Raw genomic sequence first — 121,896 nt, 5'->3', positions numbered from 1 at the left:
AAATTAGTCAGGTGTGGTGGTGCATGCCTGTAGTCCTAACTACTCAGGAGGCTGAGGTAAGAGGATGGCTTGAGCCCGGGAGGCAGAGGTTACAGTGAGCTGAGATCACACCACTGCACTCCAGCCTGGGGCACACAGCAAGACTCTGTCTCAAAAAAAAAACAAACAAACAAAAAAAAAACCTGGAGTCTGATGTGGTTGAAAAGGCCATACTCTTTCCTTCACTCTTTCCTTTTCCATCCTGCAGAGTGAAAAGAGTTCAAGCGAGGCATGATCCTGCCTGCTAAACATAGAGACAGTGGCTCCAGCTGCACAGATGCTGGGCTGCAGCCCAGGACAGCATGCCTGTGCCTCCCCATCCTAAGTCACTTTTTTTTTTTTTTTTAAATGGCGTCTCGCTCTCTGTCCAGGCTGGAGTGCAATGGCACGATCTCGGCTCACTGCAACCTCCGACTCCTGGGTTCAAGCGATTCTCCTGCCTCAGCCTCCCGAGAAGCTGGGATTACAGGCACATGCCACCATACCCAGCTAATTTTTTGTACTTTTAGTAGAGACGGGTTTTCACCATGTTGGCCAGGATGGTCTCGATCTCCTGACCTCGTGATCCACCCACCTCAACCTCCCAAAGTGCTGGGATTACAGGCGTGAGCGCCCGGCCCCCTAAATTACCATTTTTAATCTCCCTGAGGCAGAAGCTGAGATGGAAGCCTGGCCATTAAATGAAGGGCAGGGATGGATAAAGCCCAGCTAGCAAAAAGATAGTTCCAGATTAAAAGACTATGCTAAGCATGCTATCTGGCTTTGGTTACAGCCCAGATGAAGATGACGCTATTCTTGGTACCCTTAAGTAGAGCTTGTTTCTTTAACTTCAGCCTCATACTGTGGTGTTTGACACATCCTGTTCTTCATTCTTTTAGGTGGGTCTAGTTCTGGTAAAGATATAATTCTGTATGACTCAATCTTTGGCTTGTGCTCCACTTTGTTTTTCTCTTTTTTGGTTGACCCAGGTCACAACATATCCATAAATATAAAAGGGAAAATGGAAGAACCAAAGAGAGCTCTCTTCAAAGCAGGCCCAAGTTGGTCTTATTTTTTTCACCACGCATTTGTGATATCTAAGGGTGCAGGCAGATGGTTTCTGCTGATGCTTCTTTTTCTCATACTCTTCATTTCTTCAGTATCCAGAGCAATTGATTTTAAAATTATTCTGAAGTGCATCAGGATTCTGGGGGTGGGAAGATAACCCGGGCAGGTGACATCTTCCGATCTTTATTGAGTCATGTATTCAGGTCTCAGGCAATTACTGTTTCAAAAATGATTCCACCTTTTTTTAGAAAAAAATAATGTTGGCTGGGCATGGTGGCTCACAGCTATAACCCCAGCACTTTGGGAAACTCAGGCAAGAGGATCACCTGAGCCCAGGAGTTGGAGACCAGCTTGGGCAACATAGTGAGACCGCTCCACTAAAAAAAAAAAAAAAAAAAAAAAAAACCGTCACATGTGGTAGTGTGCGCCTGTAGTCCCAGCTACTCAGGAGACTGAGGCAGGAGCATCACTTGAGCCTGGGAGGTGAAACCGTGATCACACCAGTGCACTCCAGCCTGGGTGACATAGTGAGATGGAGGAAGAAAGAAAGGAAGGAAGGAAGGAAGGAAGGAAGGAAGGAAGGAAGGAAGGAAGGAAGGGAGGGAGGGAGGGAGGGAGGGAGGGAGGGAGGGAGGGAGGGAGGAGGAAAGAGGGAGGAAGGAGGGAGGAAGGAGGGAGGGAGGGAGGGGGGAGGGAAGGAGGGAGGGAGATGGGGGAAGGAAAAAGGAAGAGAGGAAAGAAGGAAGGAGGAAAAGAAAGAAAGAAGAAAAAGAAGAAAAAAAGAAGGAAAGAGGAAAAGAGTGTTTTAAAAAAAGAAAACCATAATGTTTGGAAACCATTTTCCTAGGCAGTGACAGGAGGGGTTTATTCATAGCTAGTTGTGTGATTGTGCTTTAGAAAAAAAAAGATGTAACAGAGAGCACTGGGCAGAGGAAGAGGATGATAGCCGCACTCCTGGAACAGAGCCATTTCCCAGCGTCGGGAGTGTGGACTCACACCAGAGGGAGAAAACGGATAGGAACCTGGATCCACTCAGCATCTTCTGGGGTGGCAGCGAAATCCTACGCTGGCTTTCAAGGTAAGGCTTAGGGAGCGCGAATGTTCCTAAAATTGAGTTATTTGAGGGATTAAAAAAATTAACAGCTGCCCTCAACACTGCGACTCAGAGGAAAAAGAGAAACTCACGCAAAGAGAGAGGGTCACCGCTTCCAGATCTACATCTGACGGTTTGATGTCCTCACAGAAGGTGGAGCCAGAAGGCCCTCAGGGGTCACGTGGTCCAATCTCCTCCTTTGCAGATTTAATGCAAGGTTAAAACTGAGGTTGGCTTCATTGTCCACACAGAGGTGACCTAAATTGGTGATATGCAGTAGCGTCCAGCCTAGCCCAAGTGGAGCCCTTTCAAAATGGATTTTCTACTCTAAAAAAAGAATTATTTTGAGGACCTTCAGAAATAATACATCAGGAGCAGGATCTAACTGGGGAATCTTTTCCCATGCTTTTTGCCCTACATATGGATTTCCTGGCACCATCTATCCAAAGCATTCCACACCGAAGATATGTGGGGGCGTGATGGCTGAAAAATATCTATGCATGAATTACATGTTGCTATTTTTAATCTGAATCTGCCTTAACTATTTCCCCTTCCCTTCTTTATTGGAGAATGTGGGCAAATTCTGTTAAGCAATAATTTCCTGTTGATTAAGAGTTAGGTTTAGTCCATTGTTCTCTCGCCTGTGTTTCCATTGACTCCTGTTGCTCATATTCAGGTCTTTAAAGGCTGCTGTCAGAGAGGATGAAGTCTCTAACGATACTGTGTGCTGTTTTAGTCTATTCAATGTCATGCATGCCCTATTTAGCAGTTATGTCTCAAGTACTACGTAATAAGCACTGATCTAGTCTGGATGTTTGTCCCACTCAGTTCTCATGTTGCAATGTCATCCCAGTGTTGGAGGTGGGGCCTGGTGGGAGGTGTTTGGGTCATGGCGGCAGATTCCTTGTGGCTTGGTGCCATCCTCGCAATACTGAGTTCTTTCACGTGAAATCGGCTTGTTTGAAAGTGCATGGACCAGGCACAGCGGCTCACGCCTATAATCCCAACACTTTGGGAGACCAAGGCAGGTGGATCACTTGAGCTCAGGAGTTTGAGACCAGCCTGGGCAACATAGCAAGACCTCATCTCTACTAAAAATTTGAAAAAATCGGCCGGACGCGGTGGCTCATGCTTGTAATCCCAGCACTTTGGGAGGCTAAGGCGGGAGGATCACGAGGTCAGGAGTTTGAGACCAGCCTGGCCATCACAGTGAAACCTCATCTCCACTAAAAATACAAAAATCATCTGGGCGTGGAGGTGGGCGCCTGTAATCCCAGCTACTTGGGAGGCTGAGGCAGGAAAATTGCTTGAACCTGGGAGGCGGAGGTTGCAGTGAGTTGAGATCGCACCGCTGCACTCCAGCCTGGGCAACAGAGCTAGACTCCGTCTCAAAAAAAAAAAAAGTAAAAATAATTAGCTGGGCATAGTGGCATGTGCCCATAGTCCCAGTTACTGAGGAGGCTGAGGCAGGAGGATTGCTTCAACCTGGAAGATCGAGACTGCAGTGAGCCCATGATTGCACCACTGCACTCCAGCCCAGGCGACAGAGCAAGACTCTGTCTCAGTCAATCAATAAGTGTGGCACATGCCCGTCTTGCTTCCACTCTCACTATGTGACGTGACTGCTCCCACGTCACCTTCCACTGAGAATAAAAGCTCCCTGAGGCTTCCCCAGAAGCCAAGCGGATGCCAGTGCCGTGCCTATACAGCCTGCAGAACCATGAGCCAATTAAGCCTCTTTTCTGTGTGAATCACCCAGTCTTAGGTATGTCCTTATAGCAACACAAGAACAGCCAACACAAGCACAAAATAAAGTCCTGGAGATAGAGAGATAAGTACAACAGGGTTCTGTCCTCACAGCTCACTCGTGCAAGAAGTCCCAGCAATAAATGTGGTGGATAATTTTCCAGTTTGGTTTGGGATTATCTCACCTTGTTCGAACCACAAAAGGTGAAACAATTTCAGATTGTAAGTTGTTATGGTCATGCCGATGGTCAGGATGCAGACAGAAAAGTTCAAGCCATTCCAAGGACTGTGCTGGTCAGCGTAAGATATACAGAGATGCACTGAGGCCTGGCATGGATAAATAAAGATTGTATGCCTATGGAAAAATGTATGGGGCCATAAGAGACAAGCCATCTTTCCCCACGTGCTGTAACAGCCCTAGGGAAAAAAGCCCAGTGGGATCCTGTACTGGTCCATTTTCACACTGCTGATAAAGACATCCCCAGGACTGGGTAATTTATACAGAAAAAGAGGTTTAACGGACTCACAGTTCCACGTGGCCGGGGAGGCCTCACAATCATGGCGGAAGGCAAAAGCCACATCTTACATGGCGGCACATAAGAGAGAATCAGAATCAAGCGAAAGGGGAAACCCCTTATAAAATCATCAGCTCTGGCCCAGCACGGTGGCTCATGCCTGTAATCCCAGCATTTTCAGATGCCGAGGCGGGTGGATCACCTGAGGTCAGGAGTTCGAAACCAGCCTGGGCAACATGGCGAAACCCCATCTCTACTAAAAATACAAAAAATTAGCAGGGCATGCTGGCAGGCACCTGTAATCCCAGCTATTGAGCGACTGAGGCAGGAGAATTGCTTAAACCTGGGAGGCAGAGGTTGCAGTGAGCCGAGATCATGCTACTGCAGTCCAGCCTGCATGACAGAGCGAGACTCTGTCTCAAAAAAAAATTCATCACATTTCTTGAGACTATGAGAATAGTATGGAGGAAACTGCCCCCATGATTTAATTATCTCCCACCTGAGGAATTATGGGAGCTACAATTCAAGATGAAATTTGGGTGGGGACACAGCCATGCCATTTCAGATCCTCTGAAGGACTTGGGTAGGGAAAGGAGGTCTATGAGAGAGCTGAGCGCCAACTCAGCTGCTGCAGCTGACACCTTATTCAGATACCTTGAAATTGACCTTGACCCTTCTGGGCCTTTTCATAAGAACAAAAGAGCTACTGAGAGTGCAGCCACCAGGCCAGCCAAGTCGTGGCTTGAGAAAGTTATCCGCATTATTGCATCCTTCTCCCTCCAAATCTTTCCTACGGAGAAATGCCTGGCCTTTGAGAATCTTCTACGGGGGGACCAGGGGTATGAAGTTAGTATTGACAAACGTTCTAATCTGCAGTTTTTCTCTTTTCTTTTTGTTCATGTACTCCATCAATAGATGTTTTCTTTTCTTTTTTTTTTTTTTTTTTTTTGTTAAGCCTGGGATTAAAGAGTGCTTCATTTGAGTCAGCCACTCGGCTGTATGAGGGAGAACTGAAACTGAGTAGAAATTATTCATGTGAGCCCCCAGGAGCCACCCAAATGTGTGGCAACTCAGGAATGCCATAATGGAGGTGTACAGAAAGTGCTCCGTGACAGCTCACCCTGCCCTGGTTATTTAAAAAGAAAGTGAGGTGTGATTTGAGCTATCAGTACAACAGGTAATTGAGAAAGTGTTGATGAAATAAACCTTCTCTCCTCATCTCTAATTACCCACAGCCCAAAGGAATTATTCTTTTCACAGTCAGACACAAAGAGCACTCTCTTCCTTGTAAAAGAGAGAGGGGCTGGGCACAGTGGCTCACACCTGTAATCCCAGCACTATGAGAGACCAAGGCAAGAGAATCACTTGAGCCCAGAAGTTCAAGACCAGCTTGGGCAACATAGTGAGACCCCCATCTCTACAAAAAAAAAAAAAAAAAAAAAAAAAAATTTAATTAACTGAACATGGTGGCGTGCCTCTGTGGTCTGAGTTACTGGGATGCTGAGGTGGGAGGATGGCTTGAGCCCAGGAGGTTGAGGCTGCAGTGAGCCATGATTGTGCCACTGTATTCTAGCCTGGGCAACAGAGTGAGAGGCTATCTCAAAAAAGAAAAAAGAGAGAGATTGAGGATTTGAAAATAAGGCTTAGGAATATAGAGCTCACAAATGCTGGGGATGAGACTCAGATCTCTCTCTGGTAATCAGTAGAGGGAAAAGCATTCCATGGGTGTATAGATGTGATTGATGGAGCAGAACCAAAACTTATGTAAATTTCCTACTTACTGTAATGACTACAGGTAGAGATCTAATTTAGACCTAGACATTTTTAATTCTTGGAAGAATCATTTAAGTTGCAAAAATGTAAGGTATTTAGCATCTACTGTCCTAAGAGAAAGGTCTACTATGACCTATTATCTTTGGTTTGGCAAAATTGTCTTCCCAGGGAATGGTGTAATCTACTTAAGGTTCCGGCCCATTGAAAGAATAGAGACCTACATCCCAGTCTTTCTCTGCAGCATTTAAAGTTAGGGAAACAGGCTGGGTGCAGTGGCTCATGCATGTAATCCCAGCACACTAGGAGGCTTAGGCAGAAGGATGGCTTCAGTCCAGGAGTTTGAGACCAGCCTGGGGAAAATGGTATACCTTTTTTTTTTTATTTAGCTGGGCATGGTGGCATGCACCTGTAGTCCTAGCTACTCAGGAGGCTGAAGCAGGAGGATCACTTAAGCTCAGGAGTTCAAGGCTGCAGTGAACTTTGATGGCACCACTGCACTTCAGCCTGAGTAACAGAGCAAGACCTTGTCTCAAAATAAATAAATAAAAATGAAGTGAGTGAAACCTATGGATGGGGCCTGTTAGCTATAAGAAAAAAAAAAAAAAAACCCCACAAAACAAAACAACCACATAGCAATAAAGGGCTACAAATCCATAAAGCAAAGTGACCATAGCATTGAGAGAAATGAGACCGGCGAGGAGGCCACTGCTGTGAGTCAGAAGGGGAGACGTAGGCAGGAGTCGTCCTGTCCGTGAAGTAGCAGAACGTCATCCTGGGGCAGGAGCTGTCTGCCTATGAGAATCCTAAGTGCAGCCACTGCCAGTCAACAACAGTAGTGAAGAACACAAGTCCCCATAGCAGCTGCAATGCTAGGTCCCTGCCCCGGGGGCAGAGAGGCCTGTTCTGAAGTAACCAACTCCTGGGAGATACTGAAATATTTTCCAGCCCCCTCATCCAAACCACCCGTTAAGCATGGTAGGCTGGGAGCAGGAAATTCCAGGCCAAAGACTCCTGGCTGCAGTGGGCACCGTGGGACTGAGAGAGAGGAGAAGGTTAAACCGCACCAACTTTTTTTTTTTTCTTTTTTTGAGACAGAGTTTCGCTTTTGTTGCCCTGGCTGGAGTGCAATGGCACGATCTCGGCTCACTGCAACCTCCACCTCCCAGTTTCGAGAGATTCTTCTGCCTCAGCCTCCCAAGTAACTGGGATTACAGGCATGCGCCATTATGCCTGGCTAATTTTTGTATTTTTAGTAGAGATGGGGTTTCTCCATGTTGGTCAGGCTGGTCTTGAACTCCTGTCCTCAGGTGATCCACCCGCCTCGGCCTCCCAAAATGCTGGGATTATAGGCGTGAGCCACCCCGCCCAGGCAGAACTACTCCAGCTTTTTTTTTTTTTTTTTTTTTTTTTTTTTTGAGACGGAGTCTCGCTCTGTCGCCCAGACTGGAGTGCAGTGGCGCGATCTCGGCTCACTGCAAGCTCCGCCTCCCGGGTTCACGCCATTCTCCTGCCTCAACCTCCGGAGTAGCTGGGACTACAGGCGCCCGCCACCACGCCCGGCTAATTTCTTTTTGTATTTTTAGTAGAGACGGGGTTTCACCGTGTTAGCCAGGATGGTCTCGATCTCCTGACCTCGTGATCCGCCCGCCTCGGCCTCCCAAAGTGCTGGGATTACAGGCTTGAGCCACCGCGCCCGGCCTACTCCAGCTTTTTATGTCATGTTAGGGTGGGCACCGATCATGGAGGCACTATCGGGTGGGGGGGACATTAATTTGTAAAGCTGAGTTAAAAGTCTTCTGGGACTCTAGAGACCTGGGGTGTGGAGGTGGCAGACTCTCTGTAACAGAGTCCAGAATGCCAGGACTGGGAAGGCGCAGATGCGGACTCAGGACCATCCCTTCTTGTGTAAACATAAGGCCTGGAGTGCCACAAGCAAGGAGAGGCATTGTTCACAACATTCTTGTTTTGTTTTGTTTTGAGACGGAGTTTTACTCTGTCACCCAGGCTGGAGTGGTGCAATGGCGTGATCTTGGCTTACTGCAACCTCCGCCTCCTGGGTTCAAGCGATTATCCTGCCTCACCCTCCCAAGCATCTGGGATTACAGGCCCCTGACACCACGCCCAGCTAATTTTTGTATTTTTCATAGAGACGGGGTTTCACCATGTTGGCCAGGCTGGTATTGAACTTGTGACCTCAGGTGATCCATCCTCCTCGGCCTCCCAAAATGTTGGGATTACGGGTGTGAGCCACTACACCCAGTCCACAACTCTTTTTTAAATTTGTTTTTTATTGGCCAGGTGAGGTGGTTCACACCTGTAATCCCAGCACTTTGGGAGGCCATCGCAGGCGGATCACCTGAGGTCAGGAGTTTTAAACTAGCCTGGCCAACGTGGTGAAACCTGTCTCTACCAAAAATATAAAAAAACTTAGCTGGGCATGGTGGCACGTGCCTGTAATCCCAGCTACTCAGGAGGCTGAGGCAGGAGAAGCCTTGAACCCAGGAGGTGAGGATTGCAGTGAGCCAAGATTGTGCCATTGCACTCCAACCTGGGCGACAGAGCAAGACTCCATCTCAAAAATAAAAAAAAATAAAAAAAATAAAATATATATATATATATATATATATATATATATATATGTGTGTGTGTTTGTTTTTTGAGAGACAAGGTCTTGCTCTGCCGCCCAGGCTGGAGTGCAAAGGCATGATTACAACTGACTGCAGCCTCAAACTCCTGGGCTCAAGCCATCTTCCTGCCTCAGCCTCCCAAGCAGCTGGTATGATATGTGCACGCCGCCACAGCTGGCTAATTTTTAAAAATATTTTTGGAAAGACGGGTTCTCACTATGTTGCCCAAGCTGGTCTCAAACTCCTGATCTCAAGTGATCCTCTTGCCTCAGCCTCCCAAAGCACTGGGATTACAGGTGTGGGCCACTGCACCCGGCCCTACGCTTCTCAAGTCTTGATTCTAATCTGGAAACAGAAAGATGACCTTCACAGACTGATGCCACCGGGCAAGAGGTAGGTAGTCCGCTGCCTCCTGGACACGTTCTTCCTGCCCAGGATTCTGCTGATAATGCTGAATCTTCACGTGCCCATCCAAAGGCTCATTGGTGACCTGGGGCAACCTGTGACCAGGCACAAACACTGACGGAGCCGTTCGCCTGGAAGAAGTCAGACTTGAGCCTGAGACCAACTGCATCCGCCTGGCGGTGTCCAGGAGTCGCTAGTACAGGAGTTCAGAACCACATACTCCCTAAAGACCTAGTTAAGCTTCTCAGCCCTAGTCTGTCTGAAACCAAGGCTGAGAATCTAGAACAGCAAGGGAAAATTCTAGGCTAGAAGGTCAGGAGAAAGGAACCATCGTCAGGTTGTGAAATACAGGATCAAAGCCAAACGCAAGAAGTCACACAAGAATAAACTGAAAAGCAAGCAGTGCAGAGCCAGGAATGAAATGGCCCTGACTTAATGGTCCAAATTCAAGGTTGTGAGTCAGAGCTAGAGCCCGCTTAGGAAGCGTGAATGCCCGGGCAGAATGTAAAACAACACGACAGGCTGACCTGCTGGTGGTAATTCCAAGCCAGCGTTTTTTATCTACACTCATCAGCTCAGTATTCTCTCCTTTACTCATCCAAAAATTAAGAAAGTTTTGGCCAGGCATGGTGGCTCATGCCTGTAATTCCAGCACTTTGGGAGGCTGAGGCAGGTGGCTCACTGGAGGTGAGGAGTTCAAGGCCAGCCTGGCCAACATGGTAAAATCCTGTCTCTACTAAAAATACAAAAATTAGCCAGGCTTGGTGGCAGGCACCTGTAATCCCAGCTACTCAGGAGGCTGAGGCAGGGGAATTGATTGAACCCGGGAGGCGGAGGTTTCAGTGAGCCAAGATCATACCACTGTACTCCAGCCTGGGCGACAGAGCAAGACTCTGTCAAACAAACAAACAAACAAACAAAACAAAAATTGCAGAAATTGGAAAGGGAACTAGAATTTTAGCTTGTTTGAAACCCTGAACATCTAGCTTCCTATGAAACCCAAGCATGCTCAATCTCTTTCTCTTCCATTAGCCAAAAGGACTTGTAAGTATCATGCTCTTTCTCTTTGAAGAACTGGAGAAATCAGAGGCTCTGAACCTCGTGGAAGAACTCACAGGCAAACCAGGCAAAAGCCGGAGTTTCAACTGCAGTCAGCCTGGCCTTCACTTTCTCTTACACTGCCTTTGCCCTCCAGAGAGGTTTGGTTCCTGAGAAATCTCCGAAAGGTAAAGCCATACACACATCATTTATTTTAACATTACCTAAATGGAGAGAAAGAAAGAGGAAGTGCGGAAGGCTAGCCGGGCCACCCTATGCTGATTTGAATGAGGGGTAAGCGTGGAAGCAAGAAAGCATCTGATGGAAAATGGGGGTGCAAAGCATTTGATCCAAAATCGCCTGCTAAACTCAAGTCTGAGGGTAGTTTTAGTTTGACTCTTAGAGTCCTAGTAGCTGCTGTCCTATCCCCTAAATATGTCAAAAGTTGGGGTGATGGCTGAGCCCAGAGGCTCCCCCACCCAGTACTTCGGGAGGGGTTGAAGTGAGCCCAGGAGTGGGAGGATTGCTTGAGCCCAGGAGTTCAAGACAAGCCTGGGCAACATAGTGAGACCCCGTCTCCACAAAAACTAAAAAAAAATTAGCCAGATGTGGTGGTGTGCACCTGTGGTCCCAGCTACTTAGGAGGCTGAGGTGGGAGTATTGCTTCAGCCCGGGAGGCTGAGGCTGCAGTGAGCTGTGATCGCGTCCCTGTACTCCAGCCTGGGCAACATAGTGAGACATTGCCTCAAAATGAATTAAAAACAATACAAATTAAAATTTAAAAAACCAAAGTTGGGGTGATGATATGCACTCCAACATTGAAAGAATAAATAAAAGAATGAAGGTACCAACCAATTAACAAAATTTGGAAAGTTGTGTAACATCATCAAAAGGATTATCTTAAGGTACAAGCTAAAAAGTGGCCTCCTGTCATATCATTTCAGGAAGTCAGAGACTACACGCACACTGAGAATGGCTGTCTCAAACGCCCATGCTCCCTGAGCTACTGGCTTACTGAAATTTCCATTACAAACTCTAAGTGTCTCAGGGGTAGTTTTCCAACACCACCATCTTCATGGGCAGACCCATGGCCGGGATGCTGGAGGGGCGGATATGGTGACACATTGTAGACAGTGGAGGACGGGAGGATAGTGGCCTTTAAGTTTTGCATTTCTTAACATTTAAAGAGCAGTTCATTTCTGCACGCTCTATGAATATTTTCTCAAGTGCGGGAGTGGTTTCCCATAGTTTTGCTAAGGAGTTGCACATAGTCAAACACGCTATCTTTCATTTTACTTGTTTTCGAAAAATTCAGTAGTCTAAGAGTTTTCTCCTGAAATATATGTGAAAATCCTGGAGTCGCGCTTCATCTTTAAAAGACAAACTTTAAACTTCCCCATTTGCTTGCTCCAAACAATAAATAATTCTGGAAAAACTAAGTGCAAGTTGAAACATGAAGCATAATTGTAGATGTTAAACAATCCAATATACTCATTGAGAAAATAGGAAAAGATATACTTAGTTGTGTAAAGAACTCACAATTTCATCATGAATATTGGATGCAATTTTAATTTTAAAATGGCAGTATTTCTGCACAACCACATCCATAATCCATATGGTTAAAAAAACAAAAATCTTTTCTAAGCAGTTCATTAATTATCATAGCCATAAAACAATTCTTTTTACTGAGGAAGGAATACATTTTTTGTTAATGCTTTTTCTTTCTTTTTTAGAGACAAAGTCTCACTCTATCACCCAGGCTGGAGTATAGTGGTTTGATCATAGCTCACTGCAGCCTCTAACTCCTGGGCTCAAGTAATCCTCCTGCCTCAGCCTTCCCAGTAGCTGAGACTACAGGCAAGTGCCACCAAGCCCAGCTAATTTTTTTTTTTTTTTTTGAGAGCGAGAGTCTCGCTCTGTTGCCCAGGCTGGAATGCAGTGGCATGATCTTGGCTCACTGCAACCTCAACCTCCCAAGTTCAAGCAACTCTCCTGCCTCAAACTCCTGAGTAGCTAAAATTACAGGCGTGAGCCACCATGCCAGGCTAATATTTTGCATTTTTAGTAGAGATGGGGTTTCATCATGTTGGCCAGTCTGGTTTGGAACTCTTGACCTCAAGTGATCCACTTGCCTGGGATTCCCAAAGTGTTGGGGTTACAGGTGTGAGCCAAAGCGCCAGGCCCTGACTAATTTTTTTAAATTTTATTTTTGTAGAGACAAGGTCTTACTATGCTGCCCAGGCTGGTCTCAAACCCTGGGCTCAAGTGACCCTCCCACCTCAGCCTCCCAAAGCACTGGAATGACAGGCATGAGCCACCATGCCCAGCCTCTATTAACTTTTAAATAGTTGGTTAAAAGATCAGAACTTTTGTTTGATTGATGTTATATGTTATAGGTTGGCAAGGTTATTTTCAATGCCATCTTTTGGTTCAGACCTTCCAAAGTTCTTCCAAAGCCCCAATTTTTCTTGAACTTTCATCCCATCCTAGACCACCATGCTGAAACTCAGACCTCAATCGTAGATCCCAGGTTTTCTGGCTGGAGTTGCCCTTCCTGCCTCTCCTTGCTACTCCCGAAACCCCAAAGCAAACCAGTCTCTTAGGGCCAGCTCACTTCCCATCCTTTCTGGTCCCCCCTTCCTCACCTCCTCACTAGCCCACTCCGCATGGTGTATATAATTTGTATCCACTGTACGTCCTGCCACCAGAACAAGGTTATCCTCCCAGTGGGCAAACCATGGTGTATTCTTTCTTTAATTTCCCATAGGTGCCCAGCTATGATGTCCAGCACTTCATTTGGTGATTTGAAGACCTGGGTTAAAATATCAGCTCTGCCATTTTATTCAAGATTCCCCTGAATTCACATTTATTGGACACTATGATATGTCGAAACTGTGCTCTGATGAGGGAATGAAAAGCTGAATCAGGTGTGGCTACTGCTTTCAAGGTGCTGCAGACTTTGTTGTGTTCCCCCAAGTTCATATGTTGAAGCTATAACCTCCAGTGTGGCTGCATTGGCAGACAGGGCCTCTAAAGGGGTAGTGGACGTTACATGTGTCATCAGGGTGGGGCCCTGAACTGATAGGATTAGTGTTCCTATAAGAAGAGATACCAGAAAGAAAACAAAAAGAAAAAGAAAAGACAGGCCAGGTGCAGTGGCTCTCATCTATAATCCCAGCACTTTGAGAAACTGAGGCAGGAGGATTGCTCAAACCCAGGAGTTTGGGACCAGCCTGGGCAATATAGTAAGATCCCATCTCTACAAAAACTTTTTAAGAAAGAAAGAAAACAGCCGGATGCGGTGGCTCATGCCTGTAATCCCAGCACTTTGGGAGGCTGAGGCAGGCAGATCACGAGGTCAGGAGATTAAGACCATTCTGGCTAAAATGGTGAAACCCCGTCCCTACTAAAAATACAAAAACAAAATTAGCTGGGTGTGGTGGTGCATGCCTGTAATCCCAGCACTTTGGGAGGCTGAGGCAGGCAGATCACGAGGTCAGGAGATTAAGACCATTCTGGCTAAAATGGTGAAACCCCGTCCCTACTAAAAATACAAAAACAAAATTAGCTGGGTGTGGTGGTGCATGCCTGTAGTCCCAGCTACTCAGGAGGCTGAGGTGAGAGAATGGTGTGAACTCGGGAGGCGGAACTTGCAGTGAGCTGAGATGGCGCCACTGCACTCCAGCCTGGGTGACAGAGTGAGACTCTGTCAAAAAAAAAAAAAAAAAGAAAGAAAGAAAGAGAGAGAGAAAGAAAGAAAACAAAAGACACCAAAGCTAATTATTTCTCTCCAAGAACACATACAAAGGAAAGGTCTTGCGAGGTCATAGCGAGAAGGTGGCAGTCTGCAAGTCAGGAAGGGAGCCCTCACCAGAAACTGAATCCCTGCCTCCAGAATGTGAGACACAAATGTCTATTGTTGATGCTTCCTATCTGTGGTACCTCCTCATGGCAGTCCAAGCTGACTAAGACACATGAAGATCAGAGCTTAGAAGTAGGAACAGGCGAGTTGGGCGGGGCAGGCTGTTTTGTTTGCAGGACGTGTCTCACATCGGGTTGTTAAGTCTTCCTTTGCAGCTGTTGTGACCATGAAGCAAGCAGGCCCTCAGGAGTCTGGCCTCACTGCCAGGACTCACAGTGGGAGTCGAGGGACAGGATGGCTGCTCTGTGTCCAGAACATGGGTAACAATTAGTGAACAGGTCGATGGGAGACTGGGGTGACAAGCGACCGGGAAGTCTGAAACTGCTGAAGCCTGTGTGGGTCTACTGGAGGGATCTGACAGGGAGACGACGTGGTCCCAGCCGTGGAGAAGCCAGCCTGGGCTGCTCTGTGGTCCCTGAGACCCTGGCCTGAGGGTTCACCAGCCCCACCATCAATCAGATCTCAGGGTGTTTCTAGGATTCAAGGCCCTCAGGGAGCCCCTGAAAGCAAGGCTCGCTTTCCTAAGCGCTTCAAAGCTCAAGGAGCAAACAGCAGACCTGACCCATCCAGCAATGCTCTCAGCATGGACCCGCTTAGCCTGCTCCCTCCTCAGCCAGTTTGCCCCAGAAACTAAAAATAAAATTGACAACAGAGGAGCATTAAACAGCAAAATCTAGCTGAGGGAGGAGCTGAGGCTTTGAACAACGACAACTGGCACACACCGTGGCCACCTCTGGTTGTCCCGTCCTCCCTGGGCATTGGGAATTTATGGATGGATATTCACTGGAGCGTCTGCTCTGCCAAGAGATAACTCAGCTTTCCTCTAAGCCTCTGTGGTTTTATATTTTTTTGTTTGTTTACTATTTATTCCTCCTCTGCTACATGATAACCATCTCCCTGTATCTCCAGTTCAAATTCCCCAAAGCGAGAATCTAATTTGGTCTTCAGACCCTCTTTGAAGGGCTGCTTTCATACAGGGCTGTTGGATGGTCCTGCCAGCCTGTGAGCTGTCTGCCCTGTCTCCCTGATAGTGACCTGTGGGCAGGGCCCTTTTCCTGCAAGGGGTTGGTGAGAACCCAGGCACACTGAGGCAAGCCTGCCCTGCCTGTATTGGGCGGAATGTACTCAGCTGCTTGCAACAGAATAGCCACATACAACGCGTCTCTATTGCTGCGAGCTCATTTTCCATAGCAAGAAGCCTGCAGGTGGCTGATCCTAGAACTCAGTGGCTCTGCGACCCCACAGAGGACATTTTTCCATCTGCCAAGTGGCTGGACAGTAGTTGCAGCAGTTCAATGAATACATCAAATCCAAAGATTTCCTTGACGCTCCCCTATCCCCACCCTCAGGAGATGTATTGATGTCTCTTTGACAAAAGAGAGCCATAGTCCCACCTCTAGCTGCAAGAGAAGCTGGTGGAGTGAGAAGCTGGTATACACAATGTTGACAGGGGGAAGTGGATTCTAATGACAAGGGAGATGATGAAACATTGTGTAGGCAAATGTCTGCCCTACGAAGTAAACATTTAACTATAGCATGGTACTGCAAGCCCTATAATAACTTGCTAAGACACTGATATGGTTTGGCTATGTCCCCATCCAAATCTCACCTTGAAGTGTAATAATCCCCACATGTCAAGGGTGGAGCCAGGTGGAGATAATTGAATCATGGGGGGCGGTTTCCCCATACTGTTCTCGTGGTAATGAATAAGTCTCACGAGATCTAATGCTTTTATAAAGGGGAGTTCCCCTGTACACGCTCTCTTGCCTGCCGTCACATGAGACGTGACTTTGCTCCTCATTTGCCTTCGGCTATGATCATGAGGCCTTCCCCAGCCATGTGGATGTGAGTCCATTAAACCTTTTTCCTTTATAAATTACACAGTCTCGGGTATGTCTTTATTAGCAGCGTGAGAGCAGGCTGATACAGACACTCCTTGGGATAAGTCACATAACCTCTTCGGGGCTCAGATTCCTAAAATGAAAAATGAAAATGATAGTACTTACATCACAGAGGTGTTGTACAGATTAATATGAAATAAAGTGTAAGAAAGTCTCTATTTCAATACTACTAGATAATGAACACACCTTGGCTCCTTCCTCCCCATCACCTACAGGGTAAATGCACAGTAAATACTTGCTAACCAAATAAACATTGCTTATCTGGAACATTATCCTCTTGAATTTTGTTGGCTATTTGTAAAAAGAAAGAAAATCAAGTCTACATGCAAAGTAAAAGTAAACATGAAAAATTCAAAGGCTGGCAGGCTAGGAATTAATTTAAAATGCAATCATGCTTCATTGTATTTCAAAGAAAGCTAAGTAACTACATTGAAGCCTCCAACATATTTTCCCCCGATCAACTGATTACCCATTGTTTCCCTCCCTTGGGTAGAAACCTTGGAATAATTTGCCATTTCTTCCTGCAACTGGCTCAGCTACACTCTTGATTTTCGGCTTGGTTTTGATTTGGTTTTTTTTCCTCCACTGGAAAGTCCCCAGGATAATCTGGATTTATTTCTCATCTGAAATAAAACACATTAACTGGCAGTATCCCTTTCATACTTCCTTCCTTACGAATGGTTCAAAACAGTCATTAAAATCCATCGCTCTCACCTGCATCTTTGACAACACAATCAGCGGATGCTTCTGCGGTAGAGTCAATGTAGTCACATTTGATTTCGAGACTCTTTATCAAATTAGCCCTGATTATATCACCTCCCCGTTCCATTTAGGGATCCTTTCCCTGCCAATTATGCAAAAAGACATTTGGTTTCCTTCTTTCTCCTACAACTTGTCATCAGAGGCGCCTGCGACTCTATCCAAGATCCAAGAATTCTTCCTTTAATTCAGAATTCATCTCAGAGCCCACTTCCTCCAGAAAACTCGCACCAGCCGCGGTGTGAAGTCCTATCTGTCCCACAAAACAAGACCATCTGAATTCTTGGCCTTCAACAGTCTGAAAAACCAAGAGATAGCAATAAACCTTTTTCTCTGGAATGTAAACTCTTCCAGGCTTGGTGTGATGCCTGAGTGTAGTAATTTTACACATCCACCACAGTGGGTACTAAAAATTCACTCCAGTCATAAATCTTCAATCTGCTACCCAGTGCCAAGCCCACACCCACCTTCAGTTCTGGAGTTTCCAATGGCTTATGGGGCCTCCCCATACTCTAGGGCTTCTGGTTCCTCCAGAGTCAAGATGGTTGGGCAAGAGGGATTCATGGAAATGGTATAGCTGTTTTTTCCTCTCTCTCTTTTTTCCTTTGAGAAAAGGCCTCTTTCATCTGGGCTGGAGTGTGCTGATGCACGGCTCACGGCAGCCTTAACCTCCTGGGCTCTAGCAATTCTCCTGCCTCAGCCTCCTGAGTAGTTGGAACTATCGCTGCATGCCACCATGCCCAACTAATATTTTAATGTAGAGCCAGAGTTTCACTGTGTTGCCCAGACTGGTCTTGAACTCCTGGGTGCAAACGATCCACCTACCTCAGCCTCCCAAAGTGCTGGGATTACAGGCATGAGCCTCCATACCCAGCCACTTCTTTAAAATTTAGAGACAGAGCTTTGCTGTGTCACTCCCCATCCCCCAGGCTGGAGTGCAGTGGCATGATCATGGTTTACTGCAGCCTTCAACTCCTGGCCTCAAGAGATCCTCCTGCCTTAGTCTGCCAAGTACGTGGAACCACAGGCATATGCCACCGTGCCCACTAATTTTTTTTTTTTTTAATTTTTTGTAGAGACAATGTCTCGCTATGTCGCCCTGGCTGTTTGAACTCCTGGCCTCCCAAAGTTCTAGGATTATAGGCATGAGCCACTGCACCTGACCAGTATAACTTGTTTTACTGAGTCAGTGCAGATGTAATCTTCTCTGTTATCCATGCCTTGCCGTATGGCAGGCATCCAAATATTGGTTCTCTCATGGAGCTTTTGCACAAGTCTTTGGATGGCCCGAAAGTTACGTGGCTGAATGTTGTGCTCTGATTTCTAATCTTTTCTGCAAGTCCCTACACCTGGTCATGGACTCTATACTTCTTCTTACTGGACTTCCTCCTGACTTCTTGAGCAGGATACCAGCAAGACAACTCAAACCCAGCCACCTTTCCTGGTCTCTGCTTGCCCCTTGAGACACTCACACAACTCTGATTGCTCCAGCAAGCCTTTCATTCCAAAATTACCCAGGCGAGAAGCAAGGACCAGTCTCTATTTGCTTGTCTCTTCCCAGGCTTCTGAAGTAATAGATCTGGCTTTCTCAAGAACTCTTTCACTGAGTTCTGCAACATGAGAGCCCGTGTGGACCCATGAGTTTCTACATCTTAGCAAGTGTCTAGATCAGGACTAAGATGTCAGTCCTTTCCCTTCTCACCAGCATCTTCAGTCTCTAAGGTTCTCTTGAAGCTCCACACATGTGGCTTCAGGGAAAGGAAAGGGTAGCTCTAACCTTGAACTTGAGTGATTTTCTAATGCCTGGACTTCTATTATTGTAAGATGGGGAGAATGAGGGGGGTTATTGGTCAATGAATTGGTCCTGCCAGCTCATAGGTGGTCCTTCAAATATGGGGATTTAGCACCTCTTGTTCTCAGCTTTAGGGCTGTAGCCTCATTTTAGAGACAACATGAAATGTCCCATTGACATTCAGTGAAACAATGTTGTAATGCGTGTCCTTGCACGTCTATCTTTGTGAGCCTTTGAGAGTATGGCCAAAGGGTGAATTACTCATAGACGTTGCTAAATTGTTTTCCAGAAAGGTTGTACCAGTTCGCTCTTCCAAAACACTGCAGGAGCACATCCATTTCCCGACATTCTCCCCAAGCCCAGCTAGATATTCCTCAACCTGAAACATGGGACAGAGCTCTGGTTGGAAAGGCCAACTCACTCGGTCAAAAGGCCAGATGAATGCACCATTCTAGACATTTAAAAGCTTTTCTGGAGACAGGGTGGAGGAAGGAAGGGGGATGGAAGAGAAAAGAGAAGGAAAGGCAAAGGGAAGAGAATAATTATTTTCAGGATCTATTGCCAGCTATTGTGCTTTATCTCAATTGCCTTATGGGGGCCAGGCCCAGTGGCTCACACCTGTAATCCCAGCACTTTGGTAGGCTGAAGTAGGCGGATCACTTGAGGTCAGGAGTTTGAGAACGGCCTGGCCAATATGGTGAAACTCCATCTCTATTAAAAATACAAAAGTTAACTGGACATGGTGGCAGGCTCCTGTAGTCCCAGCTGCTGGGGAGGCTGAGGCAGAAGAATCACTTGAACCTGGAAGGCAGAGGCTGTAGTGATCCAAGATCACGCCACTGCCCTCTAGCGTGGGGGACAGAGCGAGACTCCATCTCAAAGAAAAAAAGAAAAAATTGCTTTGAATTGCCTCGAGGCCAGGATGAGACAGAGGCAGGAGGTGAAGGTTTGTGCAATTGGGCTCCTAGAAGTCAGCTTGTGCTGTGCTGCTGACTATGGTGAAACAGCCTCTTAATCTTACCTCCAGCGATGCTACTTAGCTGCAGAGGTATTGCTGACACAGCAGCAAGCAGCAGAATGTTTTCTCTCTCGTCCACCTGGAGAAAGGCCCGCTCTTTCTTTCCTTCCCTCCTCCCTCCCTCCCTCCCTCCCTCCCTCCTTTCTTTCTTCCTTTCCTTTCCTTTCCTTTTTCCTTTCCTTTTTCCTTTCCTTTTTCTTTTCCTTTTTCCTTTCCTTTTTCCTTTCCTTTTTCCTTTCCTTTCCTTTCCTTTCTTGTCTCTGTCACCCAGGCTGGAGTGCAGTGGCATGACAGTGGCTCACTGCAACGTCTGCCTTCTGGGTTCGAGAGATTGTCCTGCCTCAGCCTCCCAAGTAGCTGGGATTGCAGGCACCTGCCACCACACCTGGCTAATTTTTGTATTTTTAGTAGAGACGGGGTTTCACCATGTTGGCCAGGCTGGTCTCGAACTTCTGACCTCAGGTGATCTGCCCGCCTTGGCCTCCCAAAGTGCTGGGATTACAGGCGTGAGCCACCGTGCCCAGCTGAAAGGCCCTCTTTGAACAGAATAGGTATCTCGAATTAGTCAACATGGGATGTCTGACATCCTCCAAGCCGCCGGGGCACCACCCTGACTCCATAATTGCTCATTCACAGTGTTGTATGTCCTCATCCACTGACCAGGTTCCAGTTCTCCAGAAGCCCTTCCTCTCCAAACCAGCAGCAGCAGTATCTGTGAGGGAAATCTGTGTCTATGATTTTTCTTTCTCTTTCTTTTCCCCCTTGTAAAACTCAAGTAAAACTCAAGTCCCTTAAAGGGACTGTTACAACTCAATGTATTTGGACTTCTCTAGATAGTCAGACTAAACATTATGAAATTCACTGTGTATTCAAGATTAAGAGCCATTAGACTTGGGGAACACTTTTTTTTTTTTGTCACTGCCTTTGTTAGCAAACACTGGAACGAGAGTTGACAAGGTCAGGGAAGGCCACTCCCGTAGATAACAACTCCCCAGATAACAAACGTAGGGGCTGCAGATAGGACATGGGGCTGGTGGAGACAGCAAGGTGCTGGCAGTCAGGATCCCGGGGTCTGGATCTGACTCCCCAAAGATGTGTGTGTTTTTATCTTTGGAAAGGGGCATAACTCCCCACAAGCTTAACAGCATAATTATATGCAATTTAATTACTAAAGTAATAAGAAAGTATTTATTGTATTGTTACAGAATATATATAATATACAATAATGTAATATATAATTTATAATATAATTTTTTTGGGGGGATGGAGTTTTGCTCTTGTCACCCAGGCTGGAGTGCAATGGCATGATCTTAGCTCAGTGTAACCTCTGTCTCCCAGTTTCAAGCAATTCTCCTGCCTCAGCCTCCCAAGTAGCTGGGATTATGGACATGTACCACCATGCCCAGTTACTTTTTATATTCGTAGTAGAGATGGGATTTTACCATGTTGGCCAGGCTAGTCTTAAACTCCTAAGCTCAGGTGATCTACCTGCCTCAGCCTCCCAAAGGGCTGGGATTACAAGTGGGAGCCACTGCGCCTAGCCATAATATAATAATTATATATACTGTACAAAATAATAATCTTATTGGCAAGGAGTTCTTAATAACATCAGAAAGAACACTTTCTTTCCTTTTTTTTTTTTTAAGACAGAATCTTGCTGTGTCACCCAGTCTGGAGCAATTCTTCTGCCTTAGCCTCCGAGTAGCTGGGATTATAGGCGTGCACCACCACACCTGGCTAATTTTTGTATTTTTGGTAGAGATGGGGTTTTACCATCTTGGCCAGGCTGGTCTTGAACTCCTCATCTCGTGATCCACCTGCCTCAGCCTCCTAAAGTGCTGGGATTACAGGTATGAACCACTGCGCCTGGCCTCAAAAAGAACATTTTCTTAGGACACTTTAGACAGTACTGAGCAAGGCTGAATACAGTGGCACATGCCTATAACCCCAGCACTTTGGGAAGCCAAGACTGGAGGATTGCTTGAGGCCAGGAGTCTGTGACCAGCCTGGGCAACATAGCGAGACCCCATGCCTGCAAAGAATTTTTTTTGTTTAATTAGCTGCTTACCTCTGGTACCAAGCAAAATAAGAGAAGCCTGTAGGCTTTAGGGATACACAGACCTGGGCTTGTATTTTGTTTAAGGTATTTGTTTAGTGAGTTTGGATAAATTATTTAACTTCTCTCGGGCTGTTTTTGCCTTGAAAAATGAGAAGAGTAAAGTAATCTTTTCAGACCGTTGTAGGGATTAAAAATCAACAGGTTTAAGGTTTCTGTTATGCAAGATGAATAAGTGCTAAAGATCTGCTGTACAAGATTGTGCTTATAGTCAATAATACTGTAATGTGTATGCACTTTAAAATCTAGTAAGAAGCCAGGTGTGGTGGCTCACGCCTGTAATCCCAACACTCTGGGAGACCAAGATGGGAGGATTGCTTGAGCCCAGGAGTTTCAAACCAGCCTGGGCAACATAGTGAGACCCCCGTTTACAAAAAATTAAAAATAAAAAAATTAGCCAGGCATGCTGGTGTGTGCCTGTAGTCCCAGCTACTGGGGAGGTTGAGGTGGGAGCATCACTTGAGCCTGGGAGGTCAAGGCTCCAGTGGGCCATAATCACGCCACTATGCTCCAGACTGGGCAGCAAGTGAGACACTGTCTTAAAAAATAAATTAATTAAAATAATAAATAAGGCCAGGCACAGTGGCTCACATGTGTAATCCCAATATTTTGGGAGGCTGAGGTGAGCAGATCATTTGAGGTTAGGAATTCGAGACCAACCTGGTCAACATGGCAAAACCCCATCTCCACTAAAAATACAAAAATTAGCTGGGCTTAGTGGTGTGTGCCTGTGATTCAGCTACTTGGGAGGCTGAGGCAGCAGAATCGCTTGAAGCTGGGAGGCAGAGGTTGCAATGAGTCGAGATCCCGCCACTGCACTGCAGCCTGAGCTACAGAGTGAGATTCTGTCTCAATAATAATAATAATAATAACAATAACAATAATTAAATAATATATATTAAGAGGGTAAAATTTTTAAATAATATGTGTAAAACAGATGTCTAATATACCAGGGGACTTTATTAAACAGTAGTTATTATTGTTAAAAATGGAAAAACTGGATGTAAAAATCACTTTTTGTTTGTTCGTTTCACTTATCTTTCAATGAGAGCATGCCAAGTTTAGCAAATAATTCCGATTTTGCAAGGATTTTTTGCTGTGACCTGAGACCAGAGAATTGCCGCTTGTTCCAGATTTTGCAAGTGGCCGGTTTGGCTGTAGATCAGATGGAACTACCCTTCCCAAAATACAGTTTCCCTTCTCCTGGCTTCTAGGGAGAGCTTCCTCCTGGAACTTGGCCCTTTAGGACGCTGAACCCGGTGAAGTGTGGATTTGCAGCTCAGCACTCCTGAACATTTGTTAACCTGAATTGGTCAAGTTCAGATAAAGGAGTAGTTTATTTTTTCCTTAGTGAGTTTAGGGTTTGCGTGGTTGATTTTTTTACATTTTTTGGATTTTTCCCTTAGTATTTTATGAGGAAAATTTTCTTTATTTCCTTTAATTTTTAATTTCTGTGAGCACATAGTAGGTACATATATTTATGGGTTACATGAGATATTTTGATGCAGACACACAACGTGTAATAATCACGTCAGCCTAAAAGGGGCGTCCATCTCCTCAAGCATTTATCCTTTATGTTACAATCAAATTATACTTTTTTTTTTTTTTTTTTTGAGACGGAGTCTCGCTCTGTCACCCAGGCTGGAGTGCAGTGGCCGGATCTCAGCTCACTGCAAGCTCCGCCTCCCGGGTTCACGCCATTCTCCTGCCTCAGCCTCCCGAGTAGCTGGGACTACAGGCGCCTGCCACCTCGCCCGGCTAAGTTTTTTTTTTGTATTTTTAGTAGAGACGGGGTTTCACTGTGTTAGCCAGGATGGTCTCGATCTCCTGACCTCGTGATCCGCCCGTCTCGGCCTCCTAAAGTGCTGGGATTACAGGCTTGAGCCACCGCGCCCGGCCAAATTATACTCTTTTAGGTTTTTTTAAATGTACAATTATTGACTATAGTCACCCTGTTGTGCTACTAAATACTAGATCTTATTAATTCCTTCTGACTATATTTTATATCCATTAACCATCCCTTCCTTCCCCCAACTCCCCCCACCCTTCCCGGTCTCTGGTAACCATCCTTCTACTCTCTCTCTCCATGAGTTTAATTGTTTTGATTTTTAGATCCCACAAATAGGTGAGAACACGCGAAGTTTGTCTTTCTGTGCCTGGCATGTTTCACTTAACATAATGACCTCTAGTTCCATCCATGTTATTGCAAATGACTGGATCTCATTCTTTTTTACGGCTGAATAGTACTCCATCGTGTATATACACCACATTTTCTTTATCCATTCGTCGGTAAATGGGCACTGAGGTTGCTTTGAAATCTTGGCTATTGTGTTGCAATAAACATGGGAGTGCAGCTCTCTCTTTGATATACTGATTTCCTTTCATATACTCAGCAGTGGGATTGCTGGATCGTATAGTGGGTCTATTTTCAGTTTTTTGAGGGACTTCCAAACTGTTCTCCATAGTGGCTATACTAATTCACATTTCCACCAACAGTGTACAAGCGTTCCCTTTTTTCCACATCCTCACCAGCATTTGTTATTGCCTGACTTTTGGATAAAAGCCTTTTTTTTAGTGGGGGAGGGGGGATGTAGTCTCGCTCTGTCACCCAGGCTGGAGTGTAGTGGTGCAATCTCGGCTCACTGCAACCTGCACCTCCTGGGTTCAAGTGATTCCCCTGCCACAGCCTCCCTAGTAGCTGGGACTACAGGCATGCACCACCACACCCAGCAAATTTTTTATTTTTATTTTTTGTAGAGGTGAGGTCTCACCACATTGCCCAAGCTGGTCTCAAATGCCTGGGCTCAAGCAATCCTCCTGCCTCAGCCTCCCAATGTGCTGGGATGACAGGTGTGAGCCACTGCACCTGGCTTTTTTTTTGCTTTTTAGTCAGGTTTTCTTCTCTCTTTAACTGTCACATATTTTGTTTTTGAAGGAGTGTGAACAACCGTGTGCTCCCATATAATTCCTGGAAGAAATCTCTGTTTTTAGAAGAAACAACTAAAACTGTATCTCTCCTTCCTATCACTGTACTTTGAGTTTTCATGAAAATCTGTGGTAAGGAGAAATTGTGTCTGAATACTTCTGCAACTAGACTAATAAAAGGTCCTGAGCCATGTGCAGTGGCTCACACCTATAATTCTAGCACTTTGGGAGGCCAAGGTGGGAGGACTGCTCGAACCCAGGAGTTGGAGACCAGCCTGAGCAACATAGAGAGACCCTGTCTCTATAAAGTATTAATAATTTTTAAAATTAGCTGGATGTGGTAGTGCGTGCCTGTAGTTCCAGCTGCTCTGGAGGCTGAGGCAGAAGGATCGCTTGAGCACAGGAGGCAGAGACTGCATTGAGCCATGATCACGCCACTGCATGCCAGCCTGGGTGACAGAGCGAGACCTGTCTCAAAAAAAAAAAAAAAAAAAAAAGGAACTGTCCTGGAGGACATTATGTTAAGTGAAATAAAGCAGGCACAGGAGGATAAATTCTTCATGTTCTTACTCGTGTGGAAGCTAAAAAAAATTGATCTCATGAAGGTCAAAGTAGAGCAGTGGTTACTAGTGGCTAGGAAGGAAAGTGGGGAGGGTGACTAGAGGGGTTGGTTAATGGATACAAAATTACAGCTGGATAGGAGGAATAAATTCTAGTGTTCTATAGCACTATAGGGGCATAATAGTTAACAATTTATTGTGTATTTTGAAATACCTAGAAGAGAGAGTTTTGAATGTTTCCAACGCAAAGAAAGGATAAATGTTTGCGGTGATTTTTTTGGCTAATTACTCTGATTTGATCATTACACATTGTATGTATGTATCGAAATATCACACCACAGCCCATAAATTCTATGGGCTATGTTATTAGGTGCTCATTAAAAACAACTTTAGGTTGAGGTGGAAAGATCTCTTGAGCCCAGGAGTTTGAGGCTGCAGTAAGCTGGGATTCTGCCACTAAACTCTAGCCTGGGCAACAGGCTAGAGACCCTGTCTCAAAAAAATATGTTTTTAATTTAAAAAAAACAGCTAAGGCTGGGTGCCGTGGCTCATGCCTGTAATCCCAGCCCTTTGGGAGGCTGAGGTGGGCAGATCACTTGAGGTCAGGAGTTTGAGACCAGCCTGGCCAACATGGTAAAGCCCTGCCTCTACCAAAAGTTACAAAAATTAGCCAGGTGTGGTGGCACATGCCTGTAGTCCCACTTACTCAGGAGGGTAAAGTGGGAGAACTGCTTGAACCTGGGACCAGAGATTGCAGTGAGCTGAGACTGAGTCACTGCACTCCAGCCTGGGTGACAGAGTGAGACCCCATCTCAAATAATACAAATTAAATTAAAAAACAGCTTTAAAAAGATATTGGGCTGGCAAGCAGGGAAAAAAAGGGGTGTCATAGATTCATTCATTCATTCTATAGCTCTTATGAGGGGTCCTCTTTGTTTCAGGCACTGTTTGGGTGATGGAGATTCAGAGAGAAGCACATGACGTATGATTCTTCAGGAGCTGCTGGGCTAGTGCTGGGATGATGGCAAACATATAAAACCTCGGCAGGGGAGACAACGTGGGAGCTGTGTCTTTAGTGATGGCAGGGAGTAAGGAAAGGGCATTCAAGGGCCTGGTGCCTCCAGAGACAAGGAAGGGAGACCAGGGCATATGGAGGGCCTGGAGAGGCTTAGGTCAGAGCTAAGACCAGAGGTACGGTGAGGCTATGGTGTGGAAGGCCTTGAACACCAACCTAGGGGGATTTGACTTGATGTAGAAGGCAACTGGGAGTCACGTCGTTTCTAAGTCAGGGAATGAACATGCTCCGATTGCTATGGAAGAATTTTCCAAGCAGCGCTATTGAAAAGAGCGGTAGGCCGGGCGCGGTGGCTCAAGCCTGTAATCCCAGCACTTTGGGAGGCCAAGGCGGGTGGATCACGAGGTCAGGAGATCGAGACCATCCTGGCTAACATGGTGAAACCCCGTCTCTACTAAAAATACAAAAAACTAGCCGGGCGTGGTGGCAGGCGCCTGTAGTCCCAGTTACTCGGAGGCTGAGGCAGGAGAATGGCGTGAACCTGGGAGGCGGAGCTTGCAGTGAGCCGAGATCGCGCCACTGCACTCCAGCCTGGGTGACACAGCGCGAGACTCCGTCTCAAAAAAAAAAAAAAAAAAAAAGAAAAGAGCGGTAGAGCTTGGATGCAGGGAGACACAGCATCTGGAGGCTGCTGCAGCCCTTGGCATGTATACAGCTGGCACTCACCTCTGCCCTCCTTTGTTTCCTCCTACCTTTCCTGATTTTCCTCTATCTCCTTCCTCTTCTTTACCTACTGCCCTCACTTTCTTCACCAGTTACTTTCTCCTCCATCCTTTCTTCCAGAAAGGGACAGAAGCTCTAATCGTGGACAGACTAGAACAGATCCTTTTGCCTCCTTTAGTATTTCTACTTCGAGTAAAAATGTCCAGTGAGAGTGTACTTCCGGAATATATTATCCTTATCAATCAAAGAACTAATGAACTTTGGCAATAAACTATCTGGTGATGTACTTGTGGGGAAAGCCTGAACACATTTAAGGAGTTTGGCGAGCAGTGCAGTTTCAAGGTGACCCTATTTATAGAATGGAGGCACCTTGCAGCTCCTAAATGAACACATACTTCCAATCTGCTGTGGCATCATTCCGGTTCCTCTAGAATTTTCCTTGGCATCACCCGCAAGCCCCAACTTGTCCTATGGGGACAAGACAGACTCACCAACTGTGAAATTCTGAAAGGCAGCTGATCTGCAATACTCACTGTGGCACCAACCTGCTGGTTTGAACAAGTATGAAAACCTTTTAGCAGAATACCAAGCAACAGGAAGTGAAAATTACCCTCACAGTGACCACGAGAAAAGCTTCTCCAATGCACAGTTGCAAAAGGTGCAGGGTAGTTATAGGGTTCCTCAAAAATTAAAAAGAAATGCAGTCACTTAAAAAATAAAATAAAATCCAGCCAAACACGACTCTAAAGCAAACTAGCTAGCAAGAATAGCCAGTGTATCCCAAAAGCAAGGGGCTTTGCTTTTGTGAACCCGGAATAGAAAGTACAAACTAATGGTTTGGCCTGAGTCTTTTTCAGACATACCCAGGTATACAGATAGTGATCGTGATAGTAATAAAATGAGGGTCTTTAAGGATTTCTTTCCTTTTTTTTTTTTTGAGACAGTCTTTCTCTGTCACCCAGGCTGGAGTGCAGTAGTGCGATCTCGGCTCACTGTAAGCTCCGCCTCTTGGGTTCACGCCATTCTCCTGCCTCAGCCTCCCGAGCAGCTGGGACTACAGGTGGCCACCACCACTCCCGGCTAATTTTTTGTATCTTTGGTAGAGACAGGTTTTCACCATGTTAGCCAGGATGGTCTCAATCTCCTGACCTTGTGATCCACCTGCCTCAGCCTCCCAAAGTGCTGGGATTACAGGCATGAGCCACTGTGCCCGGCCTAAGGATTTCTTTTGGTCTTTGTTTTTCTGTATGTTGATTAGTTATTACTGCATAATAAAACACTCTAGGCTGGGCACAGTGGCTCACACCTATAATCCCAGCACTTTGGGAGGCCGAGGAGGGTGGATCACTTGAGGTCAGGAGTTCAAGACCAGGCTGGCCAATACAGCGAAACCCCGTCTCTACTAAAAATACAAAAATTAGCCAGCGTGGTGGTGGGCACCTGTAATCCCAGCTACTCGGGGGGCTGAGGCAGGAGAATCTCTTGAACCTGGGAAGCAGAGGTTGCAGTGAGCCAAGATTGTGCCATGGCACTCCAGCCTGGGCAACAAGAGTGAAACTCTGTCTCAAACAAAAACAAAACAAACAAACAAAAAACGTGGTTAGAATAGTACATTTTATGTTGTATGTATTTTACCAAAATTAAAAAAGAAGTCAAAATAGTTTAAATAAAACAAGAACAATTATATGACTATAGTCTTACATCTGTAGTAGGAATGGGCCAAGCAGAATACAAAATTCCCAAAGGCCTTTTAAAATACACTGGTGAGATACTACTTAGCCCAGGGCCTGGTGGCTAGGCTGGTTCTCTCCTTTCCAATTAGAGGTCTCTGCCGCTAACATGCTCCACCAGATCATCGGTCAGGCTAAGAAGCATCCAAGCTTGATCCCCCTCTTAGTATTTATTGGAGCTGGAGGTACTGGAGCAGGACTGTATCTCTTGCGTCTGGCATTGTTCAACCCGGATGTTAGTTGGGACAGAAAGAATCACCCAGATCCCTGGAACAAACTGGGTCCCGATGATCAATACAAGTTCTACTCAATGAATGTGGATCACAGCAAACTGAAGAACGAAGGTCCAGACTTCTAAATGAAATGTTTCACTACAAAGCTGCTTTAGACCGAAGGTCTTCCAGAATTCATCCGCACAATTTTCCACTTCACTAGGAAATATTTCTCCTCTAAATGAATGAAATCATGTTGATGTAACCTATTGGAGATTACACTGATTAATAAATAACTGAAACTTGAAAAAATAATACACTGGAAGTCATTCTACAGTGATCCCATCCACCAAATAAACTTCAGATATAAGACGCTGGAAGATGCCACTTGGTTCCAGTTCTCCAAACTCTGGAATTAAGCCAGGGAAAGAAGTAAAAATGTTTAGAAACATAGTGTTTCTATACAGGACGGTAGGATTTAGGAAGGCCCAGGGTCATCTGTAAACTTTTCCCTCCTTCCAAAGATTAATGCTGTAAAACATTTGTATTAAATAATACTTCAATCCAGTACTGTACCGACGTCTGGACCAACTTCTTTCTGTTCTGGGGAACAGATGTTCCCTGTTTATCATTGTCTTCTAGTGTTTCACTGGTTTTTGTTGCCCTCATTTTATTTCTCCAGGATTATTTGTTTTCTTATTCTTTTTTAGAGCAGTTCTTAGTCAAAACTTCTTGAAAATTCAAATAAATATGTTTGCTGAGTTTCCTTTGCCTTAAGTTTTAAAAACTCTTTTAGAGAACCCGTCTGGCAGGTTACAGTGGCTGATCTGATTGATAAGCTTGCTCCTGGCCAGTTTCCTGTTGGTTACCCGACCCAGCTACGGGTTCTCCAACAACCCATGTTCATAGAGGTGAGCTGCAGGAACCTCACTCATGTGTATTTGCTTTTATCCTAAAGTTTCACAGAGGTGACATATGACATTTTGCCTCACAAAGAGTTGCAGTTGTTAAAGGCAATATTGTATTTCCTTTTGTGTTTTGGCCCCATTTGCCCTTCTTACAGAATTTTAGTTGTGTCAATGCCAAACAGCTGATGGACTTTGAAATCGCTCTGCAATTTTCATCTTTTGATACTTCTAGCTCATTGCGTTTTAAAAACTTAGTCTCCCTTGGGGAAAAAAGCCATAGAATGCTCCTAGTATCTTCTGCAAATAAAGGACCCACACCAAAAAATTCAGGCTCTTTAAAGTCTCATATTCCTCACTGAGCGGGTTCTGACGACTCTCTTTGCAAAACCACCGCACAGACTTCTGGTGGCCTGGCAGCACCTTTGAACAAGATCATCTCAGCAAAGCAAAGGACAGGGCTGCTCTGTACAGAATGCAATAGCAAATAAGAAAGGCTGAACTTCACCGGCCTTCTATTTGGCAATACTACAGAGTGCCTCCTTTCCCTGTTCTGAGAGAGACAGAGGACGATTTCAGCACAGAAGGCCGTGCACGTTCGCTTGGAAATCTAGGTCACAACCTTGACTTTGGGAAAACCAGGGTGGCCTACCTGAAACTGTCCAATCCCCCGGCATCGTGGACACGTCCCCATGTCCCTCAAGATGTCTGTTCTGGTCTGAGCCGTCCGTAGTGTCCAGGAAAAGCACGGGTAGCTCAAGAATTTCTCTGTCAAGAGTTTTAGTGCTGCAAGCCTGGTTGGGACAGGGCGGTGGGAGGGTTTGAAATACTGTTTTGACTTTGAATTTGATTTTATAATGTATTAGATGGATAGATGCGAAATGGATTGTTAACATGTATGTGGAGGGGCGGGAAGAGCTTCTGGAAAGCCTCAGCCCTGAGTGCCTACTCCTGAGTGGGAAAATCCCCTGCACGGGTTGGGAGCGCTCCCTAAGTCGTCCGGAAGTAAAATCGCATGGCCTGTGTTCCAAAAATGCCGCCACTCAGGATGTCAAGTCTGCAGGTTTTCAGCCTTGAGAGCCCAGCCCCAGGTAGAGGCACCGCGCAGGCCTGGATATACAGGACTCGCCCTGCGCAGGGCTGGCCACGGTGGGCAGGGTTGGAGCTAGCGGGGCGGGGCGGGGTAGGGCGGGGCCAGCTGGGAGGGGCGGGGCGGGGTTAGAGGGCGGGATTGAGGCCGGCCGGGCGGGGAGAGGCGGGGCTGGAGGGGAGGGGTCTCAGAGGTGGGCGGGGTTAGAGAGCTGGATTGGAGCCGGCAGGACAGGGAGAGGCGGGGTTGAGGGGAGGGACGAAGAGGTGGGCGGGGTTCAAGAGCGGGATTGAAGCCCGTGGGGCAGGGCGGGGCCGGCGGGGCGGGGCGCAGCGCCAGGGCTACGACTCCAAGCAGTACGGCGGGCGGCACTAGAGGGAGCTGCGGCCGCGCCCGCCCCGCCGCGCGGGCCCGGCCCCGAGCGCCGCCTCCCCAGCCAGCGCCGCCGCGATGGCGGAGGACAGCGAGTCTGCGGCCAGCCAGCAGAGCCTGGAACTGGACGACCAGGACACGTGCGGGATAGACGGAGACAATGAGGAGGAGATGGAGCACGCCAAAGGGTAGGGGCGGCGCGCGGGCGCACCGGGAGCTACAGGGCGGGGACCGCGCGCGCCAGGGTCTCTCGCTCGGGGGCTGGCTCCCAGGAATGGGGGCTCTTCGGCCGCTCCGCCCCGCGATGGCTTCTCCGCGGCGCGGAGCCCGTGGTGAGGTCCGGGGCTCGCGGGAGAGGACAGTGCGCGGGGAGGCGAGGCCCGGGGTGGGCGGGGAGGCTGGGGCCCGGGCGGGGACCGGCGACGCTACTGTCACCTGCCGTGCGCCCCCGGCCGGCCTCGCCCATCCCCGCCGGCGGCCTGGCCCAGGAGGCGCGTGTTGCCCTCGCCCGCGGGTGGCTCCGGTGGGCTCCGAGGGAGAGGCGCGACGCCCTGCCCTTTGTGGCGGCCGTAGCCTGGGGTAGGAGGTCGCCCCTTCTGCCCCCTGCCATCCTTGTTAAGTCCCTTCAGACCCCCTCTCCACGGCCGCCACCCAAAAAGACGTGGGTGGAGCGGCATGGAGGTGCCCCTGGTGGTGTCGGGGCTGCGGGCGGCGAACTGCGCAAAGTTCTGGCGCGGAGGGGGTCCCGGGCCCGGCCCCTGCTGGGGATACTGGGCTTTGCACCGCCTCGCGTGTCCCTACAGCTTTTCAGAGCAGGGCCGATCCCCTGAGCCGGGCTCTCGCTGACCTGGCCGCATCCCGTTTGCAAAGCTAGTATTTGATCTCCAAAACTCGATGCACCAAGCATTTTCACACTTGATCGGGTTTCTTAATCCTTTGCCTTTGCCCCCGAACCCTACAGACTTGATTTGCTCTTCTGTTGGAGAAAAGGATTGCTTCAGGTGAAGGCCGGTGTTGATGCTCTCTTTTTAGAGGCAGTGGGTCATTTTACATAAAAACTGGTGTCCTTTTAAAGTGCTGTTTGCATTACCCTTTTACCCTATTGGATTCAAACTATGCGCTGGCACAGAGCGGTTCTTGCTACACCCTTAGAAGTGAGATTTTTCGAACCATGGTGAGTGATGGAGAAGTGGGTCAGCTTAAAAAACATGATAGGGAGGCCTGAGTCACAGATGGTTTACTCAGTTCGTAGAGAGATTCTTGAAATGATTGATCATTGAAAGTGTAAATCATTTGCATTCTACTTGTTTACTTTAAGATTTATTAAAGAAAGGGACTTTTTACTGACCTCTAATTCATTATAAAATATTAACAAGAAATCAAGGAAAAGAAAAGCTGACTATGTGCATCTCCCATTTGCAGGTTGTTTTTATTTTTGCCGTGAATACTTCAGTGGCGGCTGCAAGTATCGAATGTTCGAGTCTAGAATATTTTTTTTTTTTAAAGAGAGGAAAGGAAATTGCGCAGAAATCTGAACCTGAACTCTGTTTATGCAGGGATAGAAACGTACTTGTAATAGATAGCTAAATACAAATATGTTTTTGAAACGGTAGTTCTAGTGCCAGAAATGGGCCCAGGTGCAGATGCAAAGCTGACGGATTAACTTAAGTACCTGTATTGTCTTTCTGGAGAGACCCTGGATTTTTATCTTCTCTGCTGTAATTCCTGTTTATTGTTCCTCCTTTGATTGATATTCTGGGTTGGGGGCTTGATTAGGACTTCTTTGCCTACACTGTTGAGAATGTCCCTGGTACAAAGAATTCCTCATCTGTGTGCCCATTGATCTGAGCCTGTCCCCTGACACCTTTCAAGCAGCTAAAGTTCCCAGAGTAGCACCCAGAGGCATCTCTGCTGCCTTCAGAAGTTTTCAGTTTTGTATATCAGCACATTCATTATATGTTAGAAAGTTTATCAAAATTTAGAGATGCCGCGTGTACTGAAATGTTTAAACCAAGAGCAGATACCATGTTAATAGCTTCTAGTGGGAAAAGATTAACATAATAGATGTATTGTACTCTATTTAAATGTAAGGAGATTAGGAAAACTCCAAATGACTGCTCTCCTTGGATTGCCTGTTTGGATTTGAATTTAGACAATGTGTGCCAAATTTGGGGGAGTAAATGTGTTTTATTTGGCTCATGTACTGACGATATCGCAGTAGAAACCTAGGTTTTCTTTAAGTAGCTCAAGTTTGTAAATGTTAAAATTTCAAAGACTCTTTTTCTATCCTTGGCCTCTTCATTCCCATCAGTTTAAATAAATAACAAATAATGAGCCTTTGGATGAATCAGTAAGAACATGTTTCACCTTTTAAAGGCAGTTTGTCAATTTGAGGCCACCAGGCAGCGGCCAGTGCAGAGCGGTAATTTACTGAATAGTACCCTTGTGGCCTGAAAGAATTCATTTACCCCACCACTCAGTATAATGTATTTACTAGTCGTTTTAGACATACTAAATTGAAACTAGAGCCTCAAATAAAAGGAAAATACCCAATTAGAGTCTTGTTGTGCTCCAGAATGTAAGTATGTAAATATATAAAACTGCATATGCTTTTATTTTATTTTCATGGAATTTTCTTCATGGACTAAAAAGGGTATTTCGTTTTATAAATAATGCTAAGAGTCCATGAATGAAATATCAGATGTTTTATGCTTAATTAAAAGCAATGGTGTAACTGTTATAAAATACTTGTCTCACTGTCTTTATATCTTGTTTTTCATGGAAAATGTACTCTTTTTTTTTTTTTTTTGACGGAGTCTTGCTCTGTCACCCAGACTGGAGTGGTGCAATCTCGGCTCACTACAACCTCCGCCTCCTAGATTCAAGCAATTCTCCTGTCTCAGCCTCCTGAGTAGCTGGGATTACAGGCGCGTGCCACCACGCCCAGCTAATTTTTGTATTTTTAGTAGAGATGCGGTTTCACTATGTTGGTCAGGCTGGTCTGGAACTCCTGACCTCAGGTGATCTGCCTGCCTCGGCCTCCCGAAGTGCTGGGATTACAGGTGTGAGCCAGTGTAAAGAGTTAAATGTACTCTTTAACTTTTTGGTCCACCCAAGCATGAAAGTGGCAAACCACAATAACAATTTCATGAATTACAAAGAACATGGGGGAAGGAGGGATTGTCACTTTTAATGAGACCATATTCAGACAAGTATAATTTTATTATTTTCAAACACTATGCGGCAATTAGAATCAGGCTAATAGAGAATTGCCTAAAGAGATCTTTATAAACTTGCTTTAACACATGATTTGCAATTAGAATTAGGGGGTGGGTCTTTATACAGAGTTTGAAGGAGCCTGGAAAGACTTTCTACATAGATAAAAATTAACCTCAGTCCAGCTATATGAATTATTATAAATAGTCCTGATTACTGAAAATTTCTGTTCTGCTATGGGTGGCAGTGGTACGAAAGAGGTGACGTGGAGGATTTTTTTTTTTTTTTTTTTTTTGAGATGGAGTTTTGCTCTTGTCCCCCAGGCTGGAGTGCAATGGTGCAATCTTGGTGCACTGCAATCTCCGCCTCCTGGGTTCAAGCAATTCTCCTGCCTCAGCCTCCCGAGTAGCTGGGATTAGAGGCATGCATCACCATACCCAGCTAATTTTGTGTTTTTAGTAGAGACGGGGTTTTACCATGTTGGTCAGGCTGTTCTCAAACTCCTGACCTCAGGTGATCCCCCAGCCTTGGCCTCCCAAAGTGCTGAGATTACAGGCGTGCGCTACCACACCCGGCTAATTTTGTATTTTTAGTAGAGATGGGTTTTTACCATGTTGGTCAGGCTGGTCTTGAACTCCTGACCTCAGGTGATGCCCCTGCCTTGGCCTCCCAAAGTGCTGGGATTACAGGCCATGGCACCCGGCCTGGAGGATGAATTTCCTGGGAGCTTTCACGGTTGGATCTGAGGTTAAGATGCTCAAGGATCTTTAATACTTCCCTCATTTTGCTGTGTTCTTGCCTTCTGTTACTTTCTTCTGAAGGGCTTTGGGGACATTGAGGACAGGGCAAATTGTTGAAGAATCGTTTGGAACCCACTGTCTTCTTCTCGCTGTCCTTTTGGTGTCGGGCTTCTCTATTTTTGAAATACATTTGGTATTAATCATGATCTCTTACTGAGCTAATGTTTTTGTCCATTGTTGGAGATGGAGTCAAATAAAATTCGTGTTGAACTTTGGTAACAAAACCAAATCTCTCCCCTTGCTTTACCAACATTGACTTACGGAGTGCATATACGTCCTGGAAAAATAGATGTTTCTCATAGCTTTCCATTAAGAGAGCTTTTCCCTCCATATTCACTGGAAGCAGCTACTAAGAAGATTTATATAGGAACCAAAATAAACATAGATTATAAGTATGTCTTTGTTGGCAGATACATGACTAAATTAGTCCCTGGGGTAGACATGAAATAGTTTTAGTATTTAAGGGTTAATATGTTTTTAAGAGTTCTTTTTCTTAGAAAGATTGAAGACCTGGTATTGGACAAAGATGAAAACTTTGGAATTCTTTTAACAAAGAACATAACCTATCTTCTACCATCCCCAATTTAGGGGGGTTAAAAAAAAAAGGAAGTTCTTCTTTGGGTACTATGTTGTTGTATCCAACTTTATCTGTCTATTGTTGAAATTGAGTTGGGAACTTCCCCTTTGTCAGCTGTGTGCTATCAGCGGGAAAACGCAGAAACATATTATGACTTGCAATAGGTTTTTCTTATGGAAAATTTAGGGATAACTCAAAGCTGCCCTTTCTGAAATTTGATCTGTTGTCAACTGTATAAATCTAAATGGAAAAATGGATTAACAACGGTCTTCGCCTGAGGGACTTCCTCAAATCAAGAACTGCGGTTTGAAATGGTCAAGTATCTGCTAAGACTTGCATCTGAATGGGTGATGTCACCCTTTGGCCCAGAACAAACTTTTTCCAGGGTTGTCTAAATATAGGACACATACTTTGCCATCTTTGTTTATTAGCACAAATGTACGCTATACATCTATACTAGTTAAAATCACTTTATTTTAACAGAACCAAGTACTACTCCAAGTTCAAGAAATTGATTGTTGTTTCATTTGAAAACATGTTAATGACTTTTTAAAAATATGCTTATTCAAAAATCAAACGATAGGGCCAGGTATGGTGGCTCATGCCTGTCATCCCAGTTCTTTGGGAAGCAAAGGCGGAGGATCGCTTGAGGCCAAGAGTTCCAGATCAACCTGGGCAACATAGCAAGACCCTATCTCTACAAACTAAAAAATGAGCTAGACATGGTGGTGCATGTGTATAGTTCCAGCTACATGAGAGGCTGAGATGGGAGAATTGCTTCAGCCCAGAGAGCTGTGATCGCACTACTGTATTCCAGCCTGGGCAACAGGATGAGACTCTGTCTAAAAATATACATATATATATATCTTACACGTATATATTTATATATATCACATATATAGATATCAAATATATAAATATATAAATATCAAATATATAGAGGTATGTAAATATCAAATAGAGATATATAATATCAAATGCATAGAAATATATAAATCAAATATATATATAAATCAAATATATATATCAAACAATAAGGTATATAACGTAGAGTGAAAGTCCCTGGTCACCTTATTTCCCAGAGATGTCACCACTGACAGTTTAATTAACTCAGTTTTTAATATGTGTGTGTGTTTAGCATGACTGGGATCTTACCATACCTGGTGCATTTGTTACCGTGTATCTTTTACTGTTACTGTTGTCTGCTGGCACTTTCTGGGGTGATAGTAATCCAGTTGGGCAGTCATCAACACATGGAGGACTTGCATGTGACAAGTGTGACTGAGGAGCTGAGTGTTTTTATTTTACTTGAATTAATTTAAATTTAAATAGCTCCATGTGACTAGTGGCTATCATATTGGACAGCTCAGATCATATTCAGTCTTTGAATTTTGTTTGTAAGCTTTCTTGGTACTCAAAAATTTCTGTATTTTATTTCCTGTCTTTGGCAGACTATGTCTAGTTTTCATTCTTTTTTTCTTCTGTAGATTATCTGATGCTTTTTTTTTTTGAGACAAGGTCTCACTCTGTCGCCTGGGCTGGAGTGCAGTGGCACAATCTCAGCTCACTACAGCCTTGACCTTCTGGACTCAAGTGATCCTCCCACCTTAGCCTCTCAAGTAGCTAGGACTACAGGCACATGCCACCACACCTGGCTAATTTTTGTATTTTTGTAGAGACAGGGTCTCACTATGTTGTCTAGGCTGGTCTTGAACTCCTGAGCTCAAGCAATTCACCCACCTCGGTCTCCCAAAGTGCTGGGACTACAGGTGTGAGCCACCGTGACTGGTGATCTGTACATTTTGAGCAAGCATGTTTTCATCCATATTTTTTTTATCCATATCAAAGAATTAACCACTATTTAAAATATTCTACGGTCTCACAAGAAAAAACGGGTAGGATATTTTGACTTCTTTTCATTTCCTGTGTTTTACTGAAATAACCTGGAATTGTAATTATTTTATTTTTGCCCTTGTGTCACTAGAGACTTTTTTCTTAACTATTACATGATGTTTCACATCCCTGTTAACAAAAACGTTTTAGACTTTCCTGACAGCTCTACTGTTTTTATGGGTTTCATTGTTCCTTATAAAACACATCCTCCCGGCCAGGCGTGGTGGCTCATGCCTGTAATCCCAGCACTTTGGGAGGCCGAGGTGGGCAGATCACCTGAGGTCAGGAGTTCGAGACCAGCCTGGACAACATGGTGAAACGCCATCAATACTAAAAATACAGAAAAAAAGTTAGCCAGGTGTGGTGGCGGGCGCATGTAATCCCAGCTACTCAGGAGGCTGAGGCAGGCAGGAGAATGGCTTGAACCCGGGAGGTGGAGGTTGCAGTGAGTCGAGAGCGCACCATTGCACTCCAGCCTGGGCGACAGAGCAAGACTCTGTCTCAAAAAAATAAAAGTAAAAAATAAAACACATCCTCTCTTTTTTTTCTTTAAGAGCATTCTCATATGATTTTTTTTCTTAGAGTGTGTGGATGATATATTTTGAGTTCTTGCATGTCTCAAAATGCCATTCTTTTCCCCTCCCACATAATGCATAGCCTGGGTGTGCATGTGACTCTATGATAACAATCATTTTCCTTGAAACTCCATAAACGTTGGTTTAATATCTTCCACCATTTACTGGTACAGATGTTGTTTTCTTGTTTTGTTTTTGATTTTTGAGGCAGAGTCTTGCTCTGTCACCCAGGCCAGGCTGGTCTCGAACTCCTGACCTCGACCTCAGGTGATCCAACCGCCTCGGTTCCCCAAAGTGCTGGGACTACAGGTGTGAGCCACTGTGCCTGACCAGATGCTGTTTTCTCTTCTTCTCTTTCTTTTCTAGGTAACCTTATTCTTTTTGTCTGTTTTAACTTGTTTTCAGTCTAGAAGCTTCTGCCTTTTTTTCCCCTGTTCTATGACCAAAGGGTTTCCATGTCCTTTGACATGCTGGGATCGCCTTTCCTTTTTTTTTTTTTTTTTTTAATTTTATTTTTATTTTTTTTGAGATGGAGTCTTACTCTGTTGCCCAGGCCGGAGTGCAGTGTCATGATCTTGGCTCACTGCAACCTCCACCTCCCGCGTTCAAGCAATTCTCCTGCCTCAGCCTCCCGAGTAGCCAGGATTACAGGCATGCACTACCACGCCCAGCTAATTTTTGTATTTTTAGTAGAGATGGGGTTTCACCATGTTGGCCGGGCTGGTCTTGAACTCCTGACCTCAGGTGATCTCCCCACCCCAGCCTCCCAAAGTGCTGGGATTACAGGCGTGAGCCACCGTGCCTGGCACCTTTCCTTTAGTACCTAAACAAAATGGCCCGAGCTGATACATGTTCATGGAGGTTTCTTGGGGTCTTAAGTTTTCATGGTCCTCAAGCACACCCACACTGCAGCCAGTTTACCCCATCACTGGGCTCCTTGTGTCTGTGTGTCCTTAGTGTGCTCTTTTTGTTCAACGTTTGACCTTGGGTGGAACATGGTTATCTTCAGTTCTGTGTCTCTCACCACCCTCCTCGCAGGAATCACTAAAATCCAGCTATTGTGTACAGCATTTGCTGAAGCATTTTTGGCTCATGGGGAGGGAGGGAGGTCTGATTATAGAGTAGCGCAGGAAACAACTTTGAATTCAGTGTCAGACATCGTTGTTCACCAACAGGAATGTTACTGCCCACGCATTTCTGTGGGCCATGGCTTCCTCTGCTTCTGAGAGTGTCTCCTGATCTTTCTTCTCCTCTTCTCTAAATTCAAGGTCAGCCCAAATGTCCTTTCTTTCATGAAGCCTTCCGCAGTCACTATGACCGAAGGCGTTGACCCCTGCCAGAGGCCCTCGACCTCTTAGTGAGTGTATCTATCCCATGACATCTTTCCCAGTTGCTATCACTTTATCTCCCCAGCCCTCCACTCGGGCAGACCCTCGTTCTCCTGAGCCAAGCTGTGGCTCCAAGAGGTGAGTGCCTTGTCCGCAATCACAAATGGGGAACGTGGGTCTTTGCGTCTGTTGCTTAGTGTGTGTGTAGCATCTACCAGCCAGCTGGAGTAAAAGATTTTATTTCGCTGGGTGCAGTGGCTCACGCCTGTAATTCCCGCACTTTGGGAGGCCAGGGCGGGTGAATCACCTGAGTTCAGAAGTTCTAGAGCAGCCTGGGCTACATGGTGGAACCCCGTCTCTACTGAAAATACAAAAATTAGTCCGGCGTGATGGCGGGCACCTGTAATCCCAGCTACTCGGGAGGCTGAGGCAGAACTGCTTGAACCTGGGAGATGGAGATCACTTTATAAGCACACACTGCAGTGAGCCGAGATTGTACCACTGTACTTCAGTGAGCCTGGGCGACAGAGTGAGACTCTGTCTCAAGAAAACAAACACACAAACAAGCAAGTTTTATTTAAATATACAATAGGTTATCTGAAAATAAAGTATGACTGGACTTTATTAGAATTAGACATTAGAAAGTCAAGTACCCAAGGTCCGTCTGCCCTTCTAACCTCTCTCCCTCTCTGTCTTCCTCTCTGTCAACTAGACTGCCCCAAGCATCTGTTCCTTAGTTCAGATTCTCCAGAAAGGATCTCACTGGTTTCTGGCCAAGAAAGGGATTATCCAGGCATGATCCAGGCCGCTGTGGTGGAGAATGGAAAGGGAGGAGTAGGAGGGTATTGTGTGGTACAACATGGTCACTGAGGGCCACACCTTTGGTGAGACCTGTGGGCAAAGGGAGTTTTCAGGGAAGAACATAGTGAGCAATGCTGGCATCTTGCTGGGACTGAATTGTATGTCCTTCCCAATCCATATGCTGAAGCCTAAATCCCCAACGTGATGGTGTCTGGAGGTGGCACCTTTGGGTGGTAAATAGCTCACAAGGGTGGAGCCCCCATGAATGGGATCAGTGTGTGCTTATAAAGTGATCAAGAGTCCAGCACATTGTTGCTCTGCCAAGAATGAGGCCCTCACCAAAAAGCTGACCCTGCTGGCACCCTTATCTTGGTAGACTTCGAGCCTCCAAAACTGCAAGAAATAAATGTCTGTTCTTTAAGTAATCAGTCTACCGTAGTCTGTAATAGCAGCCTGAACTTAGACACACCTCAAAACATGTCTACAGAACCCAGCATGTGTCTGCCTGTCTACTCACAGGTAGACTGTGCGCACGGAGGCAGCACTTTCAGTCTCCAGTCCTTGGGATATCTGGTACCTTGCCCGTGTTTGTAACTTGCTAAAGATTTGCAGAATGGATTCCAATAGCTCTTAATTCCCATTGACAAATGTATTTCAAATTGTCTTTATTTTATATGCATTAATAATAGGTGAAGGCTTTTCTTTTTCTACTTCTCATTGAGAGGACTTTGGCTGTAGAGTTTTTAGTTTTGTTTGGCTCTATAGGACCCCACATTTTTAAATGGTAACTAATTTTTTGAGCTCTTGGTGTATGCTTATGTATTTTTCTTTTTCTTTTTTCTTTTTTTTTTTTTTTGAGATAGAGTATCAGTCTGTTACCCAGGCTGGAGTGCAGTGGCGTGATCTTGGCTCTCTGCAACCTCTGCCTCCTGGGTTCAGGGGATTCTCCTGCCTCAGCCTCCCAAGTAGCTGGGATTACAGGTGCCTGCCACCATGCCCGGCTAACTTCTGTGTTTTTAGTCGAGATGGGTTTTCGCCATGTTGGCCAGGCTGATCTTGAACTCCTGACCTCAAGTGATCTGCCCTCCTTCAGCCTTCCAAAGTGCTGGGTCTACAAGCGTGAGCCACCATGCCCAGCCTTATATATTTTCCCTGGTTGACTCATTACAATAACAAATGAAGAGACTGAGGCTTATCAGTTTTCATAAGTTATCCAGGCCATAACTCAAATTCAAACTTAGCTTTTTAGTCTATCTGACTGTAAATCTGTTGCTTTTCACTAAACTACAGTCTCATGGACTCTCGGTAAGAGTAATTTGATAATGTCTCAAGGTCTTTTTCTTTACAAGTCATAGATTGATTACCAACCTGAACACCTTTGGAGCCAAAATTCACCAGCGTAATGGGTCAGTGAATTAATTTTTTAAAAATCATACATTTCTTTGCTTAAAGACTATTACAAATCAATAATTAGGAACTCTATTCTCTCTAGTCCCTTAAAGGACTCCTTTTATTTTATAGCATCAGTGTAATTCGTAACAAGTTTTTTTCTTTTTTTGCTTCTTTCATGGCTTAATCATCTCTTTTCTGACTGCCTTACCGGTAGCGTCGTACATATCAGCACCCCTTTCTCTGGAGCCTCTGCCCCCAGCATCACCATCATTCCGAGTTCCATGAAGCCAGGTTCCTGTGAGAAGTGACATGGCCCATGGAATCTCCTGGGTGAAAGTGCTGCCGGGAGGTACCCACTTCAGCCCACCTGTACCCCAGTGCTGCAGCCTATGCCCAATCTGCCCTTGATGGTGGCTTTTTGTGGGTGCTTTGAGTAAGGTAGTGGCCTGTCATGCTTTCCCAGCCTTAGGAGAAAATCTGGTTGGACTCAAGGGCTGAATTGGGATGTCACCTTTACAGTTTCTGTTTTGTTTAGTGCGCTTCTGTTCTGGCTTAAACTCACATGCCCCGGGGAAATCGGGACTTCTTTATTCCCGTGGCTGTGTTTCCTCGGTGTTCCAGCTCATGCAGTGCCTTCCCAGAGAAGGATGGGGATTCAGTTAATATAAGAAATTCCCACAGGTTTTTCCTTTACTGTTTCTTTTTTTGGGAGGGCAGGGGGATACGATACTTGCTCTTCACTACTTTGGGGGTACTTATTAACATTTTAAGAAAACTAAAAAAAGAACCAGCGAAAGCAGAGTGCTTGTTTCAGTTTCCAAATGAAGTTTTTAAAAAGTTCTTTACGCGAAACCACATTTTAAATGTAGAACATTAGAATGAATCACTAAGCAAAAACGCCATGCCTTGGTGTATTCGTATATACATTTTCCTGTTTATAAATATTTACAGAAATGCAAATATAGCAGTATATTAGTCCTGTATTAATCAGTTCTCATGCTGCTATAAGGATGTGCGTTAGACTGGGTAATTTTTAAAGGAAAGAGGTTTAATCGACTCACAGTTCTGCATGGCTGGAGAGGCCTCAGGAAACTTACACTCATGGCAGAAGGGGAAGCAAATGCATCCTTCTTCACAGGGTGGCAGGAGAGAGAATGAGAGTGAGGCGGGTGAAAGCCCTTTATAAAAGAGAACTCACTCACTGTCACGAGTACAGCATGAGGGTAACCCCCCCCATGAGTCAGTTACTTCCCGCCGGGTCCTTCCCATAACACGTGGGGATTATGGGAACTACAATTCAATGTCGAGACCAGCTTGGTTGGGGAGACCCTAACCCAGCGGCGCTAGAGGAATTAAAGACACACACACAGAAATATAGAGGTGTGAAGTGGGGAATCAGGGGTCTCACAGCCTTCAGAGCTGAGAGCCCCAAACAGAGATTTACCCACATATTTATTAACAGCAAACCAGTTACTGGCATTGTTTCTATAGATATTAAATTAATTAAAAGTATCCCCTAAGGGAAACGAAGGGATGGACTGAGATAATTGCAGCAGAAACATACCCTTAAGACACAGATCGCTCATGCTTTTTGTTTGTGGCTTAAGAATGCCTTTAAGCGGTTTTCCACCCTGGGCAGGGCAGGTGTTCTTTGCCCTCATTCCCGTAAACCCACAACCTTCCAGCTTGGGTTAGGGCCGTTAAGAACATGTTATAGTGCTGTAGAGATTTTGTTTATGGCCAGTTTTGGGGCCAGTTTATGGCCAGATTTTGGGGCCTTGCTCCCAACAATTCAGTGTGAGATTTGGGTGGGGATACACCCAAACCACATCACCCCCTTATCTGTGATTTTGCTTTCTGCATTTGCAGTTACCCTTCGTCCGTTTGAAAATATTTAATGGAAAATTCCAGAAGCAATGCCTGAGTTTTCAATTTCATGTCCTTCCGAGTAGCGTGATGAAATCTGGGACCATCACACCCTGTCCCACCCTGGATGAGACTCCTCCCTGTGCCAGCGTCCCCACCTGCAGCTCACTTAGTAGCCGTCTCTGTGATGAGATTCACTGTCTTGGAATCACAGTGCTTGTTGTCAAGTCACCCTTACTTTACTTCCTCATGGCCCTGAAGCATAAGAGGAGTGGCACTGGCAATTTGGATACACCATAGAGAAGCCATAAAGTGCTTTCTTAAGGGAAAAGGTGAACGTTCTCAATAAGAAAAGAAGATCATATACTGTGGTTGTAAGAAGGAATCCTTGGGGCCAGGTGCAGTGGCTCATGCCTATAATCCCACCGATTTGGGAGGCCAAGGTGGGAGAATCACTTGAACCTGGGAGTTCGAGATCAGCCTGGGTAATATAGCAAGATCCTGCCTCTACAGAAAAAAAAAAAAAAAAAAAAATTAGCCAGGCATAGTGGCATATACCTGTATTCCTAGCTACTCAGGAGGCTGAGGTGGGAAGATCACTTGAGCCCAGAAGTTCAAGGCTGCAGTGAGCTGTGATTGCATCACTGCACTTCAGCCTGGGTGACAGAGTGAGACCCAGTCTCTTAAAAAAAAAAAAAAAAAAAAAAAAGGCTTTGCAGATGCCACTGCCGCCCAGAGCCCTGTACTATCAGCCATGGTCAACCCCACCATGTTCTTCAACATGGTCGTCAACAGCGAGCCCTTGGGGCGTGTCTCCTTCAAGCTGTTTGCAGACAAGGTTCCAAAGACAGAAAACTGTCGTGCTCTGAGCACTGGAGAGAAAGGATTTGGTTATAAGGGTTCCTGCTTTCACAGAATTAATCTAGGGCTTATGTGTCAGGGTGGTGACTTAACACGCCATAATGGCAGTGGTGGCAAGTTCGTCTACAGGGATAAATTTGATGACGAGAACTTCATCCTGAAGCATACAGGTCCTGGCATCTTGTCCATGGCAAATGCTCGACCCAACACAAACGGTTCCCAGTTTTTCATCTGCGCTGCCAAGACCGAGCGGTTGGATGGCAAGCATGTGGTCTCTGGCAAGGTGAAAGAAGGCATGAAGATTGTGGAGGCCATGGAGCGCTTTGGGTCCAGGAATGGCAAGAGCAGCAAGAAGATCGCCACTGCGGACTGTGGACAACTCGAATAAGTTTGACGTGTGTTTTACCTTCACCACCAGACCATTCCTTCTGTAGCTCCGGAGAGCACCCTCCACCCCATTTGCTCGCAGTATCCTAGAATCTTTGTGCTCTCACTGCAGTTCCCTTTGGATCCCATGTTTTCCTTGTTCCCTTCCATGCCTAGCTGGATTGCAGAGTTAAGTTTATGACAATGAAATAAAAACTGAATAACAAAAAATAATAATAATCTACCCATAAAATTGTGAAAAAGGAAAAATACCTTTGTGCCTAGGCTATGCAGGATAGGAGTGGGGACTAGCCATGGTTTTAGGCATCGCTTGGGAGACTTGGAACACCTTCTTGAGGATAAGGGGTGCCTACTGTATAGTTTGTATTGATCTGTTGTCATTTGAAAGGTTATTTGGGCTGGGCGCGGTGGCTCAAGCCTGTAATCCCAGCACTTTGGGAGGCCGAGACGGGTGGATCACAAGGTCAGGAGATCCAGACCATCCTGGCTAACACAGTGAAACCCCGTCTCTACTAAAAAATACAAAAAACTAGCCAGGCGAGGTGGCGGGCGCCTGTAGTCCCAGCTACTTGGGAGGCTGAGGCAGGAGAATGGCGTAAACCCAGGAGGCGGAGCTTGCAGTGAGCTGAGATCTGGCCACTGCACTCCAGCCTGGGCGACAGAGCGAGACTCCGTCTCAAAAAAAAAAAAACAAAAACAAAAACCAAAAAACAAAGAAAGGTCATTTGAATGTCTTTCCGGGTCACCGCACAGCCTGCACCTGAGTCAGGTCAATTGGCTGGCCATCCCGTCACGTGATTCTATACAGGGTACCATTATTTATTCAGTTCCCTATTGCTGGAGCTTCATGGCCAAGGCTGCCAGTGGGCCCCTTCTTCCACAGTGACACTGTTTGCTCTGGGCACCTGGAGGGCCCCACTCATCCCTCCTGCTGACTGGGATGTGCGTACCAGTGGTAGGAAGTTATTCCAGAGCACCTGCACCAAGCCAGCATCCTGGGGCAGTGGAGACAGGATGGAGGGACTTAGCCCTGCTGTAATCTTAGGGCACAACTTCCCCACTGAGGGATGCAGAGACCTTTTAATGAAAGTTAAAATGTGCTTGTGTTGTGAGCGGCTATTATTTTGGGACTAGAGCCCACACAGCTCAGCCTGTATACTAACTAATAAAACATCTGCGTGTAGGCCGGGTGTGGTGGCTCACGCCTGTAACCCCAGCACTTTGGGAGGCTGAGGGGGGTGGATCACGAGAGCAAGAGATCGAGACCATCCTGGCTCACATGGTGAAACCCCGTCTCTACTAAAAATACAAAAAACAATTAGGCGGGCCTGGTGGTGGGTGCCTGTAGTCCCAGCTACTCGGGAGGGTGAGGCAGGAGAATGGCGTGAACCCGGGAGGCGGAGCTTGCAGTGAGCCAAGATCACCCACTGCACTCCAGCCTGGGCGACAGAGCGAGATTCTTGTCTCAAAAAAAAAAACAAATAAAACAAAACATCTGTGTGTAACTTTGGCCTTAGAGACGTTTTCGTGTTTTCATTATGTAATGTTTTGAGTAAGTAGTATGATCTATTCAAAGGTCAGCTATGTGGTAGAGAATTCAAAAGGCATCAAGGAGAGGCAGCGAAGTTAAGTCTCATTCTCCCTGCAGTGAACTTCTCCCCGATAGGCAGCTCCTGTTGCAGGCTCTTGGCGCGTCCTTCCAGTGCTGGCAAGGATGGGGGCATGTGCACACATGTGCCTCCGCAGGCCTTCAACACAAATGGCAGCATGCCTCTTAATTTTTCACTTAACAGCCTATCTCGGAGGTCATTATATATCAAAATACATAGATAACCTCCTTTTAGTTTTATTGTATGTTTTTAGAGTTTGCGGGGGTGGATGTCTCACTGTGTTACCCAGGCCGGTCTTGAACTCCTGACTTCAAGTGATCCTCTGGAGTTGCTGGGATTATAGGCGTGAGCCACCATGTTCAGCTCCAACCTCCTTTTTAAAAAGGCTGTATATGGATCCTTTCCACTCAGAGACTCCTCTCTCCATATAGAGAGAGAGCTGTTTCTCTTTCTCTTCTATTAAACCTCCATTCCAAAAAAAGGGTGGGGGGCTACTGTATATTGTAGCATTGAATGGATAGACCATTACCTCTTTAATCTGTCCCCTGTTAGTAGACAGTAAGGTAGTTTTCAGTCTTTTGTGCTAGAACATAGGGCTGAAGTTAATATCCTTGAACATGTATCACCTCTCCAGACTGTTTCCTAAAAAATATTTAAAAATCTTTCTCAGTTAAGTTTTAGGAAGGCAGTGTGGTGTGTTGAGATGAGTATTAAACCAGGAACCAAAAAGCTTCCTTCACTAACCCTCACTTGGACTTCGGAAGTCAGTTAACCCCTCTGGGGATGAGTGTCTTCATTGGTAAATGAAACAGACTGCTTAAAGGGAGCCATTTGTCTTTAAAACTCATGATTTGACAAGTACATACTTTGTCCTGGGCCTGACCCCATCCTCAGGGATAACAGAAGGCTGGGGAAGGTTCTGAGAGGGAATAGCTCTGAAAAAACCACAGACTTTATGCATTAGGGACCCATCAGACCCCAGGGTTCTTCTTGAGTTGACTTTTTGCTGTCACTTCCTAAGGATAAGGGGGAAAGATACATTTTGGCAAAGGAGAGACCCCAGTCCTGCTTGTCCCAGGTTTAAGCCATCCCTTCTAGACACTGCCACTTGCTTCTTGTCTTGTAGACAACTTCTCAGAGCTCTGTGGTCTTTCTCTGTTTTTTAAAAATTTCTGTTTCTTTCCTCTACCATCCCAGAGCGGACCATGACCTCTGGCTCCGTTTTGGATCTGGGAGGTGCATTTCCTTTTGTGTTTGAGGACTCCAGGTTCACCTTTGTGATTCCTGGTGAAAAGCGCCATTTGTACAGCCTCACCAACTTGTCTTTGACCTTTGACTTTGCTCATAGAAACTGTTTTCTCTGTCTCTCATCTCTGGCCTTTGCCCTTGAACACATATCACACGCTCATATACCAGCCTCGGACCAAGCTATCTCACTTCTGTGTGTATTACAACCTTTTTTTTTTTTTTTTGAGACAGAGTTTACTCTATCGCTCAGGCTGGAGTGCAGTGGCACAATCTCAGCTCACTGCAACTTCTGTCTCCCAGGTTCAAGCAGTTCTCCTGCCTCAGCCTCCCGAGTAGCTGGGATTACAGGTGCGTGCCACCACACCCAGCTAATTTTTTATGTTTTTGGTAGAGACGGGGTTTCACCATGTTGGCCAGGCTGTTCTCTAACTCCTGACCTTAGGTGATCCTCCCGCCGCGGCCTCCCAAAGTGTTGGGATTACAGGCGTGAGCCACCACATCCGGCCAACTTTTTTTTTTCTTTTTAAAACCATCTACAACTTGATGCTTGTGAGCCACCAGCTCCCTTGAGGCTCATAAGCCACGGATCTATCCCTGTTTGTCTGTCAAATGGCTGAACAATTTGAATTTCATCTTCAATTGTATATAATGATCTTAAAGATATGTAAATAACAAAATTTTAAAGCACTTAAAATATTTCTTCCTGTATTCTGATCTTGCACTGTCTACAAAGACAGGTCTTACTTCACAAACTAAACTTCATGCTAGATGCATTTCTGGCCAATGAGTGTTGTATGAAAGTTTATTATAGTTTAACATTGTCTCTTATCAGAATTGGGCTTTTATGTGATGTAGACACCAAAATTGTTTGATAATAATGAAATAATTATGAAAGGAGGAGGCTGACTGGGCACTGTGGCTCACACCTATAATCCTAGCACTTCGGGGGGCCAAGCTGGGCAGGTCACCTGAGGTCAGGAGTTCAACACCAGCCTGACCAACATGGAGAAACCCCATCTCTACTAAAAATACAAAATTAGCCAGTATGATGGTGCATGCCTGTAATCCCAGCTACTCGGGAGGCCGAGGCAGGAGATTTACTTGAACCCAGTAGGCAGAGATTGCAGTGAGCCAAGATGGCGCCATTGCACTCCAGAATGGGCAGCAAGAGTGAAACTCTGTCTCAAAAAACAAAACAAAACAAACAAACAAAAACAGAAAGGAGGAAGCTAATGAGATAGAATATACATTCCCACATTTCCAATACAAATACGGTACAGGTTTAGAAGAATCAAAAACTTGAAACAGCCCAATGTGTAAGAAGAGGGATGAGTTAGTAAACTAGACCAGAAGCTAGCAAAGAGGGACTAGTTAACAAACTGGACTAGAAGCTAGCAAAGGGGATCATCAAGATTCCTCTTTTCCAGCCACGCTTGTATTGATTCCAGGGCTTATTTTTCAGCCATCGTCTAGAGCTAGGCATCCTCTGCTGCTAACACCCGTGTAAAGATTTAAATTATTGGCTACTCTCACAGTCACCTTTATCCAAAGCTGTAGCCTCAATAGCTGCAGCCACCTGCCTGCTTGATGGATCTTTGTTGATGATCTCTGTCCCTCACTGGCCATACACTTCTGGGACAGCTCTGAGCTCTTGAGCCTTCTAGGGCTTGTCCATGACTTACTGCTTTGCACAGAGGCAATGTTGCTTTGGACATACTCCTTACACCAATCGCAAGAGGAGAAGGGACGCACTAAGTATGGGTTGAAGCTACCAAACCCGTGATGGAGCTGAAATCCTACTTTAGATGAGGCCGTAGTGCAGCCAGATGATGACAGCCGGAAGGTTGGCTTCCTGCTCTGGACTCTGCATTACACTTGGGAAAAAAAGAGTGAAGAAACTCATACTGGAATTACACAAATGAGCCACTGACAAAAACAAACTCATTTGTGTGACTTCTTCAAATCCTGAACTGCAGGTGAAAGCCATTATTGAATTTGATGGTCACATGATCAACTTAGGTAAGAGGGGTGCCCCAATCCAGGATGAGAACCAACTTTGGCCAGTACAGCCTGATAACCTGAGTCAACCTTAGCCAACTTCCCCAACTGTGGCTGTGAATTCTCTTCCAGCAGCAGGTAGTGTGATGTACCTTGGGTTACCTTTGTTTTTTATCCACTGTACCAAAACCTCATATTTTTTTCCTAGTAGTGTTATTCCTTCTGGTGAAGTGTTTTGGTATTCCAACCAGAACACCAGGGCATGTGCACACACGTAGCACAAAGATCTATTACAATTCCGTAAAACAGGTGAATAAAAAATGTCCAGAGATCACAATTAGACAGTTTACAAAAGAAGACCTAAAAATTGCCAGTAATCTGAAAAGATGGTCAACCCAAGGACGTACGTAAATGAGAGACAACGTAGGGTAGTAATTATGTGGATTTTGGAGCCAGACTGTCTGGATTCAAGTCCTGGTTGTGCCATTATTAGCCATGTGACCTTCAGTAAATTACTTAACTTCTCTCTACTTCAGTTTCCTCATCTATGAAATGGGAATAATAGTAGCATTTACCTCCCAGTGTGACAATTTACGAAGTTGGTATCTGTAGGGTGCTTGGTACCATGCCTGACACATAGTAAGTGTTGCAGCATGTTACCTGCTGTGGTGATGATTATGATGGTGATGGTGATGATGGTGGTGATGATGATGATGGTGGTAATGGTGGCGATAATGATGATGGTGATGGTGATGGTAGTGATGGCGGCGGTGGTGGTGGTGGTGATGGTGATGATTATGATGGTGATAGTGATGATGGTGGTGGTGATGATGGTGATGGTAGTGATGGCGGCGGTGGTGGTGGTAGTGATGATGGTGATGGTGACCATAATGGAAGTAGTGATGGTGGTGATGATGGTGGCAGTGATGGTGATGATGGTGGCGGTGATGGTGGTGATGGTGGTGGTGGTGGTGGTGGTGGTGGTGATGGTGATGATGATGGGTGTAGTGATGGTGGTGGTGATGTGATGGTGATGATGATGGGGGTAGTGATGGTGGCGATGATGATGTGATGGTGTTGATGGTGGCAGTAATGGTGATGGTGATGGTAGTGGCGATGGTGCTGATGGTGACAGTGATGATAATGGTGATGGTAGAAATTATAAGATGGTGGTGATGATGGTGATGGTGATGATGATGGGGGTAGTGATGGTGGTGGTGATGATGTGATGGTGTTGATGGTGGCAGTAATGGTGATGGCAATGGTAGTGGCGATGGTGCTGATGGTGATCGTGATGATAATGGTGATGGCAGAAATGGTAAGATGGTGGTGATGATGGTGATGGCAGTGGTGGTGGTGATAGTGATGGTGCTGATGATGGTGGTGATGGTGATGTGATGATGATGATAGTGATGGTGATGATGGTGGCAGTGATGGTGGTGATGGCAATGGTAGTGGCAATGGTGGTGATGATGGTGATGATGATAATGGTGATGATGGTAGTAATGATATGATGATGGTGATGATTGGGGTAATGGCAGTGGTGGTGGTGGCAGTGGTGGTGATGATGGTGATGGTGACGATGGTGGTAATGATGATGTGATGGTGATGATGGTGGTGATGGCAATGGTAGTGGCGATGGTGGTGATGATGACAATGGCAATGATGGCAGTAATGATATGGTGATGATGGTGGTAATGGCAGTGGTGGTGGTGGTGGTGTTGATAGTGATGGTGATGATGGTGGTGATGATGATGTGATTGTAGTGATGGTGATGATGGTGGCAGTGATGGTGATGATGGCAATGGTAGTGGCAATGGTGGTGGTGATAATGGTGTTAGTTATGATGTTAGTAATAATATGGTGATGGTGATGATGGTGGTAATGGCAGTGGTGGCGGTGGTGGTGGTGGTGATGATAGTGGTGGTGATGTTGGTGGTGATGATGATGTGATTGTAGTGATGGTGGCAGTGATGGTGATGATGGCAATGGTAGTGGTGATGGTGGTGATGATAATGGTGATGATGTTAGTAATGATATGGTGATGGTGATGATGGTGGTGGTGGTGGTGGCAGCGGTGTTGGTGGCAGCGGCAATGCCAGACTGCTCTACAAAGTGGTTGTTTCAGTTTACATTTTACCAACAGCATGTGAGTGTTCCCTTTCCTCACATTCTTCTGATATTCTTAGACTCTAAAATGTTTGCCAAATCAATGGGTGAAATTGAGCATGTTTTCGTAAGCTTATTGGTTGTTAAGGCTGCCTCTTTTGTGGAGTGCTTATTCATATTGTCAGCCCATTCTTCTGTCAGTCTTTTGTCTTTTTCTTAATGATTTTTGTATTGATTGGTCATTCATCTAGCAAATAGTTATTGAGGAGCTTTTATATGTCAGACACTGTTTTCGGTGCTAGGAATACAATGGAAAACACTGTTTTCTGGATCTTACATTCTAGTTAGAGAGAAACACTACAGTTCCAGCTAGCAATAAATTATATTTAAAAATTAAAGCAGTACAATCATAATAATAGCTGGCTTCTACCAAATGATTTCTGTGTGCCAGTTACTATACTAAATTCTTAGATGTATGAATTCGTTTTATCCTCACATTTTTTCTAATACTATTTATTTCAGACAGGGTCTCATTCTGTTGCCCAGTCTGACTGTAGTGGCACGATCACGGCTCACTGCAGCCTCAAACTCCTGGGCTCAAGTGATCCTCCCACCTCAGCTTTCCAAGTAGCTGGGACCAGAGGCACATACCACCATGCCCAGCTAATTTTTTATTTTTTGTAAAGACTAGGTCTTGCTGTGTTGCTCAGGCTGGTCTTGAACTCCTGGACTCAAGCAGTCCTACTGCCTTGTCCTCCGAAATGCTGGGATTACAGACATTAGCCACCACACCTGGCCTAATACTGGTTTTTGAAAACATCATTCTTTTACAGCTACAGAAACTGGAGCACAGAGAGGTTAAGTAATAAACTGAAAGTCACACAGCTGGGAACTTGTGGAGTCAGGATTCAAACCCAAGTAGCCAAACTCTACCTAATGCCTGCAATCCTGGCCAGAATATAATGTTGTCTTCCTGTACCATCCTAGAGATAAAATGTGAAGGAGAAAAGACCTTTGTATATATTCTGGCTGGTAATACTTTCTCATTTGTGTTATAAATGTCTAACCTTATTCTGTAACATAAATTTTTTTTAATAATCACTTTACCATGAAATGTTTAACTTTGGTGTAGTCAAAAGTTATTATCTCTTATGGTTTGTACTTTTGAGTCCTTGTTTGAGTAATTATTTCCTTCACTGACATTATGAAGTTGTCGCTTAATTCTTTCACTTTTTCATTTGACAGATGTTTACTTGAGCCTCTACTATATGCCAGACACTGTTCTAGGCACTAGAAAGATGTGGAGTAAATGGACATCACTGCCTTCAGTTTTAAGGTTTTGTTTTCCAAGTTTGGGTCTTTCACTCATTTGGAATTTGTGGTTGTTTTTCTTCATGTTGTGGGATGTAGCAAACTAATTTTATATTTCTGCATGTAGGAATTCGGCTTTTCTCATGCTGTGTATTGAAAAGTTTTTTTCACTACTGGTTTATGATGTGATCTTCATTATATATCAAGTTTCATTACTATCATGGGTTGTTACTGATAGTCTGTTGCATTTCATGGACCTGTTTATCTAGTCTTCAGTTCTGTTGTATTTTAATAATGTTTTCCTTATAAAGGTATTGTGATTATTATACACTACTTCAAAAATGCATGAAAATGCAAAGGAGAATATTACAATCAGCTCTATTCCTCCCATTTTCCATGCAGGAACTTGGAAATTAAGGGGGGAAATATTTGTAAAATAATTAGTCTCAAACCACTAATGTTTCTTCTGTTTCACAGTGGACAGGAGCTAAGTTACCCCTCTGGAATTCACATACCAAAAATTGAACTCCTTTGATGTCACTCTCTCTATATGTATTTATTTTATTTTATTTTATTTTATTTTATTTATTTTATTTTATTTTTATTTATTTATTTTTTTTAGAGAGAGGGAGAGTATCTTTCCTGAGCCTCCTGGGCTCAGGTGATCCTCCCACCTCAGCCTCCCGGGTAGCTGGGAATACAGACACATGTCACTACACCTGGCTAATTTTAATTTTTGTTTAGGGATGGGGGTCTTTCTATGTTGACCAGGCTGGTCTTAAACTCCTGGGATCAAGCAATCCTCCCTCTTTGGCCTCCCAAAGTGCTGGGATTACAGGCGTGAGCCACTGCGCCCAGCCTGATGTCACTCTTAAGATTGATGTATTAGTTGTATGAGGCTGGGCTGCTGTAATCAAGAGACCCTAACGTGGGATTGAACAACGCAGTGGAAGTTCCCTTCTCATTCACGGACCAGCATTGGGCATGTGTTCTGATGATGGTGAGGGAGTTCTCCTTCATTCTGTCATCCAGGGTTGAGGCTGCGCTATCGTGTGGCTCTGCCGTCCTCAGGGGTCTCACCTATGTCTGCATCCAAACAGCACAAAGGACAGGAAGGGCATGGGGAAGCCACCCACAAGGGTTTCTGGACAGCAGGAAGTGACACACATCAACTCCCACTGGCTGGAACTCAGTCAGTGGCCACACCTGGCTGCGAGGCAGCTGGGAAGAGCTGTCCAGCTGTGAGTCCAGAGAGAGAAATGATGAGTTTTGTCGATATCATTGTGGACCACCTATAAAGCGTTTACATGGCTCTATTACATTGGCTCTCCCATTAAGTCTTGTCTGTAGTTTCCATGAATACTTCTTTGAAGAGATTTGCTGGATGTGCTCATTGAATATTTGCCATTTCCATGGCTGAGAAGGAATGTATTGGTTTCTACTTGAGGTCTGAACGTACCACTGATTCTCCCAGATGCAGGCTGAAGTGTCTGGGCTTTCAGAGGTGGCAAAACTGAGAGCCTTTTCTTTGTGACCTTTCATGTGCAACCCTGGGGAAGAGGGAGGTGGGACTTGTGCTCCTCAAGACCGAGGAATCTTTCTTAAAGGGCCACATGACATGCAGGCTGAACTTCCATGACTCGGTAATCAGCCTTGAGTACTGGGAGTCCGAATCGGTCTTTCTTCATTGGATTTCCAGGAGAGTCTTCTTTTGGGCATGGATTTTCCTTCAGTGTCTGGAAGCCTGCTTAGCACCTCTCCCACCCAGGCATGGGGATGTCTGTTTCCATCATGTTTCTCCCTCCAGAGTCCCTGGAGTCCTGTGGTATGCAAACCCCTGGCTAAGCAGCCACAGCCGACTCCTGATCTGCTCTGGCCATAACATCATCTTGTCACCCCTAAGGACAGGAGTGTCACCTGTCAACACTTCTAACTGTTGCATTTGATATAATTCACAAACCATACCATTCACTCGTTTAAAGCATACCATTCAGGCTGGACTCAGTGGCTCACGCCTGTAATCCCAGCACTTTGGGAGGCTGAGGCGGGTGGATCACTTTAGGTCATGAGTTTGAGACCAACCTGGCCAACATAGGAAAACCCTGTCTCTACTAAAAATACAAAACTTAGCTGGACGTGGTGTCACGTGCCTGTAATCCCAGATACTTGGGAGGCTGAGGCAGGAGAATCACTTGAACTCAGAAGGCAGAGGTTGCAGTGAGTCAAGATGGCACTACTGCACTCCAGCCTGGGTGACAAAGTAAGACTCTGTCTCAAAAACTAAAAAATTTAAAAAAAAAGTATACCATTCAACAGCTTTTAGTTTATTCACAGAGTTGTGCACCCATCACTACAATCAATTTTAGAACATTTGCACCAACCGCAAAATAAACCCACATCCCGTAATCATGCCCAAGCCCTCCATCTTCCCAGCCCCTGAGCACCACTAATCTAGCTCTGTTTCTGTGGATTTCCCTGTCAGGACATTTTGTAGACATGGAATTATACAATACATAGTCCTTGGCAACTGGTGTCTTTCACTTAGCTTAGTGTTTTCGAGATGCATCCATTCATGTTGTGGTGTTTATCGGTGCTTTGTTTTTTTATTGCTGAATAATCCATTTCCATCCTATAGATGGACCACATTTCCTGTCTCCATTCATAGAGAATAGACATTTGGGTTGTTTCCAGTTTTGGGCTGTTATGAATGATGTTGCTATGAGTATTTGTGAACAAGTTCCTGTGTGGACATAAGTTTCCATTTCTCTCAGTTATGTACTGATGGGTGTAGTGGCTAGGGTGTGCAGGGAATCTGTGTTTAGTGTTTTGAGGAACTGTCAGTTGTTTTTCAAAGCAGCTGCTCCATTTTACATTCCCATCAACAGTGTATGAGGGTTCCAGCGTCTCTCTATCCTTGCCACCACTGGCTTTTTTTTTTTTTTTTTGAAATGGAATCTCGCTCTGTCGCCCAGGCTGGAGTGCAGTGGCGTGATCTCCGCTCACCGCAACCTCCGCCTCCCAGGTTCATGCCATTCTCCTGCCTCAGCCTCCCAAGTAGCTGGGACTACAGGTGCCCGCCACCACGCCCAGTTAATTTTTTGTATTTTTAGTAGAGACACGGTTTCACTGTGTCAGGATGGTCTCCATCTCCTGACCTCGTGATCCGCCTGCCTCGGCCTCCCAAAGTCCTGGGATTCCAGGCGTGAGCCCCCGCGCCAGGCCTGGCTCTTTCTTTTTGATTATAATTATCCTCATGGGTATCAGGCGGTGCACTGGCCAGCCCTGATTCTCAAATTCTCCTTTCCTTCATGGCCTCAGGAAATGGAAAAGTAGCTCTTCCTCACTGAAGGGCTGGGAAGCTCACCTCTCATCATTGTATAAATGCTATCAGATATGTCTGGGAGTTTGGAGGCTGGGATGACTAACTTAGTACGCATTTCTGTAGCTCCCTGTCAATTTAAAGTTCAGCTGAAAGAGAGAAAAAGAAAAACTCTTGCTGAACTAGAGTAAACAAAAATGATGACACTCTCTCCATTATGCCAAAATAAGAATATAAATTTTAGCAACACTGTTTGGAAGAAAAAAAAGTTTTGGCGTGTAGCATCAATTAGCTGCCAAAATGGAGTTTTGGAAACCTCATCGAACAAGCTTTATAAGCTATAGAATAGGTGATATAAACTTACTTAAGGAATTTTTGGTGAAATGGTCTGGTGTTTTAATTTTTTAAATGTCTCCAATTCCTCTCAAGTTTCCGTGAGTTTATCTATTTTAGAGACTGTTGTTGTCGTCATCGTTGTTGTTGTTGTTGTTGTTTTTGAGATAGGGTTTACTCTGTTGCCCAGGCTGGAGTGCAGTTGCATGATCATGGCTCGCTGCAGCCTTCCAGGCTCAAGTGATCCTCCCACCTCAGCCTCCCAAGTAGCTGGGACCACAGGTGCACACCACTATGCCCCACTAATGTTTTACTTTTTATAGGGACAGGGTCTCACTGTGTTGCTCAGGCTGGTCTCAAGGCATCCTTCTAGGCTCAAGCAATCTTCCCGCCTCGGCCCCCCAAAGTGCTGGGATTATAGGCGTGAGCCACCATGCCTGGCTGAGAAAATTATTAACTGACACCCAGGACAAATATATTTTCATCCAGTTGGATAGGCATCTACTTCAAAGCATCCTTACCAGTCACTGCCTTTTATTCTGTATCTCTCTGTAACCAAGCTTCTTGGAAATGTGGAGATATTTTAAAGTTGAAGTACTGTATAGAAAAGCTGTGAGGTCCCAGGCTCTTAGTGGTTTCTGGAAAGCCATAACCAGCAGCAGTTAGAATAAATGGTAGAGGTGGGAGAGGGATAATCCCCTGGGTTGTGAAGTCATGGGCATGTCCACCATGATTTCGTCCCTCCCACCCAGCCTCTGGCCCCAAGATAATGCTGAACACATAGTAAATGTTCAATAAATACTTGATAGTAAGTTGCAGTAGGCTTTAGCATTGAGGTTGGGACTGTGGTAGCTTTCAGAAGTATTTTATGGCCTGGGAATAGGTGATGGCACCACCTCTAGAGCCAGGCTTATCCATTCATTCATTCCGCAAGCATTTGTATTGGTGTGTACTGGTGTGAGGCACTGGAGACCTTAGGGACGCAAGTGTGAATAGACTTCTTAAGTAGCACGTGCAAATGCATATGTAAATCACACTGTAACAGTACAACAGATTCACCAATTCACAGGGTGCCAGCAGTAGGAACACTGGGAGAGGAAAGCCTAAAATAGTCCTACTCCCAAACCAGATAATATATAAAACTGAACGTATCTACAGTATATTTCTAGCTCACGTACCTGGCTGTGATATGTTTGTTCAATCCCAATTGCTAGTCAGATATTGATGGGTGTCCTTGGCCACCAGGTGATTTAAAATGTAAACATCATGATAGCACAGATTTGATTCTGTTGATGAAAATAAACTGCTCGTTGTGAGGTGGGCAAAGCCTTACTATTTTTAGACCACTAGGGTACCACTTGACAAAGTCTTAATGTATCTCCCAAAATAAGCACTGTTTTCTATTTTAGAATGAGAGTGGAAATATGAATCTATAGCTCAAGTGCTTAGTTCATTTTTCTTTTTCTCCAGCTCTGTCGCCCAGGCCAGAGTGCAGTGGCACAATCTTGGGTCACTGTAACCTCCATTTCCCAGGCCCAAGCTATCCTCCTACCTCAGCCTCCTGAGTAGCTGGGACTACAAGTGCATGCCACCATACCTGGCTAATTTTTTTTTTTTTTTTTTTGGTAGAGGCTGGGTTTCCCCTTACTGCCCAGGCTGTCTCGAACTCCTGGGCTCAAGCTATCCACCAGCCTCAGCCTCCCAAAGTGCTGGGATTACAGGCATGAGCCACTGTGCCCAGCAAAGTGCTTAGTTCTTAAATATATTGTTTCTCTCACTATTGCACATGCCTTTCATATTTGGACGTTACAGAGGAATTATCCATTTTAAATTGAAAAGTTCATTACCTTAACACATGAATAACCAGTGGAAAGAAAATTTCCTTTGTAACCTAGATACTAGGTAACAAAACTAGCGCTTTGTGTGTTGTTTGTTTGTTTGTGACAGGGTCTCTCTCTGTAGCTAGACACTTACAGCTTTTCCCTGTTAGCCTCAGTAGTAAAAATCTTTATCAGGGAACATTTCCTCCTCCGCAAAAAAGCAGTTTGTTTAGTTCTGTTGCTTCAAGATTAGTGTTTTGTTGTACCCAAGAGATCTTTATAATGGAGTTTTTCGTATCATGTACCTCTCCTCCAGAAAGCTGACTTAAACGTCGATTAGGAGAGTAGTGATAACCGTGGAAACTATTTTACTTTAGTTATAAAATGTGGTTTATCTCTGCAGTCTTCCTGCATCACGACATCTAAGCACTTGCAGGATGACTGAGCAGGGACTGGTATTCTTCTGTGTTGCCTGTTAGCATCTTCACGCTACTACCTTTAATTCCTCACCTACATCCTAACACAGTTATTTTCTACTGCCTGTAACATCTGTGGTTTTCAAAATGATTAATTGTATGCAGTTCAATTTCATTTAATGATTTTTGTTTGTTGGTTGGTTTCACCATCTTTGCATTTCCTGCAGAAGTCCTGGAGGGTATTTGGGAGCCAAAAAGAAAAAGAAGAAACAGAAGAGAAAAAAGGAGAAACCAAATTCCGGAGGCACCAAGTCAGATTCGGCGTCTGATTCCCAGGAGATTAAAATTCAGCAGCCTTCGAAAGTGAGAGCTCTGTTTTTTTTTTTCCCCCTGTGTGGTTTCTTGTGCATATGAGTGGGTTTACGCAGTTTAGCGCCTTGCTGGATCAGATGTGTAGGGACTTTGTTGTGACTGTGTGTTGAATGCCACTAGTAACTGGAAGCTCTTGACAGCCTCCTTAAAACGGACTTTGGCATCCAAATAATGAAGGGGTACACTGTGCTTTTGTGTGTGTGTGGGTACCTGCTGTGTTTTTCCCTTTTCTCAGTGAATTTGTATTTAGATTGTCGTTCGAGAAGCAAGTCTCAATGTGAGCTTGTTAGGTTTTTTTTGAAATTACACTTTAATATTTGATTACTTTTAGTTCAGAAGATATTCACATTGTAATTTTTCTGGGTGTCTGTCTAATTACCTGAATAGCACAACACCATCTGGCAGCAGATTTCAGCAGGAACAGCCATGGGTAAGTCTCTCGTTGACTTTGAATCAAACCAGTTTGCAGCGGTCGTTCTTCATGTTAGTGCCAAGGGTGGGAAATAGTTCCTGACATTCTCCTAGTTTAGACCAAACCAGAAGTTGTCCAGCTGGGCCCCGCGTTGGCAGATGGTGGCCAAGAAGAGGGTTGATTGTACTGCGTGGGTGTCTGGTGGCACAGATGGCAGCCATCCCTGTCTGTGGAGCCAACCCCCAGGCACCCTGTGTGCTGAGCCTCTGGGAAACACAAAGCCCTCTTGATGCAAGAAACTCACAGTGAAAAGGGTAGAATCAGCCAGGCACGGTGGTTTACACCTGTAGTCCCAGCACTTTGGGAGGCCGAGGCAGGCGGATCCCTTGAGCCCAGGAGTTTAAGACCAGCCTGGGCGACATGGCGAAACCCTGTCTCTACTAAAAATTACAAAAAGTTAGTTAGGCACGGTGGCATGCACCTGTAGTCCTAGCTACTTGGGAGGCTGAGGTGGGAGGATAGTTTGAGCCTGGGAGGTAGCGGTTGCAGTGAGCCAAGATCATGCCACTGCACTGCAGCCTGGTGACAGAGACCATGTCAATCAATCAATCAATCAATATGAGTAGCATGTGGTGTTATGGAAACAGCTCAAGAGGTGACGTCTGAGACCTTGAGCTTGTTCTCTGCCCCTTTGCTCACCAGTTGTGTGCCTTTGCCCGGGTACTGCACTTCCTTCAGCCCAGTCCCTTATCTTCTCTCCAACTCGCAGTTTGATCTTGAGGTTCCAGTTAGAGCATTTTTATTCGAGAGTTTTTACATCCTAAAACAGTGCGTATATATGTATGGTAGTTCCTACCATTCTGCAAGCTTTGTGGATTTCCTTTTTTCTTATGCAGAGTTTCTGTTGTGTTCCATGAAGTGAGTCTTGCAGGTGATTTTGTTGTTGTCACCTGTTTTACACAAGAGAACCGGGAATCACTGAGAAGGAAAATTACTTGCCCCAATTTTTCCCTGACTGACTGCAGGGTGAGAAGAAAATGGGATCTTCCTCCCTAGCTTTTCAGCTTGGTTCTCAGGTAATAAATATCCTACCCACTAGACATAGCTTTCCAAGGTAACTCATAGAGGACACCACCATACGCTTGCACAATACTCTTCCCATTTCTAAATGTCACTTCGTCAGATAAACGTGGCATCCCTGACCTGCAGTGTGGACATCTCCTGTTGCTTTCAGCATCACCATCAGTCTCTGCCCATCCCTTCCACCTCTAGTGACTGTGAGCCTTTCCCCTCTCTCTGGTCACTTATGAGAAACTAGAACTAAGCCAGGCAGCCGGGAACTCTTGGCATTATATGGTAGGTGTATTAGTCAGGGTTCTCTAGAGGGACAGAACTAATGCAATAGATGGATAGATAGATAGATAGGACAGAACTAATGGAATAGATGGATAGATAGATAGACAGATAGATAGATAAAGGGGAGTTTATTAAGTATTAACTCACATGATCATAAGGTCCCACAATAGGCCGTCTGCAGGCTGAGGGGCAAGGAGAGCCAGTCCGAGTTCCAAAACTGAAGAACTTGGAGCCTGATGTTCAAGGGCAGGAAGCCTCCAGCACGGGAGAAAGATGGAGGCTGGGAGGCTAGGCCAGTCTCTCTTTTCACATTTTTCTGCCTGCTTGTATCCTAGCTGTGCTGGCAGCTGATTAGATGGTGCCCACCTAGATTAAGGGTGGGTCTGCCTCCCCCAGCCCACTGACTCAAATGTTCATCTCCTTTGGCAACCCCTTCACAGACACACCCAGAATCAATACTTTGTATCCTTCAATCCAATCAACTTGACGTTCAGTAGTAACCATCACAGTAGGGAATTTCTTTTATGAATTTGGAGGAAGTCAGTCGTGTCTTAAGATGGGCTTTTCTCCATTGCGTTTTTTAAATCTGGGGCTCTTTTCCTTTAAGCTTATGCCAGCTCTTGATAGCACTGTAAATTACAATGGACTGCATTGCAGAATATTCTGGTCTACACACAAGAACCAAAATTAAAATGATATTTGGATTCTTATAGACTTTTAGTGTGATAAAACTTGGACATTTTTTTCCAAGGTATTAAATTTGGAAAATAATGGGTAAAGAGTATAGTTGATGCCACAGAAAGCGTGTGTGGAAGAAAAAGAGAATATACCTGCCTCTTACATAGGAGTGGAATCATGGGAAGTTAATGTCGGGCGGATGTTCATCTCACCTTGCCTGACACACATTCATTCTTCTCAGGTAGTGCTACTATAGAAGGTGAATGGACAGGCATAAGAATTTGTCGTAGCTGAGTTTTCCTTGCTGCTGTGTCCCTATGGGTTTGGAAATTGTATTTATTTGAATCTACTTTCAGAAAGCATTTAAATAGGGCCGTATGTGGTGGTTCGTGCCTGTAATCACCACATTTTGGGAGGCTGAGGCGGGCAGATCACTTGAGGTCAGGAGTTCAAGACCAGCCTGGCCAACATGGTGAAACCCCGTCTCTACTAAAAATACAAAAATTAACCGGGCGTGGTGGCACGTGCCTGTAATACCAGCTACTCAGGAGACTGAGGCAGGAGAATCGCTTGAACCCAGGAGGCAGAGGTCACAGTGAGCCAAGATCATGCCACTGTATTCCAGCCTGGGCGACAGAGTGAGACTCTGCCTCAAAATGAAAAACAAAAAAAAAAAGAAGAAGAAGAGGAAAGAAAGCATTTAAATAGTGAGCATTGGGATATCAATATTTCACAAGGGACATTTCATGCTGAAAGTGCTGGTCAACCTGATGAGCTAATTAGGTAGGGAATAAATCACCCTGAAGTCTTCATGGAGTTAGTCGTTTTGGTCACTGGGTCATGTGGAACAAAGATGCTGATTCATGTCTGTTGCAAAATAGTTTGAGTTTGATATATTACTGTTAGAAGATTTGACTCAGAAACCAGGAAAGAAATCAAGGAAAAAAAAACTAAAGAAAGAAAAATGACCATGACAAATTCATTATAGTCATTGTAGTTATATTTTTATAAGACTGGGCTCTACTTTGCCATTTGAAGCTAAACTGATGCACAGTTAAGCGTTATTCGTTGAAATATGCTGTGATCTCCATTCCTGTTTAAATTGTAACGTCTCCTAATAGATTGTGTTGTTGGAGTTCAGATACACGTGAATTTCATTTTGCTAGAAATTTGCTCCTTTTAATGTTGAAGACTTAAAAGACACCCAAGGAAAAGAAGTCATCCAGAGAGATAATAATGACAACCAGGAAAGTATTTTGTTAAATTTGTATGTGTTACTAAGATAGGACCTTTGTGATTTTGATGTTAATCAAATGTAAGATAAACAGCTTACAAAAACTGTGGCAATCATGCTGTTAGATTTCCAAGCAGAGACAAGAAGGCTTTCACCTGCCTCCAGCTGGACTTCAGAACTTCGTTTCCTTAGGGTTCTTGACAGTGTTTGTATGAAACAAACCCTGTTCTGTGCTGTGTAAGACGAGTAAGCTTCCCAGGTTAAAATTATTGCTCCAGACCACAGATTTCAGATTCCAAGTGGAACAGAAGTCCAAAGTTGCTGTTTATAAACTTCTAAGGGTCGATTGTACCTTTCGACGGTGTCCACCCTGTGTTGACATACAGCAAAACCGAAGGGCTCTGAAACTTCTAACCACTTTCTGAATTACAGCGAAGAATATTCTTTGCATGGTGTTGAAGTCCTACAATGTCTCAGTGATTTTACATATTGAAAAAAGTCATTGATTTCCATTTTAGTCTTCTGCACTGTGCTCTCATTTCAAGTAGTCTCATGTTCCATGTATTATCATGTTATTTGAGGAGTTAAAAAAAAAAAGAAAAAGAACTGGGGAATCTTCAAGAGGTGGCGGGAATATTGGCTTTGAGAAAGGAACCTTAGAATTTAAAGGTACTGTTTTACCTAAAAAGGAGTCCAGTTTCCAACACTTGGGTTGGGAACAACAGGCTATGGTTGCCCAGGATCTGAAGTACAGAGGAAATTTCTCATCCTTCTGGTGGGAGAGTTTGTCTCTAGAGGATCAGGAGAGTCAGGAGAAGGGCAGGGTGTGGCCGGGAGGAAGGGGCGTGGTTAGAGGTTTCCTTTCTTGATCATTTTCATCCCAGTTCAGCACTGGGTTCAGATCGATCTTCCTTCCTTCCTTCCTTCCTTCCTTCCTTCCTTCCTTCCTTCCTTCCTTCCTTCCTTCCTTCCTCCCTCCCTCCCTCCCTCCCTCCCTCCCTCCCTCCCTCCTTGTTCCCTCCTCCCCCCTCCCTCTCCTTCCTCCTTCTCTCTCTCTTCCTTCCTTCCTTTCTCTCTCTCTTTCTCTCTCTCTTTCTCTCTCTCTTTCTCTCTCTCTTTCTCTCTCTCTTTCTCTCTCTCTCTCTTTCTTTCTTTCTTTCTTTCTTTCTTTCTTTCTTTCTTTCTCTTCTTTTCTTTCTCTCTCTCTCTACCTCTCTCCCTTTCCTTCCCTTTCCCTTTCCTGACAGAGTCTCACTCTTGTCACCCAGGCTGGAGTGCAATGGCAAGATCTCAGCTCACTGCAACCTCCACCTGCCAGATTCAAGCAATTCTCCCGCCTCAGCCTCCCGAGTAGCTGGGATTACCTGCCATCATGCCTGGCTAATTTTTGTATTGTTGTAGAGACAGGGTTTCACCATGTTGGCCAGGCTGGTCTCTTAACTCCTGACCTCAGGTGATCTGCCCACCTTGGCCTCCCAGAGTGCTGGGATTATAGGCGTGAGACACCACAGCCAATCCTCTCTCTTTCTTTGTTTTCTCTCTCTCTCTCTCTTTCTTCCTTCCTTCCCCTCCCCTCCCGTCACCTCTTCTCCCCTTCCTTTCCCTTCCCTTCTTTGCTGTGTTTCCATTCTGGAAGTTCTTTCCCTCATCCCCTCATTGCTTCTGCAGAGCATTTACTCTGACAGTGCCCTCAAGGCTCGTGGCTGCCTGGCTGCTGGATGACAGTAATGCATGCATTTCACGTCTCCCCCAGAGGAGTAATGCCGGGGACCATTTGTAGGTGGATGGGAAACTGAAGCAAAGCGTGCTTCAATTTAGATTCCCCAAACTGCCAGAGCCCCATTAAAACTAGACAACTGTTGTTACCTTTAACAGAAGGTTTGCTTCTATTTTCATGTGTAACACACAAGCCCATGGCCTTGACCGGGCTTGGAGGAGGATTGTTAGTGTGTAGGTATTATAGTCTCTGAGGCAGATACACGTGCATCTGCTCAAGTTTAAGATCAGCAGCCGCTCTCTCATATTCTGTGTGTCTGTCTTTGCTGTCATAGAATCCCAGTGTTCCAATGGAGAAGTTACAGGATATCCAGAGAGCAATGGAGCTGTTATCTGCATGCCAGGGCCCAGCCAGGAACATTGACGAGGCTGCAAAGCACAGATACCAGTTTTGGGACACACAGCCAGTACCTAAACTAGGTAAGTTTTTCTGCTTTTCTCTTTTTTACCCCAGAAACAAAGCTGGATGAACAACAACAATAAAAACACAAAGAGTGTTAACTTCTCATGTGTCATTTATTTCATACCACAGATTTGAAATCTAGGAGTAATATTTTTCTTCTGAAAATACAAATATTAGGTAGTGATATTGACTTTCGATAACCATTATTTTAGGCCAATTTCTATCCCAATGAAAACATCCAATTTCCCCACACTTGAAAAATTACTATTATTATTTTTATTTTTGAGATAGGGTCTTACTGTATCACCCAGCCTGGAATACAGTGGCATGATCATAGCTCACTGCAGCCTCTACCTCCTGGGTTCAGTGATCCTCCCATGTCAGCCTCCCATATATCTGGGACCACAAGTGCACACCACCACACCTGGCTAATTTTCGTTTTTTTTTTTTTTTTTGTAGAGATGCTGTTTCAGTATGTTGCTTGGGCTGGTCTCGAACTCCTGGGCTCAAGTGATCCACCTGCCTTGGCCTCCCAAAGTGCTGCGGTTACAGGTGTGAGCCACTGCGCCCAGCCCATTAGAGTATTAAAAATGTGTATCAGGTTCTGTGATGGAAGGACCAGGCCCTGAGGGTCCCTCATTCAGCAGGTGTCTGTTGAATGTTATTAAATGCCAGGCATAGTCCAGGGCACACACCTGGAAACTGGTGGAAAAGCAGGACAAAAGGTGGCCAGGCTGGGGAGGAGGGGCGACACATTGAGGTAGAGAAAGGCTTTAGTTAAGCAACAGATGCTGAAAGAAAGTGATGTGTGATGTGTAAGCTTCTGTTGGGAATTTCAAGGGGCCAGTCCCTTGAGGACCAGAGGGCCTCAAGCCGAAGGAAGGCACCAGGAAGGCCCTGAGCTGAGGCCAGCCCTGCTCAGCATGGCCAGAGCACTGGGAGCAGAGGGGAGGGAAGGTATGGAGAGGGGGCTGAGGCAGGCAGCGGCTGTGGGGCTGGGTTTTAGTCCCACCGTGTTGGGAAGCTCTGCAGAGAATGACTTGGAAAAGGTATCTTGGTGGAAATCACTGGAAACTGTGATGGCCTGGACTACGCTGCTAGCAGTTCAGATGGGGAGAAGTAACCAGCTTTGAAATTGTCTTTAGGTTTTGCTGGGAGGGGGCAGAGGTCACTGCAGCCCTTTCCTCTCCCAGTTTGTGGAAATGCAGTAAAAAGAATACACCTCCCAAGGCTGTCGGATGAAACCTGTATTGCTTATGACGGTGTGTAAGATAAGCCTGCATTGTAGGCCTTGAGACTCAGAATCACTGTTGTTTGTAATGAAATCTTTGCCATTGGATGACAAAGTATTTCTCCTTTTATTTAATTGGCAAAATAGGCCAGCCACGGTGGCTCACACCTATAATCCCAGCACTTTGGGAGGCTGAGGTTGGAGGATCACTTGAACCCAGGAGTTTGAGATCAGCTTGGGCAACATAATGAGATTCCGTCTCTATAAAAAAAATTAAACAATTAGCTGGGCACTGTGGTGTACACCTCTAGTCCCAGCTACTTGGGAGGCTGAGGAGAGAGGATCGCCTGAGCCCAGGAGTTGGAGGCTTCAGTGAGCCATGATCGCACCGCTGCACTCCAGCCTCGGCGACAGAGTGAGACCCCGTCTCAAAAGAAAAAAAAAAAGAAAAATAATTGGTGAAACAGCAATGATTTCACACCACTGCCTAGCTTTCCTGTTTCAGTCCAGAGGCGCTTGATATAACAGCATCTTTTTAAAGATTATATGAAACCCAAGGGCCCTAAGTCTGATTTTGCTTATGTCGCTGGCCACTTTGGATGGTTAGAATACTTTGTCATTTAATATTCTCTCTTTTTGCCCTTCTTTTTTCTCTTTCTCTCTCTGCTCAGATGAAGTCATAACATCTCATGGTGCAATTGAACCAGATAAAGACAACGTACGCCAAGAACCGTATTCTTTGCCACAGGGTTTTATGTGGGACACTTTAGACTTGAGTAATGCTGAAGTGGTGAGTGAGTAGAAACCTCTTAAATTCAACTCCTGCATTCACACATTGCTTCTGAGTTGATTCTGAGCACCATGGATAGGACACTTGTTTTATCTTATAGCTCAAGGAGTTATACACGTTGTTAAACGAGAATTACGTAGAAGATGATGACAATATGTTCCGATTTGACTATTCACCCGAGTTCCTGTTGTGGTAAGTCTCAGCGGTCACAGATGTCGTAGATAGGAGCTGTTGACTTGGGGACTCCTGCCTCTGTTCCTGTATTCTTGGACAATAACTGGTGCCTGTTTTCTTGTCTACCGTGACCTCAGGGCTCTGCGTCCACCAGGCTGGCTCCTGCAGTGGCACTGTGGGGTCAGAGTGTCTTCAAACAAAAAGCTGGTCGGGTTCATAAGCGCCATCCCAGCAAACATTCGGATTTATGACAGGTACATGTTTAAGCTCGACCATGCTGTTTTTATATGTTTCTTTTCCAAGAATTACAGTTAGAGTAGGCCTTTAAAAGTTACTGAATGCAGGCCAGGCGTGGCGGCTCACGCCTCTAATCCCAACACTTTGGGAGGCCGAGGCAGGTAGATCACCTGAGCTCAGGAGTTTAAGACTAGCCTGGTCAACATGGTGAAACCCCACCTCTACTAAAAATACAAAAATTAGCCGGGCGTGGTGGCAGGCACCTGTAATTCCACCTACTCAGGAGGCTGAGGCAGGAGATTTCTTGAACCCAGGAGGCGGAGGTTGCAGTGAGCCGAGATTGCGCCGCTGCACTCCAGCCTGGGTAACATGAGTGAAACTCCGTCTCAAAAAAAAAAAAAAAAAATGACTGAATGCAAGCTGTCGGTGGTCAGGGAGGTTGTGTATGTGTGGAGGCAGAGGCTTTATGGAAACTCTCTGATTGGTTTTGCTGTGAACCTAAAACTGCTTTAAAACATAAAGTTTATTAAGTAGTAAAGAAAAAAAAACCTGGACTGTGAATAAAAATAAAGGACAGTAGGTTCTCTTTTTCTCTCTCTGCCGCTCAGTCTCATACATGCTCGCACATATATGTATCAGAATAAACGAAGCCTTGGCCAGGCATGGTGACTCACACCTGTAATTCCAGGACTTTGGTCGAGGCTGAGGCTGGCAGATCACTTGAGGTCAGGAGTTCAAGACCAGCCTGGCCAACATGGCGAAACCCCGTCTCTACTAAAAATACAAAAATTAGCCAGCATAGTGGCACGCACCTGTAATCCTAGCTACTTGGGAGGCTGAGGCATGAGAATCACTTGAACCCAGGAGGAAGAGGTTGCAGTGAGCCAAGATTACACCATTGCACTCCATCCAGCATGGGCAACAGAGCAAGACTTCATCTCAAAAAAAAAAAAGATTGCTTAAAAATTTTTTAGGAGAGATAAAGCTTTCTCTCCATAGGATACATTGCATTTTTAGTTAGGATCTCCAGCCCAGAAAGTCAAAGATTCAGCTGTGAAAGTCACAGATGTCATAATAATTGGTCTCTTTACTTTTCAGTATATTAGGTTAGCTTATTTACTGTGAAAAGCATTTGATCTGAAGGAATATTTTGTGCCAAATGAAATGTGCACCTGGAAACAGAGCCAGGAACAGGCTTTGAAGATCCAGGAGGTTTATTGTAGCTCAGAACAGCACCAGCTCTGGTCTGCTCAAAGCCCCTCTCAGGGATCCCAGGGGTTTGTATCACACTCCAAAGCAATTATCTTACCAGATTCTGCACCGGATGACCCAGTTATTACCGTAATTATGTACATTATTGGAAAAACAGATCTAGAAACTTAAAGAGGGGCAGGTCGTAGTGATTCATGCTCGTAATCCCAGCACTTTGGGAGGCTGAGACGGGAGGATTACTTGAGGCCAGGAGTTCGAGACCAGCCTGGTCAACATAGTGAGACCTCATCTCAAAAAAAAAAAAAAAAAAAAAAGTTTAAAGAACCATTGCTGATCCAATTTCTAAACTGAAAACTTATAACAGACCAAAGTCCTAAAATGTATTTAGAACAAGAGGGTTGGAGCCTCCATGCGTTTTACAGTCGTTTTGGCAGGAAGATATGGGGAATAGTGTTTCCGTCTGAATTTGTGAAATGTCTAAGTGATAGAATATTTTTCTTAAATATTGTATTAAAGAGTGGCTTTCAGGCCAGGCGCGGTGGCTCATGCCTATAATCCCAGCACTTTGGGAGGCCAAGGCAGGTGGATCACGAGGTCAGGAGTTCGAGACCAGTGTGGTCAATATGGTGAAACCCCGTCTCTGCTAAAAATACAAAAATTAACTGGGCGTGGTGGCACGCGCCTGTAATTCCAGCCACTCGGGAGGCTGACAAAGGAGAATAATTTGAACCCGGGAGTCAGAGGTTACAGTGAGCCGAGATTGCACCATTGCACTCCAGCCTGGGTGTCAGTGCGACAGTCTGTCTCAAAAAAAAAAAAAAAAAAAAAAAAAAAAGAATGGCCTTTATGTTCTTTTTCTTTTTCTTTTTTTTTTTTTTTTTTTTTTTTTGAGACAGGGCCTTGCTCTGTTGCCCAGGCTGGAGGGCTGGAGTTCAGTGATACGATCATGGCTCACTGCAACCTCTGCCTCCCGGGCTCAAGTGATCCTTCCACCTCAGCCTCCCAATAACTGGGACCACATGCATGCGGCAACATGACTGGCTGATGTTTCTAGATGAGAGTCTCAGTGTTGCTCAGGCTGGTCTCGAACTCCTGGTCTCAAGCAGTCCACCTGCCTTGGCCTCCCAAAGTGCTGAGATTACAGGCGAGAGCCACTGTGCCTGGCCTGCATTCTTATTCTTGGATATTTCCTGGGTATCATCTTATTTTTTAAAATGTGTTGACTCTTCATTTTTAATCTTGTTTTGACTCTTAATCTTCACCATCTTTATTCCTTAGTGTGAAGAAGATGGTAGAAATCAACTTTCTTTGTGTTCATAAGAAGTTGAGATCCAAACGGGTAGCCCCAGTGCTAATCCGAGAAATCACTAGAAGAGTGAACCTGGAAGGGATCTTCCAGGCTGTGTACACCGCGGGAGTGGTTCTTCCTAAGCCTGTGGCCACGTGCAGGTACCAGTACCATATTTCTACCTCAGGTCCTCCCTTTATCAAACATGTTGAGCCTCACCACTGTTCTAGAAGTAGTTTGCTGGTAGCAGAGATGGAGACTAGAACCTAGAATCACCAAGTCCAGTATTCTTTCTGGTATATCATTTGCCACTTTGTGATTAAAAAAAAAAAAAAAGTTTTTGACATTTTCCTACTAATGATACTGGATCTATACTTTTTTTTTTTTTTTTGAGACAGACTCTCGCTCTGTTGCCCAGGCTGGAGTGCAGTGGTGTGATCTCGGCTCACTGCAACCTCCGCCTCCTGGGTTCAAGCGATTCTCCTGCCTCAGCTTCCCGAGTAGCTGGGATTACAGGCATGTGCCACCACACCCAGGTAATTTTTGTATTTTTAGTAGAGGCAGGGTTTCAACATGTTGGTCAGGCTGCTCTCAAACTCCTGACCTCGTGTGGATCTATACTTCTAAGTCTATTCCATGTGAAAGATGGGTGCTGTCTCTTCATGGGAAAACCTAGGACATGATGATCTTGAAATTCCAATGTCATACCATTTTCTTTCCACCCCAAAGCTTAGTTTTCTGCCGTGCTTTGCAGCACCACCAAAGTGTCCTGAAAGTCTGTTAAGCATCCATTCAAAAGGCTCAGATGTAGGGAGACCTAAGCTCTGTTTTTACAACTTCGTCTGCACTATTCAAGCTTTCAAAGGTTATTCCAGTGAGAAAATTATCAGATTGCCACAAGACTAACCTGTTTCTAAAACATTGGAGTTTATCTCCCCACCCCTCACCACTGTTTTTATTGACTTAAATAGGATGAAACTATTGACTTAAATAGGATGAAATTACTATATCCTGTTAAATTATTACATTCGTTAAGTAAGTGGAATGCTAGACTTCACGGGTATATTTTAATACAAATCATTTATCCCAGAGCCTGGAATCACTTAAGAAATTTAAGCTAGTCTCTCAAAAAGTTGTTTTCTTTGGTGTGTAGTCTGTAAAAGTGAAGGCTACTAATTTAGGGGATTTATTTTCATGTTTTTAAACTTTCTGATTGGCCTTTTGTAGAATCAGTGATGGTCCTTAAACACTTAGAAACCTGGCTATGATTAATATTTCTTTTTTGTGTGTGTCTGAGATACTCTTGCTCTGTTGCCCATGCTGGAGTGCAGTGGCGTGATCTCGGCTCACTGCTGCAACCTCCGCCTCCCGGGTTCAAGCAATTCTCCTGCCTCAGCCTCCCGAGTAGCTGGGATTACAGGCGCACACTATCACGCCCGGCTAATTTTTGTATGTTTAGTAGAGATGGGGTTTCACCATGTTGGCTAGGCTGGTCTCGAACTCCTGGCCTCAAGTGATCTGCCCACCTCAGCCTCCCAAAGTGCTGGGATTACAGGCGTGAGCCATCGCGCCCAATTAATATTTCTTTTGCAGTTTTAAGATTTCTCTTTAGTGAAAAAGATGAAAGGTCACAAACTCCAGAAGAACATAACTAGAAGTACAAGATACATTCTAGAGATTAAAAATTGACTGATAAAATGATGATGTAGGATGAGGGCCTCTGTCTAGTACAGAGGGTCTGTCTCAAAAAAAAAAGTAAGTAGTAAATGCTTATGTAACAGCCAAGCTGAGACAAAGAGTGAAACTTGTAGAGTTAGAAATCAATTAGATTTTAAAACCTTTATTGTATTCCAGATACTGGCATCGATCACTAAACCCCAGAAAACTGGTAGAAGTGAAATTTTCTCACTTGAGTAGAAATATGACTTTACAGAGAACAATGAAACTATACAGACTTCCAGATGTAAGTAAGAATGATTTGCAGTTTTTTGAAGCTGTAACAACTGATGCTTTTAATGCAGAAAAGAATTATTTGCAGGCGTCTAAAAACTGACTCGTGTCTGAGGAAGTGAATATGGAGCAAAAGAGATTTCATGGAACTCGGGAGCTAGGGAAGGTAGGGAGTTTGTTTGGAAATACCAGTCTTTCCTTTTTTCCTAAGGCTCTTAAAGTTGTTCCGTTGGTAGTTGGATGAGACTGAACTCAAGGCAAGTAAGTTTTGAAATGTGGGGAATTTACGGTCTGTTAAGTAAGAAGGAAGAAAAGTCCAGGCTGCTGATTTCTTAATGCTTTGGAACTCAGGAATCAGGTATAGAGGAGAGACCCAGGGAGCGGAAATCATGTCTCATTAAATTACCATCTTCTTAAACTATCTCGTTCTCAATGTGAAAAGTTGTCATTATTATTTTTATTTTTATTTTTTTTTGAGACAGAGTCTTGCTCTGTCGCCCAGGCTGGAGTGCAATGGCACAATCTCAGCTCACTGCAACCTCAGCCTCCCGGGTTCAAGCGATTCTCCCCACTCAGCCTCCCAAGTAGCTGGGACTACAGGCACCCACCACCACACCTGGCTAATTTTTATATTTTTAATAGAGACGGGGTTTCACCATGTTGGCCAGGCTGGCCTCAGACTCCTGACCTCAAGTGAACCTACCTGCTTCAGCCTCCCAAGGTGCTGGGATTACAGGCATGAGCCACGGCACCCAGCCGAAAAGTTATTTTTGTAATTTTTTAATATTTTTATTTTTGAGACGGAGTCTTGCTCTGTTACCCAGGCTGGAGTGCAGTGGCTTGATGTCAGTTCGTTGCAACCTCCACCTCCCGGGTTCAAGCAATTCTCCTGCTTTAGCCTCCCAAATAGCTGGAATTACAGGTGTGCGCCACCACGCCCAGCTGATTTTTGTATTTTTAATAGAGATGGGGTTTCACCGTGTTGGCCAGGCTGGTCTCGAACTCCTGACCTCGTGATCCGCCTGCCTCCAGGTCCCAAAGTGCTGGGATTACAGGTGTGAGCCACCACGCCCGGCCAAGTTATCATTTTGAATAGGGAAACAAATAAATTTGCTTTCCAGACTTGGCTTTATTTGGGGCTTGGCTGGTATATTAGTTATCTATGGCCATGTAAAAAATGACCACAAACTGAGCTGCTTAAAACAACATTTATTATCACACAGCTTCTGTGGGCCAGAAATCCAGTCACAGCTTAGCTGAGTCCTGTGCTTCATTCAGGGTCTTTCCTGAAGCTGCCACCCAGGTGTCAGCCAGGGCTGGGGTCTCATCTGAAACTTGACTAGGGAAGGATCCATTTCCGGGCTCCTGTAGTTGTTGGCAGGATTGAGTTCCTCACTGGCTATTGGACCAAGGGCCTCAGTTCTTTGCCATGTTGGGTTCTCCATAGGGCAGCTCACAGCATGGCAGCTTATTCGTCAAAGCCAGTGAGAGAGAGAGTCTATAGAGAGAATCTGCTGGCCAGATGGAAGCCAGAACCTTATGCAGATGATTCATGAAAGTGACATCCAGTCGCCACTGCCATTTCTTTTTTTTTTTTTTTTAAAAGATGGAGTCTCACTCTGTTGTCCAGGCTGGAGTGCGGTGGCACAATCTCAGCTCACTGCAACCTCTGCCTCCTGGGTTCAAGCGATTCTCCTGCCTCAGCCTCCCAACTAGCTGGGACTACAGGCATGCACTACCATGTCCAACTAATTTTTGTATTTTTAGTAGAGACGGGGTTTCACTATGTTAGTCAAGCTGGTCTCGAACTCCTGACCTCAGGTGATCCTCCCGCCTCGGCCTCTGAAAGTGCTGGGATTATAGGTGTGAGCCACTGCGCCCAGCTACCAATTGTCATTTCTGTTGGTTAGAACCAAATGACAGGTCCTGCCCACACGTAACAGGAGCAGATCACACAGGCGTGAACCCCAGGAGGTGCGATCCGTGGGGGCCATCTTAAAATCTGTGCACCACTGGTGGGATCTTTTGTTTGAAGTGTTGTGACGTGTGAATTGAAATAAAATCTTTGGCCAGGCACGGTGGCTCATGCCTGTAATCCCAGAACTTTGGGAGGCCGAGGCAGGCGGCTGACAAGGTCAAGAGATCGACACCACCCTGGCCAACATGGTGAAACCCCGTCTCTACTAAAAATTAAAAAATTAGCTGTACATGGTGGCATGCGCCTGTAGTCCCACCTACTAGGGAGGCTGAGGCAGGAGAATCACTTGAACCTGGGAGGCGGAGGTTGCAGTGAGCCAAGATTGCGCCATTGCACTCCAGCCTGGCCACAGAGCAAGACTCCATCTCAAAAAAAAAAAAAAGGAATAAAAACTTCAAGCATGCCTGCTTTTTTCACCGTGGGTGAATGCTATTCCACTTTGGTCTCTCTAAATTTCAAAGAGAACCTGAAGCAGCCTAGCTTATGTACAAGGAAAACACACACTTACATGTAGGTTGCCTACGATGGAGTGATGAATGAGGAGTTTTAGCACATATCATTGGTTTACTCATGATGATTTTCTTAAGGTGCTAGAAGTATTTTTGACTTGACTCCATTCATCAGCCTTAATATTTTTGTACAAGAGTCAGTCTTCTCATGGGTACAGGCATTGATTAGGAAGCCAGACTGTGGCATCTTACTTCCAGTGAGCCTGGGCTCCTGGTAGTGGTCCTGTTCCAGTCATGCTGTGATAGTGACTGCCTTTCCCGCACCCATAAACTGAAATTTATGAAGTGCTTTCAAATACATTATTCAATTTATTCTCACAGCAACCTTTTGAAGTTAGTACTTCTTATCCCCATTTTACAGATGAAGAAACTGAGGTGCATGATGGTTGACACTTAGGCAAGGATGTGTTAATATTACTAAGTGGAGGGCTTGGGATGCAGGCCCCAGACCTCCGTGTGTCCCTGTTAGCTCCCTCTGCCTCTGCCATCCCCTCTAACATGACCCACTGTGGGGACACCATGGCTCAGCCCCACTAAATGTCTTACTGTGGGTACATTACAGCATAAATCAAGGCAGAAAAGGACGATTGTCAAGGTGGAAACAGCTCTCATTGGCTTTCCCCAATCTCCTTTCCCCCTTTTAAGTCATAGGAAAGGAAAGGAAAATTAAGAGTAAATTAATATAATAAAAGAGAGATTAAAGTACAGATATTATGAAATTGGAAGGTGCTGACAGCAGTCCCTTGGGTGTCTGCCTCTTGAGTTAAACTGGACAGTACTGCATATACCAGATGCCCCTTCCTCTCCTGTGGGCCCAGATGGGTAATGCCACTGCTAGCAGTCAAATCATTTAAGAACGTTTTTGTACCATTCAGCATAAAAGCCTCCTTATGGAATACAGCTTTTGCTGTACAGATCAGTCTCATTTTCTGCTTCATCGTTGCTGTTTTTGCTTATAGGAGTGCCAGCTTTATGTCTTTTTCATGGACTTTTGAATATAGGAGCTAACATTCATTGTGGCCAGCGTTATACTAGACATTTAACAGCCTCATAACAGTCTCATTTACTAATCATAACAGCCACAGGAGGATGGGTCATTATCCCCATAGCACAGAAGGGGCCATGAGTACACAAGATTGACTTGCTCAGAGTCTGCTGGCCAGAAGCAGAGCTGTCGCAGAGTCTGCGCCGTTCACAACTGTTAACCTAAAATACTAAGGTTTCCCCAAGAAACACGCCTTGCCATGCCTCCCTACGCTTTCAGTGTTTGGGATGATTTTGTTTTGTTTTGTTTTGTTTGATTTGGTGTTGAGTATTTCCAAGTTCGATTTTGCGCGTCTGTATCAATGAAAGGTAATTTGATGTCGATAAAAAGAAAAAGCAGGAGAAGTCAGAGAATGATCCACTAAGGTCCTAGCACTGTTCTGCGAGGAGGATGCGCTTACTAAGATATGTCAAGGCATATAAGGTCTTCTATATTCAGTGGCATTAGATGGTTTTTTAAGTGTTTAGCATTCTCTCTGCTCCTTTTTGAATCATACAAATAGCCATAATCATTGCTTACATCTCTCCTCTGGAATCTTGGCTCTCAAATGGTTTGCACCATATACTTGACAGATAACACTACTGTTTTTTAATAGAGCTCTGAGCTTCATTTGCTTATGTAAGCAGATTTTACACAGATTTCAATGCACATAGAGGCCAATGAATCATGCATATTAGTTGGGCCATGGGAAAGGATATCTGATTCAGATACAGAGTTTGCTTATGAAACTGAGATTTTTCTCAGTTACTGGAAATGATTCTCTGTGTTTTATCGAACTCTCAGAAAACACGACCGCTTCACTATTCCATTATACGGAAGCTAGCCATTTTCACCTAAACCTAACAGCCCTCCTACTTTCTGAGGACAAGAGTTATAATTTGAGTGTTTGTTTTGCTTTTCAAAAGTTATTTCTTTTTTTTTTTTTTTTTTTTCCGTGAGATGAAGTCTCGCTCTGTCGCCAGGCTGGAGTGCAGTGACGCGATCTTGGCTCACCGCAACCTCCGCCTCCCGGATTCAAGCAATTCGCCTGCCTCAACCTCCTGAGTAGCTGGGACTACAGCCACGTGCCACCACACCCAGCTAATTTTTGTATTTTTAGTAGAGACGGGGTTTCATCATGTTGGCCAGGATGGTCTCGATCTCTTGATCTTGTGATCCGCCCACCTTGGCCTCCCAAAGTGCTGAGATTACAGGCGTGAGCCACCACGCCCGGCAGTATTTCATTGTTACACAGATTATTTTAGCTATTAGTCAGCAAATGTAAATATTCTTACCCTGTTTTCTAGGACTTTCTATTTTTTTTTTTTTTTTTTTTTTTTTGAGACGGAGTCTCACGCTATTGTCCAGGCTGGAGTGCAGTGGCGCGATCTCGGCTCACTGCAAGCTCCGCCTCCCGGGTTCCCGCCATTCTCCTGCCTCAGCCTCCTGAGTAGCTGGGACTACAGGCGCCCGCCCCCGCGCCCGGCTAATTTTTTGTATTTTTAGTAGAGACGGGGTTTCACTGTGGTCTCGATCTCTTGACCTTGTGATCCGCCCGCCTCGGCCTCCCAAAGTGCTGGGATTACAGGCTTGAGCCACCGCACCCGGCCGACTTTCTATTTTTTTATAGCTGATACATCTTAGTGTGCTCTTATGCTTTAATGCTTCTGTAAAAGTTTGTTCAAAATGCTTATAAGTTGCCAAACTTAGGATACTTTTTACCTGAATTTAGACAACATATTGCTTGTCTAAATTCTGCTACTTATTTTTCTAACCTTTAGAGACCTAAGATAACAGTTCTCAAAGTGTGGCCCAGGGACCTCTGGAAGTCCCCCAAGATCTTTGAATTCATGCAGTCATTTTTTTTTTGTTACTATTTTCATAAAACACTAATATTTATTTTTCTCACTTTCATTCTCTTCTAAGTATACTGTGAAGTCTTCTAGAGGCCATGTGGCATGTGTATTTCTGTAGTCTTTTGTTTAAAAATGTTCTCAGTTTTGATTTCTAATATGGTAAGTGTGGATATATGCATAGCCCACATAAGCAAAGCTCTTTGGAGGTACTCAATCATTATTAATAGTGCAGGCCAGGAGCAGTGGCCCATGCCTGTCATCTCAGCACTTTGAGAGACTGAGGCGGGCGGATTACAAGGTCAGGAGATCGAGACCATCCTGGATAACACGATAAAACCCCGTCTCTACTAAAAATACAAAAAATTAGCTGGGTGTGGTGGCACGTGCCTGTAATCCCAGCTACTTGGGAAGCTGCGGCAGGATCAAATCACTTGAACCCAGGAGGCAGAGGTTGCAGTGAGCTGAGATCGCACCACTGCACTCCAGCCTGGGTGACAGAGTGAGACTCTATCTAAAAAAAAAAAAAAAAAATAAAGAGTGTAAAAGGGTCCCAAGACCGAAATATTTGAAAACTGCTGCTTTAAGGGTATCTGCTGGGCAGTTCCTTTAGTGGTTTCACAGTTGGATATTTAATGAATGAGAATTGTGCTCCAGAAGAATGTTTTGCTCTAGAAGGAAGTTGGGAAATGTTTTCTTCATTTCTGAATGTTCTCTATTAACAGATATCGTATATCCTGTGGCTCTCATTAATTCATCTAATTGCTTGATATTGTTGATTGTTACTGAACTAGTAACAAAAGAAAAAAAATTCTGATATTGAGAAAGGCTATTTGAAATTTATCAAGCTAAGTCTGCCTCATAGCAGAAACTAATTTTTTTAATGACTATGATATATATTTTATATGGTTTTGGTTTTCCCACTAGCATTTAGAAGTGCTTATTTATTTCCAGTGGAGATCTGGATGTTTCTGACTCATTGGTTTTGAGAGCTACAGAAAGACTAAAGGTATGCGTTGCCTGTTAAATGTGAAGGACTTAAATTCTCTAAATTTATATTATTAAATGGTATTTTAGCTGCAGTGCTTTCGAGATGACATAAATCATAATAGAATGGCCTATAGTAAATATTCAGCTGAGGACTGTTGGTCTATAAATATAGAGCATGCACCTCCCATTCCCCTTTCCCCTAACTAATCGATAATCAATCAGCACTGTGTGTCACTGAAGCTTAGAAACCTCAGCACAGCTAATAGTTGATGAGAGCTGGCACTCAAGAGAAAACCTATTTTCCTTGGCCTGGTGTGGTGGCTCACGCCTGTAATCCCAGCACTTTGGGAGGCTGAGGTGGGCAGATCACCTGAGGTCAGGCATTGGAGACCAGCCTGGCCAATGTGGTGAAACCCTGTCTCTACTAAAAGTACAAAATTAGCCGGGTGTGGTGGCAGGTGCCTGTAATCCCAGTTACTCAGGAGGCTGAGGCAGGAGAATCGCTTGAACCCAGGAGGTGGAGGTTGCAGTGAACCGAGATCGCACCATTGCACTCCAGCCTGGGCAACAAAAGTGAGACTCCATCTCAAAAAAGAGCCCTGGTTTCCCCCTTGGGCTTCTACCTGGGGGCATGCAGGAATTATAATGACCTAATTCTACAGGAAGTTCTTCATTTAAAAAAATTTCTTAAGAGTGGAACTGCTAGATTATATAAAATTTTAAAAAATATTTAGAAATCATTTAGGGCAGAAAAAGTAGAGTAGCAAAATGTATATACAGATTATTCATCTCTTAAAATGTATCTAGTATTTCTCCAAGGGGGAAAAAAATCAGGTTTACAGAAAAAAATAAACCTGTATTTCTCAGTTTAAAATTGTTTGTTGGGCTTTCTGACTTTTAGTCTCAAGTCCCCCGGCCTCTGAACAGTTCTGGAGAGCAAAGTGATGTCAGGGGCTTTTATGAGGACAACAGTTGAACAAATTCAAATGGGGACCTGTCCTGACTTTTAGATTTTTTATTCCTATGGCTTAATTTTTTAAACTGTAAAGCCCTGGAGTAGTGATAAAACACCTACCCTGATCACCTTTACCCAGAAGATGTGGCAAGAGAGGCTAGGCCGTGTCCCTGGCAGCCATTTGCCGTTAGACGAGATAGACGCTTTCAGGGTGGTATGGCCGTAAACCCGTTTGCTTTTAGAAAATACTTGGCTATGAACGATGCTTGCCTTCCCATCCCAGCCTGATATGATTTACTCCCGTATCATTTTTGTTCAAGAGAACAAAATCACCACACGCTTTTAATGGGCTATTGAATAACAAAACAAGTTGCTCAGTTGTGTTTTCAAAATGTCAGACTTGGCAGTTTTAAAGCATCCCTCAGAAACCATGAGGGATTGGTTCTAGGACCCCTCAGATACCAGAATCCTTGGGCGCTCAAGTCCCTTATGTAAGATGGCAGAGCATTGTGTATTTGCATATAATGTATGCACATCCTCCTGTATACTTTATTTTATTTATTTATTTGTTTATTTTTGAGATGGAATCCCGCCCTGTCTCCCAGGCTGGGGTGCAGTGGTGTGATCTTGGCTCACTGCAGCCTCCGCCTCCCAGGTTCAAACGATTCTCCTGCCTCAGCCTCCTGAGTAGCTGGGATTACACTTGCCTGTCACCATGCCTGGCTAATTTTTACATTTTTGGTAGAGACAGGGTTTCACCATGTTGGCCAAGCTGGTCTCGAACTTCTGACCTCAAATGATCCACCAGCGTCAGCCTCCCAAAGTTCTGGGATTACAGGCATGAGCCACCACGCCCCCGTTTCCTGTATACTTTAAATCATCTCTGCATTACTTATAAGGCCAAATACAATCTAAATGCTATGTAAGTAGTTGTTACACTGCATTTTTAAGAAATAATGACAAGAAAAAAAGTCTGTACACGATCGGCACAGATACAACTCTCCAGTTTTTTTTCCCCTAATATTTTTCACCTAAGGTTGGTTGAACCCACAGATACACAACCAGTGGATATGGAGGGCTGCCTGTACTCCAGAAGTCATGCTAAGATGGCTACATCCCATCTTGTAGACTGTTAACATTGTTGGCATCGGTATATGCATTGGTGTATTTTGGGTATTGGCATACATCACGAGCTTGTAGTGTTCCCTTTGATTTTTGTTTGGGTCATGGCCAATACTGACCAAAGACTTGCCACACAGATAAGAAGATACAACACATTGTCTGTCTCGCCTATATTTTAACCCAGCTCTCCTTAAACCTTAATGTGTGTACAAATCGCGAGGGAATCTTGTCAAGTTGCAGATTCGGATTCATTAGCTCTGGGGCAGGGCCGGGCTCTGCAGCTCCAACAAGCTCCCGCATGCTGCTCATTCTGCCGGTCTGCAGACCACACGTTGAGCGCAAAGTCATTTCACTTGTCTTCTACCTGAACTTCTGGATTTGTTTTGTTTTCCCTCCAACAAGGTTACAAAGACTTCAGGTTTGAGACCAATGGAACCAAAAGATATCAAATCAGTTCGAGAATTAATCAACACTTACCTGAAGCAGTTTCATCTGGCTCCAGTGATGGATGAAGAGGAAGTGGCCCACTGGTTCCTCCCCCGGGAGCACATCATTGACACGTTTGTAGTGGAGGTAAAGACAAGGTGATAAACATAAAGCTTCTCCTTGAAGCACCCTTTGTGTTTAGTGCGCAGCAGAAGTATTTACACACACTTCCTTCCATTTCGTCACAGAACATTACAAAGATGCATACTAAAGGGTTGAGAGTTAATAAGATGAAGAATTCTTCATACTCTATCAAGGACATGCTTAAGTGAAACTGACATTTGTTGAACCCTGAGGGTGTGGTGTTGAGGAATATGATGACCACGAGTATGGGCTGGTGCCATTGTCTTGTTTTGTGCTAAGGCACCATCAGTTTTACCCACAGCACTGCTTTTGCACTGTTGATGCTGATGGTAACATATCAATAAGGCAAACAGCTTCTTAGGGTTATGAAAATAATTTTGACCTCACAGATTTCTGAAAGGGTCTCAGGTACCCACAGGGTTCACAGATCACAGTTTGAGAACTGCTCTCCAGGGCATATAATTAGAGTCTGTGGTCGGACCCACCTTTCACATTATTAGAAATTGCCAAATAACTCACCACAACAAGGTTCTGAGCAGTGTAAGAGAGTTCCTGTTTCCTCACATCCTCACAAGACGTGGGTATGGTCAGATTTTAAATTTAGGCCCACCCAATGAGTACGGAACAGTATCTTGTTGTTAATGTATATCCTCATTATTGCTGAATTTGAGTATCTCATAAATATGTTAGCCATGTTTATTTCTTTTATGAATTTGCTATTTATATTGCTTGCATGTTTTTTCTTTTTGACTGTAGTCTTCTTACTGATTTATGAAATTTTGTTTTGTTTTGTTTTGTTTTGTTTTTTGAGATGCAGTTTTGCACTTGTTGCCCAGGCTGGAGTGCAATGGCGCAATCTCGGCTCACTGCAACCTCTGCCTCCCAGGTTCAAGCGATTCTCCTGCCTCAGCCTTCCGAGTAGCTGGGATTACAGGCGTGTGCCACCACGCCCAGCTAATTTTTGTATTGTTAGTAGAGTTGGGGTTTCACCATGTTGGTCAGGCTGGTCTCAAACTCCTGACCTCAGGTGATCCGCCCGCCTTGGCCTCCCAAAGTGCTGGAATTATAGGTGTGAGCCATCGCACTCAGCCTGTGAAAGGTTTTTTATATGCTGAATATTAACACTTTGTATTGTGTTCCTTTCTGGGTCCTCTATTCTATTTCATTGATCTCCATGTCTGTCCCTTCACTAATACCACACTGACCTGGTTGCCATAGCTACATAGGAAGCCTTAGTATCAGGTAGAGTAATTCCTCCCACTTTATTCTTGTCTGTCAAGATCATTTTAATTAACCTATTTCCTTTGCCTTTTGCATATACATTTTAGAATAAGCTTATTTTTGTCTACAGAATACCTTGCTGGCACTTTGATAGGGATTACATTACACTGATGGATTAATGTGAGCATAATTGAAAAGTCTTCCAATCCATGAACATGGAATGTCTCTACATTTTTTTCAGTCTTTTAAAATCTCTTTTATCAGCATTCTCTAAGAGCACCCAGATCCTGTACATGTTTTCTTAAGTGTATAGCTAGATATTTCACTTCCTTTGGAGTGATTATGATGGTGTTATGTTTTTAATTTCAATTTCTGCATGTTCATTGTTAGCCTGTAGAAATGCTTTCTTCTGTGTGTTTGTGTCCTACCACAGTGCTGAAATCACTTACTGGTTCCAGGAGTTTGTGTGTAGATTCCTTGGGATTTCTGCATAGATAACGTGTCATCTGCAAATAGGGATGGTTTTATTGCTTCCTTTCTAATCTCGACGCCTTTATTTTTGGTCTTGCATTAATGCAGGACCTAGATCTTCCAGTGCTTTATTGAGAAAGAGTGGGGAAGGTTGACGTCCTCGTCGTGTTCTTGATGGTGGGGGAAAAGCATTTACTCTTTCACCATGAAGTATGATGTTAGCTGTAGGTTTTTTTGTGGGTGCTCCTAATCAATTTGAGGTCATTCTCCTCTATTTCTAACTTACTGAGAGTTCTTATGAATGGGCATTGGATTTTGTCCCATGCTATTTCTGCTTCAATAGATGTAATCATATGATTTTTCTCCTTTAATCTGTTGATATGGAAGATTACATTGATTGATTTTCAAATGTTGGATCACTCTTACATTCCTAGAAAATATCCACTTGGTCACGGTGTATAATTATTTTTATACATTGTTGTATTGATTGCTAATATTTTGCTGAGTATTTGTTGAGTTCATGAGAGAGATCTCTCTGGAGTATCTTTTTTATAATATCTGTCTGGTTTAGATATCAAGATAATAGTGGTCTCATAATAGGAGTTGGAAAGTATTATTTCCTCTTCTATTTTCTGGAAGAAATTGAGAATTGGTGTTAATTCTTTAAATGTTTGGTAGAATTCTCCGGTTGAAATGATCTGAGCTTAGCTGTTTCTTTTTTGGGAGTTTTAAAATAATGGACTAAATGTCTTTAATGGTTATAGCACCATTCAGATGATCTGTTCCATCTTGGTTGAGTTTTAATAGTTTTTGAGGAGTTTGTCCATTTCTTCTAAATTGTTGAATGTATGAGTGTAAAGTTGTTCATTGTATTCCCTTGTTATCCTTTTAGTGGCTGTGGGATCTGTACTGGTATCTCTTGTTTCACCCCAGATATTGGTGATTCATGTCTTCTCTTTCTTTATTTTTTTCCATCTTGCTAGACTTTTATCACTCTATTGATTTATTTCCCAGAGAACTAGACTTTTGTTGGATATTCCCTGTTATTTTCATATTTTCAGTGTCATTGATTTCTACCCTTATGTTTACTTTTTCCTTCCTTCTGCTTGCTTTGGGTTTATTTTGCTCTTCTTTTCTAGTTCCTTGAGGGAGGGACTTACTGACTTGAGACCTTTCCCTGTTACTAGTAAGCATTTAGTTCTATCAGTTTCCCTCTTTGCACTGCTTTAGCTATTTCTGACATATTTTGATATGCTGTATCTTCGTTGTCATTCACTTCTATGTATTTTTTGGTTTCCTTTGAAACTTCATCTTTAGCCCACCCCTACTTAAAATTGTGCTATTCAATTTTGCCGTGTTTAGAGATTTTCTGTTGTCTCCCTATTACGGATTTCTAGTTTGATTCAAGTACAGTTAAAGAACACACACTGTATGGTTTTGATTATTTTAAGGCTCTTGAGGTTTGTTTTATTACTCAGGATATGGACTTTCTTGATGAATATTCCATGGGTGCATGAAATGTGTATACCACTACTGTTGGGTTGAGTGTTCTTTGTATGCCAATTGGATCATGTTGATTAATTGAGTTATTCAGCTGTTCTGTTTCCATGCTGATTTTCTGTCTAGCAGTTCTATCACTTGATGAGAGGGGCATGGAAGTCCCCAACTATAATTGTGGATTTGTCTGTTTCTCCTTCCAACACTGTCGGTTTTTCTTGATGTCTTTTGGGGCTCTTGTTTGATACTCACATGTATACTCACATGTATATTTAGGGTCTTTATGTCCCGCTGGTGGATTGATCTTTGTACCATAATGTAATACCTCTCTTTGTAATAATTTTCCTTGCTCCGGAGTATACTTGATCGTAGATTACTATGACCAGACCTGCTTTTTAAAAATTGTTTGGTCTTTTTCCATCCTTTTACTTTCCAACTATTGATGTTATTGAATTTGAAGTGAGTTTTTGGAAACAGCCTATAGCTGGGTCATGTTTCTTTGCCCACGCTACCGACCTTTCTTTTGATTGGTGTATTTAGACCACTTATATATAAGGTGGTTATTGGTATGTTAGAGCTTAAGTCTGCCATTTGATTATTTGGTTTCTTTCTTTTTCTTCTGGTTCTTGTATCTCTGTTTCTTTTTTCTTGCGTTGTTGTGAGTTACTTGAATATATTTTAGGATTCTGTTTTGTTTATAGTGCATTTGGGTATATTTGCATAGTTTTTATGATGGTTGATATGAGTATTACTATATATATATATGTGACTTATAGTCTATTGGTAACAACATTTATTACTTTGAGTCACCTTTTATTTAGGTCACTTTATCTTTTCCACCTTAAAATATTGTCTTAAATATCAGATAGTATTATGATTTTTGTTTTAATCATCAAGTATGATTTGTAACACTGATTTATAGTGATGCTTGAGGATAAGCATCATTAAGCAAATTTCTGCTCTTTCTATTATTCTTCCCTCCTTCCTGATGCTTCAGTATTCCTTCTTTTATCATTTCCTTTCTATTTGAAGAAATTCCTTTAGCCAGTCTCAGGTATGTCTGCTAGTGACACATTCTTTTGGTTTCCATTTGTGCGAGACTACCTCTGTTTTTAGATTTAGTTTCCCAATTAAAAAAAAATTTTTTTTTGGAGACAGAGTCTTGCTCTGTCACCCAGGCTGGAGTGCAATGGCACAATCTCTGCTCACTGCAACCTCTGCCTCTTGGGTTCAAGCAATTCTTGTGCCTCAGCCTCCCGAGTAGCTGGAACTACAGGCGCATGCCACCACACCCTGCTAATTTTTTGTATTTCAGTAGAGACTGGGTTTCACCATGTTGGCCAGGCTGGTCTCGAACTTCTGAGCTCAGAAAATCAATCCGCCTCAGCCTCCCAAAGTGCTGAGATTACAGGTGTGAGTCACCATGCCCAGCCCTAGTTTGCTAATATTTTACTTAGGATCTTCTTCCATACTCACTACTACTGCGGTTGGCCATTAATTTCCTCTTCTTACTCTGTCCTTGTCCTATTTCAATAGTAAAGTTAGAATGAGTTGAAGAGCTTGTCCTCTCTTTTCTCTGGAACAGTGTATGTAATGTAGGGATTACTTGTTCCTTGAAAGTTGTTAGAAGTTGCTTATAAGCAACCTAGACATGGTGCCATGGTGGGTTTTGTTGTGAGCATTTTTTTTGTTTTTGTTTTTGTTTTTAATCAGTCTTTACAGTTGATTGGGTGTGAGGGACAATGGACAGATTGTCCCATTCTTCCCCAACAGTTGGTGATTCTCAGGTCATTTTAACAGCAAGAGAGGAAAGAGTAATTTTACCAGCAATCTGAATGTGAAGAAGTAGTTTTCTGAAAGCAGATGATGAAAATGGGGTGGGGAACCTAATCAGGTTCTGCAGGTGCCTGCAGTAATTCGGTGTATGAGACAGATATGAGAAATTCTTAGAAGAATCTAAAATCCTTACTAAACCTGAAGGTTGAATTCATCTCCAGTACTGAGCTGCTAATACAGAGCAGTAGGGAATCACTGTAGATGAACCCCTTTAGCTTCTTGCTGGCTGAGGAAAGGTCTGATGACTCAGAAGCATTTGAAAACCAGAGCATACATCCTTCTGGAATTCCCTTTTCTGCTGAAAGAAATACTAGCAATGGCATGTGTGTGGCCCAGCCTCCTCAGCCGCACAATTCAAACACATCATATTCTAAAAGTCAGCAAGGCCACCACAGCTAATTACAACAACCTGAACAATCCTGGCTAATTTCTTGTATTGGAAGGTTTGCCAATGATGATGAAATGAATGTCATCCATTGTATCCCTTATTTTTGATAGCTGCAAAATTCTCCTGTTATTCACATGTGTATATTTCGGTGCAGTAGTAAGACCTTTCACAAGCTTGCAAACTCTTCCAGACAGCTTCCGGACTCTATCCAACGGTACCTAGGCCTGATACAGTTATTTCCTTGTGCTAAGAAAGTGTGAGATAGTACACAGTATCTTTTAGTTGGAGAGGCAACCCTCTAATCCTTAAAGCTTTTATTTCTGCAAAAACAACTGCTTTTATCACTGTTCCCTGAGTCTAAAGAATTGACTCATTTGTCAGCCTGAGGGAAGCTTTCCTTTTAGAACATTCTGCTTCTATCTTTCTTTCCTTTTCTTTTTTTTTTGAGACGAGTCTGGCTGTGTTGCCCAGGCTGGAGTGCAGTGGCAGGATCTCGGCTCACTGCAAGCTCCGCCTCCCAGATTCACACCATTCTCCTGCCTCAGCCTCCCAAGTAGCTGGGAGTACAGGCGCCGGCCACCAAGCCCGACTAATTTTTTTGTATTTTTAGTAGAGACGGGGTTTCACTATGTTAGCCAGGATGGTCTCAATCTCCTGACCTTGTGATCCGCCCACCTCGGCTTCCCAAAGTTCTGGGATTACAGGTGTGAGCCACCATGCCTGGCCTCTTTTTTTTTTTTTTTTTTTTTTTTTTGAGATGGTGTTTCGCTCTTGTTGCCCAGGCTGGAATGCAATGGCACAATCTCGGCTCACTGCAATCTCCACCCCCCGGGTTCAAGCGAGTCTCCTGACTCAGCCTCACAAGTAGCTAGGATTACAGGGGTGTGCCACCACGCCTGGCTGAGTTTTTGTATCTTTAGTAGAAATGGGATTTCACCATGTTGGTCAGGCTGGTCTCAAACTCCTGACCTTATGATCTGCCCGCCTCAGCCTCCCAAAGTGCTGGGATTACAGGCATGACATTCTGCTTCCTAAGAACTTTGTGCAAATCACCAACGGGCACTTAGGCTGAAGTCCCAACTCCAGGCTCTTCTTGGCCTCTACACAGCATAATATAAGGGGCCCCAAATTGGACTGCCCAGAAAGAAGTATGACTTACTGCTTTTCCTTCTATGGGGCAAGGGAGAGATCAGAGTTAGCGGAAATGCACATATGCAGTTGGTTCAAGGAGATCTCTGCCTGACAGCACCTTTGCTCCTAGAGTCCCAACGGTAAACTGACTGACTTCCTGAGCTTCTATACGCTCCCCTCCACGGTGATGCACCACCCTGCTCACAAGAGCCTCAAAGCCGCCTACTCATTCTACAACATCCACACAGAGACGCCCCTGCTGGACCTCATGAGCGACGCGCTCATCCTCGCTAAATCGGTAAGCGATTTATGAACTCCCTGTTCATGCCGTTTGGTTCTCCAAATGTCTGTGCCAAACTATAGAAGACATCGTGTTTTCTTCCACACAGGTGGAATTTATGCAAGATTTTTTTATTTTTTATTTTTTTGAGACGGAGTCTCGCTGTGTCGCCCAGGCTGGAGTACAGGGGTGCGATCTCGGCTCTCTGCAAGCTCCGCCTCCCGGGTTCACGCCATTCTCCTGCCTCAGCCTCCCAAGAAGCTGGGACTACAGGCACCGCCACCACGCCCAGCTAATTTTTTTGTATTTTTAGTAGACACGGGGTTTCACTGTGTTAGCTAGGATGGTCTCGATCTCCTGACCTTGTGATCCACCCGCCTCGGCCTTCCACAGTGCTGGGATTACAGGCCTGAGCCACTGCACCCGGCCATATGCAGGATTTTTAAAAATCTATTGATCATCAAAGGAAGAATTTTGATAAGAGTTTCTTTTGAAACTTTAGAGGCTATTTTCATTATTAATTTTGTTGCAATTTAACAAAAAGACAAAATATATAAATTATAAATGTTTAACCCTTAGAATACATAAGGCTGGGCATGGTGGCTCAGGCTTGCAATCCCAACACTTTGGGAGACCAAGATGGGTGGATCACCTGAGGTTAGGAGTTTAAGACCAGCCTGGCTAATATGGTGTAACCTCGTCTCTACTAAAAATATAAAAATTAGCCAGGTTTGGTGGTGTGTGCCTGTAATCCTAGCTACTTGGGAGGCTGAGGCAGGAGAATTGCTTGAACCTGGGAGGCAGAGGTTGCAGTGAGCTGAGACTGCACCACTGCACTCCAGCCTGGGTGACAGAAACTGTCTCAAAAAAAAAAGGATGTATAAAGCCCATATATTAGGAAGTAATATAATGAATATAAGAAAAAGATATTCTTCCATATATAAAGAAAATATTAATACATGAGTGAATATTTGTGTTGAGTGAATAACTAGCAGCGATTTTTTTATTCAACCAAATAGTCTCTGAATTTTAAAATTAAAGGAATTAAATTCAACATTTAATTGTAGCCAGGCTACATGATGAAACCCTGTCTCTACTAAAAATACAAAAATTAGCTGGGTGTGATAGCACACACGTGTAATCCCAGCTACTTGGGAGGCTGAGGCAGGAGAATTACTTGAACCTGGGAGTGGAGGTTGCAGTGAGCCGAGATTGCACCATTGCATTCCAGCCTGGGCAACAGAGTGAGACCCTGTCTCAAATTAATTAATTAATTAAAATAAAAATCTCTTACCTGTGCCTTTGAATCCCCAAGTCAACATCATCCTCAGATTGTCAGCTTTTTTTTCAACACTTCCAAAATATGGCCAGTAATTAGTTATTTAAGGTAAAAACCCTGAGAAAGAAAAATAAAAAGTGCTGCTTCTATATCACATTTTGCATAGTATTGTTGACTGACATTTTAAAGACATTTAATGTTTTACCATTAAAATTTTACTTAAATGTATTTACCATTATCAGCCCAAAGCAAACATACTACTTGTGTGTTTTTTTTTTTTTTTTTTGAGATGGAGTCTTGCTGTGTTACCCAGGCTGGAGTGCAGTGGCGCAGTCTTGGCTCACTGCAACCTCCGCCTCCCATGTTCAAGCGATTCTCCTGTCTCAGCCTCCTGAGTAGCTGGGACTATAGGCGCGTGCTACCACGCATGGCTAATTTTTGTAATTTTAGTAGAGACAGGGTGTCACCATATTGACCAGGCGGGTCTCGAACTCCTGACCTCAGGTGATCCACCTGCTGCGGCCTCCCAGAGTGCTGGGATTACAGGCATGAGCCACCACGCCTGGCCTGCATACTATTTAAAGTCTTTACAACTTTGGTCCCTGGGCAATAGCTTCAGCCAAGGTAGGACTTACAAAGGCTGATAATTAATAATCCTGGAGATGAAACCATCTTGACAACTGTTCCCTTCTAAAACAGGAACAAGGCCGGGCGCCGTGGCTCACACCTGTAATCCCAGCATTTTGGAAGGCCAAGGAGGGTGGATCACTTGAGGTCTGGAGTTCAAGACCAGCCTGGCCAACATGGTGAAACCCCGTCTCTACTAAAAATACAAAAAAAATAACTGGGCATGGAGGTGTACGCCTGTAATGCCAGCTACTAGGAAGTCTAACGCAGGAGAATTGCTTAAATCTGGGAGGCGGAGGTTGCAGTGAGCCGAGATCATGCCACTGCACTACAGCCTGGGTGACAGAGTGAGACTCTGTCTCAAAAAAATTAAAAATAAATAAGTAAATTAAACGTGAATAAAATATTTTCTGAAATCTTCGTAAGTAATTTTATGCCTGTGACAGCCATCATACTACATTTTTAACATTTTTGGGATTCAGCATTTCTGAATTTTTGTGCTGACTTCATCGGATTCACTATAGTTTTTTGTTTGTTTTTTGAGAGAGGCTCTCTGTCGCTCAGGCTTAGTGCACTGGTACAATCACAGCTCACTGCAACCTTGACCTCCTGGGCTTATGCAGTCCTGCCTCAGCCTCCTGCATAACTGGGTCCACAGGCGCACACCACCATGCCCAGTCAATCTTTTTATTTTTGTAGAGACAATGTCCTGTACCTATACCTACACCTACAGCCCAGGCTGGTTTCAAATTCCTGGGCTCCAGTGATCTTCCCACCTCAGCCTCCCAAAGTGCTGGGATTACAGGCGTGAGCCACCACATCCAGCCACACTGCTAATTTTATAAGACAATTTTAAACTGAATTCTTCCTTTTTAAAAAAAAAAAAAAAAAAAGGACAGAGTCTTACTCTGTCACTCAGGCTGGAGTGCAGTGGCATGATCTCGGCTCACTGCAACCTCCACCTCCCAGGCTCAAGCAATTCTCCTGCCTCAGCCTCCTGAGTAGCTGGGACTGCAGGCACGCACCACCACACTTGGCTAATTTTTGTTATTTTTAGTAGAGATGGGGTTTCACCATGTTTTTCAGGCTGGTCTCGAACTCCTGACCTCAAGTGGTCCAACCACCTCAGCATCCCAAAATGCTGGGATTACAGGCATGAGCCACGGCACCCGACCCTGAATTCTTAACCTATGCTATATATCACAGACATTAAATTCTATTAGAAATGCATATTCAAGCTATTAGTAGTAGAATTGTTACACTGAGATATGTAATACAGAAAACACTAGTCCTTTGTTTTAAATTTTAAATCCTTTTTAAATTGGCAGAAAGGATTTGATGTATTCAACGCACTGGATTTGATGGAAAATAAGACATTCTTGGAAAAACTCAAGTTTGGTATAGGAGATGGCAATTTGCAGTATTACCTGTACAATTGGAGGTGTCCAGGTACAGATTCTGAAAAGGTAAGTGAAGTGGATATAGCCCTTGTAAACTCAACAAATGTACCTAGACAATTTCGCACTTGCTTCACTTAGGCTTAAGACAGCTTTATTTTATTTTATTATATTTATTTATTTTTTTTTAAATTTTATTTTTTGAGATGGAGTCTCGCTCTGTCCACAGGCTGGAGTGCAATGGCATGATCTCGGCTCACTGCAACCTCCGCTTCCCGGGTTCAGGTGATTCTCCTGCCTCAGCCTCCTGAGTAGCTGGGATTGTGTCCACCACCATGCCTGGTTAATTTTTTCATTTTTAGTAGAGATGGGGTTTGATCATGTTGGCCAGGCTGGTCTCCAACTCCTGACCTCAGGTGATCCACCTGCCTTGGCCTCCCAAAGTGCTGGGATTACAGGTGTGAGCTGAGCCTTATGACAGCTTTTAGAAAGACTGATCTGTTGTACTACATCGCGATCTAATTTTTCTTACTATTCCATTTCTTCCCTCCCTTCAGGTTGGACTAGTACTACAATAGATGGATATTTTTATTTCTAGAACTCTGACATCATCATTTGTTAATATTTAATGATTTCTGGAACTGCCATTCCAAAGAAGAATAAAAGCACAACTCAAGTGAAATTGAAGTAGTCGATAATCAGAAAAGATGACAAAAGTCCACATGTGATATTTGTACACATTTCTAGCTAGAATATTAAAGTTCATCCTTTTTTCACTGTTGACCTATTTGTGGGAGGGATGAAAGGCTATAAAGAGCACAGTCTTGTAATTTTCAAATTTTTGCCTGTCTCTTGAAGAGAGGTATTTTTTCACCCTTAGAAAAGGGACTGGTTTTCTACGGACTAAGTAGAAGTTACAGTCATGTAAGAAAGTCTTTGCTATTGTGTGGAGATAAACTGCTGCATTTCTGTTTCTTAAGTGATGGTACATTTGTCCATGTAACAGAACAAAAGATCCATTTGGAAATTTTTTTTACTGGTATCACCTTACATGGTATCACTGGGAACATTTATGGAATCAACACTTCTGTAGCTCAGTGACAGGTGGGGGTTATTTAAGTGCAGAGCAATATTAAAATGTACTGGTGACTAGTACATGTATTTCTCCATAAGCAGAGTTGCCAAATCAATAAACATACAAGTTTGTACTTTGATCTTCACCAGGTCAGTGGATTGCTTCAAAAGCAAAGTTTTGTGCAAGCACTCACTATGCTCTCTGTAAGAGCCTGTGGCCGGGCGCAGTGGCTCACGCCTGTAATCCCAGCACTTTGGGAGGCCGAGGCGGGCGGATCACAAGGTCAGGAGATGGAGACCATCCCAGCCAACATGGTGAAACCCTGTCTCTATTAAAAATACAAAAATGAGCTGGGTGTGGTGGCATGCGCCTGTAATCCCAGCTACTTGGGAGGCTGAGGCAGGAGAATCACTTGAACCTGAGAGGTGAGGTTGCAGTGAGCTGAGATCAAGCCACTGCACTCCAGCCTGGGTGACATAGCACAAGACTCCGTCTCAAACAAAAGAAGAAAAAAGAAAGAGCCTGTGCCCACGACTAACTATAGACTTTTCTGCTGTTGTGCAAAGTTCAGTTTCTTCTCAGCAACATCAAGGATATATGAAGAAAAGGAAATAAAAACTGTAAAGTCAAAAGAGATGCCTGGTGGAACTTATTCATGCTATCAGGGCATTGATAGTTTGAATGTTTTTATTACTTATGCAAAATTGCACATACTCCTCTATGCTGACTTTATCATGAAAACTGTCATGTGTCATGCTAATGGAAAATGTCTTATTTGTAAATAAGTATTCATAATTTTGTTACTGATGGTGTTTTTAATCTAGAATTTGAAAAATTTTCATAGTGTACAGATGTGTGTTTATATTGCCAATAATCCATGGGAAAAATAAGATCCTAACCAAGGTCACATAGCCTGGCCTAAACTCAGATGCCACAAAGTAGATGCCTTGGCCGGGCGTGGTGGCTCACGCTTGTAATCCCAGCACTTTGGGAGGCCGAGGTGGGCGAAACATTTGAGGGTTTGAGACTAGCCTGGCCAACATGATGAAACCCCATCTCTAATAAAAATTCAAAAAGAACTAGCTGGGTGTGGTGGCGGGTACCTATAATCCCAGCTGCTGGGAGGCTGAGGCAGGAGAATCACTTGAACCCAGGAGGCGGAGGTTGCAGTGAGCCGAGATCGTGCCACTGCACTCCAGCCTGGGTGACAGTGCAAGACTCCGTCTCGGGAAAAAAAAAAATGTAGATGCTTTTCCTGCCTTTATAAGTGCCAGTGCCTAGGATGTTAAGTGCAGAAAGAGTTGTTTTAGACATGATGGCATTTCCTTCAAGTTATGAGTCCAGTGAAACCAGTCATATCTTATACCAGGCAGGGGCCACCAGACTATGGCCTGTGGGCTAAATCCAGCCCATTGCTTGTTTTTAAAAGCCCACAGGCTAAGAATGTTTTTAGTTCCTTGAATGAGGAGAAAAAGCCAAAAAATGACATCATTTTGTGACATATGCAAATTATACAAAATTCAAATTCCTGTGTCCCTTAATAAGGTTTTATTGGAACATAGTCATACTTTTTTTTTTTGAGGACAGGGTTTCACTCTATTGCCCAGGCTAGAATACAATGGCACAGTCACAGCTCACTATAGCCCCAAACTCCTGGGTTAAATGATCCTCCTGCTTCTGCATCCTGAGTAGCTGGGACTACGGGTGCATACCACCACGCCTTGCTAATTTTTTCATTTTTTGTAAAGACGAGGTCTTGCTATGTTGCCTGGGCTGGTCCTTAACTCCTGGCCTCAAGTGATCCTTCTGGTTTGGCCTCCCAAAGTACTGGGATTACAGACATGAGCCACCACACTTGGCCACAGCCACTTTCATTTACATATTGCCAGTGGCTGCTTCACACTACAAAGCTGAGTTGAGTTGTTGTGACAGATTGTGTGGCCTGCAAAGTCTAAGATACTCACTTTCTGGCCTTTTACAGAGTTTGTTGACCTTGGTCACTACGAAGGAGGTGAACTCTCCTTTCTGTAGTTTGCTATGATTCTAAAGACCAACCCACAGCTGTGGCATCCCTGAGACTACCACCAGAGGGCGATGTGGGCCCCACAGTAGTGCATAATTAGGACCTTTCTTGGAGACAATGGAAGACTTCGAATTTCGGATGGTTCCACCCTAATTTCCTTACCGTTCTTTACTAACAGGAGAAAGGCTTCAAGAAACAAAACGGTCCTCATTCACTGGAACAGGGTTTGAGATACTGGCATTAAGTAAAGGAGATTTTGACTTAACCTGGAGTGAAAGCTCTAATTTAGGAATTTACTTCCCACTCATTTTCATGGCACAAAGTCTATGCAAAGTAGATTTTCAAATAATTGCAGAATCGGTCAGGTGCGGTGGCTCACACCTGTAATCCCTGCACTTTGGGAGGCCGAGGTGAGCAGATCACTTGAGGTCAGGAGTCTGAGACCAGCCTGGTCAACATGGTGAAGCTCTATCTCTACTAAAAATAAAAAACTTAGCCAGGCATGGTGGCACGCACCTGTCATCCCAGGTACTCAGGAAACTGAGGCAGGAGAATCGCTTGAACCCAGGAGGTGGAGGATGCAGTGAGCTGGGATCACACCACTGTACTCCAGCTTGGGCAACAGACTGAGACTCCATCTCAAAAATAATATAATTGCAGAACTGCCAGTTGGAAATTTTGTCATGCGCTTACCTCATGGTGATAGTTACACTGCTCCTTTAAAGAGTCATTTACATAATTCATTATCAAATTATTAATCACTTTTAAATAGAATAACTACATTTGCCTCTATAACAGAAGCAGATTGCTAATTAACATTTTTGAGAATTAAACTGCTTATGAAGTAGCTATTAAAACTAAATTTAAATGCGATATATAGTGTCTTGTAGATTTAAAACTGCATTATAGTGTACTTTGTCTGTCATGAAAATGTTCTATTCAATAAGGTATCTTTTTTTTTTTTTCTTTTTGGCCAAGATGGCACTAAGTAAAATTTAAATCAAGAGGTGGCATAACCCATGAGTCAGCCAGACTTTCAGCTGGAAAAATCTTTAGTAATACCTTCCTTCTAAATTACAGAAACTAACTTTTCCATACACACTGTAAACAGTAAACACTCTTAACAGAGAGCACTGGTTATGCTCCATTTCCTAACCTGAAGGACTCTTGTCACACACCCACCTCTGAGAACACAAGCTCCTCAGTTTTTTTAATCTTTTGGCCACATTTCATCCAATTACCATAATACCTTTTATACATGTTAGAGTTCCAAGGAGGTAAGTGAATCACGTAATGGGGGTGAACTCTTCCCAATCAAAATACCTTATCTGGCTTTCTCTGTTGTTGCTATTTTTTCTGTAAATATTAAGCCTTTCTCCCAAGCCCATGTCTATTCCTACCTAAAAGTCAAATTGACATGAAGTGAAAAATGATTATTGCTCCTGAAGACAATAGATTGCTTGGCATTTGGGATCTTTCCTTTAAAACTGATAATGCTTCCCCAATTCAGTTCCATCTATCTGACTGACTAGAACATTTACTGTGGCATTTTCCAGGTTTGATAGGAAAATGCTAAGCGTTGTAGGACACCAATATTCTTGCTTACAGGCACTCTACCAGCCTTTGAAAAAGTCAATTTAGGCCGGGCACGGCTGCTCAGGCCTGTGATCCCAGCACTTTGGGAGGACGATGCAGGCAGATCATGAGGTGAGGAGTTCAAGACCAGCCTGACCAACATGGTGAAACTCCATCTCTACTAAAAATACAAAAAAGTGAGCTGGGTGTGGTGGCACGCACCTGTAATCTCACCTACTCAGGCGGCTGAGACAGGAGAATCGTTGAACCCAGGTGGCAGAGGTTGCAGTGAGCCGAGATTGTGCCACTGCACTCCTGCCTGGACAAGAGTGAAACTCTGTCTCAAAAAAAGAAAAGGAAGAAGTCAATTTAAATACGCATGAACACTAGTTTCAATAAACTTCTGTTTGGGTATTCCTATTTTTGAATATTTCCTGCACTTAATATCTGTGCCATAGTTACAAAGAGTCTTACACATTTGAATATTACCAAACAGGACTGTATGAATCTATGTAAATATAACTCATTTTATTAGTTGTAAGGCTTCTTCACAAGGTGTGCTTTCACAAACAGTATGACATGGCAAGTTTATGCAAGATTACTTTGGAGTAGCTTTTTTACTTTTGGGTGGTTTCCTTTTCTTATTAGGGTTTGGAATCAGTTTCTTGATTTTAAGGGGTTGTAATGTTACAGAAGCCTGCTGACCGTCAGCAAGCTTTCTCTTAGGTTTTAACAGATCTTCAAATGAAGTGTCCAGAAGCTCTTTGTCTTGGCTTTCCAGAGGTTCAGTCTCTAAACTTTCCCCAGAATCTTCAGTTCTGTCTTGAAGCCATGGTACACTTAAACTGGGGACTCTGGGGATGATGGCTCTTACCTCGTCCACAAAGTCAGTGGTGTTCTTTTTGAAGCCCAAGGCTAGAACACATTTTAAGCCAATGACGGGGGCGATTCTCTCACTGAGCTGGGGGACCTGACAGGCAGGGACGGTTCTGCTGAGGCTTAACTGAATCAGGTGTGAGGTGATAATGGCAGGCTTGACTGATTTACACACCAGAACTAACAGCAGTTCACTCCTTTCCAGGGCTCTGGTAACTTCGTTAACGCCAATGGCAAGCTGCTTCCTGATGTGTGCAGGCGTCCACCCTGACACTTGCTGCTTAGCGTCTGTTTTCTCCTTCAGATCCTCACTAATATCAACAGCATTGCTGCATTTCTCTCTGCTTTCTTTTTTCAGAAAAGGGGTTTTGTTCTTTTTCTTCCTATCTTCAATCTTCTGAAGTCCAATAGCTTTAAGCCTGTCCTCAAGCGTCTGTAGGATGAAGTGCCTATCCTCGCTCTCCAGAGGGCTCCAGCAGATGGTGTATGGGTTGTTCAACGACGTCTTCACAACCAGAGGTCTCGTCTTACGGACAGATCCCCGCCCCGGTGCTTGAGGAGCTGCAGCCATTTTAAAAATCCTTCCAAGAAGCAAAATGACAACAGAAAAAATTCATGTTAGTGACAATTGCATAACTTAAGAGTATCTTGGTTGTACTCTCTCTCTCTTTTTTTTTTTTGGGACAGAATTTCACTTTTGTTGCCCAGGCTGGAGTGCAATGGCACAATCTCGGCTCATTGCAACCTCCACCTCCTGGGTTCAAATGATTCTCCTGCCTCAGCCTCCCGAGTATCTGGGATTATAGGCACCCGCCACCAAGCCCAGCTAATTTTTCTATTTTTTTAGTAGAGACGGGGTTTCACCATGTTGCCCAGCTGGTCTCAAACTCCTGATCTCAGGTGATCCACACGCCTCGGCCTCCCAAAGTGCTGGGATTACAGCCATGAGCCACTGCGCCCAGCCTGTATTCTGATTCTTGATAAGCTAGAGCAAGCCTCATTATATAAGTCCAATTAGGTGAGCATACACTTGTCTTCTTTTTAAAGATTAAGTAATTTTATTTCTCCCCATTTTTCTTACCCCATTTTAAATGCTCCACTGGGGCCCTTTAAAAAAAACTCAGGACAATGGATGACCAGGGTTTAATTTTCCCCATTTTTTTGACTTTTTCTTTATTCCTATACAAGCAATATGTGAAAGTTTTCATTATTGCAATCGTAGTACAATTCCGTTCGTCTATTTCATTTATTAAAAATATGCTGTTTCTACTTGTTCATAATTAACCTTTTAGTGACTGTATGGTATTAATCTTATAACTTGTTACTGTTTTCCAAATGCCGTCTAGTTGGGCTTCCATTCATTCATTCAACAAATACTCTAGGCCTGGCACAGTGGCTCATGCCTTCAGTCTCAGAATTTTGGGAGGCTGCGGTGGACAGGTCACTTCAGCCCATGAGTTCGAGACCACTCTGAGCAACATGGAGAAACCCTCTATAAAAAAAAAAAAATACGTACATTAGCTAAGTGTGAGGCATACCTGTAGTCCCAGCTACTTGGGAGACTGAGGTGGGAGGATCACTCGAGCCCAGGAGGTCAAGGCTGCAGTGAACGTGATCGTGCGGTGCCCAGTAACACATCTGACTCTATCTGCAAAAAAAAAAAAAAAAAAAAAAAAAAGATCTGAGCACCTCCAGTGTGCAAGTGGCGTTCTAGGTCCTGGGGCTCACGGTAAACAATGTCCACCCACGCAGAGCGCACAATCTGCAAGGACTCTGGTGGCCTCTGCCATTCAAAACCAATCAGGTGTGGTATTTTAAAGAACTGAACAGTCATCTCATGATTAAGACTTCAAATAATTCTGTCATGTCCATTTTTGTAAGTCTCCCCACCTCCCAGGGCCCTAAATTTCTTGAATATCCTTCCTACAGCACTTGATATGTATGCAGGCATACACTCCCCTTTCTTTTTTTGTGTTTTGAGACAGTTTCGCTTTCGTTGCCCAGGCTGTAGTACAGTGGCACGATCTCGGCTTATTGCAACCTCTGCCTCTCAGGTTCAATTGATTCTCCTGCCACAGCCTCCAGAGTAGCTGGGATTACAGGCGCCCAACACCATGCCTGGCTACTTTTTGTAATTTTAGTAGAGACGGGATTTCACTATGTTGGTCAGGCTGGTCTCGAACTCCTGACCTCAGGAGATCTACCCACCTCAGCCTCCCAGAGTGCTGGCATTACAGGTGTGAGCCACCACTCCCGGCCATTCCTCCTTTTTAGGGGGGCCCCGAGCCGACTTTTCTGGCTGGCAATTTCATGAAGACTAGGGAAATGTAATGAAATTTAAAGATATTAATCCATTGAGGAAAAATGAGAAGGATGCTTAATGGGGAAAATATTATAAACTACTGGTCCAGAGGGCATATCCTGTTTATCCTTCCCAGAGGCAAATACACATTCCTTTCTCTTCCCTATTTTCTTCCCTTCCTTCCTGGGGCTCAGTTAGAATCACAGGGACCCACCTGGCAAAACTAAAGGAAGTTATGTCCTTTCCATTTATACTTCCATTTACTAGGCTGGTAGCTGATGTTGAAGGCAAGTGTGCCTCAGTAGTGTATCGCTGTATAAAGCACTCTCTCCATGGATTATTTGCTTCTCACAGCATTCCTATAGAATTCCCCAATGTGTGCATTAGGAAACTGACTCACTGCCCGGAGTCACAACTAGTTTTCCAAATTCCAAGTTTTCTGTTCTTTCAATCCTTGCTACACCTCAAAAATAACCTGTGGCTTCTTAAAACAGGCAGATGGTTGGTCCTCAACCCAGATCTACTGAATTGGAATCTTCAGGAATAAGACCTGGGCATCTGTGCTTATAAAAAGCTGCCCTAGGCCGGGTGCAGTGGCTCATGCCAGTAACCAAAGCATTTTGGGAGCCCGAGGCAGGTGGATCACAAGGTCAGGAGTTTGAGACCAGCCTGGCCAGTATGTTGAAATCCCATCTCTACTAAAAAATACAAAAAAATTAGCCAGGCATAGTGGTGCCTGCCAGTAATCCCAGCTACTCGGGAGGTTGAGGCAGAATTTCTTGAACCCAGGAGGCAGAGGTTGCAGTGGGCTGAGATCGCGCCACTGCACTCCAGCCTGGGCGACAGTAAGACTCCATATCAAAATAAATAAGTAAATAAATGCCCCCGTGAATCTGATTCAGAACCGCAATCAGGAACCACTGGTGTAGGACGGGGTGCTTCCATGCTGGACAGCCCCGAGGAAGGGCCCCCTGAGCGCTATTGGTCTCTGATACTCTTCCCAGACACCTTCCCACAGAAAACCCAAATTCAGCTCCTTGGGGTGAGAGATCACACCCTGGTCGTCTCGGTACTGCCCACTGCTGGAGACTTCTGGGGCCTAAGCTGCTTCCTTCACAGTGGCCACACTGCCCCCTGACCCCATTATCTTTGTGCTCCCCAGAGCTCAGGGAATCAGGAAGAAAAGTGGCTCATCCAGATGCAATGCGGTGACTGCGAGGGGCTGGCATCAGGTTCAGAGTGGTCAGGAAGAGGGAAATAAGTGACAGAGGGGTGAAACAAATAGGATGGAACAGAGCTCTTGGCAACTGCAAGTCAGATCATGTCTCCGCATCCAAACACCACAGAGTAAATACTTAAAACCATGCTCCGGAGGGATCACAAAACAGGCTATAAACTTCTCCCGCCTGCAGAATCTGCTAGGGAGATAAAGAGAGCCAAGTAGTTTGGATAAGCATAATCTCATGCAATATAATCCAGAAACAAAATACTGACTGGTAAGATTTTATAGCTTTAGAGAAAGGGAGAAAAATAAGGCTTTGCTGAGGTCCTTTTAGAGCTGTGTCTCAAGAGTCCTCTGCTGCCTATAGATCAAGGGCAAACACTTTTTTCTAGACAGTCTTGCCCTGTCACCTGGCTGTAATGCAGTCGTTTGATCATGGCTCACTGCAGCCTTGAACTCTTGGGTTCAAGCGATCCTCCCACCTCAGCCTCCTGCTAAGTAGCTGGGATTATAGGCGCACACCACCAAGCCCAGAAAAGTTTTTTAATTTTTAAATTTTCTGTATAGGCTGGGCACGGTGGCTCACGCCTGTAATCCCAGCACTTTGAGAGGCCAAGCTGGATGGATCACTTTAGGTCAGGCGTTCGAGACCAGCCTGGCAAATACGGTGAAACCCAGTCTAAACTAAAAATACAAAAATTAGCCAGGTGTGGTGATGCGCAACTGTAATCCCAGCTACTTGGGTGGCTGAGGTATGAGAATCGCTTGAACCCAGGAGGCAGAGGCTGCAGTGAGCCGAAATCGCACCACGGCACTCCAGCCTGGGCAACGGGGTAAGACTCTGTCTCAAAAAAACAAAAACAAAAAAAAAACAAACAAAAAAAACAACTCCGTAGAGACAGGGTCTTGCTTTGTTGCCCAGGCTGGTTTTCAACTCGTAGGCTCAGGCAATCCCCCAGCCTCGGCCTCCCAAAGTGCTGGGCTGCAGGCATGAGCTATCATGCCCCACCCAAACTCTAATGTGACATAAAAGGCCCTCCAACCTCCAGTCTCAATCTCCCACCAGCCTCTTTCTCCTTAGGCCCCACCAAGCACAAGACCTCAACACCGAACCACATACTATTTAATGAGGCCAGCATTTTCCCACCTTCAAGTCTATATACATTAGTCCCTCTGCCTGGAATACCACTCCCACCCTCAGCCACAGGCACCACCTTTCTGGATTATCCAGGATGTGCCAGGCCATAAGTATTTTTTTTGTCGCAGACCTCAGTGAGGTTACAGTCCACAAGGAAAAAATATCAGCAGGTAATTATACAATAAAGCCTGATGCACATGAAGGTCAGGGAACTACAGGATGCTTAGGGAATATCCAGCAGAGGCCTAGCTTAGTTGAGGGGGTAGGAAAAGGCAGTCCTCATAGAGGAACTGCTTTTTTTTTCCCCCCCTTTTGAGACGGAGTCTCATTCTGTCGCCAGGCTGAAGTGCAGTGGCACAATATCGGCTTACTGCATCCTCCGCCTGCCTCCCGGGTTCAAGCGATTCTCCTGCCTCAGCCTCCCGAGTAGCTGGGACTACAGTACAGGCGCGCGTCACCATGTCCGGCTAATTTTCTTATTTTTTTTTTAGTGGAGATGGGGTTTCATCATGTTGGCTAGGATGGTCTCGATCTCCTGACCTTGTGATCCAACCACCTCGGCCTCCCAAAGTGCTGGGACTACAGGCGTGAGCACTTAGTCTGGGACTAAGAGGAGCCCGGCCGGACCTCTCAACCTACATCTAAACAATGCCAACCAAAGGGAGTATGGAGTAAAGAAAGGTATCTCAGCATTAAAAGAAAGAAGTTGGCTGGCAAGGTGGCTCACGCCTGTAATCCCAGCACTTTGGGAGGCCCAGGCGGGCGGATCACTTAAGGCCAGGAGATCGAGACCAGCCTGACCAACATGGTAACCCGTCTCTACTAAAAATACGAAAAACAGCCGGGCGTTGTGGCGCGCGCCTGTAGTCCCAGCTACTCGGGAGGCTGAGGCAGAAGAATCGCTTGAACCCGGCAGGAGGAGGTTGCAGTGGGCCAGGATCGCGCCACTGCACTCCAGCCTGGGCGACTGCTATGTCTCAAAAAAAAAAAAAAAAAAAAAAAAAAAAAGCAAGCAAGTTCCAATAAGTTCAATGTGGCTGGGAAAGAGATGCTAGAGAAAGCAGTGAGAAACTAGGAAAGGTGGGTAAGGACCAGATAATGAAGACCTTTGCAAGCCTTCCAGTGTGAAGCAACTTTAACGTCTAAAGCAGAGGCGTCATGATTAGAAAGACGTTATAGATCTTTGTGGATCTGGGCAAAGGAAGAATCCTTGAGCAGCAAACACGCCCCCGGAGTCGTCCAGGTTAGAAATGGCGGTGGCCTACACTAGAGACACCGCAGAAAGGACTGGAGAGAAATACATGTTAGTCGGAAAAGAAGGTAGAATCTCCCGACACAGTAGTGACCAGCTGGGAGTAAAGGTGAGAAGGGTATCGGTGGTGACTTCCGGTTTCTGGATCCCGCCGGTAGCCGAGGGGCGACGGCCGACCCAAAGCTCACCTCCCCACTGCACGCCGCCCCTGGATCGGTCCGTGTCTCCTTGGAGACCGTGGAGAACAGAACGGCCGGCGTGCGGTTTTCGCTTTGCACTCCTGGTGCCCAGACGGCGCTGCAATCCAGCAGAGGAGCCCGAGGAGAGGCGCGGAAGCTCTGGGTGCACACGACTGGCCCGGGACTGGGTAGCCCAACCGAGAGGGCGGCGAGTTCCGCGGCCACGCAAGAGGCGTCGGGGAAGCAGCGGAGGCCTTGCGTGCGCGCGGGCTTCGGCCTCCAGATTCCGTGGAGTCCCGGGCCCGATCCCCCCGGGGCTGGCCTCCTGCCCTACGTGGGCCCCGCGCGCGCCCACCTGGAACTCACGGTGGCGGATCCGCCTTTACCTGAGGGTTGCAGCACCGGCTCCAAGTGCGCCTGCGCCGCGCATGCGCAGAGCGCTCGCCTCCCGGCTTCGCCTCCCAGACGCGACGGGGCGGAGCGGAAGCGCTAGGAGCACTGCAGGTTTCGTTATCCTGTGTTAGGTCACTCCGGAAAGGGGAAAGCAGCCCACAGCGTCGCGCGGCCCGGAAACAACACAACGAGGCCCCATCTTTTAGATTCGAGTTTAGGCCCCGGGGTGGAGGCTCCGGACTGGGCCCCCTACAACGGCAGTGCGCAGGCGCGAGGTCTGTATCGCGAGACCATAAAGTTGCCCGGGTAACCAGACGCTCAGGGCTTGGACCTTCTAGTTGTTCGGAGGCCAGCCTACCGCCAGTGGTATCCCGAGGGCAGGCTCTCTCCGGGCGTCTGTGCTCCCCTCTCTCTTATAACCCAGTTTCTACCTTTCAGTGCCTGGGAGTCTTAGCCCTCTATCTCTATTCCCTTTTCTGTATTTGCTTTGCCTCAGGGACGCACAACCCCAGCCCCTGTCCCAGTGAACCCGTCGCCATGGAATCCCTGCAGACTCCCCAGCACCACGAAAATCAAGATAAAAGGGAGAAGGAGTGTGGGGTAAAACACATGCCTATGGGCAATAATGCAAGGAATCTTGAGCTCCGAAAAGAGAAAGGCGATAGGAGTTGCCTTGAGTTCAGCAACAGCTGCGCGGAATATCCTGTCCGGTGTACACTGTGGCTGCTCCAAGCAATGGAGACTAAAGTTACCATCGGAGTCGCTGCAACGTCAGGGACAAGTGATGAAGCAGCCTAATAACATTTTAAAACTCAGGATTCTGGATCCGTTGATCTACCCTTGGCCAGAACTTAGAAGACGGCAGGTTGCTTCTGACCTAATGAGCCACCTCCTCCTCCCCGGTTTTTCCGGCCTCACTTGGGCCCCCTTCCTTTTCCTCTTCTATATATCTGCCTCCTTTTCTCACTCTCTTCACTGTTCGTTTTGTTTCCTATTTTCTGGTATAGTTTCTGTGCTTTATTATTATTATTTTTTTGAGACAGTTTCGCCCTCGTGTCCCAGGCTGGAGTGCAATAGCGTGATTCTGGCTCACTCCAACCACCGCCTCACGGGTTCAAGCGATTCTCCTGCCTCAGCCTCCTGAGTAGCTGGGATTACAGGCACAGGCCACCAGCCCAGCTAATTTTTGTATTTTTAGTAGAGACAGTGTTTCACCATGTTAGTCAGGCTGGTCTCGAAATCCTGACCTCAGGTGATCCGCCTGCCTCGGCCTTCCAAAGTGCTGGGATTACAGGCTTGAACCACGGTGCCCAGCCTCTATGATTTCAATTTTCATGTTTAAGTACCTGTGTAGAACCTAACTGTCCATAAAGCAAACACACAAAGAAGATTTGGCTTTCGGTCAGAGATCATTGGAGGTGACACAGGGTAAAGTGCAATGTGATTTTTATCGGAATTAGTAAGATTAAAAAGAGATGACAGTGAGTTTGTAAGAACAGGTTTGTGTTTCATCAAATGAATTGTGTGAATTCGCTATGATGAACTGCAAGCAGCTTGCATGTCCAAAAACAAATAGAGACACACGGGTCTAATTAAAATGCTAAAGTAATAGGAAGGAGACATCCATACGTTTTTGTCCCCCTAAGGTTCCAGATTTATAGTTTGAGCATCATCTCAGCTTACATTTTCTCTATGGAAAACATCAGCCATTACATTACTTGGCTCTGGGTTGAAATCCTAACTTCAACTGAAGATCTTATGACCTAGTCAAGTTTATTAACCTCCTCTATGAAGTGATAAAAATAGTATCTCTTGTGAGGATTAGAAGAGATGATCCTCTATGCTAAGATGATTATTATGTGCGGAACACATAGTTAAGTGCTTGATAAATTGAACTGTGGTGAATCCAGTCTCAACCATGGCAAAACTAAGTTAATAAAAATGAAACATAACCTCTATTATTTTAGTGCTTGTGTTTTATTTTAAAACTAGCAGTTTAATTTCTACAAGGATTTTGCTAAAATTAACAAGTACATTTTGAAAGTAATTTCTCTCCCTCTTGTATCACACAGACATTACAACCAAAAAGTAACAAACATGCTCCCATGACCCAATCACACCCATTTTTTCTTTAGTGTTCCCTTCTACTTTGTTTCACATATGTGCGTGCTTTTACATTAAAATAATACAGATTCAATCTTCTGATTTTCTTCACACATAACACTTTTTCATGTTTCTCAAATTATTACTTTACATATTTGATATCCTATTCTGAAGAATCAGTTTTGTTTTGTTTATTTTTGAGACAGGATCTTGCTCTGTTGCCCAGGCTAAATGGTACCATCTCAGCTCACTGCAACCTCCTCCCAAGCACAAGTGATCCTCCCACCTCAGCCTCCCGAGTAGCTGGGACTACAGGAGCATGCCACCAAGCCTGGCTAATTTTTGTACTTTTTGTAGAGATGGGGTCTCACCATGTTGCCCAGGCTGGTCTTAGACTCCTGGGCTCAAGTAATGCTCCCACCTCGGCCTCCCAGAGTGCTGGTATTACAGATACGCACCACCACAACTGGCCAGTTTTACTTTTTAATGACAGTAATGACAGTCCTGTAAAATCTGTTTGGTCTTTGAATATTAGAGCTTTCTTTTTATATTCTAGAATTGGACTACTGTTTGATTTGTATGCTTTCCATTGTTTGACAATGACTTAAGATTCTGAGTGATGGCCGGCTGTGGTGGCTCACACCTGTAATCCCAGCATTTTGGGAGGCTGAGGCAGGAGGATTGCTTGAGCCCAGGAGTTCAAGACCAGCCTAGGCAACATGACAAAACCCCGTATCTAAAAAAAAAAAAAAAAAAAAAAAAAAAGGCATGGTGTGTGCCTGTAGTCCCAGCTACTCCTGGGGCTGAGGCTGGAGGATTGCTTGAGCGTAGAAAGTGGAGGCTACCGTGAGCTATGATCACATCATTGCACTCCAGCCTGGGCAACATGGTGAGACCCTGTCTCCAAAACAAATAAATACATAAAAAGCTTCTGAGTAATAAATTATATAATTAGCCACCATCTTTTGATGAAATAAGTGAAGGTCCCAACAAGAAAATTTGTCAACAGAAGAATGTAAGGGAATTGACCACCAGATTCTTCTATTCTTCTTTTCCTCCATGGTATTCTGACCTTAGTGCGCGCTCTCTCTCTCTCTCTCTCTCTCTCTCTCTCTCTCTCTCTCTCTCTCTCTCTCTCTCTGTGTGTGTGTGTGTGTGTGTGTGTGTGTGTGGTATCATGTATAACAATAGTTGTTAGGTAAACAATTCGTTATTTTACATCAGTTACTAAGCATGAATTTTAATGATGAGCTGCAAAATGAGTATTGAAAGCTCTATTAATTGGGACTGTATAGTACTCCAAGGAATATCTATGTCCACAGAGACAAGGTGAAGGTGAGGAGTTTCAAGCAGTTAAGCAATTCTCAGGCCTCACAAAACAGCAAAATCAAGACCAACATGATGTCAGCTCCCTGCATCTCTAATCCCATGGGACAGCATTGCCAGTCTCAGAGGTCGGATGACAGGTGTTATGAGTGGTAGGTCACTCTGTCAAGGAACAAACTGTAAACTTCAGCAAGCAGTTCCAGACTTACACAGAAACCTGTGGCTCTGTCCTAAAGTGAAGCAACTTGTAGGGGGTGCAGAGAAAGGAGAAGATGGAAAGCCCTAGTCTCAACTAAACTAGAGACATAGATGAGAAACACCCCTGTCAGACTCTTCTATAAGATAGGTAAGCCCTGTGGGCAAGGTCATCCTTGAGCTGAACCGGAAGCTCCCTGGCATGGCCTTCTGTGTCCCTACTGCCAGCGTGTCAGTCATGGACCTGACCTGCCATCTGGAAAAATCTGCCAAATAGGATGACATCAGGAAGGTGGTGAAGCAGGCTTTGGAGGGCCCCTCAAGGGCATCCGGGGCTACACCGAGCACCAGGTCATCTCCTCCAACTTCAACAGCGACACCCACTCTTTCACCTTCGATGCTGGAGCTGGCATTGCCCTCGATGACCACTTTGTCAAACACATTTCCTGATAGGACGATGAGTTTGGCTACAGTAACAGGGTGGTAGAGCTCATATGGCCTCCAAGGAGTAAGACCCCTGGACCACCAGACCCAGTGAGAGCACGAGAGGAAGAGAGAGGCCCTCACTGCTGGAGAGTCCGTGTGCCACTCAGGCCCCACCACACGGAGAATCTCCCCTCCTCGCAGTTTCCATGCAGACCGCGTGAAGAGGGAGACACCTAGGGAGCCCCACCTTGTCGTGTGCCATCAATAAAGTCTCCTCACTCAATCAAAAAAAAAAAAAAAAAAAAAAAAGGAAACCTTGCTGCCAGGGAAATCCAGGCATTTGTCCAGGACTCAGGGTAGACTGCAGTCAGGCCTTGGCTATGTGGCTATGTGGGGATGTCCAAGGTTATCAGGGGTCTTGGCAGTGCTGTCTTATGAAAATAGGGAAATTCGAAAGACCTTTAATCCTTCCTTTCTATCCCCTTCCTCCCTTCCCCACCCCTCTTCTTTTCCCATAGGTACGATATTCATTGAATTGCTAGTGTTGAGGATAAAGCGGTGAGCCAGAGTTCCAAAGGAGGAGAAAGGGTAAACAAAGAACGTAAATGATATAAGTTGTCAGATGATTCAAAGTGCTACAGAAAAAAAGCAGGGAAGGCCAGGCGTGGTGGCTCACGCCTGTAATCCCAGCAGTTTGGGAAGCTGAGGCGGGTGGATCACTTGAGGTAAGGAGTTCGAGACCAGCCTGGCCAACATGGTGAAACCTGGTCTCTACTAAAAATACAAAAATTAGCTGGATGTGGTGGCGCACACCTGTAATTCCAGCTACTTGGAAGGCTGAGGTAGGAGAATCACTTGAACCTGGGAGGTGGAGTTTGCGTGAATCGAGATCATGCCACTGTACCCCAGCCTGGGCAATAAAGTGAGACTCTGTCTAAGAAGGAAAGAAAGAGAGAAAGAGAGAAAGAGAGAGAGAGAGAGAGAGAGAGAGAGAGAGAGAGAGAGAGAAAAGAAAGGAAAGAAAGAAAGAAAGAAAGAAAGAAAGAAAGAAAGAAAGAAAGAAAGAAAGAAAGAAGAAAAAGCAAGGAAGAGTGGAAGGGGGTGCTAGGATGGGTGATAAAAGGCCTCCTGAGAGATGACAGATGAGCAAAGACCTAGAGGAGTGGAAGCACTGAGCCAGGCCGACCATGGGAAGATAATTCTGAGGCAGAGACGCGAGAGCAGGAGTGCAATAGGCCTGTTTGAACAGCCGGGAGGCCAAGTGGAGTAGAAACCCTTTGAAGGTAGGTAAGAATGAGAACAGAAGAAAGACGGAGAGAGATGGCCAGAGGCTCATAGGCCAGAAGACCAGACTAAAGCTATTTCTTGTCTCAAAGTCTTCCTGGAGGTGTTGCCATGTTGACTGAGTCTTAAGAGTTGGCTTAGTTAAGAAAGTGGGAAAAGAGCCAGGTGTGGTGGCTCACGCCTGTAGTCCCAACACTTTGGGAGGCCAAGGCAGGTGGATCACTTGAGGTCAGGAGTTCGAAACCAGCCTGGCCAACATGGCGAAACCCCATCTCTACTGAAAATACAAAAATTAGCCGGGCACGGTGGCATACGCCTGTAATCCCAGCTACTAGGGAGGCTGAGGCAGGAGAATCACTTGAATCCAGGAGGTGGAGGTTGCAGTGAGCCAAGATCTTGCCATTGAACTCCAGCCTGGGTGATAGATTGAGACTCCGTCTCAAAAACAAACGAGAGAGAGAGAGAAGAAAGAAAAAAAGAAAGGAAAGGAATGGAAGGGAAAGAAAGAAAGAGAGAGAGAAAGGAAGGAAGGAAGGAAAAGAAAAGAAAAAAGAAAGGAGGGAGGGAAGGAAGGAAGGGGAAGGAAGGAAGGAAGGAAGGAAGGGAGGAAAAGAAAGAAAGAAAGAGAAAGAGAGGGAGGGAGGGAGGGAGGGAAAAGAAAATAAAAGAAGAAAAAGAGTGTTCCAGACAGTGGAGCGGCAACTATCCAACAACCTGGAGAAAGGGAAGTTGAAGTCCTTCAGTTACTCAGGGTAGAGCATCCATGCCTGTGGGAAAGAGTGAGAGATGTGGTTGAAGAGGTCAGCAGGACCTGGTCCATCCTGGAGGACCACATGTATTATTCAGAGAAGGAGAGCTAAATTGTCATTGTAGAGAAGAGAGCAAAACCATGGATGCATCATTCGTGAGGCTTGGGTCCAACCCTACAGCCATTACATCAAAATGGTGGTGGGAAATAGGGATCAGATTGGGGTTTGTGTCTTTTTTCCAGGTAATTGAATGCACTGCCATGGTTAAGAAGTGTTCATCTTGACGGTATTAAAGATTCAATGCAATCCCTATCAGAATCCCAATGGATGTTTTTTTAAAATAGAAAAATAAAAACCTATTCTGAAACTCATGCTATGGTTTTTATTTTATTTTATTTTATTTATTTATTTATTTTTGAGACAAGAGTCTCACTCTGTTGCCCAGGCTGGAGAGCAGTGGCATGATCTTGGCTCACTGCAACCTCTGGCTCCCAGGTTCAAGCAATTCTCCTTGCCTCAGCCTCTCAAATAGCTGGGATTACAGGTGCCTGCCAGCATGCCCAGCTAATTTTTGTATTTTTAGAAGAGATTTTTAGAAGAAAAGTTTTTGCCATGTTGGCCAGACTGGTCTCGAACTCCTGACCTCAAATCATCTGTCCACCTCGGCCTCCCAAAGTGCTGGGGTTACAGACATGAGCCACCGTGCCTGGCCCTTTCTTGCGTCTTGAGACAAGACCCACATGACCTGGCAATGAGATGGGGAATGGCAACCCAGGAGAAGAAAATACTTTCAAAAGAGGTCTTAAAAGAACATTCTGGATTTAGAGAATAAAGCAGAAAACAATGTAGCGTCCGTCCCTCCCCTCTTCTGGTTTCTTACAGCGACGATAATTCCAGAATGTCTCAGCTGAAGATATGGACTGATACCCGCACTCAGTGCAGTATTTCCCGCTGAAACACCGCGGACCGGGTGCTGCCGGCAGCCAGGACTAGGTTACCAGAGGAAGGCCAGGCTGTGCTGAAGGTACCCCACGGGACCTTTCCCATCGTCTAGGACTTCAAACACAAACAACTGCCCAGTAGGTTTTTCTAACATTTTGCTTTTGGTCCTTTACTTGGAAATGCACTGATTTCACCACGAAAATATTTGTGAGGAGAAAAAAAAAGATTTTCATGAAAAAGCAAATATTTTTTAAATGTAGCTTTATGCAAAAACAAGCTGAAAGGTTGCTTGTTGCATTGTCGTACGCTCAAGCTCAGTCACTTTGCCGTATTGAGTTTCTTTTTTCTCCCAGTCACCCTTCTCCATCAATGCGAAGCGTCGGAAATTAGCTCCTCATATGACCAGCCAATTCGGTTCCAGTCCTTTGGAAATGTAATCCTATTCGGCGTGTCTGCAGACTTGGAGTGACACTGGGTTTGTTTCCCTGGAAAACTGGGTCAAATTGAATAGGCTTTTAGTCCTGTGCCTTTACCATAATTAAAAACGAGTTAGGCTGATTGTAGCATGTGTCCAGAATTTAGGTGTTTTTGCTTTATAAAGAGGAGAAGAGGTGCAAACCACAGGCCACTTTCACTCATGATAAACTGCGCCTAGAGGCAGAGTGGAGGAGACGCATTCATCATTCACGTTTCTAGGAATAATGGACAGGAGAGAAGTATGTATAAAGAAGGAATCCTGTGCTTCAGGAGGCCAAGGTGGGAGGATTGCTTGAGGTCAGGAGTTCAAGACCAGCCTGGGCAACCTCACCTCTCTTTTAAAAAAAAAAAAAATATATATATATATATATATTTTAATTTGTACTTTTAATGTATAAAATTTTTAATTTTTAAAATTTTAAATATAAATTTTTAGAGAAAAAATATTTTATATATACCTAGCAAGACCCCTCACCTCTGTATAAAATTTTAAATGCATATATATTTATTTATTCCTTTTTTTTTTTTTTTTTTTTTGAGATGGAGTTTCACACTTGTTTCCCAGGCTGGAGTGCAATGGCGCAATCTCGGCTCACAGCAACCTCCACCTTCCAGGTTCAAGAGATTCTCCTGCCTCAGCCTCCCGAGTAGCTGGGATTACAGGTATGCGCCACCACACCCAGCTAATTTTGTATCTTTAGTGGACACCAGGTTTCTCCATGTTGGTCAGGCTGGTCCCGAACTCCCGACCTCAGGTGATCTGCCGGCCTCAGCCTCCCAAAGTGTTGGGATTACAGGAGTGAGCCACTGCCCCCGGTCAATACATATTTACATATATACATTTTTTAAAAATTAAAGACATTACGTATATATTTTAGAGTTGGGGGGGTCTCTCTAGATAAATATGTATATTCTTTCTTTCCTCTCTCTTTCTTTCTTTCTTTCTTCTTTTTTAAGAAGGCATTCCAGGGGAGGCCTGTGCCCTGGGGAGACCTCTCTGGGTTTCCTGCAAAGACCCTCTTGAGAAAGAATAGAAGAGAGAGCCCAGAGCGAGGAGAAACTCATTTAAATTCTCTTCTCTTGGTCTTTCCATTTGCAGCCCGGGCAACCCGGCGCTCTAAGGAGCTCACAGCCCAGCCTCGCCCCCGCGCCCGCGACCAATGGGAGGCGGCCGGGCCGGGAGCGGGGCCAATGGCAGCGGCTGGCGGAGACGCGGCCCTTTAAGAAGCCGCGGGCGCCCTAGGGGGCAGAGCACCGGATAACAGCTGCAGCAGCAACGCGGCGGCGGCCACCATGGCCCTGCAGGTACCCGGGGCTTGGGGAGGCCACGCGGGAGGGGCGCTCCGCGAGGGGAGTGCTCAAGTGGGGCGCGCGGTGGGCGTGGCGCCCCGGGAGCGGTCGGCGGAGACCCAGGGGACACGCCCACTCCTTCCCCAGCGCCGCAGATGGCGGTGTAGACTGCACCTGTGCCTGCTGACGGCGAGCCGGGGCTCCCAGGGCAACCGTTCTGGACCCCAGGGGTCGGGTGAGCGACCGTGAGCGGAAAAGCAGGCAAGGCACGAGCACGGAGGAGCACGGAGCGGGCCTCCTCTCTCCGTCTCCGAGAGGGAGTCGAGATCACCGGGTCTCATCCCCCGCTCCCTCCCCTTCGCTCGTTGAGACCTCCAGGACCTCTCTTAGTGTCATACTGAGCAGAAGAGATCTGCGAGGCTCCGATTTAAAAATACTGTTTTTTTAATGTGAAAAAACATGTTTAAGGGTGGAAAACTTTGGAAAAGACAACAAACATAAACTAATAATTACTGATAATAATCCAATCATAATTCCTTCACCCAGGTGATAACCACTGCTAACATGCTAGGGTAATTCCTAGTATGTCCTAGTATGTTTTTTTCCATGTGTGTATGTGTGTGGCATTTATCTACACACATACCTATGATATTATTGTGTATATACAGTTTTATTCCTACACTTAACACAGTAATATGAGCATTTTCTCATTATTAAATATTCTCAAATGTAATTTTTTTTTCTTTTTTGAGACACAGTCTCACTCTGTTGCCCAGGCTGAGTTGCAGTTGGTGCTATCTCTGCTCACTGCAACCTCCACCTCCCAAGTGCAAGCGATTCTCGTGTCTCAGCCTCCACAGTAGCTGGGGTTACAGGTGCATGCCACCACGGCCGGCTAATTTTCGTGGTTTTTTTTTTTTTTTTTTTTTTTTTGAGATGGAGTCTCACTCTGTCACCCAGGCTGGAGGACAGTGGTGTAATCTCAGCCCACCGCAACCTCCGCCTCCCGAGTTCAAGCGATTCTCATATGTCAGCCTCCCGAATAGCTGGGATTACAGGCGTGCGCCGCCACTCCTGGCTATTTTTCTCCATTTTTAGTGGAGTTGGGGTTTCACTGTGTTGGCCAGACTGGTCTTCAACTCCTGACCTCAAGTGATCCACCCGCCTTGGGCACCCAAAGTGCTGGGATTTCAGGCATGAGCCACCACGCCCGGCCTCTAAAATGTAATCTTTTACACTCACAAAGTTTCATAGAACGTGGCTCACTTCTTTAACCATTTCAGTCAGGCAAGACGCTATCCTGGGTAAAGTTATAATACATACTCCAGGGCCATCTGGGTTCAAATTTGTGCCTCACTTCTACTTAGCCTGTGACATAGTTACCCTCTCCCTGCCTCAGTTTCTTTATCTAAAAATGGAGGAGAGATACATTAAATGAGTTATATAAAAAAAGCATTTAAAACAATGTCTGACATGTGGTAAAAGTCCAATAAGGATAAGCTTGTGGTGGAACATTTAGTTTGTTTGTTTTGAGACAGGCTCTCACTCTGTCACCCAGGCTGGAGTGCAATGCCGTGATCTCAGCTCAGGGCAGCCTTGAACTCCTGGGCTCAAGTAATCCTGCCACTTCAGCCTCCCAAGTAACTGGGACCACAGGCACCTGCCACCACACCTGGCTGTTTGTGTGTGTGTGTGTGTGAGAGAGAGAGAGAGGAGTTTCACTCTTGTTGCTGAGGCTGGAGTGCAATGTCATGATCTTAGCTCACCGCAACCTCCGCCTTCCGGGTTCAAGCGATTCTCTTGCCTCAGCCTCCCCGGAGTAACTGGGATTACAGGCATGCACCACCATGCCCGATTAATTTTGCATTTTTAGTAGAGACGGAATTTCTCCATGTTGGTAGGGTGGTCTCGAACTCCTGACCCCAGGTGATCTGCCGCCTCAGCCTCCCAAAATGCTGGGATTACAGGCGTGAGCTATTGTGCCTGACTCAAATATTCTTATGCATGACTTATGTGTTTATACTGAACTCTCCCCAAAATGATCAAAACGTTCTTCTAAAAGTTCCTGAAAGATCTGAAAGGTTCCTTTTTAGCTTAGTACTTTGGTTTTTTGTTGTTGTTTGCTTTTGAAATACTTGCAATGAGGAATTAAGAGTTTAGGGATGTCACAGGAAAGCAGTATGCTAAGGAGTATTAATATCGACCCATGATGTTATCTACTAACAATGCATTTGCATGTTAATATTGGAGGAAGGTAACTTTTTTTCCGATGTGATGTCTCGCTCTGTTGCCCAGGCTGGAGTGCAACGGCGTGATCTTGGCTCACTGCAACCTCCTCCTTACAGATTCAAGCAATTCTCCTGCCTCAGCCTCCTAGTAGCAGGGATTACAGGTGCCTGCCGCCACGGCCGGCTAATTTTTGTTTTATTAGTAGAGACAGGGTTTCACCATGTTGGCTAGACTGGTCTTGAACTCCTGACCTCAAGAGATCTACCTGCCTCAGCCTCCCAAAGTGCTGGGATTACAGATGTGAGCTACCACGCCCAGCTGAAAGTAACTTTTAAGAATGACAAGTAATACCTGGCTGACATATTGAAACCTCTTCTGTCTTTATTACCTCACTGGCATGTGCAGGGATCATATTGGTACTAGTGTTCTGCCAAGATGCTCATTGAGTGGAAATTAGAGGAAAGGTGACTAGTTCAGGGTCCCTAGACTGCTATTTATTTATACAAGAATAAGTAGACTGTCACTGGAGTAGCAAAACAAATGGAATTTCTAATTCAGCTATAGCCTCCTGATTTTATTTGAAAATTTACAATACGTTTCTGTCCTCACCAAAGCATTTAGGAGAGCTGATGTTTATCCTAAATGGACAAATTTCTTTCCTAGATGATGAAGCTAAAAAGCAGACTTCTTCCAGAAGATGTATCTTTTCAAATCTAGGGGACTGATGATTTTAACAATTGGCAAAAAAGACTAACCTCTTCCCCTAGCCCACATTTGTGTGACCTAAGAACCCTGCAGTTCCTTGAGTGTGAGAATTTTTTATCTTCTTAATTGGGTTGCGCGATGGGAAAGAATTGCTTGAGAAGACCTTGTCAACCCCCTATGTGGGATGACCATGTTCTTTGGCTGCAGAAAGTAAAGTCAGATGAGGTGAGTCACCCTCAGAGGCTGTCTTCAGTGAGGCTGAAATGTGAAAGGCAGTTTACACAGCAGCCCGCCTAATCAGCATGGAAGGATGCACCCAGGATGTACCCAGGGTGAGCGATGCTGGCGTAACTTCTACGCCAAACGTGGGGCGAGGGGGCCTTGTGTCAAAAGCATGAACAGGAAGGAGTCCAGGGAGTTGCAGTAGTAGCCTTAAGGCAGTTTGTCTTGCAGAATCTCAAGCTCGGGTGAGATCTCGGGGGAGACCATGCACAAAACATTCAACTAGGATGCTGAGGACCCCTCGCTCAGGAGAAGTCAGCCCAGCAGAGGCTGCAGTTCCTGCCAAAGGCAGCAACTCCAGCTCTGCAGCAGCGTAGGATACTGCAAAACTATGATGCCTTTCTCTCGGAATGAGGCAGGAGAATAGGGTCTGGAGGCAGAGAACCTAAGAACCTAAGGCCGATTCACACTGACTTCCTAGAACTAAATCAAAAGGAAAACCCCAACTTTCCACACCTATGTAATAAAAAGACCCGCGGCTGCTCCCTTTGCAACCTCCTCCCCATTCTCTGTGTAGCAGATGGAAAATCGAATGTATCTCTGATTGGTTGCTTTCTGCAACCAATCAGACATTCGCATAGGAATGTAACTTTGTAACTTCACTTCAGCCTCTGATTGGTTGCTTTCCCCAACCAATCAGACTGATCGTGAGCCAAGTTTTGATTTGCATAGAAGTGTAACCTTGTAACTTCACTTTAGCCTCTGATTGCAGGCTACTACTTCATTTACATAGGATGCACACCAAGTAACCAATGGGAAACCTCTAGAGGGTATTTAAGTGCAGAAAATTCTGTAACAGGGCTCTTGAGTCCCTGTACTCTGCCTGCTCCCACCCTGTGGAATGTACTTTCGCTTTCAATAAATCTCTGCTTTTGTTGCTTCTTTCTTTCCTTGCTTTGTGCCTTTTCTCCAATTTTTTGTTAAAAATGCCAAGAACTTGGGCACTGTCCACTGGTAACAAGAATGCTTTGGAATTCAATGTTCATAGCTCTATATTTAAAGCTGCATCTCACCTATGATAACTTTCTGATCCCCCTAAAGTCTGCTCACTCATTAACCATCCAACAAGGATGTTCTTAATAGACTCAGACCAGGCTCACGCCACCCGCCAGCAGTCCCTGAGGCCCTGTGGGTGCTGCCAAGGTGATTATTTATTGTTTATTTATTTACGAGTATTCATGCAACCCCACACAGCCTTTATGTTGAACTCCAGTAATTTCTGTCCACACTGCTGGGAGCAGCTTTCCCTGCCCCTCTGCACCCAACAAACGCAGACCTGAACCCCCCAGCACAATCACCATCTCATCTCAGGGACAGCTTTTTCCGTTCCGTACCTTCCCCTCTGCGCTACCTCCAGTGTTCCCAGAGCAACTGCTGCACCTTATTTGCAGCAAGTCCCATGTGACTGCCCTTGCCCTGTTCATTTCCTACCAGGCTATGAGCACCTTCAAGCACACTGCCTTGTGCCTGCCCATTTGCCTGGCAAAGGCCTGATCTATCGGAGGTGTTCAGTAAGTAGGTTTGTTAATTAGTATGAGCTGTGAGATGAGCTCTGGGAGGGCAGGGTCCATTGAATCAAATCAAGAATATTTTGCATTCTTGGCCGGGCATGGTGGCTCACGCCTGTAATCCCAGCACTTTGGGAAGTGGAGGTATGCAGATCACTTGAGTTCAGGAGTTCGAGACTAGCTTGGCCAACATAGCAAAACCCTGTCTTTATTAAAAATACAAAAAAATTAGCCAGGCATGTTGGCGCATGCCTGTAATCCTAGCGACTTGGGAGGCTGAGGTGGGAGGATTGCTTGAACCAGGAGGTGGAGGTTGCAGTGAGCCATGGTTGTGCCACTGTACTCTAGCTTGAGCAACAGAGCAAGACTCTATCTCAAAAAAAAAAAAAAAAAAAAAAAAAAATTATAAATCATCCTTAACCCTAGTGAGAGGTGACAACGTGCTAGTAGCCCTGGCTCTCGGCACCTCCTCGGCCTCCGCATCCACTCTGGCAGTGCTTGAGGAGCCCTTCAGCCTGCCACGGCACTGTGGGAGCCCCTCTCTGGGCTGTCCCAGGCTGGAGTCGGCTCCCTCTGCTTGCGGGGAACAGTGGAGGGAGAGGCACAGGCGGGAACCAAGGCTGTGAGGTGCTCACAGGCCAGCGGGAGTTCTGGTGGGCATGGGCGAGGGCTCAGCTGGCCCCACACTCCGAGCGGCTGGCACTGCCGGCCCCAGGCAATGAGGGGGTTAGCACTTGGGCCCGCAGCTGCAGAGGGTGTGCCAGGTTCCCCAGCAGTGCCAGCCCGCCAGCACTGCGCTCAAGTTGTCGCTGGGCCTCAGCTGCTGCCCCACGAGGCAGGGCTCGGGACCTGCAGCCCGCCATGCCTGAGCCTCCCCACGGCCATGGGCTCCTGCTGGGCCCGAGCCTCCTCGACGAGCACCGCCCCCTGCTCCACAGCGCCTGGTCCCATCCACCGCGCAAGGGCTGAGGAGTGCAGGCACGGCTCGGGACTGGCGAGCAGCTCCGCCTGCAGCCCCCATGGGGGATCCACTAGGTGAAGCCAACTGGGCTCTTGAGTCTGGTGGGGACTTGGAGAGCTTTTGTCTAGCTAGAGGATTGCAAATGCACCAATCAGCACCCTGTCAAAACGGTCCAATCAGCTCTCTGTAAAATAGGCCAATCAGCTCTCTGTAAACTGGACCAATCAGCAGGATGTGGGTGGGGCCAAATAAGGGAATAAAATCAGGCTGCCCGCGCTAGCCAGCAGCAACTTGCTTGGGTTCCTTTGTGTGCGGTGGCGTGGTTGTTCTTTCGCTCTTTGTAATAAATCTTGCTGTTGCTCACGCTTTGAGTTCATGCTGCCTTTATGAGCTGTAACACTCACCACGAAGGTCTGCTGAGGCCTTCACTTCTGAGGCCAGGGAGACCACGAACCCACCGGGAGGAATGAACAACTCCAGACGCACCGTCTTAAAAAGTTGTAACGCTCACGGCGAAGGTCTGCAGCTTCACTTCTGAAACCAGGGAGACCACGAACCCACCAGAAGCAAGAAACTCCAGACGCGTCCAAACATCAGAAGGAACATCTTTAAGAACTGTAACACTCACCGTGAGGGTCGACGGCTTTATTCTTGAAGTCAGCAAGACCAAGAGCCCACCAATTCTGGACACATTGGCACCTTCCCGCTGAGGCTGATACTCTTTTTGCGACTGAAGCTGCAACTCAGAGGATCTTTGTTTCTTGGATAGAGTCTCAGGGCAATGTGCCTCACAGCTAGAAGTCATACCTGAGTATCCTGGCCAAGGCCAATATTGTTTGTACTCCAGCCTATCATGGTTGGGATGGGAAAGGCCTGCTGCAGGAAGGCGCATCAGAAGAGCCCCTTAAGACAGGAATGTATTGCATTGGGGTGCCAGAACTAGACAGGCTGGACAGAGCGAATAATGCTGACCACTGCTCTAGAACTGGTTTCCCTACCTGCATAGGGAGAAAGAGTGGGGACCCCTGAAATGGCATGGGAAACTGTGTCAGGGCTTAGCTTTAATGTGCAGAGGGGTCTAGGACTTTCATTAGATCTTTTTTTATTTTTTATTTTTATTTTTTTGAGACAGAGTCTTACTCTGTCACCCAGGCTGGAGTGCAGTAGCAGGATCTTGGCTCACTGCAACCTCTGCTCCTGCGTTCCACCTATTCTCCTGCTTCAGTCTATCCTGAGTAGCTGGAATCGCAGGTGTGAGGCACCATGCCCAGCTATTTTTTTGTGCTTTTAGTAGAGACCAGGTTTCACCATTTTGGCCAGGCTGGTCTCGAACTTCTGAGCTTAAGTGATCCACCTACCTCAGCCTCCCAAAATACGGGGATTACAGACGTGAGCCACTGCACCCAGCCCTTATATGGGTTTTTTAAAAGGCTTAGAATTCTAATTAAGGTTTGGCACATCAAAAGGAGTCTAGTTGCTGTCATTGCAAAATAACATGAGACGTTACAGCAAACAGAACACCTGAGATGGCCTATAAACCTGCAGAGGAAGGTCCTACACCCCTTCTGAATAGCCTTGCCCTGTAGCGACTCTGGCCACTCAGCATTTCAATTTTGTTCTTATTATAAACACAGTCCACGCACTTTATAGAAAATTTGCAGAGTACAAAAATATTTTAAAACTACATAACTTGCCAATAATCAGAGGCAATTACTGTTTACATATTTTTAGTATATATCTTTCTAGTTTTTATTTTTTCTATACAACTTACCAAGCTAAGTGTATAAAAAGAATTTGCTTTCTTTGCTAAAACATAAACTAAAAGTGTTTCTTATGTCTTGCTTTATTGCAAGTACTTTTTTTTTTCCCCCGACATTCTTGCTCTGTCGCCAAGGCTGGAGTGTAGTGGCATGATCTTGGCTCACTGAAACCTCCACCTCCTGGGTTCAAGTGATTCTCCTGCCTCAGCCTTCCAAGTAGCTGGGATTACAGGCATGTGCCACTACGCCCAGCTAATTTTGTATTTTTAGTAGAGACAGGTTTCTCTATGTTGGTCAGGCTGGTCTCAAACTCCCAACCCCAGGTGATCCACCTGCGTTGGCCTCCCAAAGTGCTGGGATTACAGGCGTGAGCCACTGCTCCCAGCCTGGTCACACAGCACTTAAGTGATGGAGTTGGGATTCCAACCAAGGCAGACTGGCTCCAGAGCCATGTTCTTAACCATGGCATTAGTATAAAGCGGCCAAGAGTTTCTTAGGAAGACACTCAGAAGACAAGGCGCCCCTTATTCCATGTCCCCGTGCTTCTCAGTCCCCTGTGTGGAACTGGGTAGGAGGATGGGCCAGGTTCAAGGTTATTTAGGCTGAAGACCCTGATCTCCAACTTACAGGTGATTTTGTTCACAAAACAACTGTTCTGCATGTACTACTGTTCCTGGACCAAACTGAGAGCCGCGCTGCTTATTCTCTCAGCTCAATAATGAGATGCAGATAAACTGAGAAAGGAGAGAGTTGGTTTCTGTATCTGGGTACAAGGAGAAAGCCTGGAAATGATTGCCAAGCCAACTCAAAATTACAGAGGTTTCTAGAGCTTTATATGCCTTCTAAGTTATATGTCTGCATGTAAGTGTGCATTCATCTAAAGCCTTAAGTGACTAACTTCTAATCTATAACTAAGGGCTGAGTCCTGAAGACCCTCCTCTGGAGCCTCAGCAAATGTCCTTAATCTAGATGGATCCAGGTGCTGGAGTGATTACCCTCGTTTCCTGCTAAATCATGGAGGTTTGGGGAATTCCTTCAGATCCCAGTAAAACTTGTTTGTGGAGGTCTGGGGATTTTCTTCAGACCCCCATAAAACCTGTTTAATCCTAAATGGGTCCTGTTAAGAATTCCTTCATTATGTTGTTATGCCTCAAGCCCCAGGAAGAGCCTGGGCAAAACTCTTGGTGGGCTTTTGTTGGAGTCTTCATATGAGGGCGCTGGCTCTTTCCGTTTTTAATATTTAATGTAACCACTCAGTGCTGACACGGTTGTTATGGCGGCCTGCCTATTCAGCCGTCAGGGGGACCTGGCCACAGTACTGCCTGTCTTTGGGGCCGGAAGGAAACTTGAGCCAGTCACTCTGCTGAGCCCACAGGGTACTGAGGTTACACTGGGGCTATCCACTTTCTCTCCTAGGCCTTTGGATCCAAAGGGAGCTCTGGCATCAGAGAAGAAGTGTGGGGGGCGGGGGCCAGCTAGCATACATCCTTGAACTTCCCCTGTTTGACAGCCAGCCTACGGACAATTCCTGCTTATCCTGAGTTTTAAAAAATAACATAAGACACAGTTTAATTTAAAAATCTATAAAGGAAAATAATCACGAAGCCCTTCATAGAGTATAAACTAAGAGGTTAGAAAGAGAAAGGGATAAAGCATCTGGGAACCCTCAGACTCCAGAGTACACTGGACTTCCTTGTCTATTTCAGCTACTGGCTGAACCCTGGGCCAGCCTGAGGGTCTTGCGGGGTTTGGGAGGTCCCCATTTTCAGAGTTAACTTGGGACAAGCCTTACTACTAAAGTCCTTTCTTTTTTTTTTTTTTTTGGAGACAGAGTCTCACTTTGTTGCCCAGGCTAGAGTGCAGTGGCGTTATCTTAGCTCACTGCAAGCTCCGCCTCCCAGGTTCAAGCAATTCTTATGCCACAGCCTCCTGAGCAGCTGGGATTACGGGTGTGCGCCACCATGCCCAGCTAAGTTTTGTATTTTTAGTAGAGACAGGGATTTGCTATGTTGGTTGGGCTGGTCTCGAACTCCTGACCTCAAGTGGTCCCCTGCCTCGGCCTCCCAGAGTGCTGGGATTATAGGCATGAGCCACCATGCCAGGCTTAAGTACATTGTATATAGCGTTTCCAGGAAGTCTAAAAACATACTACTCAAGTATACTGGTATACAGTTTTCCCTAATCAGCTCTAAATTGGCTA

General features: G+C 45.0%; 5 protein-coding genes, 1 long non-coding RNA gene and 1 pseudogene across 32 annotated transcripts in view; 6 read left to right on the top strand and 1 right to left on the bottom strand.

Annotated features, from left to right (window-relative positions):
- Positions 1 to 1,803: 1,803 nt before the first annotated feature.
- Positions 1,804 to 16,419, top strand: LOC144331080 (uncharacterized). Of its 2 annotated transcripts, XR_013397936.1 has the most exons (3): positions 1,804 to 2,164; positions 10,318 to 10,471; positions 13,051 to 16,419. It is a non-coding gene; the product is annotated as an uncharacterized LOC144331080 (long non-coding RNA). The 2 variants fall into 2 exon arrangements; XR_013397935.1 differs by having other exon boundaries at positions 10,318 to 16,419.
- Positions 16,420 to 28,778: 12,359 nt separating this feature from the next.
- Positions 28,779 to 31,010, top strand: LOC114669899 (cytochrome c oxidase subunit NDUFA4). Its single transcript, XM_028826013.2, has one exon. The coding sequence runs from the start codon at positions 28,854 to 28,856 to the stop codon at positions 29,100 to 29,102; it is 249 nt and encodes an 82-aa protein (XP_028681846.2). The 5' UTR covers positions 28,779 to 28,853; the 3' UTR covers positions 29,103 to 31,010.
- A 367-nt stretch (positions 31,011 to 31,377) lies between these two features.
- On the top strand, positions 31,378 to 98,257 carry NMT2 (N-myristoyltransferase 2). 19 transcript variants are annotated; one of them, XM_077945836.1, is made up of 15 exons: positions 31,378 to 31,511; positions 59,411 to 59,546; positions 59,943 to 59,985; positions 65,287 to 65,431; positions 65,874 to 65,966; positions 67,317 to 67,435; positions 67,536 to 67,627; positions 67,747 to 67,863; positions 70,337 to 70,507; positions 72,201 to 72,309; positions 81,130 to 81,300; positions 87,972 to 88,139; positions 91,356 to 91,493; positions 91,654 to 91,709; positions 91,982 to 93,334. In XM_077945836.1, the coding sequence occupies exons 1-15, from the start codon at positions 31,484 to 31,486 to the stop codon at positions 91,989 to 91,991; spliced, it is 1,596 nt and encodes a 531-aa protein (XP_077801962.1). In that variant the 5' UTR covers positions 31,378 to 31,483; the 3' UTR covers positions 91,992 to 93,334. The 19 variants fall into 19 exon arrangements, with proteins under 19 accessions (XP_077801962.1, XP_077801960.1, XP_077801967.1 ...); XM_077945834.1 differs by lacking the exon at positions 59,943 to 59,985; XM_077945841.1 differs by lacking the exon at positions 65,874 to 65,966.
- LOC144331079 (peptidyl-prolyl cis-trans isomerase A pseudogene) lies at positions 41,341 to 59,453 on the top strand (annotated as a pseudogene). 2 transcript variants are annotated; one of them, XR_013397934.1, is made up of 2 exons: positions 41,341 to 49,896; positions 53,230 to 59,453. The product of XR_013397934.1 is annotated as a peptidyl-prolyl cis-trans isomerase A pseudogene, transcript variant X2 (transcript). The 2 variants fall into 2 exon arrangements; XR_013397933.1 differs by having other exon boundaries at positions 41,341 to 52,024.
- On the bottom strand, positions 96,605 to 103,487 carry RPP38 (ribonuclease P/MRP subunit p38). 6 transcript variants are annotated; one of them, XM_015146533.3, is made up of 3 exons: positions 103,076 to 103,487; positions 98,512 to 98,621; positions 96,605 to 97,554 (listed from the first exon to the last, which is right to left on the bottom strand). In XM_015146533.3, exon 3 carries the CDS (start codon positions 97,542 to 97,544, stop codon positions 96,696 to 96,698), a length of 849 nt encoding a protein of 282 aa, XP_015002019.2. In that variant the 5' UTR covers positions 97,545 to 97,554; positions 98,512 to 98,621; positions 103,076 to 103,487; the 3' UTR covers positions 96,605 to 96,695. The 6 variants fall into 6 exon arrangements, with proteins under 6 accessions (XP_015002019.2, XP_015002020.2, XP_028681844.2 ...); XM_015146534.3 differs by having other exon boundaries at positions 103,422 to 103,487; XM_028826011.2 differs by having other exon boundaries at positions 103,433 to 103,487.
- A 114-nt stretch (positions 103,488 to 103,601) lies between these two features.
- RPP38-DT (RPP38 divergent transcript) lies at positions 103,602 to 105,415 on the top strand. Its single transcript, XM_015146537.3, is given in 4 exon segments — positions 103,602 to 103,734; positions 103,956 to 104,101; positions 104,103 to 104,402; positions 104,404 to 105,415. Coding segments are annotated over 3 exon segments (468 nt in total). The 5' UTR covers positions 103,602 to 103,734; positions 103,956 to 103,996; the 3' UTR covers positions 104,467 to 105,415.
- Positions 105,416 to 112,215: 6,800 nt separating this feature from the next.
- Positions 112,216 to 121,896, top strand: part of ACBD7 (acyl-CoA binding domain containing 7) — an 11,604-nt gene continuing 1,923 nt past the window's right edge. Inside the window, 1 exon segment of the mRNA NM_001258175.1 lies at positions 112,216 to 112,266. Coding sequence (NP_001245104.1) covers positions 112,255 to 112,266 — 12 coding nt within the window. The 5' untranslated portion in view covers positions 112,216 to 112,254.

The sequence above is a fragment of the Macaca mulatta genome, chromosome 9, assembly GCF_049350105.2.
Source record: "Macaca mulatta isolate MMU2019108-1 chromosome 9, T2T-MMU8v2.0, whole genome shotgun sequence".
Taxonomy (NCBI): domain Eukaryota; kingdom Metazoa; phylum Chordata; class Mammalia; order Primates; family Cercopithecidae; genus Macaca; species Macaca mulatta.
Note: the sequence above shows the minus strand (reverse complement) of the source record. Positions and strands in the feature narration are given on the sequence as shown.

Excerpts from the sequence above, each read along its gene's own strand:
- LOC114669899 (XM_028826013.2), top strand. The coding sequence starts at position 28,854 with ATGCTCCACCAGATCATCGGTCAGGCTAAGAAGCATCCAAGCTTGATC.
- NMT2 (XM_077945834.1), top strand. The coding sequence starts at position 31,402 with ATGGCGGAGGACAGCGAGTCTGCGGCCAGCCAGCAGAGCCTGGAACTG. Across the intron at positions 70,508-72,200 it reads AAGCCTGTGGCCACGTGCAG|ATACTGGCATCGATCACTAA; the intron begins GTACCAGTACCA and ends ATTGTATTCCAG. Across the intron at positions 91,494-91,653 it reads CAGGTACAGATTCTGAAAAG|GCTGGAGTGCAATGGCATGA; the intron begins GTAAGTGAAGTG and ends CTCTGTCCACAG.
- RPP38 (XM_015146533.3), bottom strand. The coding sequence starts at position 97,544 with ATGGCTGCAGCTCCTCAAGCACCGGGGCGGGGATCTGTCCGTAAGACG.